This window comes from Pollachius pollachius, assembly GCF_949987615.1.
Source record: "Pollachius pollachius genome assembly, chromosome: 2".
Taxonomy (NCBI): Eukaryota; Metazoa; Chordata; class Actinopteri; order Gadiformes; family Gadidae; genus Pollachius; species Pollachius pollachius.
The window spans coordinates 37,745,061-37,886,998 of record NC_136935.1 but is presented as its reverse complement, the minus strand read 5'-3'; the positions used below and the strand labels follow the sequence as shown (position 1 = coordinate 37,886,998).

General features: G+C 44.1%; 12 protein-coding genes across 17 annotated transcripts in view; 5 read left to right on the top strand and 7 right to left on the bottom strand.

Moving 5' to 3' along the window:
- Window positions 1–5,550: 5,550 nt before the first annotated feature.
- LOC307091842 (mitoferrin-2-like) lies at window positions 5,551–14,134 on the bottom strand. Its single transcript, XM_079758672.1, has 4 exons — window positions 13,630–14,134; window positions 9,430–9,658; window positions 8,282–8,338; window positions 5,551–7,588 (listed from the first exon to the last, which is right to left on the bottom strand). Exons 1-4 carry the CDS (start codon window positions 13,972–13,974, stop codon window positions 7,002–7,004), a joined length of 1,218 nt encoding a protein of 405 aa, XP_079614798.1. The 5' UTR covers window positions 13,975–14,134; the 3' UTR covers window positions 5,551–7,001.
- An 886-nt stretch (window positions 14,135–15,020) lies between these two features.
- On the top strand, window positions 15,021–28,356 carry LOC307071851 (ectonucleoside triphosphate diphosphohydrolase 7-like). Its single transcript, XM_079730962.1, has 14 exons — window positions 15,021–15,129; window positions 15,487–15,581; window positions 16,359–16,544; window positions 16,993–17,198; window positions 18,576–18,726; window positions 19,849–19,952; window positions 20,340–20,399; window positions 20,513–20,661; window positions 20,867–21,033; window positions 21,195–21,396; window positions 22,597–22,716; window positions 23,335–23,420; window positions 25,723–25,884; window positions 26,278–28,356. Exons 2-14 carry the CDS (start codon window positions 15,574–15,576, stop codon window positions 26,492–26,494), a joined length of 1,818 nt encoding a protein of 605 aa, XP_079587088.1. The 5' UTR covers window positions 15,021–15,129; window positions 15,487–15,573; the 3' UTR covers window positions 26,495–28,356.
- A 1,924-nt stretch (window positions 28,357–30,280) lies between these two features.
- On the bottom strand, window positions 30,281–54,819 carry LOC307071265 (uncharacterized protein). 4 transcript variants are annotated; one of them, XM_079730241.1, is made up of 10 exons: window positions 54,719–54,819; window positions 50,850–50,961; window positions 50,675–50,757; window positions 50,193–50,309; window positions 49,103–49,949; window positions 41,809–41,982; window positions 41,204–41,393; window positions 40,221–40,294; window positions 36,018–36,146; window positions 30,281–35,299 (listed from the first exon to the last, which is right to left on the bottom strand). In XM_079730241.1, exons 3-10 carry the CDS (start codon window positions 50,681–50,683, stop codon window positions 35,187–35,189), a joined length of 1,653 nt encoding a protein of 550 aa, XP_079586367.1. In that variant the 5' UTR covers window positions 50,684–50,757; window positions 50,850–50,961; window positions 54,719–54,819; the 3' UTR covers window positions 30,281–35,186. The 4 variants fall into 4 exon arrangements, with proteins under 4 accessions (XP_079586367.1, XP_079586369.1, XP_079586368.1 ...); XM_079730243.1 differs by having other exon boundaries at window positions 50,675–50,754; XM_079730242.1 differs by lacking the exon at window positions 54,719–54,819 and adding an exon at window positions 53,672–54,515.
- A 3,928-nt stretch (window positions 54,820–58,747) lies between these two features.
- atpv0e2 (ATPase H+ transporting V0 subunit e2) lies at window positions 58,748–61,442 on the bottom strand. Its single transcript, XM_079758558.1, has 4 exons — window positions 61,252–61,442; window positions 60,540–60,587; window positions 59,919–60,021; window positions 58,748–59,216 (listed from the first exon to the last, which is right to left on the bottom strand). Exons 1-3 carry the CDS (start codon window positions 61,353–61,355, stop codon window positions 59,928–59,930), a joined length of 246 nt encoding a protein of 81 aa, XP_079614684.1. The 5' UTR covers window positions 61,356–61,442; the 3' UTR covers window positions 58,748–59,216; window positions 59,919–59,927.
- A 6,956-nt stretch (window positions 61,443–68,398) lies between these two features.
- Window positions 68,399–69,561, top strand: LOC307070809 (proteinase-activated receptor 2; the record flags this gene model as incomplete). Its single annotated transcript, XM_079729469.1, has 2 exons — window positions 68,399–68,758; window positions 69,013–69,561. 2 exons carry the CDS (start codon window positions 68,399–68,401, stop codon window positions 69,559–69,561), a joined length of 909 nt encoding a protein of 302 aa, XP_079585595.1.
- A 693-nt stretch (window positions 69,562–70,254) lies between these two features.
- On the bottom strand, window positions 70,255–73,497 carry LOC307071267 (uncharacterized protein). Of its 2 annotated transcripts, none has more exons than XM_079730247.1 (3): window positions 73,362–73,497; window positions 72,467–72,731; window positions 70,255–72,226 (listed from the first exon to the last, which is right to left on the bottom strand). In XM_079730247.1, exons 1-3 carry the CDS (start codon window positions 73,448–73,450, stop codon window positions 71,552–71,554), a joined length of 1,029 nt encoding a protein of 342 aa, XP_079586373.1. In that variant the 5' UTR covers window positions 73,451–73,497; the 3' UTR covers window positions 70,255–71,551. The 2 variants fall into 2 exon arrangements, with proteins under 2 accessions (XP_079586373.1, XP_079586374.1); XM_079730248.1 differs by having other exon boundaries at window positions 73,313–73,423.
- A 4,073-nt stretch (window positions 73,498–77,570) lies between these two features.
- atf4a (activating transcription factor 4a) lies at window positions 77,571–82,437 on the bottom strand. The gene is made up of 4 exons (XM_079729908.1): window positions 82,252–82,437; window positions 81,050–81,217; window positions 80,171–80,485; window positions 77,571–79,406 (listed from the first exon to the last, which is right to left on the bottom strand). The coding sequence occupies exons 2-4, from the start codon at window positions 81,099–81,101 to the stop codon at window positions 78,412–78,414; spliced, it is 1,362 nt and encodes a 453-aa protein (XP_079586034.1). The 5' UTR covers window positions 81,102–81,217; window positions 82,252–82,437; the 3' UTR covers window positions 77,571–78,411.
- Window positions 82,438–82,947: 510 nt separating this feature from the next.
- LOC307071042 (uncharacterized protein) lies at window positions 82,948–91,219 on the bottom strand. The gene is made up of 9 exons (XM_079729909.1): window positions 91,144–91,219; window positions 88,551–88,646; window positions 87,850–87,939; window positions 87,373–87,489; window positions 87,023–87,062; window positions 86,892–86,937; window positions 86,606–86,735; window positions 84,545–84,733; window positions 82,948–83,801 (listed from the first exon to the last, which is right to left on the bottom strand). The coding sequence occupies exons 1-9, from the start codon at window positions 91,150–91,152 to the stop codon at window positions 83,388–83,390; spliced, it is 1,131 nt and encodes a 376-aa protein (XP_079586035.1). The 5' UTR covers window positions 91,153–91,219; the 3' UTR covers window positions 82,948–83,387.
- A 648-nt stretch (window positions 91,220–91,867) lies between these two features.
- Window positions 91,868–93,648, bottom strand: rps19bp1 (ribosomal protein S19 binding protein 1). Its single transcript, XM_079730116.1, has 4 exons — window positions 93,468–93,648; window positions 92,759–92,941; window positions 92,297–92,394; window positions 91,868–92,127 (listed from the first exon to the last, which is right to left on the bottom strand). Exons 1-4 carry the CDS (start codon window positions 93,520–93,522, stop codon window positions 91,987–91,989), a joined length of 477 nt encoding a protein of 158 aa, XP_079586242.1. The 5' UTR covers window positions 93,523–93,648; the 3' UTR covers window positions 91,868–91,986.
- Window positions 93,649–105,821: 12,173 nt separating this feature from the next.
- LOC307071864 (uncharacterized protein) lies at window positions 105,822–118,825 on the top strand. 2 transcript variants are annotated; one of them, XM_079730983.1, is made up of 10 exons: window positions 105,822–105,930; window positions 112,437–112,644; window positions 113,635–113,770; window positions 114,414–114,513; window positions 114,844–114,928; window positions 115,085–115,218; window positions 115,347–115,542; window positions 115,738–115,843; window positions 116,137–116,215; window positions 116,588–118,825. In XM_079730983.1, the coding sequence occupies exons 2-10, from the start codon at window positions 112,548–112,550 to the stop codon at window positions 117,545–117,547; spliced, it is 1,893 nt and encodes a 630-aa protein (XP_079587109.1). In that variant the 5' UTR covers window positions 105,822–105,930; window positions 112,437–112,547; the 3' UTR covers window positions 117,548–118,825. The 2 variants fall into 2 exon arrangements, with proteins under 2 accessions (XP_079587109.1, XP_079587110.1); XM_079730984.1 differs by lacking the exon at window positions 105,822–105,930 and adding an exon at window positions 108,349–108,450.
- Window positions 118,224–131,120, top strand: tmprss6 (transmembrane serine protease 6; the record flags this gene model as incomplete). The annotated part of the gene is made up of 17 exons (XM_079730336.1): window positions 118,224–118,314; window positions 119,121–119,256; window positions 119,676–119,818; window positions 120,564–120,631; window positions 121,761–121,936; window positions 122,408–122,615; window positions 122,870–122,997; window positions 124,655–124,767; window positions 125,068–125,177; window positions 125,601–125,743; window positions 126,008–126,106; window positions 126,343–126,456; window positions 126,832–126,948; window positions 128,899–129,064; window positions 129,198–129,475; window positions 130,362–130,498; window positions 130,953–131,120. The coding sequence occupies exons 1-17, from the start codon at window positions 118,240–118,242 to the stop codon at window positions 131,118–131,120; spliced, it is 2,379 nt and encodes a 792-aa protein (XP_079586462.1). The 5' UTR covers window positions 118,224–118,239.
- A 10,460-nt stretch (window positions 131,121–141,580) lies between these two features.
- Window positions 141,581–141,938, top strand: part of c1qtnf6b (C1q and TNF related 6b) — an 8,664-nt gene continuing 8,306 nt past the window's right edge. The window contains exon 1 of the mRNA XM_079730455.1: window positions 141,581–141,695. The gene's annotated coding sequence lies outside the window, so the exon portion shown is untranslated. The remainder of the gene's footprint in view (window positions 141,696–141,938) is intronic.

Genomic DNA, 141,938 nt, shown 5'->3' with positions numbered 1-141,938 from the left:
TTGGTCTTTTCATTTACCCATCGGAAAATAAACTTCATTTAGAAGTTTACTATATAAGCATGTGGTTCCTGAGTGTGTTTGTTGAATGTATGTATAAAGTGTAATACATGGTATAAAAAATCCTGGCCACTGTTTTTATCTAGTTCTGAACGAGTTTTTAAGTATTGAGGTATTTTTTACTGATGCCATGTTTGTTGTCATTTTACCTGTATTTGCTTGACGTATCACTGAAAGGACAAGAACTTGTGCAGTAAAAAGGAAATCCATGCAGGCAGGCCAGCAGAGAGGCAAACAGACAGGGGGGAAGGGGGGGGTGGGCAGATTGGCTGACAGACAGACAGGCATGCAAAAAGATAAACCGACTGTCAGACAGGCAGACGGGCATAAAGACAGACAGACAGGCAGACAGTTGGACATTCAGGTACAATAATCGGGATTAATCGAAACCCCATACCTTAACCAAACAGGAGACAAATTATGATACTGCAGAAATAAAATATTGAATCATGACTCTCTCCCTCACATATCCCTCTCAGTCTGTCTCTCTCTCCCCCCCCCCCCCCCCACCCCCCTCTCTGCCACTCCAACCACTCTAGAGGTCGTGATTAGGCGGGAACATTCCATCTATCAGCAGCCAATGAGCACAGGCCATGGTAGGCCACGGCAGGCCTAGACACATTGCTCTTTAAATACACCGCTGCTGTTTCATCTGTGGTCCTACCGTTACAAAAAACAATGTTTATTTAATAATATTAGACAGGATAGAGTAGTTGCTAGGGCGTTTGACTGTCAGCCAAAAGGATCAGGTTTGAGCCCTAATGTTGGCAGTCTCCCTGTAGGCCGCTTAGAGCGAGACGCCTTAACCCCTAACACAGATCTGATGGTTAACAAGTGTGTTGGAGCAGGGTATGTTCACCATACAGACCATACAACACGGGGGCTATTTTGTCTCCCTGACAGTCATAAGGTTCCTTTTTTGCCCACCAGGTTTGATACAAAATGTCTGCAACCTCGGAGCAAGAGGCCTCGTATATCTGCTCCTTACTGACGTGTATCTAAAATTCACAAGTTGCACTCTTAGTGACTAAATTTCAATTAGGTTTTACCTGTGTATGGGATGTGATATGCTGTAATTGTTTAACATCTTGTTTTGAGGAAGAACTTCCTTTTTGGAGGAAATACTTCTGGCAAGTGTGCAAGTTCAAATATGTACAAATATGACAACAAATGCTTCTTAATTCAATTGTCTGCCCTAGCTTTAAGATGACAGGAATAGGACATTTATTGTATATATTCACAAACAGACTTACTCATTAAAGTAATTACCAAATGCTGATGTGATGAGCCTCTCTCTCTCTGTGTGCTTGTTCTCCTGTTGTTGGACTATCTTTGCCGGGGGGCCAGTGGGCGGTGCTGAGAGCGTTGTCTACCTATGTGGTATGCAGGTCGGGCTGCATACCACATTCAGGTTTCATTCTAACTATTTTGGATAAATAAACATAACTTTTAATCATGAGGACTCTTTCAAGGGCTCTTTCACCCTTTAGCATGCTCTTTTTGCCTGGCCATTACACTGTCTGTATGCAACACATCATCATGAAAACATAGAATTTTAAGTGTTACATTGCATTTTAAGTGTTTTTCTCAACTTGCACCCACCAGATGCCAATCTGTTGACTCTGTGGCTTGAGAAGTACTGGTCAGTAGCCCCATCGGCAACCTTAACATCGAGGCAATCTGAGGTTCAGTAGCCCAGCTCATCCAGGGAGGGGGGGGGAGTGATTGATTTAGCCAAAGCCTAGAGATGTTTGGAGATAAGAAAACTGTTTTCCCGTGTTCCTGACTTGGAGAGACTAGAGAACATCGGTCAGCCAAGAACAAGCTCGACAAAAGGGGCTTTTGGTCTGACCGTCGCCCTCTCATCTCTAAATATTTATCCTCCATGATCCCCATGTATCCATTCTGCTGGCACAGCCTTCTGGGTCAAAACCATTATGTTTCTGGGAAGATGCAGGCAGAGGCGCTGTTTATCCACCGCTACCAATATCCATTCATCCCAGTATGTCAGTGTTTGTAAAAGCAGGCATAAACTGCTGTGTGTTTGTGTGTGTGTGTTTGTGTGTGTGTGTGTGTGTGAGAGAGAGTGTGTGTGTGTGTGTGTGTGTGTGTGTGTGTGTGTGTGTGTGTGTGTGTGTGTGTGTGTGTGTGTGTGTGTGTGTGTGTGTGTGTGTGTGTGCGTGTCTGTGTGTGTGCGTTTGTCTTTCTCTCATGCACCCGTATACACACACACACACACACATACACATTGATTTGTTGTGTTCAGCTGGGGGCTCACTGGGAACGTGAGGGGAATGCTAATGATTGATAGTTTCCTCTCTCTGTCTAAATGCAGTGAAGGTCATTAAAGGTCCAGACTGTACAATTTAGTAGCAACTAGCGGTGAGGTTGAAGATTGCGACCAACTCAATCCGTCCCCCCATGACCCCTCCCCTTCCTATTGCTACGGTGGCCTGTACTGGCCTGTATTGTTTAAGGTACCAGTGGGTACTTCCAAGATTATGTCATCGTCTACGACGGCATCGAGTAGCCAAGTGATGAGGGTCCTTGATAGATTCATGTATTGTGTAGTCTGTAAATGTACAACTATAGATCATAGCTTACAAGTAAAGTTCCTTTTACACTGAAATTGTCATTTTTCCCAATGTCCATAAATTAATTACAAATCACTCAATGGCAATGCGACTGTACACACCAAAATTTATTTTTAGAAAAATATACATTAATATGAAAATTTGTCATAGCCATTGTCACTGTACATGTTGTAGGACGTGGTGGTCGGTGGAGGCAAGGGCGTAGGAACCGGGGGGGACGGAGGGGATGTGTCCCCTCCATTATCGGAGACAGGCGCATTTGTCCCACCTAAAAATTATACCGGATCTGTCAGGTTTCCGATATGTGTCCCCCCCAATGTTAAACTCATTCCTACGCCCCTGGGTGGAGGTAACAGCCTATTTAGATGTTTTTTTGTTTTTTTAAATATACCGATGCATCCTTGGTTCTCGATACGATTCGGCGGGTGATTCCTTTTCTTGTGGAGCATTCTACGATCTTAACAGCGGGTAGGCCTACAACGGAGAGCGAGGAGAACATCTGGAGATTAGGCAGAAAGTGGGAGGGGAAAGACAGACATTCGGAGCGCAATAGCGTCTATCAATCAACACAGCGTTGCTTATGTCGCAGAAGTTTCAAGTCCACTGGCAATGCTTTAATGCTGCTTACAATATATTTTAAATCCAAGGAGTTCCAACGGGGTCCGAATGTTATGAACTTGCCTCTATATATCCAAATCTGATGATAATAAACGTTTCTATTCGGTTTACAAAGTAACAAACATTTAGATAAGGGAATTAGATGCTAGATTGTATAAGATTCAAACATCTGTTAGTTAACTAAATAGGCTAGTGTATTTAATAAACTTATATTTGGACATCTCCATGGATCTGCTTATCCTGGTAGGCTTACACAACTTCAAGAGAGCTATAATGATGTAACCAAGAAAAGGCCTTGGCACCGGTAGCTGATTGGTTCATTGCAGTGCAAGCCCATGTCATATGACCTTTAAGAATGTAGGGTTAGGGTTATTTTTAAAAACGTAAGAGACGTTTTTCTCTTTATTATCATTTATTTCTTAATTAATTTAACCTACTATTGATTTATGATGTGTACACTTGCGTTCTTACATTTTCCTTAAATCGAATTATGTTCATTCTAAAGATATAAATAATTGTTTATTATGCAGCAATTTTCAGCTCGTGAGCAGCGAGCTCACGTTGGCTCTGGAATAGCCTGAATAATGTCTGAAAATATTTTTTGGTATATAAACCAGGCATTTTTTGCATTTCCTTCAGTCCATTGCTTTGTCTTCATAAAATGAAATCCAACATGAATAGGATGTGAACACGTTATCTCTTTCTTCTAAAGCTGCGTAGCGGTAGCCGACCTCGAGTGCGGCCCGACAAAAGACGCCATGGCACATGATCCATCTTGGTCCAGGTGTGAAGGTGTGGTCCTGGGGAGTGAGGGGAGCTACAATAGAGCACTTAACTAGAGAGCCCCCACACGTCGCTGCCACAACCGCGGCCTCGCTGCTAAACTGAATTATGACCATTTCTGTTTACACAGCTCCCGCAACTTTGCATCGGTGTTATTTTCTGGGTCAGGATGTCTGTGTGTGTGTGTGTATATGTGTGTGTGTAAGTGTGTGTGTGTGTGTGTGTGTGTGTGTGTGTGTGTGTGTGTCTGTGTGTGTGTTTTGCAGGTGAACCGTTTCTCTGATGTGGAGAAACATAATCCCATCTGAACCAGAAACCATTTATCATCATGAAGCCCTAAGGACTGTATCTTGGCCCATCGAAGCCCTGCCTCTCCACCTCTTACATTTTCAACGACCAAAGATGCTGATTCGTTGCTCTACTCCCTATCAGTCACAAAACCAAAATTTGCCTATAGGCCTGTAACATTGCAGAGTAGCCATTTGTTTGACCGTGAACATATTACTCCCTGTGGACACACATTCGGTACTACACACAGATTTGACATAAAATGACAGACTCCCATTCACATCATTTGAAAGGACCTCTCTCCGGCCACACAGGCGGAGCGTTTGAAAATGAGGACATCAGTGAAGCTTGGTGGCAGGATGCAGAGCTGAGATATGTGTGTGTGTTGGCGTGGACGCCGGAGGCCGCAGGGGGAATACATGTGCGCACACACACCACCGATAATGAAAGAGGATCTAAAGGGGGGAGCAGTCACGTAACTGTCTAAAAGTTTGAATTATACATCCATGTTGAATAGCCGCTGGTACGCCATTGAACACTACGTCACCGGCGTAGCTCGCTTTCTCCCCCCCGCTACGCATATTGGCTATAATTTATGATTGTAGATGAGATTCCCACAATTATTTGTACGACACCTCATCTTTTGATGTCCCTTGATATTGACTGTTTGTAGATTACGCTCAGAATCAGCGCTGCAGAACCATTAACAGAGGCATAGAGTGTCGTGACCCATGACACGTGGTCGCTCACCCAAGCTGGCTACTCAACTTGGTCTGTCGTACCGTTGCCCGCGGGCCTCTGAGAAAGAAGAGTGCCTTACACTGTATGTAAGGCACTCCTTTGATGAGGTGAGTTGTCTCCCTCTAATGGACATGGCTTTAAGATCGTGGGGACTTAACTGGTAAGATAGTGTATTACAATGGGTTTGTCAAACTACAGGATTTGTTAATTACAAATGAGTTTTCCAGTAGGCCTATGCCTAGGGAGCTGGGGGGCAAACCCGGTAACACCCTACTGAGATTCAAACACTGGGCTATAAATAAAGTATCAACCAAGAAATTGTTATGTTTAGTTCATAAATCTTGAGCAGATTTACCAGGAGCAATAGTGATAGAGATTCTTAATAACCTTCATACAGGTCCATAGCCAATATCCATTTAATGAAGAAATGGTCTGTTCAGAAGACAGAAAGAAGTGGAGGACGCGAAGGTTAGAAACATGTGGCAGCGCCAAGAGAAGACCCTGCTTCTGCGAGGAGCTGCCCTGGGTTTATTTACAATTCACAAAATACAGGCTTCTCTTTTAGTGTCAAGCGTTTCACACGTGCATACCATCTTCCTCACCTGCTGGTTCAGTCCCTTGGGTCTTTTGTTCGGCGATTGTTTCTAAACCTGCTGTTTGTCCATCTTGTCTTCGCTCTGGGATCGTTTTAGTTTAAAGACTTCTTCAAGCACTCGTCTGCGTACAGCGCAGCCATCAGAAACCTCTCGTATATTTAGATTTCACAACAGAGAAGCAGTGTTCACCCCCAAACATAGATGTTGAGTGCATCTATAATAATGCATGGGCTGTATTTATATATAATTATAATAATTTATACACGTCCATTTACTGTTGTATGGCTACACTGGACAGGATTTAAATATAACATAGTATTTGTGCGTTTGGTGCATGGCGGCTGATTGTAAGGCCATGGTGTGAAGTATCGATAGTTACTTCAAGTATCCTTTAATTTCCTGTAAGTGCGCATCTGCAGAACAAAATGTCGTTCCATTCCTCCAGGGGCAAAACACGTGTCCCCTGGGTTTGCTTGGAAAGAACTGAAGGGAACCGGGCGATGTATCCAACCACCAGTCTAATCATAACAAGACCATTTGTCCTCACGTCTTATGCGTTAACTTGCTCAATGGTAAATTGAATGGTACAAGTAATTTACATTTCCGATTAAATGTTCAGCAACACGAGAAGGCGTCCAAGACGAATACCGTTCACATTCCAGCCACTTTGTAACTACTCTCCCTCACTTAAACACAAACACACATATCAGAGCGCATTTTGATTTAAAAATAGACTTTTGATTCACTCACTAAAGATTTTAAGCTTTTAAATCTCTTTCTATTTTGCTTATTACACTGGGAATTGTCTCCATCTAGTTTCTAGCGGAATACAAGTTTCCCATCCGTTCCCAGTCATTTCTACGGTAGAGAGGCGCCCCCTTGTGGTTATAACAACAAGGCTGAATTAATAATAAAGTGCGGAGTGTGTTATATATGTGGAGGGGATTTCCTGATGATTAGAAAGAACTATCGGGTCTTCAGTCCGTCATTTGTGTTATAGAGATACTAATAATATTTGGTAGGGAAAATTAATAATGATGATTTTTTGTTGTTGAAAGTAATGGACCTGGGACGTTATATTACGTAATGGAAAACAGCACCCAGTTGGATGCGAGCTGAAGAAAACACCCCAAAAGAAAAAGTATTTGTGAAATGGCCATCTATTACCAATTCATCGTTAGAGCCTACCGGGTAGCTCAACTGAAACGTGTTATCGGACCCTCTAACCTTGTTAACCCTGACTACAGAGAGAGGCTAACTCGGCTAGCGGTTGGTTCTGTGCGTCAAAAGACAAACGGGGGGGGGGGGGGGGTCGTGAGAGCGGTCAGTTGTCTACGTCACGCTCCGGGGGGCGCAGACGGCGGCGGTGCTGGCGCTCGGTGAGCGCGTACTTAAAGAACTCGTACACCGACCAGCTGATGGCGGTGGACGGCATCTGGTAGATGACACGCGCCTGCACGCCCTTGAAGAACGCCGGGGCCCCGCCCATCCGGTACACCGTCCGGAACGCCTCGCCCAGACCCGAGATCTGGCGCGCCGCTGCGTTTGGCCGAGCCGCCGCCGATGAGGACGACGATGCCGCCGCCGCCGCCACGGGGAGCACCAGCGCCTCCTGCGTGTTGAGGAGGGTCTTGCACACGTCCAGCGGTGTGGTGGCGGCGGCGGCGAGCGCCCCGGCCAGCGCGCCCGACACCATGTGGGAGGAGGGGTCGTAGTGGCGGTGGGGATTGAGCAGCTCCTGCAGGTACTCGTAGGTCATGAAGTGCAGCGCCTGGAAGGGCACGTTCATGGTGAGCTGCGTGGTGAAGCTGCGGTAGAAGGCCCCGGGGCCCTCGCGCCGCAGCGTGGCCCCCACGCAGTCCATCACGCCGCGGTACGGGGAGTTGAACATCTGCACCCGCTGTTTCACGACTGGGGAGGGAGAGATGGAAGGGGGGGAGTGTATAGGGAGGAGCAGTGGGCGGAATGAGGGAGAAAGCAAGAAGATTGAATAATTATTGCAGTGAAACAATTGGCCTTTGAAACATCTGAATATATTTATGAAAAATATGTATGAAAGTATATATGAAAACATAGAATACTACTATAATATAAAATGACACATGTAGGTGCTAAACAGTTATTCTGCATTGTTTATTTTGCAATGCAAAACAACCTAGTGGTCGGCCAACATTATACCTAAACAAATGACCATTTAACATTTCATAACACAGCATGAATGTAACACCGCCACCGGTATTGCCGGAAGGCCAAGATCTTGCTTGACTAATTTGGAGGTAGATGGATGAGCAGGTAGGAGTAAGGTGCTCAAGAAGGTAGACTGTGGACATGTAGGCCAAACACAGGACCTACCAACTGGCTGTCCAGAACCCTAGACACCTGACTATCTGGCAAGCCTATTCTATACGAATACAAGTCATTAAACTACTGTAATGTCCACCATTCATACACATAAAAATATAGACCGTAAAGGATTGGAAAAAATGTAACTCATGCACGTGGTGTGATATGAATATCTTCAAACGGCAGCAGCTTCGACAGGCTAATAAGAGATTAGGCTTCCCTATTAATAGAATTGAGGTGTGTGAGAGAGTGAGTGTGCACCTTCAGCTGGGTTCATCACAGCGTCGTGGAGCACCGTGGCCATGCAGCCAGCCACTCCTGGAGAGAAAGACAGAAAGGAGGGGAGGATTTATTCATATTGCCTCGTCCAAAAGAAAATACAACTAAATCTATATAAAAAAATGACTTCACAGTAATGTTTCCTGATTATTTCTAAATTGAGATCTTAGTCGTAAGAGATTTATTGAGTTGGAAACAACATGACCACATGCTGCAGTGGGCAACCGGACATTCCTTTCAAATTATTAATTTCTTCTGTGAGCCCAAAATACGAACAGCTTGTGATTACTAATCCCCCCCTCACACATGATGGCAAAATAGGGGCCCTTTAAGGACCTTGAAGACTATGGGCTTTAATTGCTGCAAGTGATTGGACATTGCTTCGGACAACACATCTGGAGATTGGGAGGGCTCCGTTGAAGGTGGTGGTCCAGCCTAGGAATTTCTCACAAACTCATTTCTGGAGTCACAGTATTTGGTGGGCCCCCAGAACTGCAAGAGCCATGTTCTAGATTATATTGAAGAATTGTGTATACCGTTGATCGATTTTATAATGTACTAGGGAGACAGATGTATAATTTAGTTAAAACATTTATTGCAACCAAGGTTGCAACATCTCTGGTATATTTGAAGGATGAAAAGTTCCATTTTAATTTAAAAAATGAATAACATTGAAACATTGGGCTTATTTGCACAGGCTGCATTTACCGTGTTGTGTATAACAAAACTTGTGCTTATACTACATGGTCTACTACTCATCATACTAACACTTCTTGGTCCAGGCTCAAACAATCACTTTGGTTTAACCGTTTGTTTAACCCTTAAACTTTTAGAAATGTTAGTATGTTAACCATTGGGACTTAAAACTTTTGAACTCGGTTCAAATATTTTTGCTTGGCTCGGGTATCCAACCTTTCTATACACCTTAAAATATGAAGCTTTATTCAACATAAGATTAAGCACATTGTACTAATATAGCACGTATTTTCTAGTGCTAGTAAAATGTTTTTATCCACCATTCACCTTGCCTGGTGAGCCTAAAGTGTGAATTTTGGACCCAGACCGCAATCTGAGCGTCCACGTTCTCTGAGCAAAGCAACCTCGTACCGCGAGCAAGGCAACCCACTTACCGTTGGCGAAGTGGCTGTTGGCGCCGGGGTGGACGGCGTCGCTGAGGGTGAACTTGATCTTCTCATAGCAGGCAAAGTAAAGAGCGTGGGCCGGCCCTGCCCCGACGGCCATCACGTTGACGCCGCGGACCGGACGCCAGACCCCCTCAGTGCGGACGATCTGCCGCAGGGCGTCCGGCACACTGCGGTAGCGGGCGCCAGGGTCAGGCTGGAGGCTCTGCATCCGCGTCTGGGAGGAAGATAGAGAGAGAGTTCTCCTGTTATAATACAATATTTTGCCATCCATACTAATAAACCCATTTGAACCTGGTAACAAGTTTTTTTTTTTTAATTTTCAGCGATTACAGGGGAAAAAAGTGAAAAAAGCGATAATAGGGCTTCAAATGTAAAATAAAACCCATTAAATATCACAGAGGGATGTATCCACCTCAAACCTACAGAGTATCAGCTCAGGAATATACGAAAGGGTATATTATCAGCTAATGAACTCTGTATGGAAAGACTCAGGATTTTAGGAATGTGGTTTGAATCACCCCCCCCTCCTTCCCTGGCCTTGTTGTTTTGTACTCCCTGATTGGCTACGTAGCCAGGAGGGAAAATACATGATAAATCAGGTTAATCAATAGACTGAAGCCAGGTACGGATCTGTTGGGTCCATCTCTTTATAGATTTGATGATAGTGTTGCAGGGGCTGATCAGCTAGTTTAGCCCCCCTCTCTCCAACAGGCCCACTGGGTGACTCTGCAGCTTTCACCCACTTGCATAATCCAGGAAACCACCAGGGTTCACGTAATGAGGAGGATGGCCCAACCTCAAAACTTCTAACAATGTGCAATAACAAGGATTTATTCCCTCCCCCTCTGCCCTCTCCAAACCACCCTTGAATGTTTCTTAAACCTTTGGCTCATGTAGAAAGTCCACACACACAAACAGCACACACACACAAACGGCACACACACACACACCAGTGCCGGTAAAAGATGGTATAAGGAAAGAGAAAATGGAAAGTGCCTAAGGAAACTGTGGTTATAAAAGCCATCAGGTTTAATATACCCCTCCCAAATTTAGATTAATACTTCTGCAGAGAACCCTCAACATGTAGCCCAACTTTTTTTTGGTAGAGGGCACACAAGGCAGAGCTTAAACTGCCCTGTTCTTTTATTTTTATTGTAAGGGGATTCAGGGTTTGTATTGCTTTATCAATTTGTGGGTACGGGAAAAACAACACAATTGGATCATGATTACCTACCAAGTATGAGGTGAAGAAGGCATACCCCTCATCGTTCAAATGTGAAAAATATATAGGCCCAATAAATACCAAAAGCCTCTGCTGAAATTAAACATTAACAAAATCAGTTCCAGTGGAATTTCTGTTCAAAGATAAGGAATATTCACTGCCTCCGAGTCTATTTAGAATAGTTCCAGCCCCTTTATAAATGTGCACTTGAACCCACTGCAATTCTTTTATTAGAAATCTCTGTTCTCACTACTCTGTCCGCTTCCTGGATGACATTGTTACTGACCAAAACAGAGTGCCTTTGTGAAAGAATGGTGCTTCACATGATGTTTGTTCCCCTACTGAATATGGTGGTCGCTCTGCTTAACCCAGCATCAGTGTTGAGAAAGATAAAGTAGGCCATGGAACGACGTACAATGTCCCCAAACACACCAGCACACTGAAGGCCAGACCTTCCAATAGTCATCGATCAAAACATTTTTGAGCACAAGTTGGTGTTATCGACTGACAGAACAGGTTATTACATAGAAACAAAAAGTTATGCTTTCCTGAATGAAGAAACATGCATCCTTTTCTGATTGTCTCTAGCCGTGCCTGGCGAAACTTGATGCATCAGAATGACATTGCAATTAAATAACCCCATGAAGGCCATTTAGACCGATGCAACAAAATGGCTGATGTGCCGGTGTTTCTGCTGCTGTAGTCTAGGGTGCATCTGGCTTGTACAGTTCCTCCAACCCTTGAGGTTTACATTATTTTGTCTAATCTTAATGTCATACATTATAATGTATTGTTGCATAAGCCCTTGAAATAAAGCTCTTTGTTTTCCTTATTGGCTCCAACAGGGTAGTGGCTATCTACCTTCGAGTGCCAGTGAAAGGGTACTTTGTTCTATGCCCAATATGCCCCAGGCGACATAGTAGAACTTCCAGCGACTTAGCTCCCTTGACCAGAAGAATTGGGCAAAGGTGGCCAATTCTTAGTCATATAGTGGGCTTTTTAATGACCGGCCATTGTTTTCTACTTTCTGCTGTTCAACTTCCTGTCTTTAGAATTGTCTGCAACACTGATGGATTGTGTCAAAGTAACTAAATATAGCCCTCAAGACTGACACTTAATGTAGAGAGCAGAAACTTATTTTCAAAAGAATGGGGCTGAAGAACAGTAGCACAAGTTCTGTTTTCGGCTAGCCACAACCTCCGCTTTTCTTAAGACATTTAGTCTCTTGGTAATTGAGTGGCAAGTGGGTCTAGGGGCCGGCTGCCTGAATACAGCAATGATATCCTGAAGGAATCCATGTGGTTCTGCAGACAAAAGCAAGTCACCACATCGATCAAACCCAGTTGACCAATGAGGTGATTGTTATTTTATCAACAACAGGAAATGGAAAAGGTAAGACGATTCAGAGAAGATGTCTGCAGAAAATAACTTCCTGTTCCTGTTCAGTAATGGTCAACTCATTAGCATATCGAGTTTTACCGGCATCAGGTAAATAACTTACAATCTTATTTTTTTTAAAGGCTCGCAACAAATACACAAACCTGTAGAACTTTTTTTTTATCAAGTCACATTTCAATTAGGCTACACATTACTATTCTACTTCTGGTGTGACTTAAATTAACCTCTGCATGTTATTTTCTGATCAGCAGATAAGTCGATGAATCTGTCACTGCAGCTTTGTAGCCAAGCAGGCTGATAGCCCCCTCGCTTACACAATGCTACTGTAACTGCCAGCATTCTCCACAATATTGGGGTTGTCACAAACGTATCATGCCCAATGCCCATAACAACTTCGGTAGCCATTGTGCCCTAGTCCCTTGGTAATTGAGTGGCAAGTGGGTCTAGGGCCTGGCTGCCTGAATACAGCAATGACATCCTGAAGGAATCCATGTGGTTCTGCAGACAGAAGCAAGTCACCACATCGATCAAACCCAGTTGACCAATGAGGTGATTGTTTTTATCAACAGGAAATGGGAAATGTAAGACGATTCCGAGAAGATGTCTGCAGAAAATAACTTCCTGTCCCTGTTCAGTAATGATCAACTCATTAGCATATCGAGTTTTACAGGCATCAGGTAAATAACTTACAACCTAATAACCTTATTTTTTTAAAGGCTCGCAATAAATATACAAACCTGTAGAAGTTTTTTTTTTTATCAAGTCACATTTCAATTAGGCTACTCGTTACTATTCTACTTCTGGTGTGACTTAAATTAACCTCTGCATGTTATTTTCTGATCAGCAGATAAATCGATGAATCTGTCACTGCAGCTTGGTAGCCAAGCAGGCTGATAGCCACCTAGCTCACACAATGCTATTGTGACTGCCAGCATTCTCCACAATATTGGGGTTATCACAAACGTATCATGCCCAATGCCCATACCAACTTTGGTAGCCATTGTGCCCAACAGAACAGTTTGTGTAGCGGTTACTTTACTCGCAACCTTGGCTAGTTTGACCCGGTAACTAACCGAGCCCATGCCTGACTGGAAGGGCTGATGGTGAGTTCAAGTTATGTGGGATAGTAGATCGTATTAACGATTCCCATCTCCTCCATATTATTTGATTCGATATATCGGAGGTTTAATAAAGACGCAATATTCCTCGTTTCAATCGCCAGTTGGATGTTTCATGCGTGAGCGGTTTATAAAAGTTGTAAAATATGATATGTCGAGAACTACGATATGGCTTGAACGCAGCAGAACTCGAGATTAATGCGCCGAATGCCAACCCGGAGTTTCTTAACAGGTTCCAGTGGGAACTTTTATGTTATTTCTTATGGCTACAACGATATAAATATAAACACCGTCAAATAGGTGTAGGGGTTCAATATCATACTTCAGTGGTACTCGGTGTATACAACATAAATAATAAACGAATTAGAAAGACAGACACCCATGCTTATCTAACTTAGTAAGATAAGACAGTTTCATGGTAATTGACATATCCTCATTTTTTGATACCTTGACACAGTCGATGGGGTACATTAAGCAGTGCTCCATGATGCCAGCCACGGCTCCGGCTAACATGTGTGTGGTGGTCGATACTCCTTGAGGAAGTCCTTCGTAGTCAACGTCTGGCTCGGCAGCAGCAGCACACAGCTCCGGTGGTGTCCGGTGAGATGTTACAGCAAAGTCCGGTTCCACTCCTACTGACCTTGGCGAGAACCCACCAACTAATCCACCAGTGTTGAGAAACCTGCCGCCGAGCCACCGGATCTCTGCCCCGGCCGTGGCGGCTGTGACCCCGCTGTCGACGCCTGGTGCTTCCACGGCCATTCGCCGCGACAAGAAACCGTCCGCTTCCATTGAAATCGCTTTAAACAGGTTGGTAAGATAGCCGGTGCGAAGACTATGGCCGCCCTGGCCTAGTCTACCGGCATGGACGATGGTTTCGTTGTCCTACGGGGAGATAGAGCAGCCGGGTGCTGACGCACTAGCAAAAGTGGCGCCGTCCCGGTCAAAGCACGACTGCTTCGGGGTTTGGGGGCGGAGCCGATTGCAGCGGGTATGGCAGTTCTCGCAATGGAAATAAGCTCTCCGATTGGTCTGAATAGCTGCCATTCTTCTATGAACACAGGAATGATATTGACAATTGGCTGAAACATATGTTTTATCATAATTATAATATAAGGCGGGTAAATAAGTGGGCTGGACTTGACTAAAAGTGGTGCAGCACAGGAGCGAGTCTCCATCACTTTATGTTACGAGATAGGCCTACTGACAGCTATACAGATGACCAAGGTCATACAAGCGGACCTTGTTTTTATGGGAATTATTGAATTGAATTCACATTGAATTCATTGTGTGCATTTATATTAAATAGTGAATATGTCTGTTTATGGTTTTGATTCAACTACTCAAAAATGTAACTTAAAAGTGATTATCAGTCAGATTAAGAGCGAATTGCTTCAGTGTTTACTGCTATGCTCAGAGACACAAAACGCAAAGCTACAAAAACTGTAAAAGTTTAAGCCCTGCTATTACAAATTCAAGTTCATTGTTTTTGGTAACGGATCTAAAATGAATTTAAATGTATAAAGACCACAATTAACTTCAGTATACGGAGCTTACATAGGTGAGCCCCGTGTAAATATGAAATGCACATAGGTATCTATATATATTTTTTTTTTCCTAGATAAAGGCAAACCTTTATCTTTTAGTTAGGTTTGGGTGACCGTCAGTATATGGTTATATAACTAACCCTTGCTTACATCAGTATGCGACATGGTATAACGATATCATATATGTCCACCAGGTGGTGCTGCTCCATCCAGGAGGAGGTGACGTGGCTTCATGCGAGACTTTACCGGACATACGTCACGTAATAGAGCTGGGCTTTTTATTTCAAGCGAACAAGAAGAAACATCAGTAAACCACAGGAGTAATAACCATAACCCATCTGTAAACTAGTACCGGCTTCATGACTGAGGAAGAAGGACCCAAGACCGCTCTTTAACTATGGTAACTAAGTAGTCATGATACACACCAAAGCGTTTATAGCTATATAATTACAACTATAACGATACTTAATGATAGTTACAACTGCAGCCGGCCGGTGTGGACATTACATTCACATATGAGCTCTTTATGTGCGTCTAAATCGATGGCTCCATACTCTACAACGCTTCGAGTACTTTGGTGCCAAGTTGCCAGCTGGTTGTATAACTATCAGCTATATTAATTGTTGCCTCCCCTGTTTGGCAGCTCTTAACAACCATTAAGGGGATCAGTTAAGAGCAAGTCGGGGAGCCAGGTCGATGTATCTGGGGGACAATATGTATTAATTAAAGCACATCAAGCGTTACCATATTTTCCCAGGTAGCAGGAACGGCCAATGCGGTCAGATGATTTAAAGAAGGCTGGTGCACCATGAGCTGAGAACTGCTTCGGCAGTCACCTGGACCTATGGCAAGGTAAGCAGCAGGTTGCTAGCCAATTGGAACTCTTAAGGGTTTGGTTATTTAATTATTGAATAGTGAGTGTAAAAATTCGTCACATTATCAATAATAACATAGTGAGTATTAAATATTGTATTCTTTCCTGATCTGACCCTAATGCTTTGCAAAGCAGTTGGTCTTTATATGAATAGCCTTCATATTATGTAGATCTATATAATATTGTACATATTTATACAATATTGTATATATCTGTACAATGGGCAAGACAATTGCCTTATTCAGTCAAATTGATGAAAAAAAAACGACAAATGATATACTACTGCAAAATAAAAGAGTAGCATATCCAGTCCTATCAAATTCATTTAAAATATGTCCCTGATGGTTTAAGGCAGGGGTGGTTTCGCAACCTGTTGGTCACAGTAGGGGCCCTGTGCCTGCATGGCTTGTTGTTTGTATTTTTTATCATTGCTGTGTTAGCTGTTAATGGGAATTCTGTGATGATGAACAATGAAACACATAGCGGCACGTTAATCATCTCACCTTTTTGACATGGCGACGAGAATTTATTGTTAATGAGTCTCTACGCAATACTTGGTGGGTCCTGGGGCCAAAGGAACCTCCACAACATGAAGAAGTTTGATTGATACACCCCTGCCATTGTCCGAAAAGCAATTTTCGTGTATTATATGAGGATTAGGGAATCAGTGAGCAGGTTATTGATTTCAGACATAAACCCTGTTTTGAATTACTGGCTTATCCGGTGGTGTGTTTCTCTCTATGCTGGCTCCACAGGATCACCTTCTCCTGCCTGCCAGCCTCCTGGTACTGCAGTGTGTCCCTTCTCTCCCTGGGATGTGCTCCCCGACAGAGGCTGCTCCTGCTCCTGCTCCTCCTCACCTGCACCGGGCTGTTCCTCCTGTCCTCGTACCACCACCAGCTCTGGGGGCCCCGCCACCAAATCAGGGCTTCAGTCAACAAGTCAGTAGAAGCCATTCGCTAGGATGTAGTAGTACTAGACATGGTTGACGTTTATTGAACAGATGGTTGAGTTAGAGTTGGTTATAAACACTGTCATGTCAAACTGTTCAACAGCGCGTGGTTGTGGTAGTACTGTTCTGAACGTGTTGTGGCAGATGCTACATCTATGTCAAAATGTTGTTTTGTGGGGTTGCCTCGCTTATCATTTCCACCTCTACATAAATATTTTATGTTTTATGTAGTGGCATGCTAGTCAAGATGTTTGGCCGTTTGATTCTCAAAAGTTTCTGGGTTCAAAAAATGAAAGAATCATTAGCAGTCTACCAGTGTGAGTCCTAGAGCAAGATGCCCCCTAACTACTCCATTGTGAGTTCACTGCAAGTCCCTGTGGATCAAAGTGTCTGCTGAAGGATGACGACACACTAAAGGGGCTGACCATACCTCGCAGGTACCTCTCCCTGGCTGAGACCATGGAGGCCACAAACCTGCAGGACCCAGCGCTGAATTATGGGGTGGTGGTGGACTGCGGCAGCAGCGGCTCCAGGGTCTTTGTGTACTACTGGCCCCCCCACAATGGGAACCCCCACACCCTGCTGGACATCAGGCAGATGAAGGACCGTGAGAGGAAGCCTGTGGTCAAGAAGATTAAACCTGGTGAGCTTCGGGACGGGCGAGTAGCACCGCAGCCTTACCCTCTCGCCCGAGGACGAGATACGTGGCTTTGGATGTTGTGATCGAACAAACAGATATGATGTACACTACACCAGAATACCATATGGTTTCAGTCAATACTGGATAAAAATAAGACTGGATGGTTTGCAACTAGTCTATCATTTGGCATGCTGCCGAGGGTTAGCTCAACATTACAGAGGACAAACACGCTCCAAGACCCCGAATCACAGTTTGTGTGAATTTTCCAGCTCCATTTAAATTCGCTGTTAAAGGCTGGCTTTTACATTTCAAACTTGATGAAAATGTCCCCCAAATCCCAAACCTTATTTCCAATGCAATATTGTATTGAGGATGACAACCATGATGGCCGCTCGGTGAATCCTGTCCTTCCACAGGGTTTTCTGCATGGCACAGAAAAACAAGAACCCTGAACACTGTTTTTGTACTTTTTTACTAGCAGAAAATGAATTTAAATGTGAATTTCTACAGGTCCTCCTCAATGGGACCACCGTTCTAATCAACTTTCATATATTAATCACAGACACGTTCAACTCTTTGAGGCTGTGAGGACTCTGTACTCCGCTGTGATGCTTCACGGAGATCATAGTTTTTATGTACATCATCACTCAGCTGGCAACCAACCATTGGCAGCGTTTTCACTACGTTGCTACAGAACAGCTGCTAGCAACAGCATGAGGCTTAGCCCAGACATATGGCTCCTAGTGTGTGAGTAGCTAAACGATGTTAAACAAATGGCAGATACCAGGCTGTGGGAAATAACAAGCCTGTCATACGCCTGAAGAGATAGATGTATATTAATAAAGGGTATATGTAAATATGCAGTAGAAATGGACTTCGGTCCGCTGATATGGTGGTTGGTGGAAATTGTGGTAGTTTAGTCACGTTGGCAGTGTTTCACACACATGGCTTTATCTATTCTCGTCCTGGCCGTAAGATTAGATACACATGTCTCGTCTTTGAAAGGCTTCGTGGCACAAAGTTAATACCTTTTCGCTCACACATAACTGCTCAGCGTCGCTTGTAGGTCAACGCCTGTACATTTGTGAGAGTGTCAGCAGGTGCTCAAGCAGGTGTTTTGACAACTTTGTGTGTCTGACACATCGGTTTACCAAAAGATAATCCATGTAAAGAAAATCCATGTACACAGGTGGAAACTCCTGGTTCAGGTATCCAGGTGCTCAGTCTTTTGAGTCATGGATTTGTGCCTCAAAGCTGACTATTATTATTATTTTTATTAATTAGATGTATTTGATTATTCTGTGTATGCTTTAAAAGGCACCTTTTAAATGTTAGGCCAAGAGGCTAGGTTTTACGACCCAGATGTGTTGTTGCCTGCAGGTATCTCCACCCTGGCCCAGACACCCGAGAAAGCCAACGTCTATCTCCAGCCGCTGCTCAACTTCGCCGCAGCCCATGTACCCAGGGTCAAGCACAAGGAGACCCCCCTCTACATCCTCTGCACTGCTGGCATGAGGCTGCTGCCGGACAGGTAGGGGACAAGCTAGCCAGGGCTCAGCAGGTCAAGTTAAGTTAGTCAAAGCTAGTCAGTTACAAGCTAGCCATGTAGAAGCTAGCAGGGCTCCAGACTAACTTTATGCGTTGGTTGCACTGGTGCCCCTAACTTTAACGCCGTAAGGTCACCTTTTTATTGCGCTCCATAACTTTCATATAATGTGAATGATTTTTGTACAAGAATAATGGTGTGTTCCAGGCAACCCATAACCCGTGTTTTCACAACCTTCTACCCGTGAAAATGCCCTGGAACGGCAGACAAACCCGCAACTCAACTACCCGTGAACTCGTACCAGACCGATTCACTCCCAGTTCCAGCTCGTAACTTACGGGCTAAAAAGCAGCACCGCAGCATGAGGTGTAGAGAAATGCTTGTCTTTATTTGAAGCACAATTATAAATAAAAATAAAGTGTTTCAAGTTTTTCACTGAGCTGAAATGGAACATTTCAAACTAAAAAATTAAGCAAAATAAAACATTTCCAAATAGAAGGGCTTGTGTGGGTAATTCAGACTCTGAATAACTACTCTCAGTAGTAGGGCAGGTTGGAACTTGGCTTAGTTTTTTTGAATGAAAAAACATTGTTGTTTTTTACCTCGCTTATTTTTTACCTTGTATGTTTTTACCTCGCTTTATTTTCCCCCTCTTTTGTCGTGTTTATTTTCTTTATCCGTTTCAGTTACTCTGGCGCTCAGGTCGTTCGCAATTTAAAAAACAAACAAGCAGTGAACAGGGCCAGAGCCAATCAGAGGCAAAGAACCGACGAGCTCTTTCTCTTATTGGTTTAGACCACGATATGATCCTACCATGACGTGTGAGTTCGATTTCAGGAGAACACAGAGAGATGATTCGATTACGAAGGAAATTAATTTTTCACCCGGGCAGCGTCAGGTGCACCAGTGCGACCTATAAAAAATATTAGTCGCACCCCTAAATATTTAGGGGTACTCTGGAGCCTGGCTAGCCAGGGCCACACACACAGACAGACAGACAGACGGCCAAATAGCGTATATGTTAGCCGAGTACTGCTAGCCAGGGCCTTGTTGCGGGTGTGTGTCTTGCTGTACACACCCTAACAGCCCCGCTCTGCTTGCCTGCAGCCTGCAGGCAGCTATCCTGGAGGACCTGGTCACAGACGTGCCCATGGAGTTTGATTTCCTCTTCTCTCACTCCCACGCTGAGGTCATCTCCGGGAAGCAGGAAGGTGAGTCCCAAGAGCATTCCGGGATATTTCGATAGGGGAAAATTGTTATTGGATTGGACAAGAAGATGAAGGGTAGGGGAGATAATAATTATTAACTTAAATGTATTTTACAATGTAAGCACCGAGCAGGTTTCTGATCACTTGCTCATGGAGATTTCAGTTCCTTTTGTATTTTGAAAATGGAAGCTGTTTCTCTGCAGCACTTTTAAGTACATACATCGTAGGGACAGGTAGTGGTTAGGGCATCTTTCTAATGGATATCTACACCCAGCCGACAGTGTAACCCCTACACTAAACTGTGCAATACCTCTGATCTCTGTTTCTTTGTTGGCTTTGTGTTCTTTATAATGACTGTGTGCTGTTGGGGGTGGCATGTGTCTGGCCCAGGTGTGTATGCATGGATTGGCATTAACTTCGTTCTGGGCCGGTTTGATCACGCGGAGCAGGGTGAGTGGAGCATTCAGAATGCCATTAAGGATATTTCTTTAAGGTATTTTATGTTACAAATGTAGGCATTTTAGAACCAATGTTGTCTTTTTGTCTTGTTTTCCTTTCTGAAGAGGATGCCACTGTGGAGGTCACGACGGGGTCAACGCACCAGCAGCCAATCAGCCGGCGTCGTACCGTGGGCATCATGGACATGGGCGGGGCTTCTCTCCAGATAGCCTATGAGGTTCCCAGTGCAGTCACCTTCAGCTCCCCACAAGAGGTGAGGAAATCATGCTAACAAGCCTCTACATAGTTCATCCTTATAGCCTGATTTACTATTTACATATTTAGGGGACTCTGTTACGCAAAGCGACTTTCCGGGCATTCAGATACAGGTCATCAAAGAGCAGTAGAGCTGCAGAAATCGAACTGACTATCTTACGCTGTGTGTGTGTGTGTGTGTGTGTGTTTGTGGCCTGTAAAAGGAGGAGGCGGGGAAGAGTCTGCTGGCGGAGTTCAATCTGGGCTGTGATGTGGACAAGACCCAGCACGTGTATCGCGTCTACGTCACCACCTTCCTGGGCTTCGGAGGCAACATGGCCCGCCAGAGATACGAGGACCTGGTGGTGAACAGAACGCTGGCCAGCAACAGGTACATACAGACACACAGACACACACAGGTGTTAAAAGTTGTGATGATGATTCGCTCTGCAGCGTACTTGATTCTGCAGCTGTAACCCAGCCACAATCGCAAAGCCTCTGATTTAAATCCAATAGTATCTCCCATGGACTGATCCCTTACCTCTGACCCAGGCTGCTGGGCTCCCAGACCGGCCTGAGCCAGGACAACCCCTCCTTGGACCCCTGCCTGCCACTGGGCCTGTCCGACACGGTGGCCCGAGATGGCCACACCCTGCACCTGCGGGGCCAGGGGGACTGGAGCCGCTGTCAGAGCGCTGTCCACCCCTTCCTGGGCCTCCACAACGGGACCATGTCCCCCAGGGGAATCTACCAGGTAACAGCCACCTTCAACCTACTCCTCCTATTACCGTCAGTCAATTTCAACTAGCGTCGTGACCGTGGAAGCCTAGCTCAAGTCTCAAGGAGCTTAGCCCATACTCCTGAAGGACAACAACAAACTATGCTAAGCCCAGAGGAGAGAAACCCTGAGAAGGAACACAGAGGAGGGATCCATCCTTCCAGGGACAGCTTGGGGTGCAATAGGTGCCAAAAGGGGAGACATTATGGTTACAGAAACATGCAAAACAGAGGTTAAGGAAGATTAAAGGGATACGCTGAGCTATCTGTAAATCTGTGTTTGCCTGTCTTACCCAGATTCAGACGAGTTGTTCGATTCCAAATACATCATTGGGCGTCCAGAAGGGGGGCTTGCTAGATTAGCATTTGCTTTCCATAAACCGCTTCCATTGAGAGATTTACAGTAGGCTACCTCCTCTTCAGGTCAGGGGGATACTTTAAAAAATATTTATATTTAAAAATGTGTAATGAATAGAGGCTTATTCAAAACGAGTTCCAGTACCAACACAACATGATTGTAGTTTGTCTACAAAAACCAATAATTAGGCTGCCGGTGGTGCGCTGCTGTGGCAGTGATATTATTGGCTGCTTCTTGCTGGTTTATCGCTGTGGAGGGTAGCCTTCCAGCGAAACTTCACAGGTAGGCTCATAATCACAGCGCTGAAGTAGTGCAGAGCTCCAAGCTAAGTAGCAGTGGACAAAAACATATTCTTTGTATATTAATTATCTTTTCAACCCATGGGAATTAATTTGGTCTAGTGTTCAGATGTTATTTTTCGCACAGTGTCAAAGACAAGCGACAATTCTCGACCTGGATAAACATCTAGGGTGTTTTTTTTCTGTGTTAATATCTAGGCTGTTTCTGGTCCTGGGTTAATATCTGGGCTCTTTCTGGGCCTGGGTTAATATCTGGGCTGTTTCTGGGCCTGGGTTAATATCTGGGCTCTTTCTGGGCCTGGGTTAATATCTGGGCTCTTTCTGGGCCTGGGTTAATATCTGGGCTGTTTCTGGGCCTGGGTTAATATCTGGGCTCTTTCTGGGCCTGGGTTAATATCTGGGCTCTTTCTGGGCCTGGGTTAATATCTGGGCTGTTTCAGGGCCTGGGTTAATATCTGGGCTCTTTCTGGGCCTGGGTTAATATCTGTGATGTTTGACGTTATTATTTCCGTCCCCCCAGGCTCCCATTGACTTCAGTAACAGCGAGTTCTACGGTTTCTCTGAGTTCTACTACTGCATGGAGGACGTGTTGAGGATAGGAGGAATATACGACAGCCTCAAGTACGCCCGGGCTGCCACGGTGAGTGGCCACGCCCACAAGCTATTAGCATCAAGTTATTCAATGTCTAGTTACCGAGACACTCTCCTTAAAGCAACTTGCATTGAATTCAGGTTGGGGTTTGGGCATTGCTCAACGATGCCTACCAGAGAAGTCCATATACATATTAACATACCTTTGCGTGTTAAGCATAAGAGCTAGTTATGGAAGTAAATCTCTCTGTTCTGTTGTACAAATGTATTCAGATAGGTGAAACGGTTTATCTGTGTTATATCATTAAAACGCTAATATTGATCTCAGACTAAAATGATCCCATGTATTCTATAGACCAATTATCCCAAGGCAAGGTCTGACTTGACTGTTGTTTCATAAGCAACCCACTAGCAAGTTTAGCCATTACCATTTTAAAATATAAACTCTGCTATGCATCTATCGGTTGGTCGTATACATCTTGAGAACAAGTTAAGTCTCTCAGTGTTACCAAGTCCCTTTTTACAAGGGACTTGAGTGCAAGCATGTCAGGTTATATTTGTTGGGGTTGGATTTTCAACAGTTTTTTTTGTGACTTTGGAGAGATTTTCTTCTTTGTGGGAACGGGGACAGCTGTTTCACTAGTCATGTGCTTTGGTTCCTCTCCAGGATTACTGCAGAACACAGTGGTCGACCCTGAAACAACGGCTGGACAGCAAGCTTTTCTCCCAGCAGGCTGACGTTACCAGACTCAAGTAAGAAATTAGGACCTTACCTGTACATCTGTACACTGTACATACCTAGAGGCTGTACATATCTGCTACTATATAACTAATACCAGGTATACACTGGGGCCCTGCCTAGATAACTAACATAACTGCTACTGAGCAACAGATACAGCTTCAACACTAGGGCCCTACCTAGAGAGCGGACATAGCTGCTACTAAACAACAGATACAGGTTATACACTAGGGCCATACCTAGAGAGCGGACATAGCTGCTACTAAACAACAGATACAGGTTATACACTAGGGCCATACCTAGAGAGCGGACATAGCTGCTACTAAACAACAGATACAGGTTATACACTAGGGCCATACCTAGAGAGCGGACATAGCTGCTACTAAACAACAGATACAGGTTATACACTAGGGCCCTACCTAGAGAGCGGACATAGCTGCTACTAAACAACAGATACAGGTTATACACTAGGGCCATACCTAGAGAGCGGACATAGCTGCTACTAAACAACAGATACAGGTTATACACTAGGGCCATACCTAGAGAGCGGACATAGCTGCTACTAAACAACAGATACAGGTTATACACTAGGGCCATACCTAGAGAGCGGACATAGCTGCTACTAAACAACAGATACAGGTTATACACTAGGGCCATACCTAGAGAGCGGACATAGCTGCTACTAAACAACAGATACAGGTTATACACTAGGGCCATACCTAGAGAGCGGACATAGCTGCTACTAAACAACAGATACAGGTTATACACTAGGGCCATACCTAGAGAGCGGACATAGCTGCTACTAAACAACAGATACAGGTTATACACTAGGGCCATACCTAGAGAGCGGACATAGCTGCTACTAAACAACAGATACAGGTTATACACTAGGGCCATACCTAGAGAGCGGACATAGCTGCTACTAAACAACAGATACAGGTTATACACTAGGGCCATACCTAGAGAGCGGACATAGCTGCTACTAAACAACAGATACAGGTTATACACTAGGGCCATACCTAGAGAGCGGACATAGCTGCTACTAAACAACAGATACAGGTTATACACTAGGGCCATACCTAGAGAGCGGACATAGCTGCTACTAAACAACAGATACAGGTTATACACTAGGGCCATACCTAGAGAGCGGACATAGCTGCTACTAAACAACAGATACAGGTTATACACTAGGGCCATACCTAGAGAGCGGACATAGCTGCTACTAAACAACAGATACAGGTTATACACTAGGGCCATACCTAGAGAGCGGACATAGCTGCTACTAAACAACAGATACAGGTTATACACTAGGGCCATACCTAGAGAGCGGACATAGCTGCTACTAAACAACAGATACAGGTTATACACTAGGGCCATACCTAGAGAGCAGACATAGCTGCGACCAGGGGTGGGAAAAATAATCGATTCTTCGATGGATCGCGATTCTCTCTAGAACGATTCCGTCTCGATCCAGATAAATTATTAATCGGAATTAAAAAAAGAAAGAAAAGTATATATATATTTTAATTTGTTCGCCTGCTGCAACATTCTGTTCGCCAGAGAGGGATAATTTTAAAATTATTTATCAGTGTGTATTGGCCAATCTGATGTGTCTTGACAGGATTGCGATTCAGCCTACGCATAGCATGCACGCAAACTCACAGCCAGACACAAGAACTCCTTCTAAATCAAGAGCAGCTTTTTCTTTAATGACATAGAAAAGAAAGATTAGAAAGAAATAAAACTGAAACCTATTTTTTACCTACTTCCATATTGTGTTGTAATGCAAGCTGCATTGATTATTGCATTGTTCATAGAAAGTCATATTTGTGACAAAAGCTTTCTCTCTAATAAAATATTAGATAAGTTAATTCATCTGTTGATGTCTTTAATGATCATCACAAAAGTAGGAAGTGATTAGCAAACTGGGTAGCAAACTTAGATGTATATATATATATATATTTGAAAATCACACATGGAAATGTACATAAAAAAAATTGATGCATCGATAATCGCTTTAGAATCGAATCGTGGACCTCATAATCGGAATCTAATCGTGAGGTGCCAAGAGATTCCCACCCCTACCTGCAACTGTACAACAGACACTGGTTATAGACTGGGGCCCTACCTAGTGATATTACATACTTGCTACAGTTCAGCAGACTCAAGTAAGACACACTTTCAGACATTTAACCCTTTGACCACATGAATGGACTAAAGTGAGACACCATCGTCAACGTTCTTAGCATTCTATGACTCAAGGTGGAAGGGTGACATTAGCTCCAGCTGACAGCGCCACCCCCGACTTTGTCCCAGGTACCAGTGCTTCAAGTCGGCCTGGATGTACGAGGTGCTGCATTCGGGCTTCCGCTTCCCCAAGAACTACCCCAGCCTGAAGACCGCCCAGCTGGTCTACGACAAGGAGGTCCAGTGGACCCTGGGAGCCATCCTCTTCAAGACACGCTTCCTTCCACTCAGGTGAGCCTCAGGCCAGCGAAATGGCACCCAGTACCAGGGTTATGCACCACCAAGAACCACCAGCTTTTTAGTCATAGTCCACCAAGTCAAAGTTGCAGCGCTTCTTTTGTTCACTGGTCGTTTGGATGAGCATTCGAGCTAAATCAGGAGGTCACTGCCATTAACATCATTTTATTATATTGTACACCTGATTTTCTACTGTGACGTTTTATTGCTGTCATCAGAAGTCTCATGAATAAAATGTAATATTTGCAAAAAGAAAACCTCGGGTGTTGCCGTCGTGAAAAGAGAATGCCCCCACCTGCCTCAGGGATCCAATCAGAAGCCCAGGTTGTGAGTGTCCTCTCGTCTCCTCCTTCTCCTCCTGCTCCTCCCCCTTCTCCTCCCCCCCAGGGACCTGCAGCAGGAGGTGTTCCGGCAGAGCCACCCCAGCTGGCTGCGCTCCTCCTTCCTCTACAACCACCACCTGTTCTCCGTCTGCGTGCTGGTGGTGCTGCTGGCCATCCTGCTGTACATCCTGCGCCTGCGGAGGATCCACCAGAGAGAGCAGAGGCAGTCCGAGGTCCTGGACCTGCTCTGGGTGGAGGAGGGGGAGGCCCTGCTTGCCTGAGGGGAGAGAGACCCTGGGTGGAAGAGGAGAGAGAGAGGGGCGATAGACACAGACCCTGCTGGCCTGAGGGGAGAGAGACCCTGGGTGGAAGAGGAGAGAGAGAGGGGCTATAGACAGAGATCCTGTTGGACTGGTGGGAGAGAGACCCTGGGTGGAAGAGGAGAGAGAGAGGGGCGATAGACACAGACCCTGCTGGCCTGAGGGGAGAGAGACCCTGGGTGGAAGAGGAGAGAGAGAGGGGCGATAGAGAGAGACCCTGGGCGGAAGAGAGAGAGGGGAGATAGACAGAGACCCTGTTGGACTGGTGGGAGAGAGACCCTTGGTGGAAGAGGAGAGAGAGAGATTCTGGCTAGCGCAAAACGCTATCCAGAATGGCTTCTCATTGCAGCTTTGAAGACCTCACTGAGCCAAATTCAAATATTGGAGGTTCATTTCATTTACATGTAGTATTGTCCTTTTTGTGCTGTTTTTTTTTTTAATTTCCTTTTGTAATGTCTATTGCTAACGTGCTCAACCAACTCAGATGAGAACAGGAAATCCTGTTTAATTTACTGTTTTAATTAAGTATTTATATGCAGAAGAGTTTACCTCAAACTGTACACATCAATATACCAAAGGGGGCTGTGGATCAGTTCTTGCTAACATATTTCAAAGAGACCTCTGAGATCTTGTAAACATAGGAAAAAGTAAAAGAAAGTTCAGGCCAGATCTGTTTGGATTTTTTATTCCCACTCGGTTTGTTGGCCAAACGGGGAGTATGTTCCGACATATTCTAGCCCCATGGCGTCAGTCCAGTAGCGTTGATCCTGCGGTGTCCCTTTAAGGCTCTATACTGTTATATAAATAGACTGATCGTGTTGGTTTGCTAATGAAGGACAAATGGTGACTTGCAAGGACAAGCCCCCTCTGGCATCATTTAAACTGTATTTCCTAATTTCCGAATTGCGTGATTTCACAATGTGTGAAAGATCAGAAAATACCATTCCTTAATTGTCAGCTTGCTACTCAATGCTGCTACACCTCTGACCAAACCAGAGACCCAGGGAGGGTGTCTGGTGTAGGCCAAGGGTTAACCGCCAACACAGGAAACCCTCCATTAAGTCCCTGTTTGTGGATGACCAACAAGCAGGAGTGCATGGCACCAAATTAAGTTATCCTGCTTAGTATTTGGAATGGAGCCAAAATGTCCACCATGTTAATGAGAACCATTTGTGTACTGTAAAGACACATACATTCCGTGACCGATTGGGGAGCTGTGTCAAAAACTCAAGAATTGTACGACTGTTGTAGATGTGTGTATTCAACGCCGGTTCTCTGATGGAACGCTGGTACACAGCGCGGGGGGGGGGGGCTTGAACCAGCAACCCCAGGATTGGAAACTCATTGGCTCCAACTGCCAAGAAAAACGACTGAAATTGGTTGGGTCGTTGGATGAAGTGTTCTCAAAGCGCTGGGAGTGAGGTACACCCTGGAGGTCGGCCGTCATTCCTGTACTCCACACATTCGACAAACTGCCCTTTTCATTTTTTCCTCCATCTTTGGTTCCTCTGGCTGTGTGTGATAACCGGTGGTCACTCCTGCGCTTCAGACGCCTCGTATCTTCAACCACTTATAGACTAAGTAATGTGAGACTACTGACAGACCTGGAGGTGGTCTGAGGAAGAAGACGCGCGTACGTATCGCCTCCTCTCTAGATTTCGGTGGGGCGTTTTAATGTTTGAAAAGCGACAATCTTGCAGCTCCTATTGGACAGCATGACAAGTCCTGGCCAAGTAGTTATGGGATGACTGAACAGAGCTGGGCATTGTGCAATCTTAAAGACTATTACAATGGAAATGACTTGATTTTTGTCCTTCTCTGAATGATGCAATATTGCTTAATTTCATGTGAAAAAAGTACAATAAATCCTTGCTTTTTCATAAATACAAATGTCATCTTTGGGGATTTTGTTTCTTTGACCCAGTTTGTTTTCTCTTATTCAACTGGTTTAAGTGGGGTGGAGAAGAGTGGATGAGGGCCAGTTAAACCAATGGGGAAACGACTTTGAACGTAAAACGTTTAACCCCTGACACGCAGAAGTGTTGCTGGGTTGGCGTGTGTTGAAGCAAACACACCAGAACACTTGAACCACCAGGGGGAGTAGTTCAGCATTCTCCAGGGTCACATGAAACCGCTGCCAATGCCACAGCTTTACATAGGGTCTATGGACACACTAAAGAGACCAATTGCTGTGGAAGACCACACTTATACAAGCCAATACCCTGGCTGTGTTTGATTTTTGCTCACTAGTTCCCTCTATGTCTTTTCCCTACAAAGTGAGCACTATATAGTACACTGTCAAGAATAGGTATAGGGGGAATTGTGACGATAATTATGTAGTTACACAGGAGATATTTGGTCACACAAAGCAAAAATATTGGTGCCAGACCATCTCTACAGTATTGGATATATCTGATGACAATGAAGCCCACTATGCATCATGAACTAAAGTGCAGAAATAGATGTGCATTTTACACTTACTTTATAGTGCATTGTGGGTATTAAGAAGTGCATTTTATAGCTGACCAGATTTGTACACATAACAGACATCACTACAAAATGGGGACACCTAAATAGTGCACTATAGAGGGCACAATTGGACTGATTCAAAGACTGCCCGGGTGTTACATCATTACAAAGTTGAGGCATATAAAAGACAAAGCTCTTGCTGCCTCCTTTATAACTTTAAAGATTATCAATGCATCATTTTGATGGCAACCTAAAGCAGGTACCTTTTCACAACAGGGTTCCTATTCTAACACCATGTGTGACGCTGATTAGCCATTACACAACCTACCCTATCGTGACATCACTGATGGGAGTGTCCACCCAGATCAAAGATGGAAAGATCAGCCTGCCAGTTTGCACTTTCCCCTGGGTAGGCTGGTGAAAGGATTCTCAATTTCAATAGAGACAGTGTACTCATGTGATGTCTTCAGAGTCATGTGACCTGGTTGTCGAGTAAAAAAAGAGCACAGAAACCTATTTTAAAAATATACTTTAATAATACAACAGCTGCATATAAATATTAAAATATACATTATACAGGAGTACAGTACACTCACACAAAACAAAACCAACAAAAATATGATTCTATTTGTACGGCACTTCTTTTAGCATCTTTTTTTTTTATAGTTTGTTTTATCCCCTAAAAGGTACGTTCTAACAACGTACACGATAACGTGTTAATGATTGGTTTCTCTAGTCCTTAATGTGACATACTGATAAAGGGCTTGTACATAGCCATGTGTTAATGCACAGGGGGGGGGGGGCACTGTTATGCGATGACTGCAGGTGACTGAAGAAGAAGTCAAAGTCTAGTGCAGAGATAAGACGAGAAGGATTGATATAGGGTTTGCTGTACAGTATATAACATGGAATTGTGGAATGTTTCTGTACATTCTCTTGGCAGTCCACCAAGCCCCTGTGCTTACAGACACGCAAGCCAGCTCTGGATGAGATTGTGTACTTTTTTTACTCTTGTTACCCCGACGCACACATTACGCATTCATTCCTTAATGGAATCCTAATGGTTCCTGCCCTCCGCTCCCACTGCGCTCACTTCCTGTCAAAGAAGCCCCTCACAACGCCTGACGAGGCACTACAGACGACGCAGGCGACTCTGGCTTTGAGCCAGGAATGCCGCCTTCTCACTGGCTGTCACCACCATCAATATCAGCAGAGCCAGGAGCTGCTGTACCCCCCCCCCCCCTTCCCCCCACCCCCCAGTGAGGGCAAATTCTGAGGGTAAACCCCTTCAGTGGGGCACAACTCGCACACAGAACCCCAGACCCCCGCCCGCTCGCCTCCCGGCCCTCTAGCTTTTGGTGAGGTGTTGTGGAGGCTAGAGTAGGTGCACGTGAAACAATAGCCCTCTACCTCTCCATCCGGACAATACAGCCGAGACGGAGCGAATCGAGGAGGCGTGATACAAAGACGGCCACTCCGAGGTCAGAGACATCCAAGTCAGCTCGTCTTACAGCCCAGACTCGTTCTGCTCCAGCACCCTAGGCCTCTCAGCAAGAGTGCAGCCCCAGGGCGACCTTTTCACCGACAAAAGACTCTGGCCTTCACACCTGCACTTTCGAAAGTCACGAAAGTCCATTGGAATTTCCCATCTAGAGTTATTATCGTATCTAACATCAGTTCAGATAATCTTCCATCGCACTACATACTATCCAAAGTACATTGGATGTGGAATGAACATTTTCGTTGGCAGAACTGCCTTGCGTTTTGGACAGCCCTCATGAGCAGCCACAGCACACTTGAATACAACTTCTTGCATTTGGCACCAAAAGGATTTCTAAATTTCCCCAAATCACTGCCATAAGTTAGGGTTTCTCCTCCCCCCTCCTTCTCCCAGTAGACAGACATCAAGTATGGGAGACATTTACTGGTCCCTTGGGCATCTCTGGAACAGACCCGGGATGCAAACCCTTAGAATCGCTACTGTGCCCGATATCCTGACTGGGCCATGGCTTTAAAGCCACTTTGATCCGATTACTATCATCTACACAGTAAATATCAAACATCGTATCCAGGCTCAGAATCTAGTCTCGTCTCCATCATGGGTTAAGGCCACAAAAAAAACCAGGAAGGCTAAGGTAGCATCCGGTAAATGCTAAGAGTTGACTCACAGTACTTAGAAGTAGGGTTTGAATTGAACCTCATGTTCCATGGCTATATGGACAGAAACCAAGGAAGGCGTGCTACGTTGTTGGAATGTGATCGCAGACCGGTAAACTTGCCAATGACAAAAACAGTCAACCTGCTCAGTTGTTAATGCATTCACGATGCCGTGGTCAGGTTGAAAGGTTGCCACGTTATGTGACAGACAAGGTTGTCTATACAGATACCAGGTTGCCTATCTGTCTGTCAACCAGTTTGAAATACAGTGGCATGGAAATAACGTGATTGCGGTTGAGAATGCCCCTAGTTGAGGGCTATAGAGTGATGCACTGAGCAGATGGTCTGTTGTGTTACAGGACACCCGTCTAAAGCCAACAGGGAAAACTCGGTGAACCCAAAACAAAAATCACATGCTTTGCCCAAGTACTCAAAATGGTCCGTCTGGTTTTTGGCGGGCATTCTCATTTGATTAGTGCAGTAGAAGGCTGGTGTCTGTCATTATGGTCGGTTGTTTGCTGACACAGAGGGTCCTGTGGCTTCTGCTGCCGGTTCCAAAAGTCCCACTAGGGGAGAAACTCCAACAGTAGCAGCTCTAACATGGAACAAAAGAAAAATAATGGGAAAAAAACAAACAGAAAATATCCAAAATTCTGCACTCCTACTTTGCCCACCTTTGGTTTTCATGCACTGAGACCAAGAAGGCAAAACTGCCGATTTGAAACAACTCCTCATTGCAGATATTTGTTGTGCATTAAGAAATTGTTTAAAAGAGCATGGGGAGGGAGGGGGGGACCCATCTGGCTGGGGCATCAGGTTCCTGAACAGCGCTGGGGAGCTCTGCTTACCCACCACTTCAACTGGCCGCCCCGTTCATCTGAGGGTCGGGCATGAGAGGGTGAAATCAGAGACAGAGTTTCCCCCTAAAAGCGAATGCGTCTGTAGCTCTCAGTGTGGCCCCCCGGAGAGGCGGGCAGAGGAAGCGGCTGGTTGGGGTATTTTAGCCCTCAACACTGGGTGAGGACATTTCCTTCAAAGTTGTAGCCGCCATGGGACAATGGCTTTGGATCACCGCCCAGACAGGAGTCCAGGTCAAAGACAAACCCACAAAAAACTGGGGTATTGCCTAACCCTACAACCACTCCGGGTCCAGCTCCCGGTTTTCCTCTAGTCTATAGGTCGGGGTCGGTAAAGTATTCAGTTTCTAGGTTACTTATTCTTTTGTTCCTTTGTACTCAATAGAAAGGTAGGGGTACACTTTAGGCATTAGTGTGGTGGATTTTATTTTCTCAGTCCAATCTCAAGTCAAATGAGGTCAGGTTGGGTCAGGTTGACGCCAGGGCTGTGGGTTCGACGATGACATTTTAAATTAGGGGTTTTATGATCCGGCATAATGACACGTTGCTGTGGTTTCAACCTCCTTCCGAAAACAACCACGTTATACAAAACAGATTGACCGTGAGAATTATGGCCTTGCAAAAGACCATCCAGCATGACTTATGAGGCATATAGCACACCTAAACCTCCCCCTAGCAGGTACTGTAGCACCATACGATACACATCTCACCACAAGTTTACAATAAAACTATTGAAACATACATGCCTCTTGATAAATTCAGATTTATAAAAAAGGTTCAAAGCCCTCTTAAAAAGGAAACAAAGGTGCTCGGGTGATCTTGCCACAGTGCAATGGGTAAGGGTCCTTGTCATTTATGTCCAACAAAGTTTAGAGACCTCGGACAACACGGTCTGAATAGAGCAAGAGACAACCAAAGTAAAGGCAGTATTTTCAAAACAGCTCTAGGAGCTCGACACCCACTGGATAGGCCAGACTTTGCCGAAAATCTATCCCACACAAAAATGTATCAAATCAACAAACATTTACTTTTATAGCATCTGGAACATACTTTTTCGTCAGTATGCCCATTTGTCATTGAAAATTTAGGAACGTATGCTCAGAGGTTGAATTTCCGGGATCAAAAAGTGGAAATCCTCCTGAGTTTTGAGGCTCAGGATACAGCAACACAGGTCAAGGTTTAACCTTTATGACTTCCACCGCACTCCGCTCAGAGCAGAGGCGAAGCCAACGACATGGGCAGGACCTCCACTCCCTGAACGCTGGAGACGTCTCCTCTTGCTGGGTCTGCTACATATTAAGGTCAGGGGGTTGTGGCGGTGGCTCGGGAAAAAAAAAAATTGACACTTTCTGAGGGAAACCCCCAAAATACAGCCAATGGCGGGGCAGAGAGACAGCCAGGCTGGACCGGCCACCCCAGGATAGAGGCTGCATCCCAGTCCTGCTGGTTTGGACACCTCAACAGGGGTCATAGTGCATTAGGGTGAACCCTTATTATCCATCCACCATTCAGGGTGTATAGGAGAACAGCCAATAATAATTTAATTATCGACCCTCTACCTACCATCATTACTATTAGAATCCGAGATGGACATTTTCTGTAGTCCGATTCAATACTCTTTGGTCACTTTGGTGCAGTAAGGTGCATTCTAGTCAGTTGGTTTGATTTGGAAGGGGCACTGTGTACGATTGAGACTTACTACCTTAAATAAGCAGGTATTTGTGCTCTTTATTGACGTGTCCAGTTAAAACTGGACACGTCAGTCAGCTAATTATATAAAGTTAGGTTTTGAGAACGTTAACTTGTGAAGCACTAGGGAACCTTACACTGTGCTCCTTCGACATTGATTTGTTTGTTTGGGGAGTCTAAGGGATGAGAAACTACTATAAACAGTCTCAGGTCTGCACTGGTAGAGGAATCACTTCACTCCTCCCGGGGTTGATTGCCATAGATCAACCATACCCCGTTCCATTATCCACAGTCACAGTCCACTTGGTGAATTATCCACTTTTCTATTCGCCGGTAATTTCTTTTTGGTCATTGAAATCGGACTGAACTGATCACATGATTTCATCAATTGGTGTCAACATTAAACATGATTACAGTGATGCAGCATGGCCCGTTAGGCGTCTTCCAACAAGTGCACCAAGCGCTTTGGCTTAATAAAAAAAAAAGGAAGTTCTACGCCAAGTGCTAGGACTGCGCATCTCACTCCCCTAGCGCTGGGGCGGAGCTCCAGGGTGGATAATAGAACAGGGCATCGGTACTGGGGACGCCAGCCAGCATGGGTCGCTTGGCAACACTGGCTTCATTTAGCAGGAGAGGCCTCGTTTATGCCCCGCCCACTCCCTTATTCAAAGAAGGAGAACCAAACCCCCTGACTCCCCCTTTTAAAAATACTTTCAGGTTGTTGTTTCTTTTCCTGGTGGGGCAGGGCTTGCGGCGCCACTGTAAACGCCCCTTCAGGTCAGCAATGAGCCGGGGACAGCTGGGTCGCATGGACACTCGTCCGGCAGGTGACAGGGTAACCATGGTATCCATGTATGCCAATCCCAGGTTAAGGATGCAATTGCATGGGTGTAACCTAGAGAGGGAGTCAATGCAAACCAATCTCGAATGGGCTTTGGGTTTGTTTCTCCTTTAAAGACCACCTCCCCTCAGATTACTACGGGCCAGTCCACGATGACCTCCTACTAAAACAGTGCAATGTCTATTCAGGCACAATGGGGTAGGAATACAGCACGTCGAGAGGAATCAAGAAATCACAACACTATCAAACAGCGTATCTCTATATCTATTTATATAGATATAAATATAGAGATAGATATATACACACACCCGCACACAAACACACACACGCACACACAAACACACACAGAGTAGAACATACAGGATAAAGTCAGCAGCAGTTTCTAGCTTGCCAGAGACATTAGGGGGGGTGAGAGACTGATGGGAGATTGGCAGGAAAGTCTTTCCAATTATCCCTCTGTCCCCGTCTCTCACGCACACTCTGGGTGTGCACTGACTGGGTGTGTAAGTGTGGATGTGTGTTGCGGAGGTCTCCACAGGGGGTCTCCGTAAGGCGGAGACCGGGCTGCGGTGCCGGAGAAGGGCCATAGGTTGGTTGGTGGTAGTGGTGTACGAGAGGGGTGAATGAGGGGGGTGGAAGTTCAGACCGCCAGACCCCCGTCCCCTCCCTGGGGGGTCCGCTTGGTCTGCCCCCCCGTGCTGGCCGCCAGGATCCGCTGCACAAAATCTTTGGTCCGCCCCGCCACCAGAGGACCTTAAGGAGGGCAGGCATGCACACACACACACACACACACACACACACACACACACAAGACAACGTGGGGTGGTTGCATTCAGAGCCTTTAAACAGGGTGAAGCTACGTCCACACTAGGGCATCTTTGCTCTGTTTCGGCCTTCCTTCCACAACCTTATACGGACGGAAGTCTTTACGATTCCTACGGCTATTCTGCACTCTGTCCAGTCATTTTTATTGAACTTGGCCACAATGTCCTTGGCATTGTATTTTGTTGGTCCATTATTGATTGTATGACCAGCTTTCACTTGTAAGTCAAATTGCCACTAAGTGCTCATTCTTTCGACGAGCTTTGTGAGACCATCCAGATATGGACATTTTAACAATGTTAAAAGTAAACTTTGTAAACATTTGATTGCTCCCTAGATGCCCCTTCCAAAATGTTTTTTTATTTGACAGACTCTAGTTCCCCTTGTTCAACATTAAGTGGAACTACCTCCCTCCTGAGCTACTTGGTCCTATCCTTTAAAGTATTGTGGAAGAGCCTTTAAGTGGCTCGAGGTCAGACTGATCTGCAGAGAAAAAACACCTTGTGAACTGACATCAGAACTGAGATCCACTCCAACTATATAGATCTGAAAACACCGCTGTTGGTGTCAAAAGAAAGCCCGACCGAAACGGGGTAACCACTGTTCTAGTGAGCGGTCTGTTGTGCATGTCTATAGGAGCTCATCTCACCACTGGAGTCTTTGAGGATGTCTTCCAGGCGCTGGGTCATCCCTCGGACGTCCGTGTCGTCTTCCTCGCTGCTCTCCACACGCCGGCGGATCACCTCCTTGATCCTCAGCAGAGCCCCCAGCAGGTGATCTGAACAACAGCAACCGCCTCATACAGTCATCCACTGGACACTCAGTCACTGCTTTAACATGCAACTGCTGGGTCTGAAATTAGACCAGTGGGAACCAAACCCTATTTTCCCTGAGACCTAATATTTATGCCTAAACATTTGCACAAACCCATTTCTATGTTGGTTTGCGTAACCGCTTCCACAAACAAAATAATTTTCGCCATTAACATCTACCTGCAATAAATCCACGTCCCAGTGAATGAATGAGGACGGCACCACACTTAGTGATAAGAAGTCTTTCATTGTGGCTATAAATAATTCTGTTTGTATGTATAGAGACCTTTCAAACTCAAATGAAATATCTGGGTCTTTAAGAACCCTCCAACCACCCTGTCTGCATATCAGTGGACCCCGAGTGGGGTTCAGACCTCCCAGGGTTGGGAAACACTGCATGAGGAACTGAAGAGCCATCCATCCTCTATTCAAAAGCCTGAATTCCTTTCTTTCACTTCCTGTAACACTCTTTAGCGCAAACCCTCTTTTTTGGGGACATTCTGCATTTTTTCTGGCACCCCAACACACACACACACATTCGGGAGCTCTGGTACAAGACCAAGTAATCTTGTTGAGCGGTCTCATCGCCAGGAGCCAGGCTGACCGATTCACTCGTTGAGAGTCACAAGAGACACCATAACCATGGATGAAAGAGAGACTGAGAAAGGGAGAGGCACACACACACACACACACATACATAAAGAGAGCATTTACATGAATGAAAGAGAAAAAAAAGGAATAAATGGTAAAAGACACACACACACACACACACACACACACACACACACACACACACACACTCACACACTCACACACACACACGGGGGCTATGGTGGGCAGGTCCAAGAGACATAGAGTTAAGTAGATGAGTCAGAGAGGTAGTTGGTAACAGAAGTTGAAAGAAAAAATGTGGGGGAGAGAAAGACTGTTTGAATGAAAGAGTGAGAGGAATAGAGAGAGAGAATGAGTTACAGCACAAACGGTGATGTCTAATGCCAAAAGTGAGCACCACAGAGAAAAAGGCGGAGCCAGAACTAAAGCCCTCGCCAAGAGCAAGAGCCGGAAATGGGGAATGTTTGGAATGTATAACTACTGAAGAAGAAAAAAGGAAATTGGCCAGGGCTCACATCTACTAAAAAGGCTTGTCTGAGAGTGAAATACCCTCTATGGTTCATCCAGCCCTAAAGAGAGATTAGCTGGGAAGGATCTCCTAACTCTTCCAGAGGCTTTTTAGGAGCTCTGATGGGATCTGGAGAACCCAGCTGGCATTCATCCACCAAAATGCTCTAGTCGCTAACCTCACCAAGAGCATCTGTCTCCACAACATATAGAGATAAATACCCACAAAGAACTACTCAATCAGCTGCCACACCCCCCCTCCCCTTCTTGCCACCTGTCCCGGCTCCAGTCTAGTGGCAGTTCATATCAAGCACAATTAATTAGTACCGTGATAAGATAAAATTGCCCCCTTCCCCACTCTCCCGCCGTTCAGCTTTCACATGAGTAACGTTGCTCTGTTTTCTAGCAGTGAAGACGTGAGCCAGTCGCACGATCTCAAGCACATACAACAGAGTATTCCTTTGCAGCTATAATTTATATTTTGCCAACAGCATCGAGAAAGTATCCCGCCTGCCTACCTACTTTATCAGCCATGGCCGGGCAGTACAGAGTCAAGATAACTGCGTTCTCAATACCAGTTTACATCCCTTTTTACGATAATGTACGATAATTATCACACTACACAGGCGCCCTACACAGTGTTCAAGCTAGTTAGACAAACCTGACTCTGGGGTCGAGCGTACTCAGTTCTGGTCCCTGATGTGAAAGCGCCGGGGATAAACATTTAGGGGTAAAACAGTGTTAAGAACTCCGATATGGAGTTGAACCAGCTGCATAGACAGTGAGAGTCGAAAACACTGTAGCGTTGAGGTTGGCCGTGAACTGAACGATTGGCTTTGGAGTGTCAGATGTAGCTGGGTTATACACGGTCCAATCGATCGGACCTGTCTAGTGAGGTTGTACCCTAATGGATGCCAGATCGTGGTTGTGTCTTCGAGGTTTATTGACCATCACACACACACACACACACACACACACACACACACACACACACACACACACACACACACACTTAACATCCCCCTTGTTTAAATAAGCGCTTTGTGTTGCCAGGTTTGACCAGGGTCCGGTTTGTTTTAGATGCCAGGTTTGACTGGAATGAAAGTGAAGTCCAACGTGATGTTATCAGGTTTTTCCACAAATAGCCTAGCCTAATTACACCAGTGCCAATAACCTATTAATAGTTAATATGGGGCGGGTTGGATACGATGTACAGAGGAGTCTATAAAATTGCAGCTATACATTTGTGTGCAACTGTTGATAAGCCCCCTTTAGATATCATGGACATCAGGTGAACAGGAGGACAAACCTAAATGCATAGCTTGAGGAACCAACTAGCTGCAAAGCAAAAAAATAAGATTAGCCTGGTCCAACTAAGCGCCAAGGTCTTGCCTTTCCTCAATCAGAATCTCCATAGGTTGCGGTCTCGTTTTGTTGCGTGCGTATGTGTGTATGTGTGACGATTTTAGCTTGCATGTCCCTGCAGGCTTGTAAGGGATATGGATACAGTGAATCTAACAAACCAGGTGGCTGAGTGTGGAAGTCACAGTCTTCTTTATTGCTCGTTGGACATGTGGGAGGTGGGCTCGTGAGTGACTTGAGCCAGGGTGTACTCATTGTCTGGCCATGTGTTTCATTTGGATTTGTAACCATCCAACCTAATCGGATAAAACTGGACTTGTATATTTGCAAGACAAATAAATGTGGATGCTTTCATTGCATCTCCGAAATTCTGTGTATTCTACACCAGGCAGACAACAGGTGACTTGTATAGGAGCAACTATCCAGTCATGAAACTATGTTGAAGGGTCTTATTCATCCAAGCTTTCAGTGCTGTTGAGCAGAACACTTCACATTTCTAGAGTATTCTGGGATAAAAGAGGAGGTTGCGGTGAACCCGATGACTCCCCCTCCAGGGGCTTACTATTGGTTTTTATGGGGGGCTTTCACTGTTGTTAATTATGACAATCCCCTTTTTTTTCCCTCATCCATCTGAGGACCATAGCTTACATAACATAAACTGTACTGCTGTGTTTCTTTGGTAAGTAAAGTCTTTCTTCTGGCTAGTTTGTCTAATTCAGTGCAGTCTTGTATGGGTGGTGAATAAATGGAATGTAACATTTAACATGTAATCACAGAAGCCTGTTTTTAAACTCTTCCAAGTATCATGGGATCCAATCCAATTCAACATCAGTCAGTGGGCGGGATTGACAAATTAGAAATGATCACTTCCTAGACCAATAAGCACCAGAAATATATATTATATTCCTAGGAATGGTGTCAAAACAAACGGGAAAGGTTCCAAACCAAATGGAAAAACACTACCAGAGCTCAATGATCAAAATAATAAAACCTGCAAATTGAATTAGCACTTAAAAGGAAATATCACACAGAGACAATAATGTGGTTCTTTTCGCTATTTCAAATTTCGCTTTATACCAGGGTTATTCAATAAATAGAATCAAAATGCATTAAATGAATTAGGTTTGTAATACAATGTTAGATTCCTCTAATTAGATTAATATAACTTTCATTTAGCGTTTCTAACCACTGTAGCTGAGGATAAGCAGACCCATGCTAGGCTGATGGAACTGATGGAACTTAGCCAGGTTCCAGCACAGAGCATGGTAATGAAATACTGGCGAGTTATCCACAATCGCGTCGAGAGATTAAAACGCAATGTTCACTCCTAATGTGCAAGCTTCTTCTAGATTTTTATGGCGGTTGGCAAACAACATTACGGTGCATGACCGCCACCAACTGGAATGGAGTGTGAAGCGGAAAACACTCCATCATGGAATGCCAGACCAACGCAGAACCTCAAGTGTATTATGAATGGAACCAAGTGTGCATCCGGTACAAGCTGGTACTGCCCGCAGACGCAGAAAGTATGTCCGGGCCTCAAACTAGCAGACACTGACCGTACTCCTGGTTGAGGCCCCATAGTTTGATCTTGTTGGCCTCATGCTGAGCTTTCTTCTTCAGCCTGCATGCCCTGAGAACACACACACACACACAATAAATAATTCGACCGATATGGAAATATATTTATATACAAGAATTATTGTAGTAATGTAAACAAAGAAAGGATAAACATCCTTTTAATGGGCTTTACAACATAAAAAGTGGGCCGTAAAAAAATAAATAAAAAGAATACTGATCCATGTTTCAGAAATGCTGCTTCTTGTGCAAGCCAACACATTTAGCCTCACACACACACACACACACACACACACACACAAACTTTCACTCAGTCCCACTTCCTCCTCATTGTCTTCCTTGTTCTTAGAGCGTCAAGCTTGGCAAATATTTGCTATAAATGAACCTTGTTTTGATAACAATTCTAACTGAACTTTGTCTGCCCTCACAAACCCTCCCACACAATGCACTTCCTTTTTCTCAATGAATCCCTATCACTCAGAAACAGCAAGTCTGAGTGACTTTGCTCTTCTCCCTCTATTAAAGGACTAGCAGATTTTCTCTCAAAGGACATTCCAATGAAATGACCAAGCAACCTTCTCTTCTAATAAGTGCATTCTTTTTGGCGAACAGAGACCGCCAGATAAGATACACTGTTTTATAGAACCAGAATATCACACAAGCATTATCATATTCTTGCTTTGGCTAGTAAACTCATTTCAACCAACGCCTTGGATACTTTTTTAACTCCTTCAAGGTAGATGTAATGATAAAAGTAAACATTGATAATTAAGTCAATCTAATACAGAGGTTTGCAGTACAGTACACATATATTGAGAAATATTAAACAATAATACATTTAAAAGTCCAGCGACCAATGTTGCTAAGTTAGCGTTTTGCTATGTTAGCGTGTTTCTAAGCTAGGGAAGTAAGCGTAGCGCTAGGTTAGTGCAGTTGTGCTACAGCGTTTCGTTTAGCATCCTACCTGGAGGCTAGCTTGTTCTTCTCCTTGCGGGAGCGAGCGCGGGCGACAGCGGGCAGGTCATTAACGGGGCCCATCCCGTCGATGGCGGCGTTGAGCTTTTGCAGCTGCTCGCCAATGCTGTGGAGCTTCTGGGGGTTGGGCGTCAGGTCGCTGGCATCCGTCTTTCTGGCCTTGCGACGGCCTTTCTTCCCTGCGGGCGACAGGGGGCAATTTAAAGTACTCTCAAACCAAGATATTAAGTGAAATGTTACGTGACAGACCATCACACATACTGCCTTTTTGCACCTTTGTTGACTGTGAGGGTCATTGGATGCATGATAGGATATCCCCTTGTTGGTGTCGTGCAAACAACATCCTCATTAATATTTCTCAGGAACCATACAACAACGTGATTGCTCACTTGCCACGATGGTCCTGGAGCAACATTCATCATGAGGCAGTAGGAACCCCATCAACCAGGTGACATCAGATCGTGTGTCATTGGATAGTGTTGGGGAGAGTCATGTGGAGTAGCCCCCCGTGGTGTGTGTGTGTGTGTGTGTGTGTGTGTGTGTGTGTGTGTGTGTGTGTGTGTGTGTGTGTGTGTGTGTGTGAGACATGCTCACCCTCTCTGCGGTACAGGGTGCTGGGCAGGGTGCTGGAACTCCAGGAGAGCGACCAGCGCATCTCCCCCGCCAGACGCTTCTTGGCAGCGGACTCGCGGGCACGCCGGTACTCCCAGAAGCACCGGCGCTTCTGAGGGCGCTCCCCACTGGGCTTGACGGCTAGCTCCTCCACCTCTGGAAGGACGGACACATGGGAAAAACACATTACTTTCCCATACTTGCTATGGATGCACTTCTTATAAGCATGCACAGCCTATCCCTGCCTCCATCAAAGCATTGCTTGCAATTCAGAAGAATTTAATTCACATTTACATTTAATTCTTGTGTGTATATGTGTTGTTATTGGTGCAACTGGCCTGTTGATCATAAAGAACAACTGGGAAATAGCTATATTGCTCACTCTGACACATGCATTGAAATTTTCATGTTTATTAATGTGCACTGTCCATTTCCAAATAAACCTTAAATAAAATTAAAATAAATACATTTAGACACTTTTATCCAAAGCGAATTACAATCAGTACATTAGTCAGAAGAAAGAGAAACAACAATATTGCTGTACAGTAACAATTTTCATAGAACCAAGTGCAAAGCACTAACAAATGTCAGGTTTACCCATTCCCTGTATACAACCAAGAAGCTAGAATAAGATGCTACATAATGCCAAGTACTATTTTTAAGTGCAGGGCATACACATACAGTATGTTTATTGTGCATGTGGTCAAGTTTTTTTTTTAATATATATAACGTATAATTATGATCCTTACATGGTGTGACGCATTCTTTTTTTATGTCTGAGGTAACTTACAGTGAATAGCTGAGGACAATATGTACTTTGTGGTTATAACAGTTGAGGAATGACTGGTAGAACTCAGCGTACGATTGTGTGTTGCATGGGGATGCCTTTGCAGCTAGGAGAAAAACCTCCTAGATAATCCTGCCCCTGTGCCCTAGCTAGGAAGAAGGAAGTAGGAAGAAAACATAGGTAGAACACAGAACAAAGAGCTTAGGTTGAACCCTGGCTGAACCCTGTGCACCCTTGTTCCCAAGGTGAATGTATAAACAGTGCATTGCTGCACTGATTCCCAGTATAGGCCTGAGCTCCATGAAATATTCAGCCCCCGCCCCCCCCCCGCCCCAAAAGAGACAACGTCAAAGCACATTCACAGTGCATTTGGTTTTTAGATGCTTGAGGCAACAAGAGTGTGAAAAATCTAAGAGGGGAGGAATTTACTAATTTATTCATAATTTAATTGCAGAGGATAAAGATGTAACCACTGACTTTCTGAATTATCCAAAGGAGATCTCTCCCCAACAGTGTTATTAGAGTAATGTTTATCCCATCTGCTCGGACTCCATTTAACTGAAATGCTTTATGGAATATATTATTAACTGTAATAGATGTGAACCATTTAATCACAGAAAAATATGCCCAAAAGGTCATTTTCAATTCAATTCCACTCGTCAATGAGGAATTTTCCATTTCCTTTCATTTATTTAGACCACGGTGAAAGATATGAATGAAAAAATATTTGGTGAAGAAGAGCTCCCAACATATGCATTAGGTTTTGCAGTCATGAACTAAATAGTTATGGCTGGAATTTCATGGGACATTTTACGCGAGTATATTATGAAACACATTTCCCTCTCTGCAAGGTCATCCTTCTATCAGGGCTGCACAGAGGATTTGGAACAGGAACGAGAATCGTTTTTGATCGCATTTGCTTGCCTCATCTATCAGACAGCGACCCACTTTAAATACGCAGAGCTAAAGCCAGCATCATGCAGAGGGCTGTCTTCACTCAGCGTGACATCTCTCTCTCTCTCTCTCGCTCTCTCACACACACACACACACACACACACACACACCAGAATATCACACTCTGAAAATCTCATGCACACTTGACTACACGATCATAAACTACAGGAGACGCAGTGCACAACACCATCACACGCACACATTACAAGGCAAATTACACTCCCATATGACAACACGCACACACTACAAGAGAAAACCACACACCCTCACACCAAGAGAGAAATCACACACACGCATACACCACAAGAGATATCACACACACTCACAGACACATTCCCTTTCATCATCAACCACAGAACAACTTCTACTGCTTCTGGCTGATGCCAAGGCATAAAAAGAGTGCAGACATTAAAGGAGGACACCCTGAGTTCATCTGACGCCACCGGCGGCCGCCCTCTGGAGACGCCAGCCCAGCTCCGCCAAGCTCCTCCCAGGATTACGCAACAGCCAGACTACATCTGTTGAGGCCATGCCTGGTCCAGGCTGTGCACCGAACCGAGAGCGCAGGAAGCATCATATAAACCGGGACGCCGGGAACATGATAATGTAAAGTAACGCTTCAGGTATGTCTTGGCTATAACAGCAGGACTCGGTAGACAAGAGCACGAGCCCAGCTTAATATACATTTGTATTCATCAACCAATTTATCAAACCAACCAAATATTTATTTGTATTGCTGTTCATTTGGCTCCGTTGACATATTTTACAAATAGGCCTCATGTAACTGCCTGTCTGAGGATTCTAAAATTGTATCCATTTCATATTTTTGGACAGCCTGCAGTGTGTGAAATATTGCAAAGACGGCGTACACCCTAGGGCCTAGGTATGGTACCCCTGTCTGGGAACCACTCTACACCATTTCACAGGAGAGCTGATCTGCTGGCTTGGCTGGTGGACAGCAGAGTCCTGAGCCATTCGGTTGGTGCTTGACCTAGAATATGGAGGGTTCATGATGTTCCAAGGGGGTGCAAGGGGAATGAGACCAACCAGTCTCCCCAGTAGTTTTAAAATTTCCAATCTAAACCTGGAGTTAGACCAATCGATTCCCCCAGTAGTTTTACATTTACAATCTAAACTACTGGGGGAATTGGTTGAACCAATTCACCCAGTTGATTTACATTTACAATGTCAAGGCCTGATACCAGCTTGCGGTTGGGAACTCTGCTTTAGGGGGTTCCATAAATGTCATTGGTAAATCCGAGCTACTTTCCCCCTTTTGCTATAGTGCCTGCTCTTTCATTTCGGTTCACTCCAGAAACACCTTGGGCTACTGGCGATAAGACTGCTGCACGTGCTGGGCTCAAAATAGAGGACCCCAATGGAGTCTCTCCATCGTAGAAACCCCAGCTACAGCTGCTGAGATGCCACACAACTCTTGACCTCTGTCCGGGAGGCAAACCCTTTCAAGGTCAAATTCAATCTTCAAACCTTAAACCCATACAGTCAGGTTCACTAGTTTATTTCAGAGCGGAGATTTAAAGCCAATACAAAAAAACAGGTGACATGGACTAAAGCAAAATGTGCAACCCCCTTATTTGCTAGACATATTTTTCTACTGAAAATCTGTTTAATATCCAAATTAATAAAAGACATCAGATCAAGTCTGAAGCGTCTGCGGGTGGTCTAGTTCAGACTAGGGCTCTGAGGTATCTCCTAAGATGCCTAAAGGAAAACCAAATACCATTACCCCACCTTCAAAAATGTAATCTCCCCTGCAATTCACTTTCAATATACAGAAGTCAGGTGTGTTGCATCAACCCTTCAATTAGTCTCTTGCCCCCTTTTTGGTGCCCAGACGATATTGGCTTTAAGACACCGTTACAGTCCAAGAAATGATATACAGTTCAAAAGTACAATCATAATTATTTAGCTTGATCTTTGATAACATAATCACACGCCACATACTGAATCATAACCAGGGATAAGCAAAAACCTCTTTGAAAGTCCATTCAGCATGTCCCATTCACAAGACCACACAAAGCATTCCGGCTTAAGTCATCATAGCTAGAACAATAAAATAGCAAATGAAATTCATCTTTGGTCACGCCCATTTCAACAAACATTTGTTGCTTCAGGTAAGCCTTTAAATATATCCACCTCAATAGCCAGCGGCAAGCTAACAGTGCGTTCACATGTGTTGGCTTAGCTTGACTGTTTGACTCAGAGTGTCTTTAACCGGTTGTCTTGAGTCAATGGCGTTTAAAAGCAATGCCCTCTTAAACGCTGGATACTTTTGCACTGTGCAACCGTTTTTGGTAACCAACATCATGGATTCACCATGGCTGTTGTCACAATTTAGCTTGGCGATCTACTGCGTATTTTTTGAACGGGCAATCGCAACCTACTTGCCAAATGTCCCCGCTATCTTTCAAATAAATAATGAAGCATGTTATGCATATAATTTCATGAATTGTATTCAACTAATCAATGTATTAATGCATTATTAACAGAATGGTCCACCCTGATGTTAAGAGGCGATAGTGAAAGTAATTCTTGGTAACGAGTATAAACCCTGAAAGGAATGGTAAATCATATATGTTATTAAAGCAATGTCAAAGTGCTGTGTGTATTATTCCTTTAACACCACTTACTCTTTAGCAACTAACACCATCCATCTTATCCTAGAACGACTGACAAATTCCATCTCTATGACGGCATATCACTGCCAGATATCTCAAGAAAAAGTTCCTTCAGGTGCGCGACTGCGTACAACTCATGCTCGCAAGGCTTTTTCCTGCTCGCTGGGATATTTCTTCTGCTTGCGTGGTGATCATCTTTTGGGAATATGTTGGGGTGAACCAGCCATGGCATTGCATCCCAAAACATCATTGGCTACTCATAACAAATAACTTGTACATACACTTGAATACATATTTACAAATAGAGCGCTAGCGCTGATATATTAGACGTCATTAGACGATTGTTGTATTATGTTACACTAAATAACTGTTACACTATTTACTGCGAGGCAATATTATCAGCCTTTTTTAACATTCATATTTCCTGGTCTGATGCTATTCTATATACTCAAGTTCTGCTAATGTTCAAGGCTGGCTATGGTTCACTGCACCTGATAATCCTGCATTTATTCATGACATGCATAGTTATACGTAGTAGCGTACCGTGGGGTTTAAGTCAGGGCCTTGAGTAACGAACTCCACCAAGGGCCAACCCCCAAACACTCAGACATGAACACAAATTTCATATTAGGTGCCGATACAGCCAACAAAGCCACAATACGCGCTACTGCAAAACATCCACAACAAGACTAACAACAGCATGCACACCACTTTGCATTGACGCAGAGCTGGAGTAATGCAGCATCACCATCTGATCTTTCCTTATGTCACTCCGCAACCTGATTGCATATCACATACGACACAAAAGCAAGTGTTCACAGTTATTGTTATTTTCACCGAATGCTTTCGCAACTTCAACAGATTCAATAAAGTAGCCTATAGCGACAATATTACAAGTGCAACGCCAGTTCATTAACAAAAATTAAACATACAAGTAGGCCTTTATGCCACATATTTTACAACAGCTATTCCAGCCAGAATATTAAGCCCACAGGAGTAGTAGTGAACGGGTTCATTTAATATGCTTATTAAGCGGCATCCACACACAGCATTACCATTAAGCCTACTGCCCAAATTCCAGCAATATATTTGTGTTTCCAACCATTCCAAAAATGTATTATAAACTAAAGTACCACAACAACATTATCGCTCCTACACAGTGCAAAGTAAAACTCACCCATCACCCATGGCCTGATGTTTTAAAGCTGCCTTGGTGAAGCTGTCAAGACTGCTAATTCCGGCGCTGTTCCATGTCCCCTCACTGATATTGAACAGCAAACACGGCGAGTAGAATAGCTTGTTCTGAACGGTGCTAGCCGTTAGCCAGTCATAGCGGCTGTAGTTGCACTCTGTAAAGTGCTGCACAAAACCTTTACCTTTATTTTCTTCTTGAAATTAAATCTGTCTTCTCTCCAAACGATCGCCTTGAAAATGGCAAACGAAGGAGATCAGAAACAGGATCGCTAGGTGCTGTGAAGGCGGTGGCCATAGTAGTTCACTATCAACTCTGAACCGCCAACAATTCAAAATTCGCTGATGACATCACCGGGGGCCAGCGCCGGCATATTGCTGGGCCCTGGGGGCGTTCTATTACTACACATCAACATTTGATTAGCTGATTACACACGTCAGATACATTTATTAACCAATGGGAGGAGGCAGCTTCAGCGAAAGGCTAGTAATATTTTTAGTGCTGGCCCCGCTGGTCCATGTAACCTAACTGTGATGCGTTATTCAGCCGAGATCAGCCTTACAAAAAAAAAACGGTTTTCCTTCTGGAATTATGTTGTAAATACTGAAAAAAATATGGAATTAAGATGGGTTCAGACACAAATTAATGTAATTTTGAAAAAAATGATATATATATACTATTTCGATTTTGACGGCCCACCACTGGTTATACGTTTTGTTAACAACTGTAAGCTGTCTGAGGTGTAAGGCTGTGCTTTACTGTTCTCTAAAGCATGTTCGGAGATGTCAAGAGGCGTCAATGTAACCAATCACATTCAAGGATACAATGGCCAGAGCTGGCACCGACCTCTTAGTGCTAAACAGGTAACTACCGCACAACGTCGGAAAAATTGCAATCAGAGAAATACTGTGTGCGAGTGCAGTAAAGGAACTCGCAATAATATTTGATGTGTTAGTAGTCATTTTTGCTCGCCATTTTTGGCAGTGATATGCCACCATACATCTCCCTCCAAAATACGAACGCCACTCATGTCACCCTAGAAGGCCTTCTACTGTCTTAAGTCAGGCAGATGCCACCACGAAAGTCCAATAATACACAGACCGTGTGCAGGGCCTACATGAACCATATGGGGAGAACATTCTCCAGGCGTAGTCTTATTATATGCCGTGCAGTTGACATTGAATGTATATCAGTGCCTCGGGGATGCTTGTCTAGAAACATCTGATGAAACATTCTCTGTGAAGTTCAGCGTGTGGACTGGTAGCCCGCATAGAGACGACCCATTCTCTATTGTAGCATGGTGCCCTCATTACTTCAATTCATGCTACCAGAGCGTTCTCGTTATGGGAGAATATCACAAACATCCACGTACATAACGCTGATCTTATAGATCTGTTGTTCTCAGAGCAGAACAGCATGAATTATTTAGCTGCTCTTGGCTGTGCATCACACACAGCATGCCAATTTAAGACTTTGAGATCTGCAAACTTGGCATGGGCATTTGCCAATAATATAAAAGTATAGCCAATTTATTAAAATGAATCGAAAATGAGTATCGCTGGATTAATTGACATGGGAAAAGAACTTTACTTACTAACCTAATGCTCATACTTATAAGGGAGGATAAGGGCATGCATCGTCTGAAGTTAAAAACCAGCAGATGTTCCATGTCTGGTAGCCAAGGCAGATATAAATCCTACTCACCACACTCTGACTCAGAAGAGCTGGAATCCTCCGCCTCCACAGCCGTTTCCTCCGCCCCTTCCTCCTCCTCCTCCTCCTCCTCCTCCTCCTCTACCTCCTCCTCCTCTTCGTCTTCCTCATAATCCTCTTCCTGCTGCTGTTCCTCCTCCTCCTCCTCCTCTTCTTCCAGTCTGGGTTGACTCATGTCCTGCCCCACCTCCTCCTGCTGGTGTTGTTTTGGGGATCTGAGCGGGGTCTGGTAGGGCGGGACCTGGGCATCATCTTCAAGCCCAGCCGCCAGCTCTTCTCCCTGGGTCAGGGAGTAGTTGTGCTCCTCGCTGCAGAGCTCCAGTCCTGGAGCTCCCAAAGACGCAGAAACCTCCTGCTCCTCTGTCCCCCCTCCTCCTCCCCTTCTTCCTTCCTCCTCTTGATGTTGTTCTTCTTCTTGCTGCTGCTGCTCCACCTGGTACACCTCCACGTTAGAAACCCTCTCCTCCGCCTCCCTTCCTCCTCCAGGGCACAGCTTCCTCTCCGCAGCGCATCCACCCCCTTCGCCCCAATGATCCCCAGCGCCGTGCGTCTCAGTGGCGTGGGTCTCCCCGGCGATCCTCTTCCTCCTCCTCTCCTCCTCCTCCTCCGAGCTCCGCCCCCAGCGGCCCAGGAGCACCGCCTCCTCCTCCGTGCCGGCCGGACCCCCGTCTACCCCCAGGCCTGGTTTGGCGTAGCGGGCCATCTCGTCCAGTTCCGACACGTCCCAGTGCTCCGGGTGCAGGTCCTCGCCGAATCCCCCGTCGTCCACGAGGTCGCTGAGCAACTCAAAGGGTCGCTTCCGTGGCATCGCTGGGGAGCCCAGCATCAGCAGCACACTCTGGATAAACGGGGAGGGATGGTCACAACATGCAGAATGGTAACAATCAGGGCATATGACAGGAATTGTCACATTTACCAAATTGACAACATATTCCGTAAAATCTCTTTTTTTTAATTATCTGTTGCCCAGAACCCTAATGCTAATTAATTACATCACGGATAAAATCAATTACAATGGATACTGTTAAGCCGTCATGCAGAGGTGGAACAGTTGAGCGGTTAACACCTCAGCAGTACCCACCTGGTTGTACTCCGTCCGGCCCCCCTGTGGAGACATGGCGGGGGGGTAGGGGCTCAGCAGGCCCCGGTGGTTGCTGTAGGCCTCACCAAACGCCGGCTCCAGCCCATTCATGCCCGGCTGGGGGGAGGAGACACACACGCATAATTCAGCTCGGGTCACAGAAGCTGTGACATAATTACCCATAAAACCAGGCTTGATTATAAGTCTGTGTGTCTGTGTTGATTCTCCACCTTGACACTCAAAGTTAAAAACATTTCAACGTTCACCCCAGCTGACGACGTCAAACAGATACAGCTTTGTTTGAAGTCGTTAAAACACCGGACTCTAATCGGCAATGGCTTTCTTCAGTTCATTTCTAAAAACACACCTTTCCATGGTTTTGTGAGTTAAAGCTTTGCACTGCCGTTTGCCGGCTGGCCGTATTCCTAACGCGTCCCCAGCCGCTCATCATGTGTTGACCTCTTTAGAATAAAGTGTCGTACCTGAGGCATGCCAGGGGCGAGGAGGTGGAGGAGGAGGGGTGTGTCAGGGTAGGTTCACGGAGCCAACGCTGTGCGCTTTTCTGCTGGAAGGGGGGGAAGCATTTTTCGTTTATTATTCACTTCAAAAGCAACAAAACATCAAACTGGCTAGACAGAGTGTGCGTGTGGTACGTACGGTGGAAGGAGGATGTAGTAAGCCGGTCAGGGGGGTTTCAGCCAATCGTAGTGCAGCAGTGTGAGGGTGTTCAACTCCCTCTGCCCATGGCCTACCAGTCAGCTCCCTTTGACTTGAGAAGGAGGAGCAATAGAGACAAGAGAGGATCATGAGGAGGAGGATAGAGTCGAAGAAGAGAGAGATTTACATTTAGGGAATTTAGCAGATGCTTTTATCCAAAGCGACTTGAGGCAACGAAAGAAGAGGAAGAGAGGGACAGCTTGTGAGGAGGAGGGAGGAGGATGAGGTCAAACGATTGTGACCTCAGTAAAGCGCGATACAAAAGGTGTCTCTTGTACATGTTATTGTGTTTTATGCTAAATAAAGCACTCGTCATGTGTTGCATGACATTAGACAACAGGTAAACCCACATAATAAGATGTACCCTAATTCTGTCTTTTAGCAGACAGCCTAAAGTTAATTATTGCCCGCAATCTGCTCATAGACGCAGGAAGCCATTGTCTATTTATCCGTCCGTCTGCGTTATTAAAGAAAAGGGAAGGGCGATTGTTAAGAGAGACGAGCGGAGGAGAAAGTGCAGAAAAGGAGTAAACCAGAGTTGAGAGAAAGGACAGCGGGAGAAGAAGAGAGGCGGGGCGGATAAGAGACTAGCATAAATAAACTGCAACCCTCGTGTTACGGTGCTGCTGATGAAACCCAATGCAAGCAGAGGATCACCAGGGCGCTCAGACCAGACCCAAGAGAAGTAGAGGAGGCCAAAAGAGTGAACACGCGGATGGTCTGGCCGTTTGGGAGAACAATGCAGTGACATGTTTATCCGCGTGTGTGTGACCACGCGCTGGCCAATAGGAATGAGGAAGTGAGAGCTGGAGAGGGAGGGCAGAGTCTAGGCATGCAGGGCCTTGGCACAAAACAATGCCCGCTGCCATGCAGACGTAAACATTCACCAGCGTCTACTTGGTTTGTTGTCGCCGCTGTAAAGGCCCCTTTGGCGACCATAGCGTGATGTAAACATTCACACTGGCCTGTTGGCCTCGAGTCAGAAACCGTGGCGAGCAACACCACAGAAGGCTATTTCAGTGGGGCGTGGCGTGGAAACAAAAGCTTCCTGGTTCTACTTTGCATTCCCCCTGGGACCCAGACACTGTTGTCTTCAGAACCCACCCCACAAAATTGACTCACTTCTAGACGTAGCCAGAATAAAACAGAACATGGCGACGCTTTGACATTCAGTTGTTTTGTTTAGTTCCTATATGAATCTGAACAATATTCAAACACTTTAACATGACGAGGAGATACAACGACACCCAGTGTGGATTTGCACATGAAGAGACCTATGGAGACGCTTGCAGAGCAACATACGCTTTTACAAGGGAGCTGTTGTGTGTGGAGTTGATGTGACATAACCTCGGGCCAAAGGTTAACTGCGGCTAGTCGGGTAGAACAACAAAACCGACGTCACATGTCTCACATGAAGGCCAAAGTTTCTATAGAACTCAGGGTCATTAGCTCCTTGTAACCTCCCCATATGCCTAGCTGAAGCCACTGTAAACACACCGGTCCTTCTGGGGAGTGCATGTCCACACAGCTGTTGGTTGAGACCAGTCAATAGCATGCTAACAACCCTGAAGTATGTCCTGTGGGTATGGTACACAAGTATTTGTGGATATGGCTGTGCACTGTGTAAAGTAAACCAACTTATGTATACATATATACACAGAAATGTGTCATGCACTGAGTAGAAGACATTCATACAGCAACCCAAAAACCCAGCACAGGAACTCAAATTTGTTCAGGGGTTAGTTAGGGTACAAACTGTCCGCTGCCTCTGCGTGTTTAAATAGCAGACAGAGTGGGGAAATAGAAACGGGCATTGTTTGAGCTGAACAAAAGAGTCTTCCAACCTCCTCACCCTAAAGCTCTCTATAGTGGTTCTATAGGACGAGCCTACTATACCACAAGCCCTGCTCCGAACAGTGACAACAGACCCGTAACCAGCCTCTACACACTTCGTTAGAAACATGTCGTAAGAAACACACTGGAGTATTGATGCTTATTTGGAAACAACCTTTGAAGGGATGCTTGCAGCAGGGCCAGGACATAAACGTTAGGACCTTTGAAAATATACTGTCCACTGCTACTAAACTACAGAAGTAACATTTTTAGAAACACAATTCGACATAAACAATCAGATGTCCAGTCCTGGAAGTCCGTAAATCGGACGACCATAATAGACTCGGTTGGCAGCACGCAATGAGTGGAGCAGCGTGGAGTGGTCGCGCGTGGCTAACCGACCGAAGGGGGGCTGGAGGGCGGAGGGGTGGATGGTGGGCTGTCTGGGAAGCCAATTTGCGGAATTAAGATCTTATAGAGGTTGCACGAAGCATCGTTTTGTAGAATACCCCATTCCGTCTAAAAACCAGAGTGCATCTGGCGCCGCGTTTGCACATATTGGCTGATCTGGAAGAAAAGAATAGGCTACACACTGTCCTCTCCGTGTCCTTGCAGCTGGCAGACAAAGTAACAAGCTTCTCAATAGCAAATTTACGTTCCGATCCTAGTCATGTCCAAAAGTCGTCCCTAAACTGTCCTAATATTTGTTTGTTTTTAAAATAAATAAATAGACAACTACGAGGTTAAAAGCGGTCCTGTGTTCACAGCTGTACAGCGGACCGCCTGATCTAAACAACCGGAGAGAGAAACGGTACCATGGCCGCGCGACCCGCATGGCACACGCGGGCGAGAATAGGCACGACAGGGGTTCGTCCTACCTCTCAAAACATTGCCCAAATGTTAGCACAAATGTTTAATTGCATCCATACCATGTACTCCCGCGATCCGTGGTATCAGGTCCAAACAATCCCAGAGCTCCGATGCGAATACTAAAAAAATTAGGGGCGCAGCTGGCGCTGCCACCGGATGTCCAATATTAATAGTTAATACCGCACACCGCCAGAGAGCAAGGTTTGGTAGCGTCTCCCACCTCTCATAGAACACACTGGGCAGCCGCAGATACACCGCTTCCCACGGATTAAAACAAGCACAACACTTGTCATGGGGTAAGCTTTGTCCCCTTTGTACCCACAGGTGCTGCTACTGCGCAGTCCTAAAAGCAACTCCACACGTTAGAGATGGAGATCTGACGTCCAGCTGCCGACCGTTGCGTTTGCTCCGGTGCGTAAACAGTAAGAAAAAAGTTGGATTCAGTTGTCAGAGCGACGAACGAGGTGGAGAATGCAGTCGCCGAGTGAGCGAACAGCTAAAGCTAAACGATATCATGGCGAAGCCTAGGTCGTCGTCCTGGGAGAATCCTCCATGCAGGCTCTCTCTGGCTCCACTGGTCAAGTGTAAAATGTCCGCCTCGGCCAGTCCAGATGCTGTTATACACAGAGGTAGTAGCAGGGGTAGCGCACTGCCAAGTGGCACATACTTTACTCCATGGAGGAAGTTCGCTTTGCAACAGCCTTATGCCAAGCCTTCCATCAGCTACATTAGGGGAAAGGGCAAAAACAAGACTAACACGTGTTTTAGTTTCGTTATGTCCTGGATAAAACAAACCCAACGACTGCGGGGTAACTGTTAACATATTTTATGCTAGTTTCCAATCATTCAAGGAAAAAAGTTTTATATTTGGAGACATCCTACTAAACATTCAAAACAATAACCTATCTTTGGTAACTGATGGCCCTGCCTGGTATCTTCAATGTTATTTCACCGAGGGAGAGAGGGCGGGGAGCCGCCAGTAAATATTGTTGGTATTTTGAGTGCGTGTGTGTTGTCTGAAGAAGTTGTAGTTGCGCGTCTCTGGTGTCGACACGTGAGGGCGTGGGTCGCCACTAGAAGAGAAAGAAACAATGAGAGGCACTGACCTGTTGATAAAACGGTAAAACTGTATCAGGCGTGGAAAAATAAAGTAGTGCAGATCTGTTCGGGTGAGGGCATATGAGTTCACGAGCAGCGCTTGTTGTAATTCTAGTGGAAGCGGATATGGCGTCACATGGGCGGGTCCACGTGACCCTGATTTAAGGACAACATAAAGAGCGAGATAGTGAACTCGGTGAACTCCGATAAATGTACAGCATAATCAACTCGAAATGTCTGCTTTTAAACGTCTTTATGTGACTTTACGTTTTGTTTGTGTAAATTAAGTAGGTCTAATATGCGCTATATAAGAAAAAAAGTACAATTACTATTATAATGATGAGTAGACCTATTCATATTATAACATAATTATTATAATAATTATAATATTATTATTATTATTATTATTATTATTATTATTATTATTATTATTATATATGACATGCACACGCGTGTGAAGCATCAGTACCTGTATTAACTGCTATAACTGTTAACTATAGGTACAATCTCAAATCTCTTCATTCTGCAAATGTAAAAAAGAACACAGTGCAGGTTTTAGTCGAAGCAGTTGAGTGTAGCTTCACACAAGCGTTTTTAAAAAATGTATATTGAAAAGATATGTGATTGAAGTGTGTCCTGATTATTTAGATGCTTGACTACCGTATCATTTCTTAGACCGGACCAGAATTGTAGGCCATGCTGTCTGCACTGAAACACACTATTTTAATGAGGCAACGAGGTTAACGCACATATCTTATTAATGGTTTATTTACTTCAGGCATTTTAAGGTTTTAAACAGTTTTTAGGGTAAGGGTTAGGGTTAGGGCAAGGAAACTATGGTTAAAGATTGTAGTTGTTCAGAAAAAAGCATGTGTCATTATACACATCAATAGAAACAATGAAACCTCAAAGAATGATTTTTGTACAGTTCACATTTTAATTGACAGTTACAAATAATAATTAGTGATTCAGAGCTCTAATCTTAATTCTGAACACAACTGGCTCAAACAAAGTTTCCTCACACTGGGCAGGAGCACACAATGGCAAACTTTAATGTCCACTCCTTCCAGAATTCCCATGAACTGATATCTCTCTATTATTAAACAGCATCTTAAATATATATATATTTTGTTTAGCTTTCTCCTGATCACCTAATGTGTCATCTTCTTTGTTAGCACGCTCTTGAATGTATCTTTGTGACTCTGATTTTTGTGTTCATTAATCTATTAATGTGGTCATCCATATTTGACTGTCTTCACTCATCTATTGCTGTGTTGATTCACTGTATTACTGTGAATTCATTCATTTTGATTAAGGGGTTAATTCATCAATTAATGTTTTGAATCTTTGATTCATGTATTCATTAATCTCTTTTGATGTGAGTGACCTAGATAGGTAATATTACACATGCAGCTGTTAAACATAACTAAAAGGTCACCAAGCTCCATTGAAACACATTAAAAGCAGTAATCTGTAGAGAGTTAGTCAGTATGGAGTGAGAGAGAGGCACGTATCATTTGATCAAGTTTTTGTTTTCTATCTACAGTGCTGTAAATCTATTATGTGAGGCCACCTTCTCCTACTCTTTTTAATTAAACATTCCTTTAATGCTATTTTATATAAAATAAACTTCCTGTCCATGATGTGATCTGACCGGAGACCTATCTCACACACACACACACACACACACACACACACACACACACACACACACACACACACACACACACACACACACACACATGCAAAAACCGGCACACACATTCTCTCTCTCTCTCTCTCTCTCTCTCTCTCTCTCTCTCTCTCTTGTGTTTCATTGTGTCTCTCTCTGTATTGTGTGTTACTGGCCTACTAACCTTTTTATCCCCTCTGCCATTTCATGCAGGTTCCTCTCTCTAGTTCTCCACTCTCTGTGCTCTAGATTCTATACTTCAGCCATCATGTTTTGATCTACAAATTGATCATAAAATGTTCTAAACTTGTTTTATTTTCCTTCATAGAAGTCTTGGCTTAAACATCTGCAATGGTACCTGTTTTTGAAACAGCGATTTATGTAGATTATGGAAAACGCGCTGTTGTGTTACTCCACCTACCTACCCAGTAACCACATGTATTTAATCTGTATTTAACCTCCACCTCCCCATCTCCTCCAGACTATCTGATTCTCCAGGTCCAGAAGGGGGATTACATCATGGAACGCCAAACAGCGAGACGTACACCTACCGCTTCTAGACAAACTTCTCCTCTCCCTACCTGCTTACAACATCTTGCTTATCAATGAAATAACTAAACTGCACTGTTAAAGGCATGGTCTGTACTTGTGATCTCAAGATTATATATTATCTACAACCATGCACACACACACACACACACACACACACACACACAAACATCTGACACTATTCAGAGATGTGTTTTGTGTATAGAAGCACAAGGCTTCATTGTTTATCAGCCTGCTTAGAAACGAACAAATCAATGACAACAAAGAGAGCATTGACAAAGCCGGATGTATCATGTTTTTATTTCCACACGTTATCTGACAATGCCACTTGACGTCACGCACCACATCGATTTTGCACAAGGTAATTTCTTCTCAACTGAACGCACATTTAGGCTTATGATTTTCTGTTACCATGGTGACCACAACAAAATTACAAATACCTTTATGAGTCCAGGACTTAATTTCGAAAGGATCGACAGCGCTCCAGTTGTAATCTAAACACAAGACATTCATACACTCTAAAACCGTCCAAGATATAAAGGCGGGTTTTTCATTTCTAAACAAAAGGCGCAAGTTTTTTCTGCTTTGGACAAAATAATCTTTACCCCACCTGAATGTGGCGCAGTAGCGGTACAGTATTTCATGTCCTTGTGTTAACCACTGCACGGATGGGGGGGTGGGGGGATATCTTGTCATGGTCACTCCATGGTCGGAGGAAAACAGAGGAGAAGGGTAGGGGAGGCGCGGGCAATCCCTCTGGGACAAAATGTCACCAACACAACTACGGGCCAACAGAAATTAACGGAAAAGATAGAACACAATTTGGTCTTTCTAAGAAGTAGCTGTATATATTGATTTTAAGATTATTTTTGGCTGAAGCAAAGGTGGTTTTAGAGAGGAGCAGGTGGGTGGTAAGTAGTGGTGGTGGTGGGAGTGTGTGTGGGTGGGGGGTGGAGGGGCTGAGATGCTCGTGGGCAGATGTTGGGGGAGTTGAAACTCCATGGCTGCCTCAAGCGAGCTACGGTCAAGGGATTTAACATGCATAACAATCCTGGGATATGGAGGGTGCTAGCTAACACAGAGTCAGCTACCAAGCATTAAGCTAAATATAGCGTACCGGTTGCTAGAGGAAATTTATCCCTGGCACGATGCAGAGGCATTAGCCTATTGTATCCACCAAATGCACTTATGCCGAGTGCATCTGGTGGATTTATTTGACCATTTACAGACTCCAGGTTGGGGATGGTGAGATGTCTGATGTTAACTCCCAGTCACTGGTGTAACCGACATAGAGGTCTTGTAAAGCAGGAAAATCTCCTCCTGTGTGTTCCCTGTCTGTTAAATATCTGCAGACCTTATTTGGATCCCAATCCTGACTGTCATTGGTACTTGTAGTTAATTTATTATCAATCGCATCTCTATCCTGTCATCACAGCTATAGCCAAGTTTGGGTCAAAAGTGATTTCCTAATTTTACTTTGGGCCGCACACATTGGGTTTAGGGGTGGGGACAAGTAGCTGGGGGGGTCAGTAGGATCTCCATGGCAACAGGGACCAATAATAACATGACGTGGATGGGGGTGAAAGAGAAATGCCGGCTCTGCGAGATTCTGACGGCTTGGGTCCAAACATTTACCAGATAAACGCTTCCCATGCACCTCATACACACACACACACACACAAACGTTTAGTAATATATTACCTACACACACGCACACACACACACAAAGACATGCATACGAACCAACATACACACGCATACACATGCACTTTACATCCTGTAAGTCAGACTGCATGAACATCTCAAGCTCATGTGAGCGCCTGAATAAATACTAAAAGTTTAATAAGTCTAATAAAAAACAAAAAAAAAAGTGTTCCCTGATGATAGCGACATGCTAACACAAATGTAAACAAAATAACTGCAACAAAATAGCAGATTACAAGTTTCAAAATATTTACGCGGAACACGCCCACCATGAGGGGCTAAGCAACACAATGGACCTTATGTAAACCTCATAAAAACTCACACCATCCACAAAGAACACAAAAACATCCTATACACAACCTTGGCTGGTGACATCCAACACTACACTAGGGACGTTCCTGCAATATTCACAACAATGTTGTGAGGACCTTCAGGGGAAGTGTGAGGGGAATGACGGTAACAGCGATGTCAGTACCAAGCGGGAGGGCGGTGATTGGTTGAGGATGAGGGGGAGGGGCTTCATCTGGAACACCAAGACCGGCATGATGACAGAAAGTTCCGGGTATTTAATACTGGTATCCCTGGGGACGGATTGATAGATACATACAGGAAGAAGAAGAAAGAGAGAGATAACAGTGAATATTCAATTTGTTATATTTCTGCTCATGGATCTTTTTTACACACTTAAACACTAAATGATAAACAATTATTTAAGGTGCAAGCAAACAAAAAAGAAAATTAAAGTAATGATTAGTTGAATGTAAATTCATAAATGGGCAAATTTATTTATGAATGAATGAATGCCCTAATTAACCACTATATGGATGATATAATTCATAAGTTAAAAAAATAACTAATACTACAACTAGCCTTGGAACCAGACGAATGTGCAAGTTAGTGTTTTATTAGCTCTTCAATATGCTACTGGTGCTATACAGGTGCTATACAATATCCCCCCTCCCCCCTTTTCAGCAGCACTGGCCCAGGTTAGGCCAATCACAACTGTTTATCTAACATATGATTACGTAACAGAGGAGCACCCTATGGGAGAGCCATTGAGGAAACAACCAAGATGGCTGCATCACACATTGAGTTGCTCTGATTGGTTGTAGGTCGTTACAATTCAGTCCAGAGTTATTTTGGTATAACCCCCCTTGGAAATTGAGAGTGGTTCCAGTCCAACACACATCTGCTAGAGTCAGGTTACTTGTAACCTCATTCATAAACTAATACATGAACTTATTTATGAATTAATGGTTACTTAAAACTTGGACTAGACTCACCTGGCTCCTTTACTCCCAGAAGTAAAGTAAGTACCATATAGTTTCATTCTTCAGCTGAGGGCCAAACAGGGGGTTGGTCTGGGCCAGAATTGCTATCAACCAACTGGGGAGGAAAGGACAAAGACCGGATCAGACCAGAACCGGATCAGACCAGATCAGGACCGGATCAGACCAGAACAGATCTGATAGGCCAGATTAGATCAGACCACAACAGAACTAGACCAGTGTAGACATTACAAAACCAGAGTAGGACTACACCAGACAAGACCGGATCAGACTAGACCAGTCCAGATTAGACCAGACAAGAGAAGCCGGGACCGGATTAAAAACGATTATTAATTATAATTATTATTATAATTATATTATATTTTAAAGCTGCTATGGGTACGATTTTCGTATCCTCCATACATTTCTGTGTCATGGGAAAGTGTTGGATTCACACACATGTGATTAATAGGCATGTTGGATTGCCCGAGCCATTCGGGAAGAGCTTGATCAGAAATTAGCGGGAAATAGGGCCCAGTCAAGGTAGGAGCCAGTCGACCACTACATAACCCTGCCCTGATGTTGGGTTTAAAACAACAAGCTCACTTGTCAAAATATAAAATCCCATTTACTCACAACAAATAGCAACAGACAGCTGTGAGCACCAGACTTGTGATGATGACCCTGGGGAATGATCAGAAAATAAAGAATTATTATAATTGAAATAAGAATAAAATGTTGAATTATTCTTAACATCCAACAACGAACACCCCAACTCTCTCACACATACGCACGCGCACACGCACATGCACGCACCCACGCACCTTGGCACTCAATCACTCGTTCACTCTTCAATGCCCAAGCAAACAGACACATTACACAAAACGTAAAGAACAAACGTATTCTTTTAAAGCCGTCAGCGCATGCAATATTAGGAATGAATTAACGCAGTGAACGTAAAAGGCCTATATAATACAAGTAATATAACGTGCTCACCACAGAGTAGGCTATAGCATTCTTAAAGATCATTATACCTCACTTCACTCTCAGTGTGGGTTATTTTATATATTTTACATCTATCTCTCTCAGTTATCAAGGTCATGTCTTTTAGCACATTTTAGTGATAGCTTTAGCTGATAAGGATGCAAGATGACGCATTCGGCCTTCATCACATCACCATTAACGCCTTCAGCCCAATCACCGCAACGGCTACGAGGAAGGGTTTATTGCACAGACATACAAATAGGCTTATATCTTGGACACCATCTTTTGTCAAGTAATAAGGAAAAACAAGACGCATATAATGAATAGTCGTAGTGATTATCAGTTGCGTGGTTACGGTACATACCCCCGGTTCGGTCCTTTTGGCACCAGGAATGGTGCAACGATCCCCACCAGCCCCCAGAGCGTGGTGAAGCAGATCATCGGCAGTGCAAGCGAGTGGGAAACCATTGTTAGCGGTGGTTAATATTATTGTGTATTTAGGAAACAATAAAATGACGGTGAATTGGGCGCGTTAGAATTAGACGCATCAATGGCCTCTCTCGGCCAGCAAGTGCGTCTCACACGCCCCGCCTACAACAAGGATGCAATATTTGATTGGCCGAATAGAATCTAAAACCTACCATTGATTAGTGTTCCCGGATGTCTGTCAGAATTAGTGAGGCAGGGATTGGATCTTGTTTGTCCCACCAGTTCAGGGTCAGAGATAATAAAAACAATCAAGCAAAGTAGATTTTATTGCTTTGTTTATATGCGCGCCATCTGTTACAAGTGATAGCGAATTCAAAAACAAATGAATGGGGAAATTAATATCGGCCTAATAATTCTACAAAGTCCATGGGAGATTCAATATAGGCTTTAAATATATAAATATTAAAGCTTTTACTTCTTAGCTAAATAAATCTTGGAAGAGGAGATGCTGGTTCATGCGATGCAATCAGTACATCAATATTGATCTTTTAAAGTTGGATATTGTCGACACAATATAAGGCCGGCCAAAATGCGAATAGACAAATACATAAAATGGGACTGTGTGTGAAAATCTGTTTTTCAAACTGCAAAATGTGAACGTAAATCAATCCAACATTGCCCCCTAGTGTACACCGTAAATAGGGCAACATGAACTCAGGGATTAAGTGGCGAAATCGCGCCCCTTCCGGTAGAGCCCATGGGACCTATGAGATCGAATATTATGAATGGGTTTCAAAGGAGAGAAAGTAATTATATTTCTGGTCCCAGTCTTTATATGTCCTGGATTGTACATATGTTATTTGTGGATTTAAATGATAATTTTTCATGCAAAGAAAACGATATGATATACGTCACCACCCGCACTTGGAACTCATGGCGATCTCTCTGCTCCACTTCACAGCTTTTTTTCCAAGGGGAGGATAAAAGCATCGAAAGAGGTGAAAACGATTATAAATTGACGCATGGTTTACTTTCGACGCGCATGAACATGGAGGAACATGATCGTCTTACTCAATATAAAATAATCAACCATCATATCACATAGGCTACTTTACTATTGATTGACGTTGTAACGTCTGTTGGCATGACTTTGCTCAGTTTTAAACGTTGTGTACCGGTAAAGCAGCTCTAGATAAGGGGAAGTGTTGCCTTCCATACAGTGGCTATACTGTATGTGCTTCTCATAAATAAAAGCAAAAGGATAGTAGGTGATAGGCATCAAGGAAATAAAGGCATGCAAACTTGAAACTGATCCTACTAAGTTCTGTTTAATTCTGACTGTTTTTTATCGGATAAAAAAACCCTGCTGTGAAGAACTTTTAGATTCCCAACCGGCTATTTCCCAAGTGTGCATGAACGGTCGCTGTCGGGAACACGCGTAACGTGAGCGTCATCACTGGCGAGCCGTCTCGTTGGGAGAGTGAACGCGCCTAAAGACTACGCGTCTCGTATGTGACGTCACGCTCCCTGCGAATGTCGTGGACAAGACCGACAATCTCCCCATCGGCATAACTAAAAATCTATACATGCCCCGATTTATAATGGCTTTCACCTCTTTTGACGCTGTTATCCTCCCCTTGGAAAAAAGCGGTGAAGCGGAACAGAGAGATCGCCATGTCTCTACCAGAGTGGTGGTGACGTATATCATTCGCGTCGAGAGCAGCGAGGGGCTATAGTTCACAAAGCGGCCTCACACAAAACCTAACACGATTTTTTTCGGTTTTCTTTGCATGAAAAATTATAATTTAAATCCACAAACAAAATATGTGTAATCCAGGGCATATAAATACTGGGACCAGAAAATAATTAATTTCTCTCCATTGAAACCCATTCTAATTTTCGTAGCCCAGAGGTCCCATGGGGGTTCTCCCGGAAGGGGCGGATTTACGAGCTCTATGGCGGAGAACTGGAACTTCAAGGCAAAAATATTTTCTAAACATAATAACCCCAATTTCTTTTTTGAGAGAAACTATTAACATGGTTGTTCTTTAGATAGTTTAGTTCAACCTTTGTTTTATTATACGATTTTATTGATTATACAATTTTATTTATAAAAGTAATATATATTATTTAGAAATGTACTGCGGTAGTGCTACGTATGAGCGCTAGAGGACATTTTGGAGTGCGATCCTCAATAAATTTTGAGGATTAATATTTTCTGTTGTGTGTGTGTGTGTGTGTGTGCGCGCGCGTGTGCGCGTGCGTGTGGTGTGTACTTAATTCACAAGTCGCCCCGATGATATTGCTTTTGACACAGTTGCACATCCTTGCAGGAACGCTACGTCATTCCTCAGAGACAGCAGATGTACTCGTTATTGAGACAGTAAACGATAGTAACTATAACAATCAGTTGTTATTGGGATATGTCAAAAGAAAAGGATAAAGTAAAACTACATAGGAATTTTTGATTAAACTTGCCCATTTGATTTTAATCCCAAAACATAAATGATTACAGAAGGCCCAGCGACCGCGGGGCTAGCGGGGCCTTAAGCCCCCCCTGTAGGCTGAGCCCCCTCTAAGCCTCCCCTCCCAAACCCTGTCCTTTTGTGATGAAAAATATTTATGGGAAATATTTAATGTGATAGTAATGTGGCAACAGTGTTGTGCCTGAACGCGTTCACTGAACGAAAGTTCATGAACTCGTTCATATTTTGGGCGAACGTGAACTGAACGTACTGTATTACTGCCTGATGAACGTTACTGTGAACTCGTTCATTCTGGTGTCACTGAACGGCACGCTCACTCGGTTTAACTTCGTTCAATGGGGGGGTTATTTGTTTATCAACACGGCGGATGCGCGAGCAGATCGCCGTGTTGTTTGACCGGTTGCCATGGTAATCTGCGTGCGGTTCATTTGCAGTTGAGGTGTTGCCAGCTTACTGTTACATTGAACTGTAATCAGAAAAGGTGGTTATATGCTACAGACCCTATAGTATCTGTCATATAAAGGCTGGGACGAATTTCAAATTATAAATATGTACAATTTATTTTGAAAGTATAGACCAGCGCGATTCCCATTGAAACGAATGGCGCAGTGATTATTCTTCAAAACGAGAGCTGTTAAATTGTGGAAAATGAATTAAACTGTAATCAGACAAAGCGGTTATATGCTATAGACCCTAGAGTATTTGTGGTATAAAGGCTCAGACGAATTTCGAATTATAAATATGTACAATCCATAACGTTAGCTCTCTGGCTCATAGCTCAGCGGAGTAGAATACCTCCTAGAATCATTGCTTGTTGGCCGGAAACGGAAAGGGGGGCTGTTCACGTTTGGTTGTAGTCTTTTCGCTCGGTTCTCCGTCTCATCAGTAGGGCTAGAACCGAGCGAAAAGACTACAATCAAACGTGAACACCCCCCCTTTCCGTTTCCGCCAACGAGCAATGAGTCTTCCAACAGAAATCAATGGGATTTACAAAATGCGCTAAATGTGCAATAAAACACGATAGAAACTGTATTTCGCTACGATACTTGATTCAACCACTCTATATCATCCTAGACAAACCACAAAGGGGCCTCAATGTTCAAAATACCGGAAAAAACGAAAAGCTCACAGCAACATATTGAAAAAAAGAACTATGAACTAGTTCATTTTTTGGAACTGTGAACTTAGTTCAAAATTTTGAATTATGAACGTTTAACTGAACTAGTTCATTTTAAAATTTGTGAACTGAACTTTGAACTAGTTCACGAAGAAAGTGAACTTTCCCAACACTGTGTGGCAAGCCGCATGGGACTGACCAGATGGGAGCCTAAATTATTAGAGTTTCTATCTCTCATGCCCCATACACCGCACATCCTAGAGAGTTTATTTGAAAAACCTATTTGTTTAACAGTGACATATCCGGGGACAGTTCCAGCCAGGAACAGTACACCAGAAACAGGAACTGTCCCAAGAAAGCTGGTCACCCTACACTAGCTCTATCACTAGCTCTATAACTACCTCTACCACTAGCTCTATCACTAGCTCTATAACTACCTCTACCACTAGCTCTATCACTAGCTCTATAACTACCTCTACCACTAGCTCTATCACTAGCTCTATCACTATCTCTGTCACAAGCTCTATCACTAGCTCTATAACTACCTCTACCACTAGCTCTATCACTAGCTCTATAACTACCTCTACCACTAGCTCTATCACTAGCTCTATAACTACCTCTACCACTAGCTCTATCACTAGCTCTATAACTACCTCTACCATTAGCTCTATCACTAGCTCTATAACTACCTCTACCACTAGCTCTATCACTATCTGTCACAAGCTCTATCACTAGCTCTATCACTATCTCCATTACTATCTTGATCAGTATCTGGATCACTAGCTCTATCACTAGCTCTATCACTTGCTCCATCATTAACTCTATCAACAGCTCTATCACTAGCTCTATCATTAGCTTTATCTCTATCCCAACCAAGAATTCTCTATCTCTATTTATCCTCCTGATCATGCATTTCACCAGCTGCACCTCTGTGTCTTGTTCATCCTCAATGAGATGTGTATTTTACAGCGCTGCAGGGTGAGGACTGGGCAGTTGTGTGTGTGTGTGTGTGTGTGTGTGTGTGTGCGTGTGTGTGTGTGTGTGTTATTGTGTATAGTCTGGTTTATTTAAATAACTTTCCTTCTGACACCCAGATCTCCAGGTGAAATTGTCCATTCTAACCTCTACTATCGCAGCTGGGCAGTCCTGGAATGTCACAGTGTTTGGGACATTCCTGACCCTACATCATACACTTGGGTCAGGAGTGGACTGCTAGAAAATAAATGTACTATAAGGGGTACATTACCTCTGAAGACAGCTCTTCATGTGCTGTCGAACATCTCTCCTCTCCTTCAGTGTAAATCAACTCAACAGTGCACTGACATCATGCCAGAGTAAAGAACTACATGTAGATTTTTTATGAATGGACGCTATTTAATATAACAAATGAGATATAACTGTTGTCAGATGCTCCAAAGACCCCCTCAGTGACCGTGAGTCCCTCTTAGGGAGATACAAGAAAGACACATGGACTTGGTTTCAAGCTCGATACCACCACCATAACTGTCATGAACAATGTTAGCGCAGTGAAAAGTAGAAATTATCAGGAGGCTTGTACCGTCTGCACAGCCAGCTAAACTCCGCTCAAAAGCATTCTCTGTCCTTTTGGATCATCTGAAGTGATTTATGTAGAAAAGTGTAAAACTGCAATAAGTCGAAATAAAGAATGTGAATACTTTTCATCGGTTATTTTTACCATTGTACATTTATACATAACTTAACCAAATACATATTTTCACATAAAGTAAGGATTTGGCAGGTACGTGTTAGTTTGCTAGTAAAAGAGGAAAATAAGTATTAAACTATATTGCAGGGATACCAAGTATCCAGGAATTAACATAACTGATGTAATAAAGATCAATATAAATCTGAAGTGTTACATAAAAATACTGAATGTTTTTACCAACAGCCAATTCCCTTTTGAGGACAGAAACCCAATGGATTGCATCTGGGATCTGAACAACAAAAAAATAATTCTGATGCTTCATCTGCAAATACTGAGTATTCCCATTATAAAGGTACCCACAGAAATCGGTATCCCCAAATCAATCAGCCGTTCTGAAAATATCCATACAATTAATATGGGGAACATTCTGGTATTGTTCTGGAACATGACTTGTAGGTTATGTACTCCCCCATTAGTAACCTCATATGCTGAATTTCTCATTGTTGCCTTGCTGCTCTGCTTGCATCACCTGTTTACGCTTGCATCAGTGAGGTCAATCTCGCCGCGGGCTGCGATGAGCAGGAATAAGCAAGCATGCTAACGGCACAGTGGGACCTAGTGTCAGCCTGTATGCCCGTAAGCCTTTGTTAAACTATGGTTCAAATATATAACAACAGCAAATACTTGGACAACATCTATGAGATTATTACTGTCTGGCAGGAATCCCGTTTGTGGAAAGATGAATGCCTGACTATAGAGACATGTTTATCAAACATAAAGGCTTCACTGTAGTGATGGTTACTATTCAGCACATGTATGCGTTGGTTTCTCAGCTCCCCATTGGCTGAGCAGGATCTTCTTGTACTGGATCCCAGCCTTGTCACCTGGGAACCCTGATAAAAGTCCCTGACCCCCAAGAGAAGGGCATTATTCCATGAGTTTGGTGACTGGAGGACCACTTGGAGAACGTAGCCGAGTTTTGGACACCAAGTACGTTGTCAAGGTAAAGGGCATCTATTTGATCTTTGTCTCTTGTTGGTCTACTGTTGTAATCAAACAACAATAATCTCAAAAGCAATACATTTGAGACCGTTTTTACAATAATGTTCAATGTACAATAATGTACGTGATGTTGTGGGTGTCAAGAGGTCAAAGGTCAAAGGTTGTAACAGTCATATCAACAGTTGTTTGATATGAAATTGATGACGAGTGATTCATTTGTAAATTAGGTGGTCCCGGACACAGAGCATTCCGTTCTTATATTTCTCACAATAAAAAGTGTAATAATTAATTTTTATCCAATCCAATGTTCTCCAACTAGTTTGTTGCGGCCATAGAGCTTAGAGGTTCAGCAAGTGGTTTGATTTTAATTCTGAACTTATTTTGAATTAAGTTTAAATGAAGGTCCATAAACCAAAAAGCTCTTCCTCACATAATTAGGGGTTGCTTATTTAATCCGCATGAATAGAACATGTATATCGCAAGAGTATGTCATCTGTTGAGAGAACAGATGACATCAAATCGTACACAAAACATTTCAGACAGATTTCGATAGTGACAAAGGAGGTGACTGATCCAATCAAAGGTGCGGGTCCTCATCTGGAGGGTTCCGAATAATGTGCCGGTGTTTCGCGTATTTCAGCTGTAAGAAATATATGCAAATGCTGTTCGTTCTTCAGTTCATTTTTTAATTGAGTGATGAAGAAAAAAAACTCTGTCATGTGTCTTCCCCCTGCTCATACTCCTCTCTGTTATCACAGCTTCTATATCCCCCATCTCGCGCCTCCTAACGTCTCCCCTCCCTGCCTTTGCCATGCTGAACTCCACCACCAAGGCCTATGCCAACTCCACGCCTCCACCTGGCCCCCTGCTTTGGTACGATCATGAGGCGTGCGCTCCGGCGCCGTACAGCTTCCTCTTCTATTACGGGGTCAAGGTGCTCAACCTGCTTGTGGGCACGCCCTGCAACCTGCTGGTCTTGTGGCAGATCATCCACAAAAAGAGCGACGCCACCACATCTGACACGTTCTTCTTCAACCTGGCAATCTTGGACGCCTACTTCTGCCTCATGACGCCCATCGAGCTGGCCAACCGGCTCTACCTCGGCCACCCCAAGATAAGGAACTTCCAGCGGTTTGCGTACGGCGTCAAAGACTTTGCAACCTTCTTCCTGGTGAGTCCTGATTGACAGGAAGTTTGGATTGACAGGAAGACCATTTGGTGACTGCGCAACTAGCAAAGTTGCAAAGTTTACCGGTTACATAGTGGGCCCATAGGTCAGTGGTTGTATGTTTATCGAGTGCTGTGCAGTAGGCATTGCTTCCGGCTAATAAACAGTGTGGCTCATAGCAAACTAATATGGCTGAGCCTTGTTTCTGTGTCAACCATGAAATAAATGAATGAAATCTCAGTCACCCCCCCCCCCAGGTGTGCATCTGCCTGGACCGCTACATGGCCGTGGTGCACCCGGTGCTGTTCACCCGTATCCATGACAACAAAATCCGGGTGGGTGTCTCGCTGGTGGTCTGGGGCCTGATGCTGGGCTACGGCATCACCAAGAGCCTGATGAAGGTGGTGAGTGCCGCCCAGGTCTTCAGTGGGCTCGTCCTCACCGCCTTCATCATCATGGTGTTCTGTAACGTCTCCATCCTCTGGGTGCTGCGGCGCTCTGTGGCAGGCAAGGAGGAGATGCACCCGGTGAAGAAGAAGGCCTTCAGGATGGTGCTGATCATCCTGGGCATCATCGTGTTCAACTGCCTACCGCCTGTGGCCCTGCTGCCCTTTGCATCCTACTTCTCCTTTGTGGAGTTCCGCTGCCGGGTGAGCCCCAGCGTCTTCTCCCTCATGGACGTGAGCAGCACTGTCGAACCCCTGCTCTACATCACCAAGATGGACATGAAGGACAACGGTGGCGGCAGCAGCTGCTGCTGCCGGCGGCGGGCAGCCGCGCAGACACCACACAATGTCAAGGTCTGAGGGGGCACCTTTGGATCCACTTCCTCTGGGATCCACTGAGCCTACAATTCACTTGCTCTGGGGTCCACTTCCTCCGTGATGAACTTCCTCTGGGCTCTATTTCACCTGGGATCCATTTCTCTGGGATACACTCCCGTATTGTAGACTTCATCCTAGATTGACTTCCTTTAGAATCTGTTTCCTTTATTAGAATCAACCCGACACGGAATACACTTCCTATAAATTCCACTTGTTCATTCCCCTGTCTGAACAAGAACAGGGCAGGGAGATTTGCACCAAAGGGAGAACCTGGTGTCGACAGGGCATCCTCTTCTCTCTTCTCTTCAGAATGAACATGTTGATTCTGTCTCCCATTGAAAATGTAGGTATGGTGCCCAAACCCCTCCTCCTAACTCCTCCCCAAAGAGGTCTGTTGCATTTTGTATCAGCCCCAGAAATGCCTGAGGCTGAATCTTTGAAAGAGGTTCAGCCCCAGGCTATAGCTTGTTTGAACGATGGTAATGAACAGCTTAGCCAATAATTACTCATGCTAATTAACGCTTATGGTTAGAGGGCCAATTAGTAGCAGAGTAATAATAGGACATTGCAGCTACTATAAAATAATGAGATCACATAAGAGATGTTCTTTATTAACCCCCAGTAGGGAACTTTTGCTGAAGTGCAATTAATTAAGTAAAATATACAGCATAAAGCTTCAATATCTTTTTAAACAGCATCATCATATCTTAAAACATACTTTTTTAGTTCAGCTGTCTTATCTTTCTCAGAAGTCTGGAACCTCTCAGTTATTAAGGGAGTTATTAAGGGGCGCAGACCAAAATGCCTATTTACGGAATTGGATTGACCTACCAACCGATCTGAGCAACGAATCTTATGACACCAAGATGTTTGCCACAATCAGTGGCAGATATCTTGGTTGTTTATGAAAATGCCTCAACTGCAATCCTATAGGGCACTCCTCTGTAAAGTTATTGTATCAAACCCGCCCCGTATGAGATAATGGCGGGGATTGGCCTGACCCGGACCAGGTCTTGTGGAAATCTGTCTGAACGAAAGGGGAACTGGACGCATATGATAGAGCGAATATTACACAAGCTCGGCAAAAAAACGGAATGGGTACATTGCTCTAATTCTACCTCCAATTGTGTCTCTTTGATTCTAATCTTTACTGTTTACTCATTTTTGGTTTTTGTGTTTTCTTCCCTCATCAATGTACGGTTTTCCTTGTTGAGCTTTTTGTATCATTGCCATTTTTCAAGAAAATCGTATGAATAAAATTTGATTTCTTTGATTACTTTCAAATTCAGAAATTAGCCAACCCTTAGCCAATGCACAAATGCAACTAAAATCATCAACCCTAGAATACCAAAATGATCAATGGTTACAGACTTATATTGTTTGGTGACTGCCTATTATAATTCAGAATAGTTTTCTGCAACTATATATAGAAGTGTAGTAAATATGAATACAATTCATTTGTCATAACTTCTTCAATGTAGTTAAAAAAATAACGTTTTGCTTACTTACATGTAATGGCACATATAGCGATGAAATACAATGAAATGCTTTTTTTACATTGGATATCTAAAAGAAAATTGAAATACATTGTCTGATACAAAATAAAATTAATATTATTAGAACAGTACAAAATTATTCTGTAAAAATTAGAAAAATACGCATATTGTATAATATAATCTATCGCATGTATGTAGCAAATATAAGGCGTACATGTTTTTGACAATTATCATTGATGTACAAAATTCTATAAATGTATATTTGAAAAGTGCACAAACACAAGCTCCTCAGAATCAAGATGTGTATCATCTTTATCCTCCCTGGTTTCAAATGCATTGTTCACATCATAATCAAAAGGTATTCACAGCACGAACCGCCGGATCCCAGCAACCATCCTTTCCCAGCAATTCTGTAGTCAGGCACTTCCACAGAGCATGTGCATACAATAGTTCTCTAGCTGTTGAGGGGGCTCAGGTTAAAGTTCAGTGATTTGGTTGTGGATCTCCTTCAAGTTCTCCAGGCTCGCCTCGGGCCCGTCCTCCGAGGTCACAAACCCGGGGTACGTGGAATGGAACTGGGCCGGGCGCGGCTCCGACGGGGAATCGCCCTCCCCCATTGCCGACAGAGAGGACAGCAGCGGAATCAGCTTGGCGTGAGCGTAGTCGATCTCGAAGCCCTCAAAGATAAGCCCCACCCCCTTGGCTTCAAGCCCCTCCCCTATAAGCACGGCTACCTGCCGGGTTGCCAACGCCAGAGCCTCGTAATCCCCCCTTTCCAACCGGAAGATGTCGGAGGTCAGCGGCCGCCGTGGCACGACCACGGTTAGCCCGGGGGCGTTGGGGAAGGGGGTGAGGAAGGCCACGTGGCCACGGTCCTCCCACACACGCCACTGGGGCTCCTCGCCACGCACAATGCGGGAAAACAGTCCTGGGTGGCCAGGGTCCTCACCCAGGAAGGTGAGGTCTGCGGGGGCGTCCGGAGAGGGCAGCCCGGTCCGGACCTTTTCTTGGATGTCAGCCAGATGTGCGTCACTCCAGCGGGGGCCGCTCTTGGAGGTGCAGAAGCCAGGGTCAAAGGGGCAGTACTCCTCCTCCGTGGCCAGATGGGGGCGCCACTCAGCATCAAGGCCGTGCAGTGGAAGGATACGAATCTGTGGACCCCAACATACATATATTCATTCCAACTTAATTGTGCCATTTCATTTGAATGTATTATTTCTTCCTCCTTTTTTTATTCTGGATACTTTTCTACCTCAAAAGAAGAATTAAGTGACAGAATGGACAGAGAAGTGATGACAGTAAAAAAAGAAGAAGCTAATAACAAACCAATAGTACAAAAATTAATTAGCAAACCATTGAGTAGACCAGATGAGGTTAAAGGAGTTCTTTACCTGTGCTGGTGTGTTGGTCTGTGGCCTGGTGACCAACGCACACCTGCGTACCCCAAGTCTGTCACAGAGCAGGGCCCCTACTGCCCGGGCCCCCAGCAGCATGGACAGGTACTCGGGCTCCCTTAGCTGGAAGATGCTGGCCCCGCCGCTCCCAGGGGCCCTCTGCTCCAGGATAACAGAGCCAGGGGTCCAGGGCCGGGTGTGCAGGTAGGCTACCAACTCTGGAGACTCCCACACAACGTTGCGGTACCTGGTTGAGGACATCCTACCACAATGAATGAACAAAATTAATAAATTAACTACTTCGATGTCTTGATTGTTTCTTTTTTTTCTAAATATTAATAAGCTGTGTATAGAATGATTGTATGCAATGCAACGTTCAGTATGGATTAGCCCCCAAAAATTGGATTGGCCATTCTGAGTGAAATCCCAACTAACTCATGCACTCATAGGATATTAACTTGAGAATAAAAGACAAAACTGTTTTAACTACACAGACCCATATTTTGAACGACATTTAAGTCAAATTATCTGCAGCGCTCTGCAAAATAAAATGAGTGTTTTGGAAACAACGGCTATGCTCACTGGTGTCTGGGTTACCAGTGGGCCAACTACCTGTAGCATAACAACATGTTGTGGGCTAAGAAGTTTAGTCTGCCTATAGAATAGTCAAAATTGTCTGGATCTATTCTGTATTTTAACGTTTTAACCATTGTTAAGATTTCCGTCCGACAGGTAGCAGCAAAAACGTAAGAGGGACTAAATAACAACGTGGACAAACAAAACTATTCCACGACCTGGCCTCTTTTCTAGTTTCTAGGTCTAGTTGCGTTTAACCTAACATACCTTCGAACCAGACACCTCATCAACCACATGAACGCAGGGCAGAACTGACCTGAGGGCTACTCCCGGCTCGTACAGAAAGGTACAATAGGTATAGACAGCGATCAATGCAACGATGACCGCGCTGATGGTTTGTATCATGACACACTTTCACATGATCCAGAGCGGAAGTCATTCAAATATTAACCGTGACGTATCCTTAAAGGAGCGGTTGAAGATATAAGTAGTGTTTTGAAACATGTATCGTGTGAGCAGCACGATTAACAGTTTATTTGCGGTGATCGAGACAACGTCCCGTCTCGGTAACTCAAATTAAGTATTCGCTCTCAACCCCTTCCCTGTAAATTTGAGCAAAGCTGCAGTTCTGAGGCCGGACGCACGGGGGCGCTAAATAGATAACTAAGAGGAGAGTGGATGGAGCTCAACGCCCCATCGGAAAAAGGGGTATCTTGTAATTATAAAAAACAAACTTATTGCAAATTATAACATAGTCTAAATCATATTCAGCAAAGCATGAACTCATTATAAAAGCCAAATCGAAGCGGAAATGCATTGACTATTATTTCCACTATTTATTATTGCTGCCCTCTTCTGTATGTCGTTTTATTAGCTTTATTCTGTTTAGCAAAACAAACGACCCAATAACGCTTTCACGCAAAACAGAAACATCGACTCTTCAAAGTGTGTTAAAAGGTTATTATTGACTGCTGACAGCATTGACACGAATGAGGACAACCTTAATTACTATCAGCTCGGTTTCTAATCTACTCCCACATGCAGGCCGAGTTTATAACTCCCTTTCAGCCCACTAAACCTGATAAGAGTGAGTATGAATACTACACTAGAGCAGCCTCTAGCCCAGGCTTCTTTATCTCACTACGCAACGACTAGAACGGTGTGCTCAAATGGGCGTTATTGGGCAGAGGGCGGAAAATGGGCCATGTTTCAGATGTTTCAGATATTGTTCTTTTTTTTTATTATTTTTTTTTACGATTTTCGTGAAAGAAACACATTTAATTCTCCTCTCGTTGTTATTTTTGTCAGGTTCGTATTGTTCTCGTAGTATTATTTTCGCTCTCCGTCTCCAGGGATTGTGATCTTTCGTAAGCAGTTCGTAGGAAGTAAGACACCGGAAATAGCGTTACACAACGCCATGATAGTGCCACAGTTGATCATTTCTAGACACCAACAGATGGCAGGTCGTTGCCTCATGAGTCAATCTGGTTGGTCAGGGACATCAGCTGTTCCTTCTTTATCTCTTTTGAGCAGAACTAGAAAAGAAAGATACTGAGCTTAACGTATGTTGGATGGTGAGGAACACTTCAGTAGTAAATGCAAGTGCGTAATTAGCGAGGTCTTATCTTTTTAAAGTCGTTGGGTATTATCACTAATAAGCATCTTAGCACCTGAATCTACAGCACTACATGCTATATTGACACAACAGAGATGTTCAGATGTTGATTATTACAACAGAAAAAAGCTCAAATAGACCTAGAAACGAGTTGATCATGTATTGCAAGTTATTTTATGAGTTGGAACTGCTTCCCATTCCTTCTTGTTAAAGAGCATTAATCGGATTGTGACCCAACAGGATTAAAACACTGAGTCTCTATAAAAGACAGTGTTTTTAACCAACCATAATATTTGCCAAGTTATTTTTCTAGTAAAAGTCCATGCACACACACTGCTCTGTCTTTCTTTGAGCTGTAAAGTATATTTTGGTTTGACTACAAGTACATCTTTCTCATATACATTCCCCCTGATTCTCCAGCACCCTCGCCAACACTTCTCAGCAATACTTTTCAGCCAAAGATCAGTACAGAAAATTACCGAGGTGCTCTTGTATGGGCTGGGGTATAGGTATTAATAACAACTAAGTCTTCTGTCAGTCGTTTTGTCGCTGGCTCATTCAGAAAAACATATTTGAAAGCCTTGACTGCTCTGCTGGCCTACCCTGGAAACATGGATGGTGATTAAACCTGACCCTACATTTAGCTTGCCCTGAGAGGAGATTTGCTTGTTTACATGGATTTTAATCTTGGCGTGTGTTTTTCATGATTCTATTTACAATTAGCTAAACTGCCGTGAACGTTGGTGCACGGAAAACCACATTCCTTCATGAGTAGACATCAAGTCTGTGGTATATTTCCTGAGAAAGAGACTCTAAGAACGACAGTCTACAAGACCATGCAACCCTATTGACCAGATGGTCTACCGTTGGTTTAACACCATAAACCCTGCACATACAATGGTTTACAATGGGATTAACAGAGCATGAACCCTGTGGACACGACGGTTTACAGTGTGTTGACAGAGAAAAATCCTTGTGGACAAAATGGTTGACAATTTAACAGCTTAAAGACTGGAAACAATGGATTACAATGTGTTTAATGTAGAGCCAACCTCTATAAAAATCAATGTTAACAATGTGTTTAACTTAGCAAAAAATATGATATGTCCTAAGCAACGTTCATTACCTACATATAAAAAGAGAAGTGCCATCAGTTTTGGGCTCTTGGGTGGATCATGAGTCTGTGATATATATTTAGATAAATATTGGCAAATTTTACATTATGAACACAGACATTGTTTGTGTGTAAGAATAAGAGTGAGGCGCGGAGTCCTATCAATACAAAGCATGAAAGTGGTACAATCACACTCATCTTGTTGGGTGTGTCGAGAGAGAAACTAACAGGCGTGGTGGCGTCCAACAACGCATGGCGGGTGGAATGCTACAAGACTGGCGAGGACTGCTCGCTTCAGGGCCACCAAGCCTCCGCCTCATCCTGGCTGCAACCCAGTGACAACAGTAATGGGACTCTGAAGACTTCCGGATTACAATTAGTTGAATATAAAAAAATACAAAGGAATACACGTGTGCCTACAATATAACCATCCCTGACATTAACTGTAATTGGTGCAAAAATATGTCCGCCGTTCACATTGGTTGATGAATTCTTGAACCCAAACTATCAAACCCAAACTATTTTTCTTTAAATGTCACATTGTTTTAAGTTCGGTCCGCCAGAGTAAAATATAAATGATCGTGGCATTTTATTAAGCTTTTGATTGTGTGACAGAATACATTACTCACCTAAATGTCATTCACCCCGTTATTCAAATGTGTAACTATGGTTCCACTGCTTCTAGTCTATACTTAAAGATTAATAAACAGGATCAACAAGTAGGCAAAGTTAAATTTTGCTTCACAGTAACTTTGTTTCTGTCGAGCTCTGAGCAGCAGCAGCAGCAGCAGCAGCAGCAGCAGCAGAGGGCTTGCCGATTAGGGATCCCATGACTCATAGCCTACTGCAGAAGCTATGTGTGTTGGAGAATATGCAAAAATATGCAAAGAAAGATTTGCATGGAGGACTAACTTACACATACACGAACCTGCTGATGTCTAGTCTTGTTCATAAACCTGTCGGCGGCACCACGCCTTCCATTCGAACTGGCCTAGAAATGGTTAGTCTGCCACATATTCAACACACCTGTTCTGAACAGCTGGTCAAACGCAGACTAGATAAAATCCCTGCTTTAAACTTAAACACAGCTGGTCTGACCCCTCTTACCCCTCACTTCACACTTCCTTGTAGAGTGGAACCAGAATGACTACTGTGAAACCAGAGAAGAAACCACTTGTAGCCGATTTTCACTTTTCACACGAGACAAGATCAGTTTAAACTTTAATACTCAAATCATGTTAAAACCAATGCTGCTAGTACTGTAGATATTTACCATAATCAATTTAATTTGGGCTTCATTGTACTTGTAATGTAAGTAAGCGCTATAATGGAAAAGAAAAATGGACTAGAGCGCATTTAGGAGGAAACAAAAGCAATTTGTTGCCATAAGCGATTAATGCTAGTACCGAGGCAATAAACCCAAGCTCACCATAGCAACAGTTACTGTTAAGGATCATCCCCCACTGATGTTCTACTTGATAGGCAACAAGTGCCGAGTACACTCGCTTTTGCAAACATTTGCGTAACCGTGCCCCGACTTGTAGGCTTTTAGTTTACTCGTTGGTGTGCATTCCTCAATTTTACAGTCAATCCATGGATATCCCATTTGCTATTGGTCATTCAGCAGATGCTTTAATACAAACCCACTGGCGGTTCATTCAGATAAGTCTTTAACAATCAGCTAGGGGTTGAGCCAGCCATCTTGCCAAGTCATGCTTACAGGTAAAGTTGTGGATGGAACTCTGACCCTCTCATCTTGAGTCAAAAAACACAAAAAAAAAATTAACAGACATGTCTGAAGAGTATTGATGGATATTTAATAGAAAAAAAAAAGCATTTACAGTTGCAGAAAGAAACAAGACTTAAAAAAAACAAAAACAATCAGGAGTTAGTCAAAAGTAAAACTTTGCAAAACAAAAAATAAAATGATCAGTAAGCAAGAAGAGCATCCATTTACAAAACACGTAAACCGGAGTGCTGCGTAACAATTCATAAATAAACGTGGCCCCTTTCTGGACAAAGCTGCTCCGAGGAAGGTGGAAATGGGTGGTGGGGTGAGGGTGGGTGGGTGACACCAAAGCAGGAAACAATTGAGGGGTGAGTCAAAAGGGTTGTGGTGGAAGGTGGAATTTATTCAGAGAATGTTCTATTACGTCGGCAGTCTGCAAAGTACGACGGCCTCTTGGACTTTTCACAGCACTGTATGATCATGTGACAAATTAATTAAAATACTTAAAATTTTGACATTACAATGGCTGGTTGCCATCTGTGTGCCTAGTGATTGTCGGGTTAGCATAGTAAAACGACCAGGATATACACGCTCCTATACATCACTACAAGTACACCTAGATGTTATGTGGGTCTACTGGAGCGGACTGAGCGACCGTAAAGCCTCACAGCCCTAGTCCCTCTAAGATAAATTTCATCAATATCTCTAATCCGATAAGACTAGCACAATGTCCCTAATCTCACAGACATCCTTAATCTCTTGCCATGGACACCAACTGCTCTTGGCTACCTGGAACCTTAAATCCAGCATACACCTGCCGATCTCTTTCTACAACGGCCGCAGAACTGTGACTTGACCTCAGGAACCCACGGACTACACCATGAGCTGGGTTAGGAGGTGGTGGCGACTCAGGCGGAGACAGTCTTGCTGCGCCGGTTCTTTGCGTTGCGAACCTCCTCCATCAAGTCCTTCAGATACTTGATCTCGCGGCTGAGCGCATCAACCTTCTCCGCCAGCGCGTGGTTCTTTGTCTCCAGCTCGTCGCACTCCCCACTCAGCACCTCCTGCTCCACCCGCTTCTTCTGGCGGTAGCGCGTCGCTGCGGTCTTGTTCTGCTCCATCTTCTTCAGTTTCTTCTCCGCCACCCTGGGGGGCGCACCGCCTGCAGACTTCCTGTCGGCCTCCGGCCTGGAGTACGGCTTGGTCCTGGAGGAACCGGCCGAGGACGGGGAGGAAGGAGACGGGGAGGAGATCCGAGGAGGGCTGCTGGAGGCCGACTCGATGCCAGAGTCGCTGTCGCAGTCGCTTGTCACAGGGGAGGCCTCATCAGGGGGGAAGGCCTCCTGAGCAGCGGAGGTCTGGTCATTGGGGGACTCCTGGAAAGGTTCTGCTTTAGCGGTGAGCAGCACCACGTAGGGCCCAGCGGTGGTGAGGGACACCAGGAAGGAGGTGGTGGTGGTGGTGGTTGTTGTTGGGAGGTCGCCGGTGGGGAAGGGCATCACGTTGGCATTGAGGGTCGGGGCCTTCTTCTCCACTTCTAACACGTCGACCTCGCTACCCAGCTCCAGGTGGCTAAAGGGAGGCGGAGAGAGAGGCTCCGTTTTCACCATCAGCATTGCCTGCTGCTCCTCCTCCGATGGAGAGACGGTCAGAGTGACGGGTGGGGGCTCCAGTGGAAGAGGGACCAGATCGGGGAGCGGTAGGGGCAGGGCGAGAGCGTCGAGCTGGGAGATGATGGGTGAGTCAAAGGGGTGGACATCCAGATCCATTTGGGAGTCCAGGGTGGCGATCAGGTCCTCTGGGGAGCTGGGAGGCTCGTCTGAGGAGCCCATAAGGGAATCCAGGTCAAAGTCACTGAGGTCAATCTTCTCTGCCATCCAGTCCATCCCTGAGAAGGGGTCATCTGTAGAGGGAGGGAATTTGTTAGAACCTGCTAGAATCTTTGTTAGATCCTGTAACCCCGCACCAGAAGCATTGTCTCCAAGAATATTGCTGGTCTCCCTCTTAAACCTCTATATTATATTATTCAACAAACTAGCATTTTATGTCATATTTATTTTACAACAAAAAAGGTACAACGCAAAATCAAACTTCGATCTTAACAAGTGGGAAATCAATGTCAAAACATAACTGCAGCCCCTGAACAGAATAACTAAAACATAATTTCAGGTACAGCCCATAGCCGTGCTTCGAATTTACCAAGTCACTAGGTCGAAACAGATCTAAAACCCCTCCCTATCCAACATACCCAGCATGCCATGGTAGAGGAGGTTTGTCAGTGGCACAGAGAGACATTACTGCCTAAACTTGTTCAGTTACTGCGACTTATCTTGGTTAGTGGAACTCAGCCCGAGTACCCAAGACAGTTAATATGGGTACTAAATGGGTAAAAGGAAATTCAAGCCATGGAACTGTTTTTTTTTGTGCTATAGATAAGAATGTTCTGCCTTATCAGATGATCAACCTTCCTTGTTTCAAGAGAACAAGCCATGTCTCAAAGACTAATGAACGACTGCCACTGGTAAGCCACGTCTGGGTTGTTACGTCGCTTTACTCATCCTAAAAACTAAATTCAAAGTGGCACACGTCCCTTGACTACAACCCTGTGTGTTTTGGAAAATACATCATGTTGAAACCACTGTAGTGGCTGAACGGCGGCAAGCTCACCCCTGCTGACGGCTGCTCCAACGGGCGCGGGGAGCAGCTCCGCAGCCCCCAGCCAGTGGAAGGACAGGGCGTCAGCACCCACCTTGGGCTCCAGGAACGAGGAGGGGGAGGAGAGGGGAGAGGCAGGAGGGGAGAAGGAGGAGGAGAGAGGCGAGGGACAGAGAGTTTGGTAAGGAGACAGGGAGAGAGAGGAAGACAAAGTGGGGGAGGGTGAAGCGGTTGAACTCTCCTCTAAGACGGAGGAGAGAGAGAGAGCTTCCTCTTCATCTTCGTCCGGAAGGGGAACCATGGGGTCAGCCGTCAGAAACGAGGGCCCTAGATATGGAGAGAGCGAAGGACGAGTTGTTAAACATCAGCGGCCTGGGAAGGCATCGGCTCTATTAAGATAACTCATAAATGTCTGCCTCAGCCCTAGAGACAGGGTCGAGACCTTGAGGCTCATCATAATGGAGTAGGAAAACACCACATAGGTTGTGATGTGATTATTCTTTCTTTGCCATTAAACCTATTTACGTAGTTACATGTCTGACTGAATTCATCACTATAAAAGACCCATGTCCCATGGCGTAAATAAACATCTTCAAACATAATTTGAGGGCTTCAGTTGCTTTCACATGACACCACTTAGCCTGTGGCTAAAACAAATCCCATGCGCTACAGTAACAAGGAAATTACCAGTTAAAGACAACAATCAGCCCTGGTGTCGTGCAATAAAACAGACAGATGTGTTTTGACAGCTGCCACGTATGCAGATGGGGCCCTTAGCAACTCCAAGAACTGTATTGCCCATCCAATAAACCATCCTAGATCATTGTTCCCTAGCAACTAGAAGAGGTTGCACTACCAGCCAAACGACAACATTGGCCCCAAGCAACCCACCTAAGAACAGGGCCCCCACGTCCTCTCGGACCGGCAGTGTCTTCAAGGCCATGTCCAGTGGTCAGTGGTAGTCGTGTGTGGGGGAATAAACGTGATATCGTCCGGGTTTCCAGAGGGTAGGTCCTGCTGTCGACTGCAGCAAAGCTGAGGGTGGATGTCGAAAGAGACCTGGTGGGGTTGATAAAGGGCAGAACGGGGTGTTACTAGGAAAGGACAATCATTTTTTATTCAGGTTTTGTTTTTAAATAACGTTGTTCCTGGAGTTTAATAGTATATGGGAAACACCACTGATTAACAAGACACAATTCACGCTTTTATAATGAACGAGAACTTGGTCAAGCTGCACTTTAATATACATGCTTGTACATAATGAAATAACTTTGTTTCTGTAACGATGGATTACAACTTGATACTACTCCTCATTGTCAATGTACTAAGGTAAATGTAGTCAAGAGTTAACTAGTGACAGTGAGCTATTTTAGTCCGAACCCCACCCCCCGAGCGGTGGACATTTCCTAATTTGGTCATTTTCTGCCCGGTAACTCCACCCTCAACGGGGTGACTCATCCTGGGGGCGTGGCAACGGCCACAACAGAAGACACAGCGCGCCATTTTGGGGCGCCACGTTGCCACTGTTGTAAATACACAAAGACTTGGTTTTCTTGCTAGATAAATGGCCATAGGTATGCACCTCATAATAAACCTAAATCATTGCCAGTATTGAAAGTTTATATACAGGTATGATACGGAGTATTTATATACCGTTAATACAACACCACTGGTGGAAACAAAATGTAGTCAGCCCATGGTTCTACAGTCATAATCTAGTAATAAATTGTAATATTCCCTCAAAACGGCCGATTGGATTTGCATTATTGTTGCAAAACATCCCACTAAAACGCCAGGCGCAAGTTGACCTGACATGAACTGTCTGGCGCACCTGTCGACTTGCCAGCCCGTGTTATAAATTGGTCGACATAAATGTATTTTTTTCCTCTTGCGTGAATATATATTTATATATTTATCGTTTTCTTATTACAATTATATTTATATCTATTTACAAATATTATATTTACAATAACGTTACTAGCCTGTACTTTTTACTGTGTCGTGACATCCTAATTTCCCGTCTGGAATAGAGAAAGTGAACCTCAACGTTGCGCTAAATGAGAAGTGTTAACATTTTGTCAAATAGTACGTACGCCATTTTGCCAGAAAAAGCCAATGCAATTCGCCGCTGCACTGCCGTGTTTTTGCCGCTGCGAAGTAAGCCGCTGCACGCCTTTAAACAGCCATGATGCGCGGGAGAGCGCTTCGTTCTTGACAGCGAGATCACAGAATGATAAATCCTAAACGAGGGGCGGTCGAACACCAAATAAGGATTTGTCGGTGAGAGCTGACGTTTATATATGGCCGCATCATGGACTGACGCATCCCTCCGCCCAATCGCGTAGACAGTTGACGTTTAACAGGGTTAAGCCAATGGGGTGTCTCAAAATGAATGTTCTTAGGTATTACTCCGCGATGACCTTTTTTGTAATTGGCCAGACGCGTGATCGCACGTTAACAAAAATAGGTCCCATATTGAAATCATCTGTAACTATACTAGCAGCAAATTGGCACTGAACTATGAACCTTAAAAAGGTCGGCAGTAAAACCCCATCAATTATAGATAAATGGTAAAACTCTGAAACGCAGAAACCCACATATTACTATCAGGAAAACGAGAACATTGGAAGGTTTGTCCTGCTAAAGTACACTTCCGGGTGCCCAACAGTTAAAAAAGAAAAAAAGACCGATGTTGCCTTACGATTCGATACAATTATAGCAGCATTTGAATGTACACACTATTTAGATATACGTATATGTGTATCCTTTCAATAAAATAAAAACACATACATAAAATATAATATGTTTTAATTTCCACACCAATCGAAATAAAACATGTATATTATCCCGCACAAAAAAGTAGGTAAGTAACAAACGGAGATAAATCCAGTTAACTACATAGAAACGAAGTAAAACAAAGAAAAGCAGGTCCCTTTACTTTGTATGTGTGTGGGTGTTCGCTTCTGACAAATGTACTTATTGTAAGTCGCTTTGGATAAAAGCGTCTGCTAAATGCCCTTAATGTAAGTGTGTGTGTGTGTGTGTGTGTGTGTGTGTGTGTGTGTGTGTGTGTGTGTGTGTGTGTGTGTGTGTGTGTGTGTGTGTGTGTGTGTGTGTGTGTGTGTGTGTGTGTGTGTGTGTGTGCGTGCGTGCGTGCGTGCGTGCGTGCGTGCGTGTGCCAAGTTGATTAGCTAAAGGCCAGCTCGCTAGATAAACTCCATGTTCTTGTTCATGGAAGAAACACCTTGAGCGACTTTTTGGCTCTCTCAAGCTCCCCCAGCCCCGTGCCCAGCTCCTGCACCAACACACGCAGTTTGGTGGCGCACTTGGATCTAAGCTTATTCTTGGTTGCTCCTTTTCCATCCTTGAAGTACATATCGAGGCCCATTGCGAGGCCCTCCATGATCCCCGATGCCTTAACGTTGGCCTCGATGGCCTGAGGACACACGCCCCCGCCCAGATGGTACACCATGTTGAGCTTCACGGGGTCCATGTCCACTTTGGACAGCGAGGCATTTGGGTGCTGGGCCAGCTGGTTCATGCCCTCTACAATGAACTTCAGGCAGCCTTGAAGGACCTGAATGATGTCCTGGATGTCCTGGAAGACCTTTTTGATCTTCTTCTTTTCATTCTCCAGGTCCACCTGGAAGCATTGGGGGTTGCAAGCAGAGTACAAAAAAGAAAGTGAGGGATGAATGAACAGACAGAAGGCCGATAGGAAGCTAGTATACCATAGTATCCCGAAGAAAATGGTTGGCTGACACAACCTTTTAAATCTCTGTTTTACAAATGCAAATTTGATAAATATATATTTACAAGCCCTTGAACAGGGCAGGAAAGTGTCCTATGAGGCCCTAACTTAACTGGTCCTGAGTGGCTGAATTCACTGTAGGTTGCTTTGGATAATGCATCTGGATAATGCATTCAATAATAATAATAAAACATGAGCTCATCCTTGATGGAATGGTTCTGTCATTACCAGAACAACAGATAACAAACAACAACAACAACAACACCACCATCCCATAACAAAGGCAGCACCACTTATCTTAAATCGGACATATTATACCACCAGGTGTGGGTGTGATTAGCCTTTCAAGCCGTTTCGAAAATCTGCCGCATATGACATCACTAGTGGGCGTGTCCACCTAGATCTTTGCTGGATAGATGAGCAACGTTTACTTAAGTCCACTGGGTAGGCTGGTAGACTGATTTATCCAGCACAGATCTATGTAGACACGCCCACTAGTGATGCCATATGGGGCAGATTTTCGAAACGGCTTGTCAGGCTAATCACACTCACACCTGGTGGTATAATATGTCCCCTTCAAGACAGACACACATGAAAGCAAAAGAAAAATGTCTCCCTTCCGGAGACAATCTCACTTTGTGGGCGATGGCCGCTGAGGCGCCAGTGACTCCGCCTGCTGTGGCCACGCCCGCCCCGACAACAGTAATGGCCAGGGAGGCCCCCAGCGTCAAAGGGGCCAATAAAATCCCTGCCCCCGCTGCAAGGCCCCCCAACACGGCTGTGGTCCCACCACTGATCCCTGCAACCTTGGTCCTGTTGGACACCTTGGAAATGGAAACGACAAAAAGAAGATATGATTTATTGGCCCACTCATGACTGCTGCTCGTTGTTGTGGATAAATGTAGCAGGCAGGAAGATTGTGATTGGAAGTGCAGCTTGGTGCCGCCTGGCACTGATTATCTAGATGAGGTGGCGCAGGTAGCGCTTCCCTTTAAAAGAGTTGTGAGCCGTGGACGGGAGAACAATATTGAGGTGTGGATTGAAGCAAGAGCCTCTAGATATATATCATCTGTGCAAACAGGAGGATCCTCGGCTTGGTGTCTGTGCGTATGGTGACCAGTAAATGGTACATGCAAGTAATGTTGTGTTCCAGATGCCTCAGAAACCAGCCTTCCGAGTTTCAAGTGGAGAAATCTTCCAGCTTTCTTGAGGCATTTCACAGAGGCAAGTCCTCTTTTGGTCAGGCCCCCTCGGAATTCTGAGAGTATACCGAGTTCAGTAATGACGCTCTCAACAAGAATGGCTGTGCCGTAAAGAGATTTATTTTCTTTGTATTTGTAACACGTTGGTCATTTTAATGTTGATTTGAAATGCTCTTACACACTTGATTACATTTCTACATTATTACGAGCTGGTTTGCTAAAGAGGCTTATGTAGCTAACAATAAACAATGAATAGCTTATTTCATGACACAATCACAAAGACGAACGGGAACGCTATGTGCTCCGAGACTGGAGATGACGTCACAAGTGAAACTCGGAAGGCTGGTGTCCGAGGCATTTGGATCACACCATGAGTCTACCGAAGTTTTGCTCGCATAATAGCATGTTTACAGGGGTCTGCAGCAACACGCCGCGCTCACGCTGGCGTGAGCATGCACAGCTACGAGTCATCCACACGCAAACTTCATTGGCACTAGAGTGCATTTAGCCTCTAGTTCATCTAGGCTGGCCTCTAATATGAGGAGGGAGTAACGCCGCAGTTCAAAAGCATAACCAACTGACTGCAGCCCTCTGGAGGATTTAAGGAGGATTGCCTTTGTTTGTTAAACCAGACACTTTTTTTTCCTGAGCTTAATTAATTGTGTCTATTTCTATTTACTTGGATGTATGACTGCCTTAAATATTGGCCACAATTGTCTTCGGCTGACCTGAGAGACTTAAGTGGGCCTAGGGGGAAGGCCTGCTAGTGGTAGCCTGTTAGCTTAATTGTTTTGTCTTTGTCTTTAGTCTTTTTTGGTTACCATCGCTATCTTGTTTGGCCTATGGGGAATTGTGCAATACTTCTTGTAGGAGCAGTATCCTGTTTGCGGTGTTCACTAGTGTGATGTGTGATATACAACTGTGTCCGTGCGTGTGTACGACCTATTTGACGTTAAGCCTCTCTTGCAGTGTGTGCATGCAAACCGTAGCCTACCTATTTATTCAACCTTAATTACTCACTTCTCACTTTCGTATTGTATTGTGGAATCTCATCTGCTGCTGCCTACATATGACCTTTGCTTGCCCTGGTTGCCAGCCAGTGTATTTATCGTCTAGTCTTTAATCAATTTATATTTTTGATTACATCAGTCCTCAATCATGGAAATTACAGATGAGAAATAGGGGTCTGACTCTGGATACAAACATTGATGATTGAAATGGTCTTAAACCACAGATGTTATGTGTCTTTGTTTGGCTATTATGCTATACTCCCCCAGACAACCACTAATTGTTTTTTGAGGTAATAAAGAGTTTGCGGTCTGAAAGCAAATCTCCACATTTCTACCTTTTAGAAAAACAATTGGAATACACAGTACATTTAACCTACACTGAATCCTCTAGAAGACACCAGTACCTTTATCCCACACTGAATCATATAGAAGACACCAGTAGGTGTCTTTTGTCGAACGCAAAGACACCTGAAGAGACCAGTACCTTGTCCAAGTGGTCCGCGATGAGGTTCAGCTGATTCATGTAGTTGCTGAGGGTTTCAGTGTTCTCAGTCATCAGCAGGTCAAACAGCTGGACTGCAATGTGGAACCGGTTGGCTTTAACAGCGATGATCCTGAGAGAGAGAGAGATAGAGAGGGAGAGAGGCAACTTACACTTGATTAGGTGTGTGTGTGTGTGTGTGTGTGTGTGTGTGTGTGTGTGTGTGTGTGTGTGTGTGTGTGTGTGTGTTTTTGTGAGTGGGAGAAATTCTAAGCCTTTGCCAACTTACCCACTTTCTTTCTTGTCTTTGAGGTCTTCCAGGAGGGAATCCCAAGCTGGGAAGATTATTTAAAATTCAGTAAATCTGGACCTAGCATTGACGGTATTATTAGGGTTTTAGTTGTCTAAATGTGGACTCACGTGACACGCTAGTCCACCACTGCATCAGATAGTCTGGGTCCTGATGAAAACGGAGAGGTTGAACACGCAATAGTAAGTTGTCAAGGTACACTAGGTTTCTTCTCGTTAAGACAAAACTTAATGGTTTATTGGTAGTTAACAGTTAATTGGTAATTAATACTCATTTTTTTTGGTATGGTAAAAAGCTTATTCCCTATGATTCACTGATAAATCATAGGCAATTGTTTATTCATGTGTACTTGGTAACCATAGGCTCATTGATAATGAATTACTAATTGTTCAAGAATGACTTATCAACCACTGATGGTATTTGACGTGTACTTTGTAATTAAAAGCGGGTCAGTGGTTACCAGGACAACACGTTGGAAAAGGCAATCTGGTTTGGGTCCTGGTTTGGGTTTGGGTCCTGGTTTGGGTTTGGGTAGAGGTGGTGGGCCAGTTTTGGTTTGGTCTTGATAAACTGGAGCCTTGAAAGGTATTCCAAAAAAAATGGATATATTTTAAAATAGAGGAGTAATACAGCTTCAAACATTTTGACATCATTATAAAACATGTACTGACACATCCCACGTCCTATTTAGTGACTAAACTGTCACACTATCCAACCTGTCTCAGTCTCTGAAGTATCTCAGTGTCTAAAGTGTCTCAGTGACTAAAGTGTCTCAGTGTCTAAAGTGTTTCAGCGACTAAAGTGTCTCAGTGACCAAAGTGTCTCAGTCTCCCAAAGTGTTTCAGTGAGTAAAGTGTATCAGTGGCTGATAATGAATGCCTAACGGATCAGGAATGACTAATCAGTGGTTAATGGTTAGTTAGTGATGATAACTTACCAGGACATGTTCGATCTGGTCAACTGATTTGGGTCTTCGTTTAGGAAGAGGTGGTGGGGCTTGGTCGGTTTTGTCTTGATTACCCGGTACCTAGAAAAGTATTTCACAATGAATGATCATTGGAATTAAGCTCTGTCTTAGTTTAGCGGTGCACCCACTGAACTTCTGATGTCTACAAAATGAAGAATGCTGTACAGAAGGGAACAGAATACATTGTTTATACAATGAAATGTAACTTTAACTCATAGCCAACATTTGACTGACAGTAATTTGTTTTGTCACACGTTTCAATGGCTGTCACTCATAATACCAGAAAGGACATTCTGGTGTCTTCATCCAAGCACTACAGGACAGTAATGAGAATGAAATCAGTGAGGTGGATATTATTGACATTTTATGCTGTGTTAATGAAACTATACATAAGTCCGTAGGACGAAAAAGTCTCAGTTTCTGTGTCTAAAGTTTCTCAGTGTCTAAAAGTGTCTCAGTGTCTAAACGGTGTCAGTGACTATACTGTCTCAGTGACTTAAGTGTCTGTTTCTGAAGTTTCTCAGTGTCTGAAATGTCGCAGTGACTGATAATAAATGACCAATAGATCATATTTGGCTTATGGATCCTGAATGACTAATTGATCATGAACGACTCATTGGCTGATTGGTATTAAATGTCTGATTAGTAATTAAATGCCGGTTAGTCTTTACCAGGATATGTTGGGACAGGTCGACTGACTTGGTTCTTGGTTTGGGTTTAGGAGGAGGCGGTTGGGCAGGGTTGGTTGGGTATTGTTTACCTGGGCCCTACAAAAGTATGCCAGAATGAAAAATATTTAGAATGAAGCTCTTTCTTAGTTTATTAGCACACACTCAACTTCAGATATCTACAAAACAAAGAATGTTGTACAGAAGAGAACAGAATACACAGTATATATAATGAATTGTAAGGTGACCGCATAACCCACATTTCAATGACAATGTTTTGTTTAGTCACATGTGTCGATGACTTCCCACTGTCCCTATTAATCCTAGTCGGGATATTTTGGTGTCACGTCACAGCCGTACAGGATGGGAAAGAGATTTTTTCTTTTTTGAAAGTAATCCCATTGTAACAGTGGTAGAAATGTTGGAATACATTTGTAAAATGCAAACATGAGTAACAGTTGAGGTAGACGTTATGCTTTGTTATTGAAACTGTTCATCATTGACCATTTTACATAAGTCTAATGTCAAAGTGTCTGACGTGTCTCAGTGTCTGATGTGTGTGTCTCAGTCTCTAGTGTGTCTCAGTCTCTTAAGAGCCTCAGTGCAGTCCCCTATACTCTGTGTAGGTGAGTCCAGAAGAGTAGATGTGTATGGTTTTATTGTTGCTCATCGTTACATTCTCATTCACTCTTTTGAAATATTCTAGTTGGAATGCCTTCTTTATTAACGTTACAGACTAGAAAGACTGGTCACAAACGGTTGATCAATGGTTGTTTAGCTACCAACTTTAAACAAAGGTTTTTGATAGAGAAAGCGAAAGTATGAACATACCTGGGTCCAACCACACCCTGGGATACAACTACGTCTTCTTTGATGAATATCATCGAGCAGTAACATACCTGACAAGGCTACTATAAGCTCATGACACTAAGATAAGCTTTCAATGCTATAATAAACCAACAAGGCTAAACCTTGTCAGTGTCTGTTAAACCAGCGGTTTATCATTGAGCATCTGACTGATATTCTCAGTCAGAAAAAAAAACAAAAAAGCTGGAGTGGCTACAAAAAAAAGTAGATATCACATATTAAGTCCTTGCAGAATTGCAAAACAATGATTAAGATCAACAAAGTGGATATGCACATACTTGAGACTTCCTTGCAATTTATTTTACCAATCAAAATTCAAGCCCATTATGGAAAGTCATGCATTTTTGGATATTCATTCAGACTCTCATGTCGGCCTTTACAGTGCCGTTTTAGTTCTGAAAGTCTGCGCACTTTTAGACTTTCAGAAAAGAGGAATAAAATATACAGAATTTGAAAGTCATTCTTGAAGAACAACCAGCAGTTTATCATTGAGCATGTGACTGATATACCCAGCTGCTAGACTGATACAATCCAACAAGAGAAGTTTCAGGAATTGGAATAATATCTAAAAGTGAATATTCATTTGTACAAAGTGTGAGTTGTTGTTGTCCTTGCTGGACCAGTTCAGCTCATCTCGGTGTACAAGTCTGCATGGCTTTTACATTCACATTTGGAGAATGCTCTTCTTCAAAGTCACGTTAGGCTGTGAATAACCATAGCATACAAAAAAGCTGGAGTGGCAACAAAAAAACGTAGATATCACATTTTAAGTGCTTTCAGAATTGCAAAACAATGACTAAGATCAACAAAGTGGATATGCACATACTGTAGACTTCCCTGCAATTTATTTTACCAATCAAAATTCAAGCCCATTATGGAAAGTCATGCCTTTTTGGATATTCATTCAGACTCTCATGTCGGCCTTTACAGTGACGTTTTACTTCTGAAAGTCTGCACACTTTTAGACCTTCAGAAAAGAGGAATAAAATATACAGAATTTGAAAGTCATTCTTGACGAACAACCAGCAGTTTATCAATGAGCATCTGACTGGTGTACCCAGCTGCTAGACTGATACAATCCAACAAGAGAAGTTTCAGGAATTTGAATAATATTTAAAAGTTAATATTCATTTGTACAAAGTGTGAGTTGTTGTCCTTGCTGGACCAGTTCAGATCATCTCGGTGTACTAGTCTGCATGGCTTTTTACATTCACATTTGGAAAAGGTTTTTCTTCAAAGTCACGTTAGGCTGTGAATAACCATAGCATACAAAAAAGCTGGAGTAACTACAAAAAAAAGTAAACATCACATTTTAAGTGCTTTCAGAATTGCAAAACAATGATTAAGATCAACAAAGTGGATATGCACATACGTTAGACTTTTTTGCAATTTATTTTACCAATCAAAATTCAAGCCCATTATGGAAAGTCATGCCTTTTTGGATTATTCATTCATATAAAGAGGATGTGTGTATTGCAGTTGTTCAGGCAAGATTCTCATGTCGGCCTTTACAGTGATGTTTTAGTTCTGAAAGTCTGCATACTTTCAGACTTTCAGAAAAAAGAGGAATACAATGTACAGAATTTGAAGGTCATTCTCGACGAACAATAAGCAAATACAAAAACACTACATTCAGACAAGTGACATAATTAAAGGCTTACAAAACGCAAGGTTTAGCACAAATGGTCCAGATTTTAAAAAGTTCAGAAGGACAATTGGGATGCCTTACCTGTGCCATAGTTTGGTTCCGTACAGGGGTATGTTGTGCTTGCTATTGAAAACAACTTTGTCTCATTAGGGATTGATGAATCTGATACGCACCAGATGAATTGAATAGAGGCAACCCCTGGGCTGAACAAGTTCAACTCCACCTGCTACATTCCTATGGTCTCTAGTTTTAGAAATGGCAGACAAGCTCAAATCTGAGTGACCGGGGCTCGTCCCAAACCTTAATTCTTTTGAATTTAAAACCAATACTTTGGTCAACACCTCGGTATGCAGTTATTACTGCGGCTAGCAAGTTTATGCACAAAAATACAGGAATTTAGATAAATCAGTGCCCAAACTGGTCCAGGACTGCATGTCGAAACCTATATGGACACACATGTGCTCCCCACTGCCAGAACAAACAGCTGCATTTGTATTCATCCCCCCCCCCCCCACCCACCCCCAAGCCCACAAAGCCCAAAGTGCATTCTGGATTGATGAGGATACTTATTAAAATACTTATTTTTCATCAACATTGCAAAAAATGTATATGCAGTATTTCTGAGACAGAAGCCCTAAGATGTTTTCATATGGGAATGAACCCAATATCTGATACTTATGGTCGATGCTTCTTACGATTCAAAGCCTGATTTGAAAATAATTGAAATTTTAAACCTCATTGTAACTATTGCATCATTGTGTAGACATCTATCTAAAAAGGTTAATAACGTGACCTCAAGCCAATGGATGGAAAAACATTAAAAAGCTTTATTTATTTAAACTGATATTCATAGTTGCTCATGAATAGAATTGTGTATAATTGTAACAATATCAAAACAAAAAAGAAAAGAAAAGACTGTCTCTTCTACTCCACGGTCCGACCAAAGTACTCCTTCTGGAACTTCTGGAACTCCTCCTCACTGAAGACGGAGGTGGTCTCGGACGCCTTCCTGACTGGCGCGTCCGGACGGTTCCTCGCCTGCCTGCCGGTGTGCTGGCTCATGATCTGATTGGCCGACGGGAAGAGTGTTATATTTTACTACGGTTTGAATGACTGAAGGAAGGAATATTGACTAATGACAATGTGTTTTTTGTTGTTGTTTCTCTTTAGATGCTCCTTCATAACACATCTTATCTTACATCGAGTGCAGTGGGCAGACAACACGAATACTGACTTTCTTGGTGACCGCGTCGGTGGCTATGTAGCCACTCCCCAGGAAGTAGGCAAGGTTTTCTGTCAGGTGGCTCTTCCCCTGAGTCTTCCTGAACTCCTCTGGGTAGAGAGAGAGAGAGAGAGAGAGAGAGAGAGAGAGAGAGAGAGAGAGAGAGAGAGAGAGAGAGAGAGAGAGAATAAAATGATTGGGTGCATATTTGACCTTGCTATATCTGGTAAGTCCATTTGATATCAACCGTACCATATCTTCAAACCCTGTCGAGACCACGGAAAGTAAAAACATGATTACATTCTTCCAAAAGGTTTGCGATGGGATTCCTGTGTGACCCAAAATACAGTGTACGATAGAGATATGCAGGGGCTTATTGAATGCGTGAAAGTCTAAAGCCATACATTATGACCAGTGTCCAGTATTTGCTAGATAATGAGAATGCAGTCAAAAGTTTTGATTTAAAAGTATTACCAACAGCGTTCTTGATCCTCTTGTCTTTGACGGTGGCTTTGCTCTTACCGGGACCCAGGCGTCCCTGCAGACGTTTAACCTGCTTAGTGACGCCTCGCCGATTAGTGCTCACCATGTCCATCACATTGGCTTTGCTAGGAGTCTGTCGTTTTTTTACTTTGCTTGATTTTCCTTTACCGACATCTGTAAAACAGGATTAAGGCAGTCAAGGAAGATGGTTCTGATGTCAACCAAACTTAAGAGAATACAAGAAAGGATGTTGGTCATCCTTGAACTTAATTTGAATAGGCAAGGCAAGGCAAGCCAACTTTATTTATATAGCACTTTTCGTATATGAGGCAGACTCAAAGTGTTTCCCATAGAAACATTGTTATTTAAACACAATACAATACGATAAAATAATAGATAAGTAAAAGAAAAACAGGCAAAGTAAAACAATTCATTGTCATGTATTAACATTCTCTCTGGTATCAGATCATGTATTAAGTCCCTCTGGTATCGAAGAGACGTGTTAGCAGAGATTCACCTCGTAGTTAGGTCTCATCTATCCTGCACTTCTCATCTGAATATATGAACAATTCAAGTGCACTATGTACATAACATCTAATTTACATCAAACTACGAATCAAAGAGATACGTAGAATGGGCGCAGCCAAACCATCGAGGGTCTTTAACAAACATCAACGTGTGGTTTTATCTTCATCGCTACCTTTAATGTCGTTGCTTAGCAGGTCAAGGCCTCTTCTTATTATCGATGCCGACATATTGATATTTGCTTAATTTTAATAACTTGTTCTTTAACTTCATTCGAGAACTTCCTGATATAAGGGAATCATGTCCGCCATCGACCAAAACGTGCGCGATAATCAACATCCGGTGAATGGCGCTCCTTTAAAACGGGCTCGGCTAAAGCCTGCGTAGAGGCAAATTGTTCCGAATAGGGATAAGTAAGAGAAAGGAAAAATAACAAAAAGTAAAATTAGTTCCCATTTTTCTCGATAATTCATAGGTGATTATTACAAGTACTGGGAAACTAGTCATAATCGTAGTCACTAGTCCTTATTTTTCTTTTTACCATTTATTTGATTTTAGCAAACGTCTTCTTAAATATGGGGTCAGGACAGTCTCATTAATAATGAATGCACAGAGGAAGGATTCACAAATGTATTTTGTGATTTATATATAAATGACTCTCTTCTCACAAATACATTTCAATGCACACACAAATGGATATCGGTATGTATAAATGTAAAATAAATCCATAAACAAAAATAAGTTTCACAAACACATTTCCGATCCACACACAAATGTGTCTTGTTTTAAATAAATGTAATATAAATCCATAGATATATTAATAAAATATGTATTTGGATGTTGTTACATTTATATACAAACTGTTAAACTTGAATTAACAAGACGCTTTTCATTTGTGAACTTGTTTGCATTTGTGTGTGAACTGGTCTGTATTTATATGTGGATTTTTGACTCTCCTGACGTGCCTGGAATCACAAATGCATTTTTTTCAACAAGGAACTCTCTGTAGCCAATCAGATGCCTCCCTCGTTTTCAGCCAATCACATGACTGCAGACCCGACCTCTGAAGAATAAGTCCAGCCTCCGAGCTTCCCGGTTCGCTCGGTCAAATGTCTATGGGAAATAACGTTTTTTTTTAATGATCGTACATAACAATCTCTAGGTGGCAAAGAAGTAAAAGCTGCGTCACGTTTTGAACTACACACTTTTTCCGTCTAGTTTGGACTGGGTTAGAAAACCCAACCCAATAAACCGCCAATGTGTGCAGGGTCCGGGAGGGTAAATTAGGGTTCTAGCTCAAGCAAGCAATTTACCTCGGGGAGTGTAAACGCGCGGACCGTGCCGCGAAAAAGGCGATCATAAAACGGCCTATTTGGCAGTGTAAAAACGTGTCACTTGTGTTCTCTGTGTTGTTCTACAAAGCAGTGGACGCTTGTTGATGACGTATTACGACATGATGACGAATGTGCAAGAGGCAACCGTACTTCCCAAAGTGAAGGCTTGCTAGAGCACTTCCTTGCTAGTCGCGTCCTATGGAGATGGGGCTAGAGTGCTGGCTAGTGTTTGTAGCGTTCAGAGTTTGGAACGACTCGCTAGTGTGGAAGCGCTTCCGCTTCTGCTTTTTAATATTGCTCCAGTGTTAAATATTTTAATGTTTTAATTGTTGAAATTGTTATTGGCTTGTTTTAACACCACCTACTTACATATTAAAACAAATCAATCCATGCAAAATATAGCCTATCATTATGTTGCAAAAACGTTGGAAAGAAATTGCACAGGTTCATTTTTTGCATTTACATTATTAATCTATAAAAAGCAATAAGGCACAAAATATTTCTGAAAACGTTCAAATAACTTCACTTGGGTAAAGAAATGTGTATTGCTTTCTATAAGCATTTTTTTAATATCCCGCGCAGCATGTGAACGTAAAGGATTGTTGGTATTTTGGCTCGTTGAGGATCCATCGATGCATCCTTGAAAAATCTCGGAATTCTCAAAAACTGTTCTCAACATTGGAACAGTGCTTGTCGGCGTTCTATGACGTGGCGTCCTTAAAAAGGAAGCCGTTGAGCATGCTTCCTTCACATAGGGAAACAGCCATGGTGTGTTCCTCAATCCTCGGACGCCGGAGTCGAAAGTCGATATTCTCCCAGCTTTCTTGCGGCATTTCTCGGAGGCACGCCCCCTTTTTCTCTTCATCTTTCGGAAATCTGAGGGTAGACCGAGAGCAGGGATGACGCTCTTAACATAATGGCTGCGCCCGTGAAGAGATTTCTTTTTTGTATTTGTACCATGCTGGTCATTTTATTGTCAATTTTAAATGATCTTACACACTTGATTACATTGCTACTTTATTCGGGTCACCACTTTATACATTGCATGGAGCTCCAGAGCCAACAACCCTCCACGAACGAATGACCATGTTGGGCGCAGAGGTCCAGCTCAAGCTCGGCAACACCAGAACCAATGTGCAGCCTCCTGACCTCCACATCAACCCTGGAAAAACAGACCCAGCAACCCGACGCAAGAATAATCAACAGGAAAGGCTCTCCACGGTTGCCATCCACGGATCAAACAGACATCAACAGACTCAACAACCACAGGCCCCGCCCCCTCAACAGTAGATGCCGCAATTCCTCCCCTATTGTGTACTTCTGTCTCCACTGAACAACGGACCACAATACTCTCAACAGCTGCAACCTCAACAGCCCTATCCCAATACCCAGAATCAACCTGAACAATGGCAAAACCAACAACACCAACAACCTCCACACTCCACACCTGGCTGGTCACACCAAGGTGGAGGCGGGAAAAGACAAAAATCACGGCAAGGCCAATCACCACGTCAACCTAACACCTGCTACGACTTTGGCCAAAAGGGCCATTACTGGCACCAGTTCCCAATCAATTCTTTGTAAGATTTGCTGATACAATTCAGATGTCGTTCATATTCCCCAACCCTGATGCTGTGCCCATTTTGTATGATTACTCACAGGACAGTGACCAAGAGGACAACATGGACGCAGCGGACACATCCACACAGGCTCCGACTACAGCGGATCCCTCCTATCAGAGCCACCGGTCGAAGTCCATGGAGCGCTTGGGGTTCACCTCTAGGGTGTGCTCAGTCGCGGTCATGGTGAAGCAAAGAGAACTCCGTGGCCATTTAGAGGAGGTGATCCAACTACCAGGATGCCACCCACCAATCAAATAATCAATATTTGTCAAATGCCTTGCATTTTTGTACATGAAATTCTGCCATTGTCATTTGCTGTCCTATAGCAATTTATGTGCATTTTGTTTACTTTACGTTATGTGAGTCTTTCAGCCTCAAAGGTAGGAATTATGTAAATTATTTTAGTGTATGCTATTTCTGATGACATGTTTCAAGCTAACAACAGTTAGGAATGGTTTCTTCTCCACATAATGGACAGCACCATATAAGGTTTTAATGATTTTTTAGATAAGTTAAAGACTACAAACATGGCCCCTTTGCCATCTCTGTTTAAGCCAAGACAGACCAAAGGTTTACCTGCGTGAATTAGAACATGTAGGCTTATTTACCGTTCCGCCCACTCCCAATATAACTGTTTGTTTACCTGTGCTCGGGAGATGCTTCATGAACCCCCTCCAGAACGCAAGCCCGTTTACCTTGTGTCTCTGTTAGAATAAACCATGTGTTGAACATCTACCACTGTGCGAGTCATACCTAGCATGAGACCACCATACCACAAAGGATCTAAATAGTTTTTCATCACAATGCTGACGGTTTCAGAGTTTTAGTGTCGTTTTTGGCAGGATGACTGCTGAGCATCCGACGATAAACACCCACCAACAAAGCAGAACACAGCGCCTCCTCTCCCAGTTAGAAATTGGCCAGGCAGATGATTGGTTTCTTTGTGTTGTTGGTTAAGTCCTAACCAACTCAAACATATCAGGGGTTCTGTCTGAGAATTACTGCATATACATTTTTTGCAATGTTCCTATGGTGAGTAATAAGTAATTAGTCCCGTGTTCACTTTGCCAAAGTTTGAATTTGAATTTCAATGAACCTTTTGGGTGACAATCAAGCAGTGCCTGTGGACTGTATTCTTCTATCAAAGCAGACACAGTGTTGACAGCAGAGATCACTGTGTGCCAATGGACCATTTATCTTCAGGTTAATTAGCACGTCGACTACTATTTCGATTATAAAAAAAAACCTCCCTCACTTCTTCCGGTGTCACCTCACCATGAGCGTCGCTAGCAATTGAAAACATTCGGGGCTAAAGCCCAGAAGTTACAGTCCTTTTAAAAGGGGGGGTTCGGGGGGGGGGGATTCTCCCCCGTGAATTTGAAAATTGGGCTGATGAAATAAGCAATTGTAACGTAGTTTGAGAAGGAAAGGAAAGACCAATCGTCATGTCTGACTCACTTCGGGGCAGGCCTACCTACCACCTACTTACCAGGCAACCTCGGTTACTAATATTCATACTGGTTTAAATAATACATTTGATAGTATTTCCCATCTTTGCTGAGCAAGGGTTTTGTTCAAAAGTTCAGTGATTGAAACAAATAAAAGCCCTGGCTATTGAAGTTTTACGGTACCACCTACCCGATGTCAAGTGTGGACCGGGTTGAATTCACTGCGGGTCTCTCTTCTTATATCCATCTTACAAAATATGTTTTATTACTGTCCTTTTCAACACTCTCTGATCTCACTAAAAGGCTAGCAGCACGAAACAGCATTATCGACGAGATGCGCTATGCATGGAGAAGACAGAATACCGACGTTGAATTTGCAACATTTTGCAACAAATTATTCTAAATCTGCCCATATATGGACACGTCAGAATTTTGCGGTTTTCACTGGCTTTGTTGCATATATGCTGCTAGTAATGCAACCACAAAGAAGTATACTCTACGGGGCTATTTTCATCATTATTATTATTATTATTATTATTTTTTTTTTTGACGGCACAGCGATCCGGGGCTATTCCCAAAAGATCCGGGGCTATAGCCTCGAATGCCCATGTGTAATGACGCGCCTGCACCTCACATGTGGATATAGCGTATGGAAATAACGTTAATACATTTGTTGTTATTTTGTTTTGGTTCTGTTTTGCTATTTTGTTTTGATTGCTTTAGTTCAGTTTGCTTTTGTGTTATTTTCCCTTTATCTATTTCATTGTTTGACCATTGGGTTGCTGGGTTTTAGAACCCCTGTTTTGCTGTTTGGTTTGGTTTGGTTTTGCTCCAGTTTTCTTTATTTAGTTATTATTATTATTGTAATAAAAGAAAGTTAGTATATTTATTGTCTCTGCCTCTTTAGTTCTCGAACCTGTGTCCTTATTATTTCTGTAATATCATAGTTAAATTTTCTTTGTTCTATATTTCCTGGGGTGTAATTCCCCAGGTGGCGTTGTCGGTCCCTCTTTAGTTATTTCCCCCTTCCCCCGTTCATATTGTCTTTTACACTGAGCCCCACCACATTTTGGCGTTGACGGCAGGATTCCTTTGAGGCAGAGACTTGTAGTTTTTATTTTTTTTTCCACAACCCAATTGATTTGTATGTAGTTTGTTAGGGTTTATTTTATTTTTTTAACTACAAAACAGCAGCAGGTGCCGGGCAGTTCCTGGCACAGACAGTTTCTCTCACCTCTTCAGTTTTGTTTCCTCATGGAGGAGGAGGTCGCCCAATTAAGAGACTTGGTCACTCAGCTGCGAGCTGAGAATCAACACATGCGTCAAGAGCGAGAGGCTAACCAGCCTTGGCCCAGCACCTCCTCAGCAATTCCATCAGCTCCTGGACCCTCTTCAGCTCCTACAGTAACTGAGAGACTGATTCATTTCCCCAGAGACCGGAAATGCCCACTCTTTCGGGGCAGGACAGGACTAATCATTGGGGAGTGGATTGAAGAGGTCCACGCCTGCATACCAGCTCGTCACCTGTCTCCAGCGGACCAAGCGCTCTTCATCTATGATCACCTGGAGGGAGAAGCAAGAGAAGAAATTAAATATCAGTCCCCAAAGGAAAGGGCAGATCCAGATAAGGTTCTGCTTATATTAAAATAACTCTTTGGGTGTACAAAATCATATGTGTCCCTGCAGGAAGACTTTTTCTCCAAGAAGCAACGAGATGATGAAGAGTTCTCTCATGCATTAATGTGTTTGATGGAGAAGGTGGTACAAAAAAACCCTCATGGTTCACTTAATAGGGAGGTATTGTTGAGAGATCAATTTGTTGAACATGTGTTTGATTGTTCCCTTCGCAGAGAACTAAAGCAGTTTGTCCGGGGCCACCCTACCGCCACCCTGATAGAGGTCTGTACTGAGGCTATTAGATGGGAACAAGAAGGGATGCCTGGGGGTGCAAGGGGCAGAAGCTATTCTGTTCCCAGTGCAATTAGTTACCAGCACACTGTACAAGGTAATCAGTCCAAGCACCAGGGGGCAGGTAACTCATCCTTCGGTTCTGAGTTGAGTGAACTGAAGGAAATCCTCCGCAACCAGTAAGAGCAACTGATCCACCTCACAAAGAGCTTTTTAGCCCTTAAGGAAGGCCCTAAAACCCAGTCAGGCCATGGTAAGAGAACGGTGATCTGTATAAGATGTCAAAAACCAGGTCATTTTGCTAGGGAGTGTAGAGAGGATTATGTAGCTATACAGCCCCAGCAAGCTCCTGCTGCCACACAACCCATGTCCCGCCCTAGAAACCAGGGAAACTTGCACCCCCTGAACCATTGAGCCAAAGTTCAGGTGGGGGCTCATCTGGCTCCAATTTGAATGCTAGTCATGAAAGATTGTGTTAGTGCCATTTTGCCATATTGTAATTTAGACTTAGAGTAAAACTGTTTTGTATTAATCTAAATATTATATATTTAGATTAATATTTAGTGATTGTTTATTATATTGATTAACTAATTGTTTTGCATAGTTTTGCTTTTTAGTTTAATAACTGTTTAGTGTACTTGTTTTCATTGCTTATACTTATTAGAGATGCATAGGACATTGGTTGCTATAGAGGGCGCTGTTATGCCGTAGCATTGAGGGAGAGTAAAACTGTTTTGTATTTTTTTTTTGGCATTCAGTAAAGACGGAGCGAACGCACTGTTTTTTCTTCCGTTGTTTCAACAGTAAACACGCGTAGATCTCGTTCTTTCTGTCAAAGAGTGGTTAATCGACTGAATATGTTTAGAGCAATTTACAAATGCACAAGAAGGGAGTTTTAGCCTCTACTGATTGGTTGCTGCATGTCCAAATATTTCTGTACTTATGGGAGGGGTGCAGGTTCCCTGCTTAGTGGACACTGGAACAATGGTGTCAACGATAACCGAGAGTTTCTTTTTGCAGCATTTTGAGCCCTGGGGCCCAGAAAAACTCCAGTCTTGTAATTGGCTCAGATTAAGTGCTGCAAATGGATTAGCAATTCCATATGTGGGTTATCTGGAATTGGACGTGCAGCTTTGTGAAAAAACCGTTAAAAGACGGGGGGTGTTGGTTGTGAGAAACACTCCACATAGTGTATCCTTAGTCCCTGGTGTACTAGGAATGAACATCATCAAATAATGTTACTGGGAGTTATTTGTGCAACATGGGCCTGCCCTCTTTGACTTGCCTTCTGTGTTACAGGCCCCCACATCCATTCAGCAGGCTTTTCAGCAGTGTCATTGGGTCCAAACGAAAGCCCCTCCTGAACGTTCAGGTTGTGTAAGGGTAAAAGGGGGAAGGGTTTGCAGAGTCCCAGGGGGTACTATGAAAATGGTGGCAGCCACAGGTTCCCAACATTTGGTCGATCAGATTTTGTTTGAGCCCAGCAGCAGTGGCTTGCCTGCAGGGCTATTAGCTTCTCCAGCCCTGGTTCACATGGTTAAAGGTACTGTATATATTCCCATTGTCAATGTAGGGACCCAGTGTGTTGCACTATACCCCAATACCATTCTAGGTACTGTTAGTGAAGCTCACCTTGCCAACTCACCTGATAACCTTGTGGAGGAGGGGGTAGAAGTTACAGTCTCTTCACAGACTACCAGTTCAGTGCAGGATAAGGTCGCTGTAGTTGATTTAACAGCACTCACTCAGGACGAGCAGTGTCAAGTTAGGCTGCTACTGCAGAAATACAGTGGTATCTTTTCAGCCTATGAGGGAGATTTAGGTTGTACTAACCTCATTTCTCACGACATTCCATTACTAGATGACGTGCCAGTGCGCCAACGATATCGGCGTATCCCACCTTCAGAGTATGAGTCGGCAAAAGCCCACATTCGTCAACTTCTGGATGCACAGGTCATCAGTGAAAGTAGTAGCCCCTTTGCCTCTCCCATTGTGCGTGAAAAAGAAAGACGGAAGCCTTCGGTTGTGTGTGGACTACCGGCTTTTGAACAGCAAGACTCGCAAGGATGCGTTCCCCTTGCCCCGTATTGAAGAATCCCTTGATGCATTATCAGGGGCCCACTGGTTCTCCACGTTGGACCTGGCTGCTGGGTACCATCAAGTACCTGTCACAGAGGGGGACAAGGCAAAGACGGCATTCTGTACCCCTTTTGGGTTGTTCGAGTGGAACCGGATGCCTTTTGGTTTGTGCAACGCCGCAAGCACTTTCCAAAGATTGATGGAGAGGATCTTTGGGGATCAACATGGTCAATCATTGCTGTTGTATTTGGATGATGTTGTTGTTTTTTCTGCCACTGTGACAGAGCATATTCAACGCATGGATGCCGTGTTGGGTTGCCTACAGCAAGAAGGACTGAAAGCCAAGTTGGAGAAGTGCTCCTTCTTCAGACCAAAGGTGAACTACCTAGGTCACATCATTTCTAGAGAAGGTGTAGCCACTGATCCAGACAAAATCGAGGCTGTTGCAGGGTGGCCAAGGCCTAACCATGTGTCAGAGCTGCGCTCTTTTCAAGGATTTGCCAGCTATTACAGACGTTTTGTTGAGGGGTTTGCAAAGCTGGCAGCCCCTTTACATCGCCTGGTTGCTCAACTCACTGGCACCAAAGCCCGGAAACCATCAGGTGGAAGCCTTCATGCTGCATGGACAGAGGAGTGTGAGCAGAGCTTCGAGGGGCTGAAGAAAAGGTTGGTGTCAACTCCAGTCCTGGCCTATGCTAACTTTTCATCACCCTTCATCTTGGAGATTGATGCCAGCTACAACGGACTGGGTGTTGTACTGTCCCAAGAACAGCAGGGTAAGGTCAGACCTATTGCCTATGCAAGCCGTGGTCTTAAGCCAACAGAACGCAACATGACAAACTACAGCTCCATGAAATTGGAATTTCTCGCCCTTAAATGGGCTACGACTGAAAAATTCCGGGACTATCTATTGGGACAGAATTGTGTGGTGTATACAGACAATAATCCCCTCAGCCACCTGTCCAAAGCCAAGCTGGGTGCTACCGAGCACCGTTGGGCTGCACAGTTGGCTTCCTTTGACTTTTCCATCAAATACAGGTCTGGTCAAAGCAACAAGAATGCAGATGCACTTTCCAGGAAACATCCACCAAGCATTCAAGCATCGGAGTATGTAGCTCCAGGCACATCAGTCCCGGAATTACTACAACAGGTTGTTGTGGAGAATCGAGTGACCCAGGCTACTGTTTCAGTTTTCCCTTACTACTCCCCCCCTGACTTGCATGGCTTACAGGAAGCTGATCCAGTAATCCGAGAGTTCCTGACGTTTTGGACGAGAAAGAGGGCCCCGGATGCAGCTGAGCGACGGCAGGCTTCCAAAGAAGTCCTGGTGCTGATCAAACAGTGGGACCGGCTGGTGGAGCAAGGAGGGGTGCTCTATCACCGTGTCACCATCCCTAGAAGAGATGAAGTGCTCCAGTTAGTACTCCCTACATCGCTCAAGACACAGGTACTTCAGCAGTTGCACAATGAACATGGGCACCAAGGTACTGAGCGAACAACAGAGCTGGTCCGTCTGCGGTGCTATTGGCCAGGGATGCACCATGACATCAAGTAATGGTGTCGGGAATGTGAACACTGCCATGTATCCAAACACACTCAACCTACTGCCTGTGCTTATATGGGTCACTTGCTTGCTTCACGTCTGAACCAGATCCTGGCCATCGATTTCACCATCCTGGAGCCTTCGAAGAGTGGGGCAGAGAACATCCTGGTCATGGCCGATGTCTTTTCGAAGTATACACAAGCCATCCCAACCCACGACCAGCGGGCATCCATAGTGGCCAGAGTATTGGTCAATGAGTGGTTCTGCAGGTTCGGTGTGCCTGGTCGCCTCGACTCTGACCAGGGCAGGAACTTTGAAAGCAACCTCATCCAGCAGCTCTGCCAGATGTACGGCATTGAGAAGAGCCGCACAACACCCTACCATTCAGCTGAAAATGGCCAATGTGAGAGGTTCAACCACACCTTACACAGCCTTCTTCGTACTCTGCCCATCACCAAGAAGAGAGACTGGTCCAGCTACCTGCCTCAAGTGACCTTTGCATACAATACAATAGCACATCAGTCGACTGGTGAGTCTCCGTTTTTCCTGATGTTTGGCCAAGACCCACAATTACCTGTTGATTTTCTGTTGGGCAGAGTACAGGAACCTGTACCTGGCCACCCCCATGATTGGATCGTGGAACACCAGACACGGCTACGTCATGCTTTTGAAAGTACAACCAGGCATCTGGAAGCTGCAGCTGCCCGGCGGAAGGAACAATATGACAGGCATGTTCGTGATGTCCCACTGCAAGAAGGTCAGCTGGTCCTCCTCAAAGACACCAGCGTAAGGGGCCGTCACAAAATTCAAGACATCTGGAGCTCAACAGTGTATAAAGTACTGAAGGCCCCTGGCATGGTAGGGTCTGTGTATACTGTGGCTCCGGTGCATAACCCCCAGCAGGTAAAGCATGTTCATCGTTCTCTCACAAAAGGCAAAGTGGATTGTGCTGCTAATTGTCCCCCCAGTGAACCTCCTGAACAGATGGGATCCATCTCAGCAGATGAGTCATCGTTTGACAGCGACTGGGCTGTAGTGACCTCTGAACCCATGGCTGTCCCAAGAAACCATCTACCAGCGCGGCCTGTCATCATCACCCTCTTACCAAACCAAACTGATGCTGCTGCTACATCTCAGCCAAGCGAAGGCCCAGCGTATTTAACAACAAGCACTGAAATTCCAAGCACCGGTGAGGCCTCCCTGAGGAGAACTACCTGTCCAAACGCAGGCAGACACCCAAACCTTCACATTCTTCCTCAGGTTGCTGGGAGTAGTACTATTGGGGCTGCTAACTCTCTGATGCATGTGCTTACTGGCTGTGTGGTGTTTAGACCATGGCAGTAAATGTAAATCGTCGCGCCGACAATTAAAAACCCAGGGGGTAGATTGTAGTGAACCTCAGTAGGGGTTGCGAATGCAACCCCATCTTAGCTCCTCCTCCTGCACCCAGGTGCAAGATAAAAGGGCCAAGATGGCTGAACTCAGCCTCTGTTGGTTACCTCCTAGGGTGGTGAGAAGGGTCCCCGTTTTTTAACAGTTTTGAGTTCCCATTTGAACTTTTATTAATTAGTGTCTCTTGTTTTTTTAGGATCCCCTGCTGCTGTTTTGTACGGTTTTACTTCTGTTTTAGCTGTGCTGTTTTGTTTTTGGTTCTGTTTTGCTATTTTGTTTTGATTGCTTTAGTTCAGTTTGCTTTTGTGTTATTTTCCCTTTATCTGTTTCATTGTTTGACCATTGGGTTGCTGGGTTTTAGAACCCCTGTTTTGCTGTTTGGTTTGGCTCCAGTTTTCTTTATTTAGTTATTATTGTAATAAAAGAAAGTTAGTATATTGTCTGTGCCTCTTAGTTGTTGAACCTGTGTCCTTATTATTTCTGTAATATCATAGTTTATATTCTTTGTTCTATATTTCCTGGGGTGTAATTCCCCAGGTGGCGTTGTCGGTCCCTCTTTAGTTATTTCCCCCTTCCCCCGTTCATATTGTCTTTTACACTGAGCCCCGCCACACCTGCATTTTCTACCGACATTTACCAGAGTTTAATCAAACATGTATAACGAAGGCCCAACAAAGACTTCACTTCCAGCTTTACGAGCTCATTCATCTGAATAATAAATCAATTGTGACCAGTAGTGTGTTCACCATGAAATTAACTTAAGTCTAAAGTCAATGTGTGTGTGTGTGCGAGAGAGAGACTTGATGCGTGTTCCTGGTGTCCGTCATGCGCGTAACGCGTTCAGTGTGGCCGTACCTGACCATTGGCATTGAGTTTGAAGAGATCAAAAAATTCAAGGGGACACGCAACGAGCTCAGATGTTCTGAATCGATCCCGGGCATAACCACAAGGTGGCAATGTACTGTAATTCATCAATTAACAATTATTTATGTAGCCCTATAAATTATCTCTCTCTTTCTCTCTTTCTATTAGACACAAACACACACATACGTTCTCAACTATTTTGAAATATAGGATCAACCCGAAAACAAAGACCTTTAGACGACGTGATGTTTCTACTTTTTTATTTCTGGGGAAGAGCTGGCTAGAATACGAAATGGGGAAATGATAAGTAAAAGACCGTGAGTAGAGACATGCTTAAGGTCAGCACACCGCTTTGTGGCTAATCTGCATTTTGCCGAATCACCCGCCTCCATGTTTTTCACAGAAACAGCAGATCATTTACAACAACCCGACATGGAAACCTCCACAGGTAGGTTTTACTCACATGCATTGACTTTACTTTGATAATTGTTATTTTCTATCTCCAATTACATGATTAATGAGTATTCGACGAGGATGGTGATATAAGTCTGGATGTGTAGCCTTATTACATTGATGACGTATGAAGTATGAATATCGATGATGAGATGCTTTGAACGATTATTTGATTAAGTGGATTTTGACATCATTCAGTTTAGTATTCATTAATTCAGTCATTTAGATTTTATTTTTTTTCTAAGAACAGTAAACAGTCAATATCTTAATGGATGGGTGCTATTTGATTAGTGATTAGTGAAGTTTAAGTATTTGGTAGATTACGGTCTTTCAGGACGTCAACTATGTTTGAAAAGTGTTCCCAACACAGGTTCTCTACTAAAAAGTAAACACTAAGAAAAAGGGCTTGTAAGCTTTTTGAACTAAGTTAATTTTCTCTCTGTGTGTGAGTGTGTGTGTGTGTGTGTGTTTGTGTGTGTGTGTGCGTGTGTGTTTGTGTGTGTGTGTGTGAGAGAGAGAGAGAGAGAAAGAGCAGAGTGAGTAAGTGAGTGAGAGATTGTGTGTGTGTGTGTGTGTGTGTGTGTGTGTGTGTGTGTGTGTGTGTGTGTGTGTGTGTGTGTGTTTGTTAGTGTTGAGAGTGCAGGGTGAATTCCCCGTACCATTAAGGTACGGGGAATATGTAAAGAAATTCGTCGTAGGCTTACGCATATGGTTTGAAACGCACTTTTACCCCATTACGTAGACTGCTGTACCGAGAACTGTGAGACTAGTGCGGTCTAGTACTGAAACTCCCCCTGACCAACATTTTACTTCCACCTTAATGGAACTCTTGAGCAACATGGAGTATGTTTTCTTAATTCTTGATTAATGCTTACATTCTTACAAATATACTTTCTTGTAAGTCGCTTTTGATGAAAGCGTCTGCTAAATGCCCTATATATATATATATATATATATATAATCCTAACGTACCTCATCGCAGCGTCCATATCCTATCACAAGAACCATGAACTTTTATACATTGTTCCTGTAGGCTATACAATTATACGTGCATTTCACAGAACATTAAATTATGCCATATACAACTGGGCGGGCGGGGGGATTCCGAACAAGAGTTCATTGCACCCTGTTTGAAATAGCCTACGTGGAACACTAGGCTATCTAAATATCTAATTTAGGTTATTTCCTAAGCAGAAAGCAGTCTGCTCGCATTATATTCCCTCAAAACACCTTAAGCTGACCAAAAACGACACGAACAGTTACAACGCACTACGTTGATATAAACGTAGTGCCTTGTAAAAAAAGAAAGAAATGTTTTTTGCTTCAGAAACGTTAATATATATGGTTTCAGAAACGTACAAATACTAACGTGTTTCTCTGGCGACTTGGTTATTGAAAGAACATGGTCAAACAGTTACATACAATTAGACCACTACACGACGCAAAGACAGATTCAACCGATAAGTTCCAAAAAATGTCTGGCTTGACCTTTGATAATATTCGTAAAAACGAACACGCCTTTCTTCTAACCCCTACCTGCTCCTTAATGACTGTTACGTTAGGCAAGGGTTAATGAAGTAGACAGAGACGGAGCTGCAAACAACGTGTTTACTCTTGAACCGCAAGTCATCTGTCTCCCGCCTAAACGGGTCCGTGCAACAACATACATATAGCTCCGCTATATTCTTTAAACAACATCTCCCCCTTAAGTAATACGTCCCTCCAATAACAAACAGGGTTCACTGTTAACACTCGAACAGTTATCTCAACCTATATAGCTATATATTACTTAAAGCTTAATATTGTAGGTTACTTAGTAACACTCTTGTAAGGTATCACATAAAGCACAAAGCTGTAAACATAAACAAAAACTTAAACCCTCTTACAGGTATCACACAAAGCATAAAGCTGTAAACGTAAACAGAGAACTTAAACCCTCCTACAGGTATCACATAAAGCATAGAGCTGTAAACATAAACAGAGAACTTAAATCTAAAAAGTGCACAACTTTCCGCTGTTTTTTCTCTTCACCAGCTCATACCGCAGTCCAACAGTCCTTAGAGATCCAGACGCCCCGGCGGGCGTGAGACACGACCTGAAGAGGTCACATATGTGTTATTTGCCTCTGTATGTGTGTGGCTCTTTGATTCCCTACTAGTGTCAGTGGGTGTGTCTGTGTTACCTGGATTTTGGCCTGTATCATGTGTTTCGTCTGTGTCTGGTGTTGTCTGGGGCTGTGTATTTTGCACTGGGCGCAAGTGGGTGCGATTACGCCTGAGCTGTCCTTTTTCAGTGTGAATTAGGTAGGATCTAGGTGTTACCGCCTTCTGAATGACAGTGCCCTGCTTCCTCTCTCTTGTCAGCCACGCGTCCTGACCTGGCTGCAGCTGTGGCAGGGAGCGAACTCTGTGACGCAAGTTGTAACGGCGTTGTTAGTCCTCCTTCACCTGCTTTTCAGACCTTCTGAAGCCCTTGATGTTCGGCCACCGAGGACGGAGCGTTGCTGGATGTTGTGGTATGTCGGAGCGAATTTTTCTTCCCATAAGAAGTTGTGCTGGGGAGTAGCCACTCTCCAACGGTGTAGCCCGATATGTCTGTAGCGCTTTTGCTTTGTCACCTCCTCCTTTCCAGAATCCTTTAACTGTGGCCACCGCCCGCTCTGCCTCTCCGTTTGCCTGGGGGTATCTGGGGCTACTTGTGCCATGAGTAAACCCATACTCCATGGCAAAGGACTCGAACAGTGAACAACTGTATTGCGGCCCATTGTCAGAAACGACAGTCTCTGGTGTTCCATGGCGACCAAAAACATCCTTGAGGGCAGCTACAACAGTCACAGCTGATGCTACCTTGAGACGGGCTACCTCTATGTACCGTGAAAAATAGTCCACTACAAGAAGTTGTTTTGCCCTATGCTGTGAGCACGTGCTGCAGTTTTCCACCATCTGACTGATTTGGACAGATAGTCCTGGCCACCAGACTGACTGGCGGGCCCTCGCTCTGCATTTTACGATCCCTTGGTGCCCACAGTGGAGATTATGAAGAATCTCCCGTCTCATGTCACGTGGGATCACAATCCTTTGGCCTCTGAGAAGTAGCTGTCCAGTCAGTGTGATGTTACCCTTTTCAGGCCAGAAGGGGGCCAGCTCTGGGGGAAGCATATGTCTTTCTGGCTACCCCATCTCACAGTACCTGATCAGCTTCGCACAGACCGGGTCAGTTTTCTGTCTCTCTATATTTTCTTTCAATCTGGGCTCTGTGGCAGGAAGACTTTGAGTGACCGCATCCACGAACACGGTGACCCCAGCGAGCCCCCAGCGAGCATTCCCAGAGTATGATCTACGGCTGGGAGAATGTCTCTCTCTCAGAACCCACTTATTTAAGTGTGTTAAGTCCACGCACAGCCGTATTTTTCCATTGGGCTTGGGTACAACGACAAGGCCAGCACACCATGGTTTAGGTTGTGTCACTTTGGAAACCACCCCCATGCTTTGCATACGGTCAAGCTCTGTTCTCACCTTATCACGCTGTGGGAGAGGCACACGCCGTGGAGAAGACAGGGCGTATGGGACAGCATCCGGCTCCAATGCAATCGTGTAGGGCTCCTTTAATTTTCCCAGACCCGAGAATACAGTGGGGAACTGAGCTTTGAAATCCTCCTGTTGCACTTCCACTGTATGGACACGCTTCACTAGCTTGAGAGCCATAATCGCTGGGAGACCTAAAAGAGGCTTTGTCAGTTCATCAACAACATACACTTGTTGTTTAGTTGCCTTCTCTTTACTGGTCAGGTACCCTTCAAAACATCCTTTAACGTCCAGTCGGTGATGCCCTGGTCCATACAACACCTTACTAGGCTGCCTGAGTGTTCCATGTATTTTACTGGAATAAGTGCTGCTCGGAATTGCAGTACCTGCAGCTCCTGTATCTAGTTTGAATGCAGTCTCCTCACCGTTCAGCTGCAGCACTCCCAACCATTTTTCCTCTTCACCCGAGCGCACTTCTCCCAAAAACGCAAACTCCTCATCTTCCGAACTAGTGTGCCCCTGTGTAATGTCATGCACACTCTTGGCTGACCTGCATTTTTTAGCGAAATGTCCTTTTTTATGGCACTTCCTACATTCCTCATTACGGGCAGGGCAGTCTTTCCAGAGGTGTCTCTTGGCATAGCCACAGTTGCCACATTCTGTGGGCTGGCTATCCGCTGTGTCATTGATTCACCCCCCACACTGATTGACAAGAAGAACATCCAATACATGCACAGAGAACAACTGGCATAACGGACAACGAAACACAATGCAACACATTACACACAAACTCTTTAAATGTCCCAGGGTCGCTACACTATAGACTCTAGAGTTTCTGGTATAAAGGCTGGGACGAATTTCAAATGATAAATATGTACACTTTATGTTGAAAGTATACTGTCGCGATTTCCATTGAAACGAATTGCGCGGTGACTAGTCTTCACAATGAGAGCTGGTAGGTTGTGAAAAATGTGGTATAAAGGCTGGGACGAATTTCGAATTATAAATCTGTACAATGCATCCTTTAAATACGTCCATGCAACAGATGGCCAATGTGAATAATATAGAGCTCGCTCACTGAGCCCATTTGTTTTTTTCCCATTAAACCGGTTGATTTCTGTCTCTCATTGACTAAAATTCAACGAGAGCGTCCTAGACTCAGTCCTAGAACAGCATACGATTGGCTGGCTCTCGTGAGTTGTGACGTCTCTCAGTTGGTCCCTCCTCACCACTCACACAGTGAGTGAACGAACTGTCAGCGAGTCAGCAACTAGTGGGTCTGGGAGGAGTCGAGTCTGAGAACGAACGAGGCGAACGATGCGAACGAGAGAGAGGAACCAGTTCAGTTCGTTCGTCTTAACGATTCGTTCATTCGAACTGATTCGTTCATTCGAACTGATTCGTTCGCGAACGAGTCAACACTAGAGCAGATCTGAGCAGAGTTTTGCATCTTGGCAGTGTAGACGGAAATGCTACGGCGGAGCGTATTCAAGTTTTCCACTCTGGAGGGTGGTTTCAGATTTTTGCGTTTTTAAGCCCCAAAAACGCTGTCACCGTCTAAACGAAAGGCACTTCCGATAAAACATTTTGTCGTTTTTACCCGCAAGCGTCCTCGTGTAAACGGGGCCTTATATACAGAGTGCTATCATGGCATTGCTTTTGCCACTGTGTGCAGCTGTTATGATCATGTCCTGTTTTCAAGGAAAAATAATTTTCCACTGTCCTCTTTCAAACAGCTGACCAAAATATTCCAACCGACTCCCCCTCCCCCCTCCACCACACACACACACACACACACACACACACACACACACACACACACACACACACACACACACGTTCGCGCGCACACACACGCACACACACATTGTAGCAACAGAAACCTATAACCACATTGCAATGGGAACTACTTTCACTACGCAGAAAAAAGGACGTGTGTTTTGAAGTGTGTGTGTGTGTGTGTGTGTGTGTGTGTGTGTGTGTGTGTGTGTGTGTGTGTGTGTGTGTGTGTGTGTGTGTGTGGTTTGCGGGGAAAGTTAATGAACTATCTTGCTCCAAAATCAGCGTGTTCAACAAATTCCTTAACGTTATTTATTGAAAGCGACTAACACTGAGTTCAGATAAAGTATATATATTTAAAGAGCATTCAGATGCAGGTCATCAAGGAGCAGGTCAGAGTATGGGCATCTTGTTCTCGGATGCATACACAGTAAACTCAAGACATCGTAGATCGGTCCCAGAGCGTTTCGGCTGGGACTCGAACACCGTAGCCACTAGACGATCCCGAGACATAGTTTCTAAAGCACACATCATGACCAATCTGACCGGGAAGTTAAGTACAATCTAAAGCGATGGGTGTGTTTTATGCTATACATAACATATATATATATATATATATATATATATATATATATATGTATATATATATAAATAAATATATATATATATATATATATATATATACATATATGTAATTAACACAGAGCAGCAAGTGGATTGAGAATTTGTACATTTGTCAAGAGGCAAAGTGATTCATAATCATATATGCAATACTGTATGGTCCTTCTACATTAATACTTTGCATGACAAGGCAAAGGACCGTAAGTCACCTTCATGCTTCAGACATAGACAACATCAGTGGTTATGAGAACAGAAAAAGATGCAAAGGTCTAGTGTTACAAAATAAGTCATAACATGTGATGTGATACAGAAAGCTTTGCAGGTAATATTTTTTCGCCTTTTAAAGGCCAACAAAAAAAATAGGTCTGTGGTTTCATGACAAAAAAACATGTTTTCATGACCCGAGGAGTCGCAATTCTGCTTTTTTATTTCACCTGTGGTGTGGGGGCTCTCCCTGGCTACGTGCTAACATACACGTGATGTGTGGCGATACCGAAAATAACAGGAAGGCGGTTGTGGTGGTGAAACCTGCAGACATTGCTCCTCTAGCGAGTATCTCTTTGTCCCCACCGTCTAGGATAAGGAGGAGCAGCAGAGGTATTAGAACAGCAGTGCTACCGAGCCACGCAGCCTTCTGCTTGGGCCTCTGAGGACCTACCTTGGTGAAGTCTCCCAGAGGGCCAGAGACATGGAGACATGGGGATGGCGAGTGGACGCCTCCCGTTTCTTTCTTCAACTGCTGCTGGTCCTGGCCCTGTCACTGTCTCTGGCCACTGACCTTCCCGGTGAGTGATTCATCCTGCCCTCAACAAGTTAACACGGCCCCTTCGTTTCTGTTGAGGGACTGTGGTGGGGATATCAACAGACACTGTTTTTGGATTGAGGGTTCTGTTTTTTGAAAGAAACGATGATACCGTGTTATTATCGTCCTCCCCCGATATCTTTGATCATAATACAGTTATTAATGATCCATTCTAACTAGAAGGTTAAATACATAGATAAACAAGTGCTTAAAGACAATGGTTTTAAGAGGGGCTAATTATGAACCATAAAATATGCATGCATGTTGTCCAATATTCATAGACAAAGTGCCTGTTGTAACGTGAGCGTTTGGCTGAACGCAAGTGCACAGACTGGCGAAGAGCATGGAACAGTGTCAATCGTTTATTCGGATTCAGGATCGGCAGGCAGAATAGTCAGACAGGCGGGGGTCAGGAGCAGGCAGGATAGTCAGACAGGCGGGGATCAGGAACCGGCAGAATAGTCAGACAGGCGGGGATCAGGAGCAGGCAGGATAGTCAGACAGGCGAGGATCAGAGAGCAGGCAGGATAGGTGGTAGGTCAGGATTCGAATCGTGGGAAAGAACTGTGAAACACAAGAGCCAATCTGGCAGGGAATGTTTGGGAGGAAAGGACTGATATAGGGGAAAAACAGGTGAAGGTGGTTGGGTTAATTGGGAGTGATCAGGGTGGCAGGCAGGTGAATGGGAAAACCAGGGGCGGATCATGACAGCCTGTAAGGGATTAAAATCAACACCTTGTAGACCGGCCGGCCACACTAGAAATCCTCTTATGAAAGGTAAATCGTAGGCTACTGCTCGCAAACATTTTCTCGAAGAATATATCTATAACTAAACAGAACTCAGGGCATAATCCCAACCAGCTTCAGGTTCAGGTTTCAGCTCAGGTTCGGTGCGTCTCTGGATAAGAGTTTATGCAGCTGCCCAAGAGTCCAGGAGCAGCTGTAAAATCCCCTTTCTGTCTCCATCCCCCAGGTCTCAAATGTCTGTGTGACTTCAACACCATCATCTCCTGTGATTGGAACAGCTCTTTATCGGCCCAGTTTTCTTCCATCACGGCTGCCACCCCATGCAAGCTCAAAACCAAAAAGATACTCTATAGGAAAACGAGGTATGCACACAAGTCCCCTCTGGATCATTTTGTTTCCATATGAACATTTGTTGTTTAACCCTATGAAGGTGTAAAAAACCTGCAGAGTCCTGAGTCTCTCCCATCGGGACGGAGAGTTGAGCGTAATTTATAGTTAAGATGCACCGTTTGCAAAGTGACAGGCACACACAACCATGGCATTTTTATCGGGACTTGGCTGTGGACTGCAACTCTATGCTTGCGGACCTTCAAAACTTCAGAAGTGCGTTACACGTAACAAATCACTGTGTGATCCATGCGCCAGGGCAGTGATTGCGTCTTTTTCACATCAGCTCATGCAGTCAATGCACGGCCCCTATACATTAGGTTTTACAAGTCCAAGGTATATAGAATAAATCTAACCGACAATAGTGAATTGTTACTTCAGTGTAATAGCCACTATGTACTAACAAAACAGACCACACTAGAATAACATTGAGTAGAATAGCATGGCATAGAAAAGAACATAGAACCTAGAACTAGAATATCATAGAAAAAAACAGCACTTGAACTGACAGAGCTAGAATAAAATAGGCCATAGCAAAAAACAAAAAGAACAGGATTAGAATAGAACAACAGAAATTACTATAATGAAACTCTGACACTAATACTGCTTTCTTTTCAGTAAAAATAAATATAAAGCGGAATGTGATATGAGGCCCCGGGACCCCGCTCACCCAGCCTTAAGAGCATGCAGCCTGGTCTTACAACCAGGCATGAGCGAGGTAACCTTAATTCTCTTTTCCCCCAACCTACCCCTCAAGGTAACCCTAACCCTCTTTCCCCTAACCCTACTCCTCAAGGTAACTCTAACCCTGTTCCCCCTAACCCTACCCCTCAAGGTAACCCTAACCCTCTTCCCCTAACCCTACACATCAAGGTAACACTAACCCCCCCATCCCCTAACCATCAAGGTATCCCGAACCATAATCAGCCAATTACCCTGAACTTGGTAGGCCAGGTAACCCTAATACGCAAACCCTGACCCTAACCAAAACTTTAACCCTCAAGTGGTCAAGAATAAGTGTTCTCCTTGTTGACGTTTTTCCCCTCAGGGGTTTACGCACAGCGATGAGTGGACCATTTTTCTGCACTGTGAGTCTGTGAACACCAACATCAGCTACAAGCCAGCAAACTACAGTAAGTACTAAGCATTACCTAACCCTTTATTCCCTTTCCCTGCTCATAGCCCAGGGCCAACTTTAACACTGAAAACACCTTTTTCTTGTTTTGTGTGTGTGTGTGTGTGTGTGTGTGTGTGTGTGTGTGTGTGTGTGTGTGTGTGTGTGTGTGTAGTAAAGCTGAAGACACCCAGCAGGCCTGAGGTCAACCTGACCACCGTCTACTTATTCTCTGAGGTCCCTAGATTAGGAAGAATTGACCAGCGTAACATCCAACTGCAGTGGAAACAAGAGGGTCAACCATGGGGGGTAGGTGTGTGTGTTTGGTACACAATTTACCTCAACTCAATGCAACAGAATGCAATACAACTCATTGCAACACAACTTCAATAGGTCCATCACGTGCATTATGAAACTCATCTTGTCGTTTTTATTAGGATCAGAACATAATGCTGGAAACCGAGTGCAATCCCCGGTGCCAGAGGGAGTTAACCGGGCTGGAGAAGGGAAGGCGGTACCAGGCGCGCAGCCGAGTCCGGCCTAGCGAGTTCGTGTACAAATCAGAGTGGAGCGACTGGAGCCCTGTGTTGACCTGGGTCTCTGCCGCTGGGACGGAAGTATCATCAGAGACAGGTGAATGAACCACCCGCCACAGGCCTTCTTCCAGATTGTACATTGTGGTTACTTATAGGAGGAACCAAAGGTGACTGCATGCTATCCAATACCACAACAGATCACAGCGTCCTCTCCCAATGTCTCTGTTGGAAATCGTATGCAAATGAGAGATGGTAGGGGAACTGACCTTGCCCTGTGTTCTCTGGTCCTCAGAAATAGAGCTTGGTACGCAGTGGGAAGCTCTGGTGACAGGAGTCGTAGGTGCAGTGGTGATTCTGTCCCTAGCCATCATCGTCTGCAAGACAGACAGAGAGACCTGGTACGTAGAGAGCCAAGTGTTAATGTCCCCACAAGTATAGTGTTTCCTAAAAGTGTTTGTGTGTGTCTCATGAATCCGACTTTGGATTAATATCAAAAGCCCGATGGCAGACGGGAGTTTTGAAGCCTGTAGCAGAATGGCAACTGTCAATTTTTTTTCGTTAAAATTGTCAGACACTGACACTGCTGGATCTGAGATAAGCTTTTTGCAAAAACACTTGCCTTGTCACACTTTTAATTGATTATATGATTGGTTGGTTGGTTGTTTGACTGAGAGTTGCTTCTGTGTTTCAGGGTGTTCATGGTGAAGAAGATCAGGGGTCCTCCTCTGCCAAACCTGGATCACTTACTCGTTCCTGAAGGCAAATCTCCGGTTAGCTTTAAAATGTTTAGAAATGCTCTTGCTCCTAGAAAGTTTTTCCAGCACCTCTGCAATGAAACCAAAATATCAGGCCAGTTAGGCCTCTTATTTAAGCACCAAATCAGCACAGGAAATACTATTTTTTAAAGGATTTACAAAAGTTGACAAAAGTACTGTGTATAGAGAGAACATGTAGCAACTAGGCTGGCAGTAGCTGAGTGGTATTGGCTAGGGGTGTCCATGAGCAAGACGCCGTCCCTTTCCTGCTCCTTAATGACATGCATCCCATTCCCTCTACGTCACCTCTACGTCACTAATTCCTCAATATTAGATGATGATACACGCCACATTAAAACACACATTTCTCCATTGGTCCTCCTCAAGGTTTGGCTGAAGCCTGACTTCCCCAGCGAGTCCCATCACACCCTGACTGGGCTAGATTTTATCTCCTCAGTGGAGGTCACCAGCCGCCGGTCTGCAACACTGAACCTCAAGGCCTCCTCCAACCACAGCCCGTCTGCACCACTTGCCCAGATGCTCAAGGCCTCCTCCAGTTACTCCAACCCAAGCTATCCCCCCCTGCTCCTCCACGTCCAGGCCCACCCTAACCTGAAGCCCTGCAGCGCCGACTCCCCTTATGGACCCGTGGGCGGGGGAGCCGTGGGTGAGGAGGCAACGGGAGGAACAGAGGAGTGTCAGGGGGAGGATGCAGAAGGAAGGGCCCCATCGGACCTGAATCTACTCAACATGATCCCCGGCGCTCATATCGGCACTACTGGGTCCATGAAGTTCTGCGAGAGATACGAAGAGGTGGGAGAGGGAGGAGGCAGCACGGCTGAGGATGGGTCTCAAGTGTCAGAGAGTCCAGAAGAGGAAGGAGAAGTATCGCCGATTGAAAAGTTGCTGAGTCAAGGATTCTCCTGTGGAGATATCATAGGTCAGGGGTCACTGGTGGTTTGTTTGGACTATGAAAAGGTCGGGTCACTGGAGGTTTGTTTGGACTATGAAAAGGTCGGGTCACTGGAGGTTTGTTTGGACTATGAAAAGGTCAAGTTGCTTGAAAGTAGAGCCATAAGCCCTGACTCAGGTGTAGGCAGTGGGGGGGAGGAGCAAGTCAGTGGGGAGAGCCTGGAGGGTGTGGATTTCTCTCTTGGCACCAAAACATTTACATTTCCTCCGCTTTCGGACTCAGAACTACGACTCCCTGGTTCACTCATCCAGAGTTCCCCGTTTTTCCCAGGGCAAGGACCGAGTTCATCCTTGTCATTTAGTTCGGAAGATGGCGCTTCCATGACGAGTACAACCACATTGCTGCCCTCTAGTGGCGGATATATGCCAGTGTAAACACAACTGAAAACTGAAAATTCTATGTCATATTATCTATGTAATGTCAATATTCTTGAAATTATTATTCAACAAATGTTACATTTTTTTTGGGATATTATTATTCACTATGAACTTTCGCACTCATTGTTAGGCTACAACCTATGATAAATGCATTATTTATATTCCATAGCATATGTTAAGCATCAATGGGGGTTTAACGTTTCAAAGAAACCAATCATATCTCCTTAAATAGACTACGCTAGGCCTAATAGCGTAGGTGAATACAGCCCTTTATAGCTGGAGCTATAGTCCGAGGGGATTTGGGTATCTATTTGAACAGTTTTTGTTCCCTTAAAGCGCTGTTGCTGGGTGTCAACCCTTTACGTCACAAACACCCTTTTGCCTGCTTCGCAGCTTCACCTGAAGATGGATGGATTAGATGACGTCTCGTTTAACGATAGATTGGAGGCTATTTTCGTTTTTTTTTTAAATTGCGAATGATTGTGAGATCAACAAAGCACTAATTTGATACGAATTGGATATAGGTGATCTTTGGAAAATATTTGACCGATATTTATCTTTGGGCACATAAGCCTAGAAACGGCGACTTGTGCGAGGATCAGGCAGGTGTTGGTGATCCTTGCGAAACGTCGTCGGATTAAAACGTGCAAGACTAATGGTTATTCCCAGAATTAACTCCGCGTTTTGTAATGGCTCCCCGGCATGGCTCCACCGAACCGCGGGTCAAGAACTTTGGGGAGTCAGCTGCGGTAGTGGATCAACAGGTAAATGCAGCGACGGACAAGCGGCCTATGGATTAACGGCTTTCACCTTTTCTTTGTGAACCGTATGATAAAGAATGTACATTAAACCAAATAGAGAGCTATTTGTGTCTGTCTATATGTCTATATCAATAGGCTTATTGTAGAAGGTCATGTCAATTCGGCCTACCAAATGTCTATAACAATATCAATCAATCCACGACCTGATCGAACAACTTTAGTGCATTCTTCGTTATTTTCTCAAAATTCCGAAATAAGTTTTCATGGAGAATAAGCTCAACCCCACCGCTAGATGATACTACATTTTAAACGTTGGACCTTTCACTTTGAACAATGAACAGAAATTCTTATTTATGATAAAGATTATCTGAATACCGAAATAATTATCTCATTAATTCAGAAAAACAGTACAATTCTGTTTCCCTGAAGTGAATGCATGACACTTCAGTAGTAGCCTACTTCCAGGTGAACTGAAGAATGATATAAACTAACGTCACACAATGAGCAAGGGTTAGGCGAGGCCGTCGATGAAATGTTTATCATGCTCTCCAATTAAATGTAGTCTTTGCCAACCGATGCCCACAAAAAAAACAAGAGGAACCATTGAACTATTTAAAAAGTTTTGCTTTATTAGTATCACAACAAATTAAAAATATCTGAGGTCAAATATGAACTTGCTTCGTCATTACTTTTTCCGACCCACCTTGGTTGAACTTTATTGCTTAACCATTTATCAGGCAAGCACGTATACATGTAGGCCCACGTTGTACGTGGGTAAGTGTTCAGGGTTGTTGTTGGACCCCTACTAGCTCCAGGGAGCGGCTCCATGGACCGGCGGGACCGAGACAACCGTCGTGAAGAAATCAGAGTCCTGCAAGTATCTCCTGGCCCTCGTCATCACCGTCGTCTTGGCAGGAGGCGCGGCCCTTGTGTGGTACTTCCTGGGTGGGAACCATGATCTCTCTCTCTCACACACACGCACGCACGCACGCACGCACGCGCACACACACACACACACACACACACACACACACACACTCACTCACTCACTCACTCACTCACTCACTCACTCACTCACTTACAACACTCTTGATTGATTTACTTATTTATTCTCATGATAGCTTGATTGGTTTATTGGTAACCTGATTACTGAATGAGGATTGCTGAATTAATTTATGAAATGATTTACAGATAATAGATAATTGATTTTGGTCAATTTTCTTGTCGTCTCTCCGTCTTCCATATATTTGTTGTATTGATGAGTTCTTTGGTTAATTGATGTGTTTATTGGTTTATTCCCTGTGTGTGTGTGTGTGTGTGTGTGTGTGTGTGTGTCTGTGTGTGTGTGTGTGTGTGTGTGACAGATTATAGGGTGTGGGTGCTGGAGCCGAGGGTGCAGCAGCAGTACACTGCCTACTTCTCATTTCTAAACAGGGAGCTGACTAATGATCTGACCTCTGACACCAGCCCAGAGTTCAGGAGCCAGGCCAGACATGTCCAGGACCTGGTCAGCCTCAAGCTTCATTTATATGTCTCTGGCGTGGCCAAAAGGGGAATTGTACTGTTCTCTCCAGACCAGTACAATTACAACCTTAGTGGAGATCCAAGGAGTATTGAGCCACCACTTAGAAAGCCAGGGATTAGAGGCCCAAGACGTAGAGACCCACGACGTAGGGAACCATGACATAGAGACCCAAGACGTAGAGGCCCAAGACGTAGGGAACCATGACATAGAGACCCAAGACGTAGAGGCCCAAGACGTAGGGAACCATGACATAGAGACCCAAGACGTAGAGGCCCAAGACGTAGAGAACAACGACGTAGAGACCCAAGACGTAGAGACCCATTTTATAACCATTTTACTTGTTTATGTAATGTTTTTGCACTTAGTTAAACACAAAACCATAATATCACAAATATGACAGCGGGTGTAATTGATGAACAATTGTCTCCTTTTACTTCCTTCTAAAAATGTGGAATAAATACTTCATCATTCAGAATATCACAATGTCACCTTTTAAAATGAGATGGGTGTGAAAAATTCTAATAATCTACACTGGAACACAGGTAGAAATTATTTCTGGAAAAAGGAACTATTCAGCATTGTAGTCGGGTATAAGAAATACTTGGATATGACTAAGGCTTGTGCTTTCAGGTATAGACGTTGTGGTATAATTTGAGCTGTGCTGTTGGCTGGCTACAGTTAAAAATACTGTCGGAAACAATCTCTCCTTTTGTCCTCTGTTATTCAGGTGGAGAAAATAATCACAGATTCAAGTCTCTCTTGGTACCTCAACTCCACAGCTGTGTTCGCTTTCGGGTATGGGAAGTGATGTTTCATGACGTATCGAAAGAAAGAACTATAAAAGACTGAAATGAATCTGTCTGCGTTTCATTGTCGGTTCCACTTCCCCTCTTTAACTTCCCCTCAGCCCTTGGTCTAACAGCAAATTTCACATTGGAGAGCAGATTTAAAGCAGGCAGGCTGGAGCGGGGAATTACATTTGATAAATCATCAGAAATTTTCGGCAAACTCATTTCCATGAGCGAGGACGTCTTTTGCCAATAAATGTGATACGTCGGCACTCTGTGATGAGCTGCATCGGTTTCTGATTTATCATCTGTTTGTGATCTGAACAGTGGCTCCCCAAGGGGTTGCCAGGGAACCACCTGATACAATCGCTGGCCCCACCTGGCCTTGTCAAAAAGCATATGCTTCATATGCTTTGTATGCGTACAGAAGTATGTAGTATCTTTCTATCTGATATTTTACATTGGGTGCTATATATTTAAATCAATAACATATCCATCGATCATTTTTACCATAACTAGTATTGCTACGGTTTTAAGATATCTGGCATAACAGCTTCTCCTTCTTTAGTGTTATGCTACCAGAGTTTACGTACACTTCCACCTTATCATGGATGTATTTTCTTGCATCAAATGCATAACTGCAAAGCATTGAGGGCAATGAACACCTCTGAGTGACCGTCATTGTTGACTCGCTCCCACAGCCCTCCTAGGGTCTCCTCACCAAATTCCCTTTTCCGTTTCAGACAAATGGAACAACACATATAATGGAGGCAGGGAATTGAGGTTGATTGCACAGGGGAAGTGCACAAAGGGCATGTTGAGGGGTTAATGAAGCGCAGCCTCATTGTAGCCTGGTATGATGTAAAACATCATGGATATCTCTCTCACCAAGTTTCAATATTGAGGTGGTGCCATGATTTAACTTCACTATTATTTAGATATTACTTAAATCAAGCTAGCTTTATCATGTTTTTCCTGGTACAAATTCTTCATGCATTTCAAACTAACATTTTAATTTTAATCAATTGAATCTAATCAGTTTTTGCCGTTATTCATAGTTAATCCTCCCTCCACACTCCCCATCCCGTCCCTTACCCTCCCTGCCTTCCTACCTTACCACCTTTGTGTGCCTGCAGAGAGGGCAGTCTGGTGGTCCACTTCCGGGTGCTGCTGTCGGTGCCAGCCAGCCGGGTTGAGGAGGTGTCGTTGGGCCGGGTGGGGGACATCCTTCAAGAGGGCCTGACAAGGTACCAGCTGTGTCAGGAGGAGGGGCAGAGGTACCTCCTGCAACCCGCCTCCCTGTCAGTCACAGGTGAGACGAAGGAAGAGTGGGAGGAGGGTATGGAGGGGCATGACATCAAAAGAAAACGAGTAAAAGAAAAGGGGGAGTTTTCATGGACATATGCTGGACTAATCAAGTCTGAACCAATCAGGGTCACAGCGCTGAACCATTTAGCTCAGAAAAAATCAAAACATTGAACCCTGAACCAATCAGCCATGGACCAATCAGGTCACAACACTAAACCAATCAGCCCTGGACCAATCAGGTCACAACACTAAACCAATCAGCCCTGGACCGATCAGGTCACAACACTGAACCAATTAGCCCGCAAGTCAAATAGATGTATTTGGTACATGCAAAATCATGCTGAAATACTGAAGTTAATGAAATGCGGCAGAAGACCGAACAATCTCAACCCTGATCCAATCAGCTTTCAACAAATCAGAACCACCACAACAACTAACGCCTCCTCTCTTCTACCCGTTGGTCTAAACCCACCAGACTGTTACCACTACCAAAGGGTGGAGACCAGGAGCCTCCCTGTGGCCCTGGGGGGCCCAGACGCTAGGCATTCCTCCTGCCTGTGGCACCTGCAGGCAGCCCCTGGCTCCCAGCTGGAGGTCCGTGTGGAGTGGCTGCTGCCCAGCTGTGGAGACCAGCTGCTACTGTATGACGCCCTGACCCCCAGCCCCAACCAACTCATCACCTCGTGAGTGACTGGCGCATCAGCCTTTCAGAGCAGCTCTACAATGGTTATATAAGGGCTCCCCGCTCTCCCACCCTTCCAAACTTATTCCCTCTCCTACCCACCTCCCATCCTCTGCCTCCCCCTTCCTCCCCCTCTCAACCGCCCTGCTCTCTTTCCCTTCCCTCCCCGGCTCCCTCCCCCTGGCTGCTTCCGTCCCCTTTCCCGCTCTCCCCCGACTCCCTCCACCTCCCTCTCCGTCCCCCTCCCTTCCCCAGAGTGTATGGCTGCAATAGGCTGGAGCCTGCAGTTCGAGTGCTCTCTTCTGGCCAGTGGATGGCGGTGGTGTGGCAGTACAGCTCCCAAAGCTCCGTCTCCCTGTCGGCTCAAGCTTGGGAGAAGCAAGGTAGGAGGAGCCTCCGAGACAACAAGAAACCAAAGGAAAATACCTACTTACCTTGACAGCATCATTCTCAAACTATATGTTGCGTTATGAATGTTACACTAAGGTCATTGTGCTAACCTTTCTTTCCATGACCTTGTTCAGAGAAAACTCTCATGATCAGTCTGACGAAGGTCTGGGATCGAAACGTTAACACTCATAAAGACTCGGTTTAATGTGAGCCTTTTCTTCAATTCACACTCAACGCTTCTTTCGCACTCTGACGTAATGTAGTTCGGGTATGAAAGTCTCTCCAATTTAAGGTAAAACATTCACATTATTTATTCCGGTAACTTGAGGAACACATAACTATAGAGTATCAAAAATATGGGTGTAAAAATGTACATGATGTCACTCTTAGGTCCACACAGTGCATACAACAGTTTACAGGGTGTAGATATGCCTTCCACAGGGGGTCGGCATATTCAGAATCAGAGACTAAACATATTTGGAACATCAAGGGAGAGACTTGAAAGGCCAACTCGCTGCAGTCAAAGCTGCAAGCTAAAAATGTATTGGCTCTGTATTACGAGAATGAATCACATTTCCTTTTTTTGACTTAGAATAGTGGATTGGTTACTCTGCCACAAGCTACCGCAAACCAATTGAAGAAAGTCACACAGATGAAGTGAGCCTTTGTTTAGCTGGCTTTAATAACCAGAACAAAGACCTCCTGCAGGCAATCCACAGGAAGAAGAACATCATCAAAATGTCTTCCTCTCAACATGCAACTCGCCTGTCTTTGTCTGCCCCGAGCGCCTGTCTGGAACACTGCCCAGATTGTTGCTAGGTCAGCTCCAGGCTGAGTATGTGTTCTCTGATGCCACACTGCTACTCAGCAAGTGTTTCTACTGGGAACCCCCAGGATTGGAAGATGAATGCTCTTAACCGCGAGGCCAACTGACCGTAGCAAGTCGTTGGTTATAGCGTTCTTACAGCAGTAGGGAGTAGGTTCACTCTGGAGTACAGGGACAACGGATGTTAACTAGCCTCTTCGGCTAACTCTGGCTCACTTACAGTTTGACTGTTGATTAGTGTGCAATGTCCCTGAAATAAACCAATAAATAAGATAAAAGGACAAGTGTTGCTCCAGAATTCTGTCTGGGTCCTAATATGGTCCCTATTCACTACCACTCTATCTTGCACATTGTATTTTTCCCTTTGGAAGTATTACAAGTAAAGCCAATGCAGATGTTGACATTTTGGGGTTTGGGAAGAAGAACTATCCCATAATGCGTTAAGATTTTAATTTGCCCACTGAAAAAGTGCACACATGGTATAATGTACGTAATAACACAAATTTCTCCCCAATAAGTTAATCAAGCATGTTGCCCTTAGTTGTAATGTCTTGTCATGGCTTTGTACTCCAGGTTCAAATCAAATTCATAATCAATGTGTTTACTGTCCAGCTGGCCTAGACTAAAATGCTAACTTTTCATGTGTTGTGCATCTCTTACATCTTGAAGCTCCGTAGGCACAGTGTTGGAACTTTGAGGTAGCAATGTGAAGTAGACCGTTCATGGACCGTGCAATCCACAAATGGCACATCTAGCGGTTTTATACACAGGTTTGGGTCTACAGCAGCCAGTCAGTGTTTGGTCTGTCTATCTCTCCCCTCTAGAGTGCAATGGCAGTATTGGGCTGGAAGCAGTCTCAGGGGTTCAAGGTACCCTCAGGACGCCCTTCTACCCAAGCTACTACCCGCCCGACACCAACTGCACCTGGACCTTCACTGTGAGACCTGCTCGCTTCATCCGTCCATCCACCCATTGATCCATAGATTAGCTATCCTTCGATTCATAGGTTAACCATCAATCGACTAACAATTCATCGAATAACAATTCATCGATTAACCATTCAACCACATCCAGCAATTGACAATCTATCCATCTATTCATTAACCATCCACAAATTGATAGTGTCTGTCTTTCTCTCCGTCTGTCTGTCCGTCTGTCTGTCTGTCTGTCTGTCTGTCTGTCTGTCTGTCTGTCTGTCTGTCTGTCGTTCTTTGTGTCTCTGGGCATGTTCCACCAGATGCCTAGCTTGGCTTATGGCCTCTCTCTGGAGTTTGAGGGCTATGAACTGACCAGGGCCAGCTTCCAGCATCCATGCACCCAGGGCCAGTGGCTGGTCGAGAACCGCAGGTACCAACATCCACTGAAGGGAGAGAGCGGAGATGGAAGGAGACGGGGGCAGGAATCAAGAGGGTTAGAGAAAAGTGTAGTGGGTTGGAGAAAAGGGTGTAAGAGACAGAAGATTTGGCATCATTGTCAAGATAGTATAATAATATTGCCAACAGCATGGCTACCAAGGACTAACTTAATAGAATTTCAATAGCAGAGGGCACAAATGACCTTCTTAAAACTGTGGAACCTCTAAGCATTACGAGTTCACTAAGGGATTGACCATACAATTAACATTAGAGACGGTAGAGACAGATCTATAAAAGCAATTATATATATTATATTATATATGTTTGTGTTGTTTTAGTTTGTTTTGTTTTGGATTGTGTTATTTGTGCTTGTGTTTTTCATGTTTGTGTTGTTGTTGTGTCTGACCACCATTAGACTCTGTGGAACCAGAGGCCTGCATCCCTACAGAGAGCGTCTGTTTGTCCTCTCCACCTCAACCACCGTCCGCATGACCTCCGATGTGGCTCTCACTGGGCCAGGCCTGCAGCTGCATTACAGCCTCTTCAACCTATCAGAGCGTAGGTCCTACCCACACACTGCTCAGCCATTGGTCCGTTGTTTGACCCACTGAAAGAGGAGAGTACTGGAATAAAAAAGAGATACAACTACACTAAATAAGGACTGAAAATACATCTATACATACACATTATAAGTAGCAGCAATATAAATCTACATTAGAGTCGAGTTTGACAATATTGACAGTATATGTTCCGTATTCAAACTATACATTAGTGGCTGTAAAGTGTGTGTGTGTCTGTGTGCATGTGCTTGTGTGTTCATAGCATGTCCCGGTCAGTTCCTTTGCACTGTGAACGGCCTTTGTGTCTCTGCCTGCGATGGGATCAAGGACTGTCCAAATGGCCTGGACGAAGAAAGCTGTGGTAAAAATTGACAAATATACAATGAATCTCCCCAAAATGCAAAAAAGATGAATAGATCAAAAACCTGAACGAAAACACAAAAAAATACTGAATAAAAACAAAAAAAATAAACAGACTAATGCACATGCAAAAAAACCCAGCCTTCTACATGTCTTCATAGCCCCTGAGGGTCTAGGGTCTTTACCACTACCAAACCATAATTCACCACGTCTGTGTGTTTCCCCTTCGTGTGTCAGTGTGTGTGGCACAGTACCAGTGTCTGGTGGACCGTCGGTGTGTGGACTACCACAAGGTGTGTGACCAATACCCCGACTGTCCTAACGCCACTGATGAGGAGAACTGCACTGAAAGTAGGAAACACACACACACACACACACACACACACACACACACACACACACACACACACAAGTATATATATACATATATATATATATATATATATATATATATATGTACACACACACACACACACACACACACACATATATATATATATATATATATATATACACACACACACACACACACACACACGCTTATCTTCACGGGGTCAACGGAAGCAGTGTGTAAGTGTGAAGTCTGCCAGTTTTTAAACATCTGCATGTATATATATTTCCTCTTTGTGGGTGTGGGTGGGTGCCTCTGCATGTGTGTGTGTGTGTGTGTGTGTGTGTGTGTGTGTGTTCATGTCTGTGCGTACGCATGTGTGTGTATGGTGCCAGGTGTGCAGTGTACAGACATGACTTATGCGTGTGCTGACGGGACTTGCCTGAGGAAAACCAACCCAGAGTGTGACCTCATCAGGGACTGCCCTGACGGCTCCGATGAGACGCCCTGCGGTGAGGAGATCACATGATCACATGCAATGTACAATAAAGAAACTGTCACTGACACGACCATGTGTAACGTTTACACTTTTAATAAATGTTGATATTCTTATGACGTACATACAGTGGGGCAAAAAAGTATTTAGTCAGCCACCAATTGTGCAAGTTCTCCCACTTAAAAAGATGAGAGAGGCCTGTAATTTTCATCATAGGTATACCTCAGCTATGAGAGACAAAATGAAAAAAAAAAATCTAGAAAATCACATTGTCTGATTTTTGAAGAATTTATTTGCAAATTATGGTGGAAAATAAGTATTTGGTCCATAACAAAAGGTCATCTCAATACTTTGTTACATGCCCTTTGTTGGCAATGACAGAGGTCAAACGTTTTCTGTAAGTCTTTACAAGGTTTTCACACACTGCTGCTGGTATTTTGGCCCATTCCTCCATGCAGATCTCCTCTAGAGCAGTGATGTTTTTGGGCCTTCGCTGGGCAACACGGACTTTCAACTCCCTCCAAAGATTTTCTATGGGGTTGAGATCTGGAGACTGGCTAGGCCACTCCAGGACCTTGAAATGCTTCTTACAAAGCCACTCCTTCGTTGCCCGGGCGGTGTGTTTGGGGTCATTGTCATGCTGAAAGACTCAGCCACGTTTCATCTTCAGTGCCCTTGCTGATGGAAGGAGGTTTTCACTCAAAATCTCACGATAAATGGCCCCATTCATTCTTTCCGTCACACGGATCAGACGTCCTGGTCCCTTGGCAGAAAAACAGCCCCAAAGCATGATGTTTCCACCCCCATGCTTCACTGTAGGTATGGTGTTCTTTGGATGCAACTCAGCATTCTTTCTCCTCCAAACACGACGAGATGAGTTTTTACCAAAAAGTTCTATTTTGGTTTCATCTGACCATATGACATTCTCCGAATCCTGTTCTGGATCATCCAAATGCTCTCTAGCAAACTTCAAACGGGCCCGGGCATGCACTGGCTTTAGCAGGGGGACACGTCTGGCACTGCAGGATTTGAGTCCCTGGCGGCGTAGTGTGTTAGTGATGGTAGCCTTTGTTACTTTGGTCCCAGCTCTCTGGAGGTCATTCACTAGGTCCCCCCGTGTGGTTCTGGGATTTTTGTTCACCGTTCTTGTGATCATTTTGACCCCACAGGGTGAGATCTTGCGTGGAGCCCCAGATCGAGGGAGATTATCAGTGGTCTTGTATGTATTCCATTTCCTAATAATTGCTCCCACAGTTCATTTCTTCACACCAAGCTGCTTACCTATTGCAGATTCAGACTTCCCAGCCTGGTGCAGGTCTACAATTGTGTTTCTGGTGTCCTTTGACAGCTCTTTGGTCTTGGTCATAGTGGAGTTTGGAGTGTGACTGTTTGAGGTTGTGGACAGGTGTCTTTTATACTGATAAGGAGTTCAAACAGGTGCCATTAATACAGGTAACAAGTGGAGGACAGAGGAGCCTCTTAAAGAAGAAGTTACAGGTCTGTGACAGCCAGAAATCTTGCTGGTTTGTAGGTGACCAAATACTTATTTTCCACCATAATTTGCAAATAAATTCTTAAAAAATCAGACAATGTGATTTTCTGGATTTTATTTTTCATTTTGTCTCTCATAGCTGAGGTTTACCTATGATGAAAATTACAGGCCTCTCTCGTCTTTTTAAGTGGGAGAACTTGCACAATTGGTGGCTGACTAAATACTTTTTTGCCCCACTGTACATGCATAGAAATAAACATGACATTATTAGACATTATAACGAGAGAGAGAGAGAGAGAGAGAGAGAGAGAAAGAGAGTTCATGAAACTGAAACAGCTGTGACTTCTGCTATTGATGTTCCTGTGCATGACTTTGCTTGTGTGAGTCAATTAGTGAGTGAGTGTGTGTGTCTGTCTGTGTGTACACATATAATGTGTGATGTGTGCATGCCATGTATGTGTCTGTGTACATTAGACTGCGGCATCAGTCAGATCAGCCGTATTGTGGGTGGAGTCAACTCCTCTGAGGGGGAGTGGCCGTGGCAGGCCAGCTTGCAGGTCAGAGGTCAACACATCTGTGGCGGGGCGCTGGTCTCCGACCAGTGGGTGGTGACTGCCGCTCACTGTTTCTACGACGACCGGTACTTCTGATGTGATTTCAGTGTGAAATGCACCTCTTCCCTGTTTCTGTCTAAACCTGTAGTCTCTCTCTCTCTATCACTTGCTCACTCTCTTACTCTTTTACTCTTATATTCCCTCCTCTCCCTTGCCCAGCCTCCTCAACCCCTCCGTGTGGACGGTGCATCTGGGAAAGCTGCTGCTGAACCGCACCGGCCCGTACGACGAGGTGGTCCCGGTGCTCAGCATCCACCTGCACCGTTACTACGACGAGGGCTCCCACGACTACGACCTGGCACTGCTGCGTGTGCGGCGCTCTTCCCCCGCCCTACTGGCCAGGCGCGTCCTGCCCGTGTGTCTGCCCCCGCCCAGCCACCGGTTCACCCCCAGCACGCTCTGCTGGGTGACGGGGTGGGGGGCCCTGAAGGAAAACGGTGGGCGGATTGCTACTAGTGGGCTGGCGGGTTGCTGGGGCTGGTTCTATGGGTGGGGGAGGTGACATTGAAGCGATAGGTTCTATGGGTGGGGGTGGTTAGTGGTTTGGAGTTGTTTCTTTGGATTTGGGTGGGTAGGGGGCAGGGACGCGGGAAGTGGGGGTGCTTAGGGTGCTGCAGCACCCCCCCCTGGCGGCCCCTGGCTGTAACTGCAAGTGAGAAAGTTTTCTGAACAAATCAATGCTTTTTTTTCTTTTGAGTATAATTTTATCATACAACATGATTTTTCATTAAATTATTGACATCCACCCTTTTTATGATATTTATCATATTATCATTTCATTTTATTTAGAACATTGTCTGTGTAGGCTGACGTAGGCTATGCGTGGCGGGAAAATTCAAAAAGTCAAGGTTGTTACAAGTGCAACATGTCGCAGAAAATATGTATTTCAGATGTTTTTGGCCCGAAGAAGGGAAAACTTCATCAAAACACCAGCCGGTCATCCATTAGTCTTTTTACACACCAATAGAGTGTTTATCAGAGCGGAGCCCTGAATGTGACGTCACCCGTCATCTCGTCCCTGTAAACAATGGATGTTGCGCAGCATTTATTATGACATCATTACATAGACGCTCTCTCAGCACCCCCCCCCCCGACTGACTTCCCGCGTCACTGGTAGGGGGTGGAGTCGATTCTATGGGTGGGGTTGGTTGTATGGATGGGGTCGATCTATAGATTTATTCTCTGTAATTACTGCTACTTATTTTTATTGTATCGTTTTACCCTTGATTGATTGTGTGTTTTTTTTTTTTAATTCTAATGTTATTTTAAATTTCCCGTTAGGGATTAAAAGTTCTGAATGATGTGTAACTCTTATCTCACCAGGAGAGGGCAGTAACGTGCTGCAGATGGTGGGCGTGCGGCTGGTCAGCGAGGAGTCTTGCGCCCGCACCTATGGAAATTCAGTCACTCCCAGAATGCTTTGCGCGGGATACAGCCAGGGTGGGCGTGACGCATGCCAGGTAGGATGACATCACTCGGTGTATGACATCAGTTGGATGACATCACTTGCTGCCAAGCGACTGATAGCTAGCCTGTTCGGAAGGTCATACGATCGTACCAGAAATATACCTTGGACTCTACAGAGTTATTACAAGTAATTAATGATTTACATTATGATCATTATCACATCATCACTTTTCTAAGGACGCGACACTTTTGTAATCTGACTCTGTCACTGTTGAATGTCAATTATGTTATTTCTATATATTTATTTATTCTCTCCTTCCATCCCACCTTCCTTCCACCCATATCCCTCCTTCCATCCTCCTCCACCCTCCTTTCATCCATCCCTCCATCTACCGTTCCATCCCTCCATCCCTCCTCTGTCTCCTCTTCCTCCTTCCATCATCCCCCCCTCCCCCACCTCTCACTCCTTCCATCCTCATCCCTCCCCCTCTCTCTCCCCCCTCCCAGGGGGACTCCGGGGGCCCTCTCGTGTGTCAAGGGCCGTTGGGTCGCTGGTTCCTAGCGGGCGTGGTGAGCTGGGGCACGGGCTGCGGGCGCCCTGACTACTACGGCGTCTACTCCCGCATCACCAAGGTCTCCGCCTGGATCAGGGACACCATCCAGACACCATCCTGACACCTTCCTGACACCATCCTGATGGGCCGACGCAGGTGTCACCAATGAACGGAGCGCCGGTATGCTACGTGCTGCGCTAACTATGCCAGTGAGTGGCTGTGCCTTCAGGATGATGAAATACAACAAAAAACGATCCTGTTAAATATTTTATAATATTATATATTTTATTTGTAAATCATATTTTAATAGCGAAATAAAAATTATAGAAATGTTTCTCATCCATTCTGTAACATACATATGATATTTATAAGGGTTGTATTTTGCATCTGGCAATGCAACCTTTTATAATTAATAAGAATATAAACATATTTGAATAAAAGACAAAATATAGAAAGAATGGAAAGTCAGAGCGATGGTCTGTATTGAAACGAATGAACAGCAAGACTGGGGAGAAAACTTTGAAACAACGGCCTTGAGCGAACAGAAAGCTGAATATTTACTATCTTGTTCGTTTTTAACCAATTGGTGATGCTTCTCAGGATGATAAATACAGGCTTCCTTTAAAACGATGCTTCTCTCTGTATAATTGGTTTTAGAATCTTTAGAGGCTTTCCATCCAGCCAGGAGCTCTGTGTGTGAGTAATAGCCGACTGTGTAATAGCATCCAAATGGCTCATTGTGACTAGTCAATAGAAAATATCTGGTTAACGTTTGGTAATAACCAAACGTTGCTCAGGGTCAGAGCAAAATGAAAAGTCAAGAACACACTAATGGAAGATATATAAATATGACACATAATTATGAAGGAAAGATGTTGGTTCCCATTAATGCCATACTGTGCCTCGGCTTTCAGGTGACTGGGCTGCAGAGCAATGGTCGAATGTCATGTTCAACATGTTTATAATTGTCTAATCGGGATTCAAACTCTCAAACTAAGGATCACCAGTACAAGGCATTATTTCATTGAGCCACTGACAAACCTGTAGCCTCATTCACATGAAGAAGAACGAAGAAGTTCCCCTTAATGCCATACTGTGTCTTGGCAGTCAGATTCTTGGAAACTAATGAGCCGGAATGTTGATTGCTTGATGAATTTCAGGTGCTGTTCAATGTTGTGATCCTTAAATGAGTGGCAATGACAGAATGTCATGTTCAGCTTGTTTATATAATCAGAATTCGAACACTCAACCTAAGGATCACCAGTACAAGGCATTATCCCCTTGAGCCACTGACATTCCTGAACTGCATGAAGCCTCATTCACATGGTGAAAATGTCTATTGATGAGTACACAACATCAAGAAAACTCCAAGAACACATTTCACAAGAGAATTAAGGGCTTTCTTAAAAGACTACAGATCTGAAAATTTGCACTGTTAATGGTATCCACCTAATGATAGACGTATGGTAGTTATACAATAACAAAATGGTCATATCGGCAAATGGGTTGAGACTGTGGACGTTTGGCTTTTCTATGAAATTGTGGGAAAATTGAAATTTTTTAGAGCAGAAGACCAGGGTGAAAAAGATGCATCTGATTTTAGAGATTAATATGATGAAAGAATTTTGAGTCCAGGTCAATCTTGTAAGGAGAAATAAGGCTAGTTCATAATTCTTTTAAATAGCACCACCTTTGGGTGCAGTACCACAATTTGGGTTTCTGGGTAGTGGGGGGTATTGCTATCCACCTAATAATAGTTGTGTGTTTTTTTTATACAATAACAAAATGGTCATGTAAGAAAAATGGGCTAACTTCTCCAAATTTATTGGCCAATATTTCTCAAATGGAACTAAGTAAAACAAATTCTGTTCTATGATTTTTGTGAGGCTTGGTCTAAAGATTTTATGTGGCGATTTTGGTGAATTTTTGATTATTTTTGTAGCCTGTGAATCTTTTTATCATGTTTAACTTTTATATGAAATTGGGGGAAAAGGGTTTTAAAAATGTGTCTGATTCTAGAGATAATATTCTGAAAGAATTTTGAGTCCAGGTCAATCTGGTGAGGAGAAATAAGCCTAATTCATGATTTCTTTTACAATAGCGCCACCTTTGGGTGCAGTACCACGAATTTGGGTTCATGGGTAGAGGGGGTTATTGGATTATTGGTTATAGAGTTTTCGATTTACGGTATAGGCTGCAGTATGACTTTTACAGAATTTGAGGGGAAAAAAAACATTACAGAAACAATAGGGGCCTAAACAGCTTCGCTGCTCGGACCCCTAACAAGCACAACAGAACACACAAATAAACAGCTATACTTCACTGTGGAATTAGCATGTTTAACTGCTGCGTATATGTATGGTGTTAGCATATTTAACTGCTGCGTATATGCATGATGTTAGCATGTTTAACTGCTCTATATATGTATGGTGTAAGCATGTTTAACTGCTTTGTATATGTATGGTGTTAGCATGTTTAACTGCTGCATTTATGTGTAGAGCTAGCATGTTTAACCAAAGCAACACAACAACCCTTAGTCAATAAAGGTTTACAAAACAGCCCTTTTCTGTTTCCATCACTCCCCCAGAAATAAACCAGAACAGCCCCGGGGGGCGTTTCAGTATAATTGGCATTTTATTAGTCTGAACCACGATTAAATCTGTTCCAGTACCATGCTGTCCCACCGGGTGCTTGAACAATATCTATCAGGACCAGCAAGATCAGCAAGGTCACTTGCAATGACACCTCAAGACAAATTGATTTTTATTTGTCTTGACCTTCATCACAGTCATGGTGCTTCCCAGGCAACATTTTAGGACCGCCAACCCCCCAACCCTATTCATAATAATGTGGTGGCTGCAAGGCAGCACAGAACATTGTTGGTTTTTATTAATGGTAAAGAATACATTATTTTGCTTATTTAGTATTTGTTTTATTTGGGTTTTAAATGCAAACATTCCTCCTGAGGACTATTCAGTAAGGAACTGCCATATTTTTCTACTAGAAGACGTAGCTACTACCATGTTTGAACTATTGAAATAGTTACAATACATTATATGTTTAGGTAAACCATACTGGGACTATACGAAAAGTTGTGCTTTACCTGTGTTGAACTTTTAGAGCGGTATGCAACTATCGTCCTATTGGAATTTGATTAATCTGAAAGAACACAGACTTTACTTTTCTGAAAGGTGTGGTCTATTGAGGCACTTGATTATTCATTGAACAAACTGTTCTAGCAGAAAACACTATTCATCCAGTATTTCAACCATTCTTAAGTCAAATAGTAATTTTGAAGGTTTCAAATGTATTTCAACTCCAGGGATTCAGCTTAGCCAACACAACTCATAACAATATGTGACTTTGAAACTGAAATTATGTGGGGACCTACAGTGCATGGCAAAACAACATCTTTCCATTGGAATAAACCATCAAACATAATCTATACAGAAAATCCCAATAGTGCATTGTCCATTTCAATGGAAGTGGTGTTTACTAAAGCGCTTCGAAAATCCCATACGTTCAATCTCATCCACTTCGCTTTATATCTCTAAGCGCATTTGCCCACCAATAAAAAATCTCTCATTCCGAAAGTCATCCTAACAGACAAATAATGGAGTGTGTACTTTCTTTATAAGCAAAGTTATCTTTCGTTGAACAGTGTATTATGTTTTGTCTATGGAACCAAAAATTTAATTGAATCCGCACAGCTAGGTTCACACAATGTAAATTGTGCTAACCACTAACGGTATCGTCCAGCAGAACAGCTAACCCTAACCCTACCAGCCCCACAGAACCACTTACCCTTAACCCTACTAAATGTAACCCTACTTACCATACAGACCACCAAACTCCAAACCCTATGGCCCCACCGAACACCTAACCCCTAACCCTACCAGCCCTACAAAACACCTAACCCTATTCAACCTAACCCTACTAACCCAACTGACCACCTAACCCTACAAAACCTAACCCTACTAACCCCAAAGACCACCTAACCCCTAACCCTGCTCAACCTAAGTCTGCTTCTAACCCTGCAGACCACCTGGCCCTTACCGTACTAAACCTAACCATACTGACCCCACAGACCATCAAACCCCTTACCCTACTAAACCTAAGCCTGACTCTTACCATAAAGACCCCCTAGCCCTTACCATACTAAACCTAACCATACTGACCCCACAGACCACCTAACCCATAATCATACTAAACCTAAGCCTGACTCTTACCATAAAGACCCCCTAGCCCTTACCATACTAAACCTAACCATACTGACCCCACAGACCATCAAACCCCTAAACCTACTAAACCTAAGCCTGACTCTTACCATAAAGACCCCCTAGCCCTTACCATATCCTAACCATACTGACCCCACAGACCACCTAACCCCTAATCCTACTAAACCTAAGCCTGCCTCTAACCCTGCAGATCACCTGGCCCTTACCGTACTAAAATGAACCGTACTAACGCCACAGACCACCCTAGCCCTTATCGAACCATACCCCCTAACCTTACTCAGCCTCACCCTGACTCTAGCTCTACAGACCCCCTGACTCTAACCCAACCAGAACCCCCGGAACCCTATGCCAATCAAACCCCCCATCAGACACTATCAAATGATAGTGTGCGTGGAAATATCCAACTGTGCCCCCTTCCTACCTAGGAGGGGGTGCCGAAACTGACACCCTCGTTTGGTAACTGTAGGCGGGGTACTTTCAGAAATGCATATCTCACTCAAAAAAATCATGTACAGACTTTTTTCAAAGTTTGCATGTGTGTGGGAGCACCAGAGACCCAAGACAACACCCGAAATCCCAGGAAAACGTTTTTTTTTTTTTCATAATAATTAATAATGAAATATATAATTGTCAAGATATACGGTGCGTTGCCTTGGCCAGCTAGAATCACTCTGGTACAGCATTTGTGAATCTAATACGCAGCAATGGGAAACTAATCCAAACCATTTGTAATGAGTGAATTCAAATGAAACACATAGTTTGAGCCACTTTATAGTTATAGCTACTTATATTTGTATATATGTTTATAGGACGTACATTTTGTGCATATATGCATCCGTTTATATTTTCCATGTTTTTTCCTTACCGTAAAAAAAATTGTGGAATACAATAACAACCCTTGGGCTAAGTTATATAATTAAACACAAACTATAGGAAGTTGCCCATTTATTCCGAGGTCTTTTCACGGAATACCAAGCGCACAACACAATAGAAAACAAAAACAATTGAAAAAGCAGCAGGACCAGAATGTAGTTATCTCACACTCATCTACCTTCATCCAAACCCACAGGACCTTGCTTCTTCTGGCTACCCCTAGCCCCCTGGGTTCCCTCTTGTCCGGTCTCAGCTCACTGTACTCTCCCTGGGCATATTGAACCAATCTCACCAGTGAAACCCTGGATTAGACAGACATGGACGGGGGAAACTTTCCCCAAGTTTCCTGAGGCTTGCGGTCAAGATCATGTTGTCCAAAGGAAGTATGTGCTCATGTATAAGAGAATGGTATAGACTTACAGGGGGGAAGGGAGCGATGTGTATATGGGATGACAAAAGGACTACAGTTCTTTGTTAGGGCTGGGGTAGTCTCTCACGACAGACAAGTGGCTTGCAGTTTAAAAAAGAGGTTACGGCCTACACATCTGCACTATAGGGAGCTAAATTGAACATTGAGTGACGGTTTCCGGAAATCCAGAACTGGATCCAAGGCATTTGGCCCATTGTAATGTACATTTATTTAACACACACACATTTGTTTTGTGTTGTGATTGGTTGAAATACCTTGCATCCTTCTGGATCCTAGGGCTGGGGCTACGCTCTACGAAACACATGGCAGTCCAAGATACATCACAGGAATGCAATTAGAAGAAGGGGGCGTGGCTAGGGTGTTTTTGACGACCAGCTGACAGGTACTGGCTTCAATCCAAAGTGTGTGCTGCCTAGCCTATAGAGCTCGTTAGTCCGCCCCTTCCGGTAGACCCCCATGGGACCTTTGAGATTACTTTCTCTCCTTTTAAACCCATTCTAGTTTTCCTATCCCAGAGGTCCCATGGGGGACTCTTCCGGGAAGGGGCAGACTTACGAACTCTATACAGGCTTCCTTAAAGGAGAATTTCACCAGTGGAGACATGAATCTGTATTGAAAGTGGGTCATATATGTAGTTGAATAGCAACATAAGTTTCAAATTTTGTGCATTCTTGACCGAGAAAAGGCAGACAGTGACTTTTTGGCGCTTGTGGATTGAAGACGCAACTCCCACAATGCCAATCAACGTTCACTCCCTGAGGGACGTAACAGAAGGCAGACAGTGACTTTTTGGCGCTTGTGGATTGAAGACGCAACTCCCACAATGCCAATCAGGGTTCACTCCCTGCAGTCCAGAGTGAACAGCAGCATAGAGGAGAAGTGATTGTTGCCGTATACAGAGTCCAGGAGCTCTATATCTAAATAATATTATATTATATAATATATAGGTACCGGTATCTATATATTTTAATATAATAGCCTATATAATATCACTGCCAAAAGCTGTGTGCGCTTCCAGGTATTATTAATTAAAGACTGCGTCGGGTTCTCGGACGTCTCTGGTACTTCCAAAACAAGTAAAGACTCGTAGTGGGGGTTATCTCTGCCAGAGCCCTGCATGGGTTCAGGTACCCGACAGGTGACCCGCACAATTTAGATGAAACAGGTGAAAAATAATGTACTGTGTCGGACACGGATGTCGGTCGCGGGTTTTGTGATTCCGAGCGAGACTTCTCCGGTGCTGGACCTGTTATTCAGGAGCTAATTTTCCTTTGGGTGCGGGTCGGGCGTCGGTATCAATCTATAGCGGGTCGGGTGCGGATTGTAATTCGTGGGTACGGGTTTGCAAAATAAGACCCATGTATTGATTCTCAGGCATGCTGGAGGAGGAATTGGATGAAGAAACGTTGGCTTTGACTCTGTGAAGTCGAGATTGGACCGCGTCTTCAGATTGATGTGGAAGGACCAGAGAAGTCAGAGAACCCGACGCAGTCGTTTATTCATAGCATCCAGGGGCACACACAGCTTTTGGCCATGATTTTATATATTATATTATAGATGTCTATATATTATATTATATCATTTAGATATAAAGCTCCAGGTCTCCCGCCAGAGCTCCTGGAGTGTTCTAGAATATATCTCTGTCTCTGGTACTACATCATTGCTTCTTTAGCGCTCGTGTGATCTACCGGTCACACCGGTCACACAGTAACCTCAAAATCCATACATATTGCAAATTCACACCGGTGTACTCTCCATACCGTTTATATCATACACCCTAAGTCCCACCCACTGGCACTGATCTGTAATAGGTCTGTAGCATCAGTGGGTCCCACCCCCTAGGCGGGTTTGTTAATGGGCAGTGCTTGTAGTTTTTTAGAGCCCCCCCGCCCCCTTACACTTCTTGCTTTAAATGACGCAAAAATCTTAATTTTGCGTAATTTAAAGCAGGAAGTGTTAGAGGTAGATACAGATCTCTCCCGTCTCAGGGGAAAATTATGGAATGATGCAAGGCCATTCAAAAATATGACAGGGTTTCTCACATTACAAAGCTTAAAGGTCCCATGGCATGCCACCAGGTGTGGTGTGATTAGCTGTTACAAGCCGTTTTGGAAATCTGCCCCTTATAACATCAGAGGTGGGCGTGTCCACCTAGATGTGTGCTGGATAGATCAGTCTACCAGCCTACCCAGTGGACTGTAGCAAACGTTACTCATCTATCCATCACACATCTAGGTGGACACGCCCACCTCTGATGTCATAAGGGGCAGATTTCCAAAACGGCTTACATTTACATTTTGGGCATTTAGCAGACGCTTTTATCCAAAGCGACTTATAATAAGTATATTTGTCATAAGAAGTGAAACAATATGTCGCTGTCAGTACAGTAAAGATGTTCATAGAGCCAAGTGTAAGTACTAACAATCGCTAGGCTAACCCATTACCCGTGTACAGCAATGCTAGCAGCTACTGCAGATGTTACACAATTAAGTACTATGAAAAAGTGGAATGTAGATTAAGTGCGTACAATAAGTGCGTACACTAAGGCTTGTAGCGGCTAATCACACCACACCTGGTGGCATGTCATGGGACCCTTAATGCAAATGGGTGAAGTGTACCTTTAAGCAATATACCCCCCTACCCTATAACCCTCGTTTTCCAGGCTATACTAGCATGCAAGATCTGTTTTTACAAATACATTTTATTTTAATAGGGCACTGTGTGTGTGTTTGTGCGTGTGTGTGTTAGTGTGAGGCGTGGGCATGCCTGCTTGGGTGGGTGCGTGTGTGTGTGTAACGTGAATCTGAAATGAAACCATTTCCACTGGGTTTAATAAAAAACAGCCATTCCCCTGTGGGAAACCCGAGACGTCTTCAGTCCGCTTCACTCTGATTATGGACCTGTCAGTGGTACTGAACCCTACGCTCTGATAATGAAACGTGTGTGGGTGTGTGCGTATGTGTGGGTGTGTGGTCGTGTGTGTGCATGTGTGTTGGATTATCAGAGACACAGTAACTATATTAGTACATTTGATGAAAACAGGGAGCAGCTGGGCTGAATCAGACACACACACACACCCACACACACCCACACACACACACACACACACACACACACACACACACACACACACACACACACACACACACACACACACACACACACACAACGATTCTGCACATCTGTATAGAAAATAAATGAAACAAAAAAAAGGGATTCTTCATGTAGTTGATGAAAGACAGATACAGATACACATAAGCACAGATATAAAGACAGACATACGCACATACAACGAATACACATGTGTGTGTGTGTGTGTGTTAATTTTATTTTAAGAGGGCACTGTGTGTGCGTGTTTGTGTGTGTGTGTGTGTAGGTGTGAGGCATGGGCGTGTGTGCGTGGGTGGGTATATGTGTGTGTGTGTGTGTAACGTGAATCTGAAATGAAATTAACCATTTCCACTGGGTTGAATGAAAAACAGCCATTCCTCCGTGGGAAACCTGAGATGTCTCCAGCCCGTTTCAATCTGATCATGGCCATACACACACACACACACACACACACACACACACACACACACACACACACACACACACACACACACACACACACACACACAGACAAACAGAAAAAAAGTAAACACATGGAATGATGGAAAAACACAGATACAATTATCATCCCTCCATCCCTTGTTTTTCCAGCAGCACTAATTATGTTTGATTATTTTATCTGCATATTTTATTTGCACTCTTATTAGTTAGGTGTACATTTCATTTCCATTATATGACACCTAGGCCTACTGTTGGTTCTCCATTGCACATATGACAAATAAACTTGAAACTTGATACGTCGGATAGAATACGATGACATGGAATACAGCTGTGCACACGCTGCCCTATGCTGTGCAATGTGTTGTGAAAACGCTGCAAGCTGTAATGCACCATTGCACCCCATTAATGCAGGAGGGTAAATGAAACGGTAGCGCGTTGTTCCCCTTAAAACAGAGCACACTCTTGTGCAGCTGGCCGTCGCAGCTTTAAGACGCCTACAGGGTGTTTGGCTCTTTGTGATTAGCCGTTTCTTCGAATTAAATGAATTCTGAAAGGCTGCAAACGAGCAGCCTCGGGGGGTTATTTGGTGTAATCAACTGGAGAGAGTGACATTTGTTTGGCAGACAAGTGCAATAAGGCCTTAACTATACCTTTGGTGGATAGTCGTCTATAGCCTATGTTTAAAGTGCTGCGAAAGAACTTTATGGAAAGAGAAAGAGAGAACTTTATGCCAAAGTTTGACAGATTTAAAGAGGATGTATGAAAGTGGAACAGCATACTTTGGTTCCACATTACAGTAAGACACCAGGCCAAGATACCAGGCACAACCAACCGGATGCAGGACCGTTATCTCTGGCACCAAGCAGCATTGTAAAACGTGCAGATAACTTTCCAGAATTCAACGGAATCTGTGAAAAACAAAGAGAACCGACATCACAGCTGTCGGATTTGGCTGTAAGCGTTAAACATTGATTTAGTTCTCCTTTTTTGCTCTGTTGGTAGCGTCAATCTCAAGTGTATGCTTCCCGGAGAGTGATTGATAGAGAGAGAGCTCTCTTCTGGAAGAATTAAAGGAGCGAAGGAGGGAAAATAAGAATATGGCTAAGTTTTAGAGAAAGGGAGTAAGAAAGAGAGACCTTGAGAGAGAGAGAAAAAAAGAAAATACAGAGAGAGAGAGAACGGGAGAGAGAGAAAGAGAGAGAGAGAGAGAGAGAGAGAGAGAAAGAGAGACACAGTGAGAGATAGAGAGAAAGAAGGAAAATGGAAAGAGAGAGATAGAGAGAGAGAGAGAGAGAGAGAGAGAGAGAGAGAGAGAGAGAGAGAGAGAGAGAGAGAAACTGGGAGACAGAGCAAGAGAGAGAGTGAAAGAAGGAAAGCGAGAGAGAGAGAGAGAGAGTGAAGGAAGAAAAGCGTGAGAGAGAGAGCGAGAGAGAGAGAGAGAGAGAGAGAGAGAGAGAGAGAGAGAGAGAGAGAGAGAGAGAGAGAGAGAGAGAGAGAAGCTCCTTGACTCATTCGCCCATCCAGCTGTTTTACACGAGGAGTCTACTCTACTCGGAGAGCACAGCCCGCGAGGATCCTCAACAGCTGTGTGAAACTCCTCGAGGTAAGCCACCTAAAGCGCGCGCCGTGAGCCTGGAAAACCCGAAACAACAGCGCTTGTATTGCACGTAGTGCCCGATGGGCACGTTAAATAAAGAATCGCCTGCACGAAGATTACACTTTTTTTGTCAGTTGCTCCGAAATCACCAATTCAGCAGCATGCATGCAACTGCTGACTTAAAATTGCTCGAGTGAACATCGGGTTGTGTTCTTTTTTTTTTTTTTTTTTTAACGAACGGATTACTTG

Excerpts from the sequence above, each read along its gene's own strand:
- LOC307071864 (XM_079730983.1), top strand. The coding sequence starts at position 112,548 with ATGGAGACATGGGGATGGCGAGTGGACGCCTCCCGTTTCTTTCTTCAA. Across the intron at positions 114,514-114,843 it reads TACAACCAGGCATGAGCGAG|GGGTTTACGCACAGCGATGA; the intron begins GTAACCTTAATT and ends TTTTCCCCTCAG. Across the intron at positions 115,543-115,737 it reads GGAAGTATCATCAGAGACAG|AAATAGAGCTTGGTACGCAG; the intron begins GTGAATGAACCA and ends TCTGGTCCTCAG.
- LOC307071851 (XM_079730962.1), top strand. Across the intron at positions 22,717-23,334 it reads AGTACGCCCGGGCTGCCACG|GATTACTGCAGAACACAGTG; the intron begins GTGAGTGGCCAC and ends GTTCCTCTCCAG. Across the intron at positions 23,421-25,722 it reads GCTGACGTTACCAGACTCAA|GTACCAGTGCTTCAAGTCGG; the intron begins GTAAGAAATTAG and ends ACTTTGTCCCAG.
- LOC307071267 (XM_079730247.1), bottom strand. The coding sequence starts at position 73,450 with ATGATACAAACCATCAGCGCGGTCATCGTTGCATTGATCGCTGTCTAT. Across the intron at positions 72,732-73,361 it reads GAGCCGGGAGTAGCCCTCAG|GATGTCCTCAACCAGGTACC; the intron begins GTCAGTTCTGCC and ends TCATTGTGGTAG. Across the intron at positions 72,227-72,466 it reads AGACCAACACACCAGCACAG|ATTCGTATCCTTCCACTGCA; the intron begins GTAAAGAACTCC and ends TGGGGTCCACAG.
- atf4a (XM_079729908.1), bottom strand. The coding sequence starts at position 81,101 with ATGGCCTTGAAGACACTGCCGGTCCGAGAGGACGTGGGGGCCCTGTTC. Across the intron at positions 80,486-81,049 it reads CGTGGGGGCCCTGTTCTTAG|GGCCCTCGTTTCTGACGGCT; the intron begins GTGGGTTGCTTG and ends CTCCATATCTAG. Across the intron at positions 79,407-80,170 it reads TGGAGCAGCCGTCAGCAGGG|ATGACCCCTTCTCAGGGATG; the intron begins GTGAGCTTGCCG and ends CTCCCTCTACAG.
- LOC307071042 (XM_079729909.1), bottom strand. Across the intron at positions 86,938-87,022 it reads GTGGTGGACTAGCGTGTCAC|CTTGGGATTCCCTCCTGGAA; the intron begins GTGAGTCCACAT and ends TAATCTTCCCAG. Across the intron at positions 84,734-86,605 it reads TCGCGGACCACTTGGACAAG|GTGTCCAACAGGACCAAGGT; the intron begins GTACTGGTCTCT and ends TCCATTTCCAAG.
- atpv0e2 (XM_079758558.1), bottom strand. The coding sequence starts at position 61,355 with ATGGTTTCCCACTCGCTTGCACTGCCGATGATCTGCTTCACCACGCTC. Across the intron at positions 60,588-61,251 it reads CCAAAAGGACCGAACCGGGG|GGTCATCATCACAAGTCTGG; the intron begins GTATGTACCGTA and ends ATCATTCCCCAG. Across the intron at positions 60,022-60,539 it reads GCTGTCTGTTGCTATTTGTT|TTGGTTGATAGCAATTCTGG; the intron begins GTGAGTAAATGG and ends TTTCCTCCCCAG.
- rps19bp1 (XM_079730116.1), bottom strand. The coding sequence starts at position 93,522 with ATGTCGGCATCGATAATAAGAAGAGGCCTTGACCTGCTAAGCAACGAC. Across the intron at positions 92,942-93,467 it reads GCTAAGCAACGACATTAAAG|ATGTCGGTAAAGGAAAATCA; the intron begins GTAGCGATGAAG and ends CCTGTTTTACAG. Across the intron at positions 92,128-92,296 it reads CCGACGCGGTCACCAAGAAA|ATCATGAGCCAGCACACCGG; the intron begins GTCAGTATTCGT and ends TCGGCCAATCAG.
- LOC307091842 (XM_079758672.1), bottom strand. The coding sequence starts at position 13,974 with ATGGAAGCGGACGGTTTCTTGTCGCGGCGAATGGCCGTGGAAGCACCA. Across the intron at positions 8,339-9,429 it reads CAACAGCCACTTCGCCAACG|GAGTGGCTGGCTGCATGGCC; the intron begins GTAAGTGGGTTG and ends CTTTCTCTCCAG. Across the intron at positions 7,589-8,281 it reads TGTGATGAACCCAGCTGAAG|TCGTGAAACAGCGGGTGCAG; the intron begins GTGCACACTCAC and ends CTCCCTCCCCAG.
- LOC307071265 (XM_079730241.1), bottom strand. Across the intron at positions 41,394-41,808 it reads CACCCTGTACCGCAGAGAGG|GGAAGAAAGGCCGTCGCAAG; the intron begins GTGAGCATGTCT and ends TGTCGCCCGCAG. Across the intron at positions 36,147-40,220 it reads GGGCCTCAACCAGGAGTACG|ATCACCTGCTGGGGGCTCTG; the intron begins GTCAGTGTCTGC and ends GCTGTTGTTCAG.